Below are 144,179 nucleotides of genomic sequence, written 5' to 3'. Positions count from 1 at the left end.
TGTTAAATCCAGTTATTGGTGGGGGGGGTTAATATTTAAAATGAAAGTATCTATATCTCAAAAGTTTAAATGCTTACAGGTGTATAAAATTGTTATTTGGAATCTCCTTTAAAAATAAAGAAATACATATTTTTTTGTTTTCGGAAAATCCCAATAGGAGGGGTGAAAAGGGTGAAAAGGGTATTGAATGCTTGTAATGAGGATACTTAGATCTCGGAAACTGAAGAAACTTAAGATATTACACACTTGAAAATTTGTATTTGGAATCTCCTTTAAAAATAAAGCGGGACGTATTTTTGTTTTTGGAACATTCAATTAATGGGGGGGGGAAAAGGGGGGGGGGTGATCTTTTAAGATGAGTGTAGCTATATCTCAAAACTTTAAAAGTTTACAAATGTAAAAATTGGTTTTTAGATTCTCCTCTAAAAATATAAAACGCGTATTTTGTTTTCGGAAATTTCCAATAGGTGGGGTGAAAAAGGGTGAAGGAAAGTTTGAATGCCTTTAAAGAGGATACTTATATGTCAGGAACTGAAGATATTACAGACCTGAAAAATTTGTATTTGGGGTCTCCTTAAAAAAAAATGTATTTTTTTGTTTTTGGTAAACACAATTAATGGGGGTGAAAAGGGGGGAACATTTTTAAATGAAAGTATTTATATCGCAAAAGTTTAAATGTTAACAGATGTAAAAAATTAGTAATTAGAATCTCCTTTAAAAATAAAGAAATACGTATTTTTTTGTTTTCGGAAAATCTCAATAGGTGGGGTGAAAAAGGGTGAAAAAGCTGTTGAATGCCTGTAATGAGGATACTTAGATCTCGGAAACTGAAGATATTACACACCTGAAAATTGGTATTTTGGATTTCAATCAAAAATAAAGAAACACGTATTCTTGTTTTTGGAAAATCCAATTAATGGGGGTTAAACAAGAGTGACAAATTGGGGTGAAATTTTATAATGATTATAACTACTGTATATCTCAGAAACGTAAAATATTACAGACGTAAAAATTGGTATTTGGAATCTCCTGTAAAAGTAAAGAAACATAAGTGATTTGATTTTGGAATCTCCACTTAAGGGGAACTAAAAAGGGGGTGAAATTTTAAAATGAGAATTTCTACAGTATATCTAAAAAATGTAACATATTACAGAAGTGAAAAATGGCATGTTTTATCTCTATTACAGATAAAGAAAGATGTAATTTTTGTTTTCGGAAAAATTACTTGGGGGGTATAAAAGTGACTGAAAATTATTTTAATTAGGATACTGACATCTCTAAAACTGAAGATGTTACAGACGTAAAATTTGGTATTTGAAATCTCCTTTAAAAATAAAGGAATACGTATTTTTTTAAAGTGGGGGTGGAATGTTGGAAACGTAGTTTGAATATTTGTATGGAGGTACTATTATATCAAAAACGAAAGATTTTGCAGGCGTGAAAATTGGTGTTTGAAATGTGCTTTAAAAGTAAAGAAAGACGTATTCTCGGTAAATCCAATGAAGGGGGGAGGGGTCGGAGGTGAAAGAATTGAAAAAATAATTGAATTAATTGTATGTGGATACTTACGTGTAATAAATACTAAAGTTGTTACAGGCGTTAAAATTGGTACTTGATTCTCCTTTAAAAACAAAGAAAACCTTTTTTTTTTGGAAAATCACCTTGGGGGCGGGGGTGAAAAGGAGTTGAATTCCTTTTAAGAGGACACATATCTCAAAAACTGAAGATGTTAGAGTCGTGATAATTGGTAATTAGAAGATCCTTTACTATTAAAGAAACAAGTATTTTTTGCCGGAAAATTCACTTGGGGGGGGGGGGGGAGGAGTGTGAAAGGAAGTGAAAAGCAGTGAATTAATTTTATGGCGATACTCATATCTCTAAACTGAAGGTAACAGGCGTGAACATTGGTATTTGGAATCTCCTTTTAATATATGGAAATACGCCCTCTTTATTATTGTGGGTGGGGGGAGGGGTGGAGTAATTCAACTTAACGGCGGTGGGGTGAAAAACGAGTTCAGACCAATTGATTTTACTGTTCATGATGTACTTTTTCTGATCATAATGCGATCACTTTCAATCTTTCCTGGGTTCGTTTTCAAGAGCCATCTTTTCCTTTGAAGAACTTAAAGTTATATTACAGTAGATTCTCCTGGCATAAAAGTAAAAATTTAAGCACATTTCGTATCGCCAGAAATTCCGCACACTTGCCTACGCGCGACAATGTTGCTGGTCACATTTTTAGGCAATGACAATGGCAGCAGCTGTAATTTACCGCCAAGTAGCGGTCTTGCATCTTGCCGTGGAGTCCAGAAAAAAAATATGTAATAATAATAATAATAATAATAATAATAATAATAATAATAATAATGTTCTGGACTGTCGTCAAAGTGTGTGGACCGCGCTGGAAATGGGCCCTGGCCAGGTAATGACTACGAATGCAGTCCAGCCGCGGGTTCAGTACCGCCAAGGCACCAGGACGGCACCACGCCGGATCTCCTTATAGGAAAAGATGGCAAAGATTTGGGGACCGAACTGACGGGTGGAATACCTGGACCTAGCCCGGGAAGTACGAAATCTTTTGCTGGAAGGAAAGATTGAAAAATGGAGGAAATTTGCCGTGATCTCCCAGAAAACGAGTCAGATCGCGAATTTCGGCGGATTATATACAAAACATTAAGCATTCAATTATAAATTTCAGTACAATACCGTAGGGAAGCACGGGTATCTTGCTAGTTCGAATATATATATACTGTAATTTCCTACTGCTCGTTCATTCCGTCTATCGACAGTTAGCTGATCATTCATTCATTCATTCATTCATTCATTCATTCATTCATTCATTCATTCATTCATTCATTCATTCATTCATTCCTGTGCTCGCATACTTCCTTTCACTCTACCAATCATTCACCCACACACTCTCAGACGCATGAAGCAGTTCCATTAAATTGCATTTTCTTTATATACATTTAAAATTTTGGAAGAGGCAAGTTCTTGACATCCCATTACACCGAGTTCCACAGCTTTGAGGAACGCCAAGAGATATCTCTCTGAAAGGCAGAGGTACGGCGAAAGGCGGGCAAAGGGTAACTTCTTCTCTCTGAGCTGAGCGTTAAATAGGCGATAGGCGTTGGAAGGATCCATTTCTATAGAGGCAGACAGGGATTTCCGGAGAAAGATCAGGTTACTTTGTTTAGCTATTGTCTCAATGGAAGGAAACCTTATTGGATGGGAGAGGGCGCGGCGTTGTACTCTCTGCAGCTTACTCATGTTCCCCGCTGTTGTGGGATGCCAGGCAGATAGACCATACCTCAGTGTGCGCCGAACCATGCAAAAGTAAGCCAACCTTATTGCTCGTGCACTGGACCCTTTTAAATTCCTACATAGGAACCCCAGGATTTTCGTTGCCTTGCACTCTGCCTCTTAACACGGTATTTTCCACTTTAAATTGTCACAGATAGTTATGCAAACTAGTTTGAAACTAGTGCACTGCGGAATGATACGTTTCCCTAGTTTGTAACTATTCGTGACGGGATTTCTGGACCTATTCATTCTCATATACAGTATTTACACTTATTTACATTTATATTCAGGCTATTTACACCGCACCACATCGATAGATTCTCCGTATCAGATTGTAGAGCAAGGGCGTCTTTACTTTTTTCTTATGCACCTCTACAGCACAGTATCATCGGCATATTGAAGATGAGACACACCATGGGAGATCGAGAACAAAGACAGTGAAGAGGACAGGTACGATCGCAGAACTTTGTATTACTGCATATGTTACTGGAACAGCCGGTGATAATACATGGAAGTGGGGTAGGGAGATTGTTACTAGATTTCAACGCTAGCTCAGGTAAACATATAAATAAGTTTGCGCGACTGCTAATTTTGTGATCATTGCCATGAGACTTGTAATTTTATGTGGAAAATGAACCACATGGGCGAGACATATGTGTTTGAAATATCCCAAATGCATTGGCTGCAAGTCGAACCATTGTGTCTTGTTGAGAATCCATTGTTGATGTCACTTAACCATCCCGACCACAAAAGCACACATGTTCTGTTAGAAAGCTGGGTGAAGAAGCTATAAAGTGCTGAATAAAACCCTAGCAGGGCGAGCAGCATGATGCCACTGCCACACTTTATTAGTGGTGATTGTCTTTAGCACATTGCTGTAATCAGCTTACTAATTCATAACATGAAACTGTACATTGAATAAATATATAGATTATTATTATTATTATTATTATTATTATTATTATTATTATTATTATTATTATTATTATTATTATTATTATTATTATTATTATTATTATTAAATACATTTCAATTAGGAGATACCCCGTCGACAATGATTAATTACGATAGTATGATAAAGAATTAAAATTAAAACAAATTACATGACAACAACAATTGTATAACAAGCAACTCCATGAAAACCAAATATTTACATTATTTACCGGAAGAAGATATATCACGATAAAAATGAGAATAAAAGGAAACTACGTTCAAAGAAGAAAGAAAGAGAGATTCGATAAATGAAAATAATGTTGTTTGCTTTACGTCCAACTAACTACTTTTACGGTTTTCGGAGACGCCGAGGTGCCGGAATTTAACCCCGCAGGAGGTTTTACGTGCCTGTAGATCTACTAGCACGAGGCTAATGTATTTGAGGAACTTAAAATACCACCGGACTGATCCAGAATCGAACCTGTCAAGTCTGTCAGAAGCCGAGCGCCTCAAACGTCTGAGCCACTCAAGCCGGCTAATTAAAAATCTTGCGAGTAGTGCAACAGAGCAATCCAAAGAAATCGCAAAGAAACTAATACAATACTGTACTTGCGGAAAATAACATATAGCGGAACCTAATTACAACGTAGACACTTACAAATTCACTCCATTACAAGTATTTTACCACAATAATAGTTGTAAGTTCGCACACAACTTAAATATTTCCAATGGTTTATCATTACGACTTACAATAGATTGAGCGCTACGATGAATTACTACTAGTTTAACATTGTAAATGAAATACCATCACATACAAATTCACACATACCTAACAAATATTTTCAACGTCTTAACACTGTGATTAACAGTAGATTGTGCTTAATATTTAAGTAAGACACCATTAAATAGAAATTTACACAAAATTGACAGGATACTTTAATCCATTCTTGAAGAAACTTTTACTTTCGGGAATAGGCTCTAAGACTGCTGGGGGTAATGTATTCCAATCATCAATTCACAGACTTACAAACGGATATTTAACAGTTTTGTACGGGCTACCACTTACTTTACATGGAAGATTGGTCCTTATTTATTTCATATTGCTTTTCTAGTTGGCTGTTAAACTCTTCCTTATTCTTATATACATTGTACATGTTACATAACAGTCATCTTTTCCTCCTAGCATCCATCGCCTGCTTCTGAAGTTTTTTCTATTGTACTTGTTTCACTACTTCCAGGATTGGAATCATTTTAAGCGTGAACCTTGCTGCACCTCTAATTCATTGATTAGCACCTTTTGGTATGGTTCCATACTGCTGCTCCATATTCCAGGACTGGCCGCACGAACAGTAAATAGCTGAGCGCCAGCGCCTGCCAATTAGCATCCCTCATCACGAAGTGTAAAGACTTCTACGCTCACTTCCCATGCGTATGTCCCATTTGAGATTTCTTCTTTCGTGGATTCTTAAGTATTTGCATGACTCACTCTCCGAAGAGCGTCCTGTCCAAGACAGTATTGAAAGTTTTCTTGCCTATGTTTCTTTCCCATTCTTACGAGACCGTATTTTCGGAAATTTATTTTCATTTTGCTATCGAGTGCCCACTAATGGAGTACGTCCCGATCGGTTTGTATTAACCTATTATCGGCGGCATTACGTATTTTCCTATATGTTATACAAGTCCGGCCCCGCGGTGTAGGGGGGGGGGTAACGCGTCCGCCTGTCACCCGGCGGCCTCGGGTTCGATTCCTGACCGGGTCAGGGGTTTTTAATTGTAAATGGGAACTGGGTGTTTTCGTCGTCCTTAACGATCCTTTCCTCACATTCAACACTCTACACTTCCGCAATTCCAATTACACGCAGCTTCATATCATATGGTGCAAGTAGTGACAAAAGATCCCTAGGAGACGACGCCACGAAAATATATCATAATAATAAAAAATATATGTTATACAATCGTCCGCAAATAATCTGCAGTCTCTTCGAATTTCGTTCTTCAGATCGTTGATAAACGCAGTAAATAGAAGTGGCCCAATAACACTACCCTGTAACTATGTACTTCCGACGCTTCAGACATGTCTTCTGAGTATTTAGTCCACAATTTTAGTCTTTGCGTGCGGCCTGTCAAACATTTTCTAAGCCACAGAATCACTCCTTTATCAATGTTTGTTTCCACCAATTTTCAGATCAGAAAGTAATGTGCTTCAACAACATGCTTTAGCAAAATAAGTTATAATCGGATCAACTTGCACACCTTCGATTAGTGACCAGTTTATATAGTGAAAGAGTGACATCTGGCTCTCACAGGAGAATAATTTTCTAAAACCATGTTGCCGTTGATTATCCTACAAAGTTTTCTCCCTTCGTTCCGTATGATATTCTGAAATAATGTGTTCCAATTTTTTACTTACAATAGACGAAAGGATAGATGTCAATTAGCAGTCTGCTCTCCCATTTAAAAATCGGGAATACATTTACTTCTGCAGTGATGTCGAATTTGCGTCTTGTTAATAGATGCATTAAATATTATTTTCAAGTTAGTGGGGCGTAAAGCGAATAACATTATTAATATCTATTGCCAACTGAAAACTAGCTGCGCATTGCAACTGAAAGTTTCCTAAATCGACATCATAATGTGTCAAAAAAGAAGCATATAGGTGTATCAGTAGGTTTGGACAGCCCTGGTAGGCAGGGCTCTTTTAGTATAATATCTCTCTCTCTCTCTCCATCTCTCTCTAGTAAGGCATTATAAAGAATTGTTCATGAGCAGATATGTGAATAACTGTCTAAATATCACATCCTAAATCCCTACCAATCTGGCTTCAAGAAGGACCATAGTACTACTACGGCTCTGCTGTGAGTTACGGACGATATACGCGCGGCCATCGATAAGAGGCAGCTTACTATCTTATGTCCCTTTGATTTCTCTAAGACATTTGACTCCGTTAATCATGAGTTGTTTCTTGCAAAGTTGAAGTCAATTGGTTTCTCGCAGAGTGCTCTGTCTTGGTTTGAATCATATATATCAAGTAGATCACAAAGAGTTACGTTTGTTGACGGACGATCCTCTATCTGGGAATCAGTAAACTGTGGCCTACCACAAGGATCAGTCCTCGGCCCTTTATGTTTTCTATTTATATTAATGACATTTCTGAAGTCTTTAAAAGTAGTACTTTTCACATGTATGCTGATGACTTACAAGCTTACTTCCACTTCAGTCCCACTAACGCACCTTCTTGTATAATGCATTTCAACCATGATATCTCTCGATTGATCGAATGGAGCGCAAATCATAACCACCAATTAAATGTGGCTAAGACCCAGGTTATTTGCATAGGTTACTCAAAACTCCTGAAAACTGTTGACCTCAAATCCCTCCAGCAATAAAAATTCTAGATTCAGATATCCATTATATTGACACCGCTAACAATCTAGGACTCATTTTCGACAGAACCCTATCCTGGTCTGATCATACGTCGAATGTGATCAGAAAAGTTGTGTCATCCATGCATATTTTGAAACGTAACGTGTCATGTACACCGCCTTTTATGCGGAAAGTACTTGTTCGAAGTCTTATATTCCCCATAATTGACTATGGATCAGTCGTATACAACGACTTATATGAAACTTTGAACATCCAACTACAGAGGGTACAAAACGCATGTGTTCGTTACGTGACAAATGACATAACACCCTTTTACATTCAGCTGCAATGGTTGAAACTCCATGAAAGACGGGAAATCTCAGTAGCCGTTGCTACGCACAAAATTCTCAAATTGGAGACCCCACCCTACCTATATAATGCATTTAAATCTATGGAGTCAGTACATAACAGAGATAATAGGTTTACAAAAACTACCCTTCAAATTCCCCTTCATCGTACCACTAAATTTAACAAAATCTTTTGTTTGCACTGCATCCCGTCAATGTCTTTAATCTTCACCATTTCGCAGATGACAGGAACTGCACCCAACTAAAGCAGTCCTTAAAATCCATCTTCCTTGAGGGGTACGCAAGGGGCTGAGATCAGGTATTCTTGTGTCTAATAATAAGAAATATGTATATTTCTAAGAAAATTGTTTCTGTTTTTTATATTCCTGAGATTCTTGTAGCCTAAAATATTACAAAATCGAATGAATTACTTTATTACTTCTTATATGATTTATGTTTTAATTTTATTGGAATTGGTATATGTATTTTAATTTTTAAGTTTAATGTTCAATTTAATATTTTAATATTATAAAATGTAGTTAGTATATTCATAAACTTGTATTGCGTTATAAGTAGACGCTACATAAAGGGGCTTTTCAGCCTCAGTGGCATGTATATCATCATTATCAATAAATTCAATTCAATTCAATTCAATTCTCTCTCTCTCTCTCTCTCTCTCTCTCTCTCCTAATTTTAGTTTCTTTCTCCAGAACGGTCGGTTATGGTATGGTATGTTCCTTTGAAAAAGAAACCTTGAATCCCTTAAATGCGTTTAAGTTTGCGTTGTATTACTTCCATGGAAAAGGCATTGCTGCTTCGAGCGATATAAACGTAAGAAGGGAAATGAGTCGGGACGTGATAGAACCCTTTGAAAATAACCCCATTGGTGTCAAGATTGTCTCTGATGCATGTTCAGGCATAAAGGAAGAAGTCGGTAATACCGAAAATTATTCGTCAATGGAAAGTGAAACCAACCCTCATAGTTGTTATGGGCCTGGGTTTGACTATCGAGTCGGAAACTCGAGAATCTAGCTACACACAAACGCAGTCACCATTCAAATCCACAAGTTTCAGCTATGTAGGTTTACGTAGTCCACACAAGAAATAAAAGTATCAATGAAGTTTAAGGAAGGTGGCAAGAAGCAGCTTTCTTCCCCTCATGTCCGAAGTAAGTTCCGTGTGGCTACCTCATTGCGGCTACTATACATTTGGGAAAAGAGCTTATCAGAATAATAATAATAATAATAATAATAATAATAATAATAATAATAATAATAATAATAATAAAATATTGACTATACGTCCCAATAACCACTTTTACGGTTTATGGAGAGGCAGAGATGCCGGTGTGTTGTCCCGCAGAAGTTCTTTTAAGTGCTGGTAAATCTACAGACACTGGGCTTAGGTATTTCAGCTGTAAAATATGTCATGAAATTGTGTTAAACATAAATAAATGCTGTATGAAAAAATGTATGATCTTTTCATCGAATCAAGAATAGCGGGCAGCAATGATAGTGACGAAGGCTTGGGAATCTGGGGCTTGGACACTTGGAAGCAAGTTTCAATAATCGGAAGTAATTTCAGTGCGCCTAAAGCTTGGTTGTGGTACTTCAAGAGGAAACATAAAAATCAGAAAATTGACAAAATTAATTCCCCAATAATTCGTCTGAGAAGAAGAGGGAAGAGAGACAGTAGCAGAACATTTCTTTTTCAGGCAACCAGCGTGGGGTTATTGGACCACTCCCCTTGTGTCATGTACAACACCGACAGAAGGAGCTTCGCGCGCGAAATGGGAGCCGAACTGAATTTATCATTTATAGGCGAAAAACACCCACAGGCGGTAGCATAATCTGTTAGTGCACTAATTGATTCTTACACAATAATACCCAACATTAGCATGAACGATTTCCTTCCTCCTAAATTATTCATAGTTCTACAGGAACAGACTGGTACCATTTGACCGAAAGTTACTAAAACATGTTTAAGGCCGAGAATATAATTTTAATTGCAACAAGATCAGGAAAATCGGAAAAAGAGGACTAAATAAATGCCTGGTTGGCAGAAGCCTTCTTCCGATTCTTTTGAAAATAACTGTGGGATAATTTTTAATTTATGGACAAGTTACAAAGGAACAGTTTGCCTCGAAGATATTCCTCCAGACAAGACGACTGAGTTATACGAGTTTTCTCCCAGAACCCCGGAGGATATTCAACCCCTATTCAAGTTTCCCTTTCGACAGGTAAAAGATCTCTACCACTGACTACCCGTGTGTGGACGTTCATTCACTTCCCGATTTCCTTCTCCGCGATTTCGGGATATGATTAAATATTCCTCGTATGCAAGCGGGAATACATTGGAATGACTTCAGGAGTTCATAGTTCCTGTCAAATTCTGTCTGCAGACAATTAAAAAGTGGAACGTGAAGAACAATTTAAATATAACATTCTTGTTCATTGTTCACAATTTAGAAAATAATTTTGCGTTTACCATTCTGGCAACACGAGTCATTTCTGTTTCATATTTTTTCCCCGAAGAAGCAACGGAGAGCGAATAGCAGACCGCAGCTGACTGTTAACATTCCCCTCAGCCAAGCGCCGCACATTCACCTGTCACCAATTTGATAAGGATTTTGAGGGACGATGAGGATTGAGCTCCCACATATGACGCCGAACTCAGTCGGGATAGCTTTCGTCATCGTTAAAACAGAAGGACGACTAACTGACTGTACGACTGAAGTTGGCAATATTATCACATGTGATGAAGTGATTGTGTATGCTTAATGTTAAGTGCAGTGTAATGATAAAATTACTATAATAAATTCTTGTAAGGCAGACCCTCCAACGAGGGTGGGTAGCTTCTGTCGTGTATGGTATACTGCGGAATGTTGTTGTTGTTGTTGTTGTTGTTGTTGTTGTTGTTGTTGTTGTTGTTGTTGTTGTTGTTGTTGTTGTTGTTGTTGTTGTTGTTGTTGTTGTTGTTGTTGTTGTTGTTGTTGTTGTTGTTGTTGTTGTTGTTGTTGTTGTTGTTGTTGTTGTTGTTGTTGTTGTTGTTGTTGTTGTTGTTGTTGTTGTTGTTGTTGTTGTTGTTGTTGTTGTTGTTGTTGTTGTTGTTGTTGTTGTTGTTGTTGTTGTTGTTGTTGTTGTTGTTGTTGTTGTTGTTGTTGTTGTTGTTGTTGTTGTTGTTGTTGTTGTTGTTGTTGTTGTTGTTGTTGTTGTTGTTGTTGTTGTTGTTGTTGTTGTTGTTGTTGTTGTTGTTGTTGTTGTTGTTGTTGTTGTTGTTGTTGTTGTTGTTGTTGTTGTTGTTGTTGTTGTTGTTGTTGTTGTTGTTGTTGTTGTTGTTGTACGAGTTGCAGGGATGCTGGGGACAGTACATCATCCAGTCCCCGAGTCAAGGAAATTAACCGTATAAAGATTAAAATCCCTCGACCTGTCTGGGAATCGAACCAAGTACTGTACCTCGAGGATGGAAAGCCAAGACGTTCACCATTCAGTCATGGAGCCAGAAATACAAAGGAAGCACTGTATCTTTGATTCAGCAGGTCATGAGTTTGAATATTATAGACATTGAAGAGGAAATGATACAGAAAGATCAAACAACTGAAATATTACAATGATAACTTATTTGATTACATACTTCTTGCCAGCCCCGTGGTGTAGAGATAGCGTGCCTGCCTCTTACCCGCAGGCCCCGGGTTCGATTCCCAATCAGGTCACGGACTTTTACCTGGACCTGAGGGCTGGTTCGAGGCCCACTCAGTCTACGCGATTAGAATTGAGGAGCTATCTGACCTTGAGGTAGCGGCCCTGGTCTAGAAAGCGAAGAATAACTACCGAGAGGATTCGTCGTGCTAACCACACGACACCTCGTAATCTGCAGGCCTTAGGGCTGAGCAGTGGTCACTTGGTAGGCCACGGCCCTTCAAGGGCTGTAGTGCCAAGTGGTTTGGGTTTTAGTTTTTTTACATACTTCTTAAATAGTACCTGCAATGAAAGCATATGTCAAAGTTAAACATCCAAATGCAAGTTCAGAACGTGGCATATAAGTATCGTGTGAATTAAGCTTTCGCTTTGGCATTCTTCCATTTCCTTCTGACTCCGGGACGCATTTCATTACGTGAGCTGATTTTAGATTCCCAGTGCAAACTAAACTAAAAACGATACTTTATTTTCAGTACTGTAGTAACGACGTCTCTTTGGATATACGGTAAAAGCCGGAGCAGGGTCATGGCGCTGTTTGTTGTTTCAGTGCTGCAATGACACGGTTCCTTCCCTACGTTATCCGAGATGGAGAGGCATTTGCTATGTTTCCCACCCATTATGAAATACGCCGAGAACTTTACGGCTCCATTAGCCCCTGTAACTCTGCGGTGGGTCTCATTGCGAGAGAATTGCATCCCTTAACCCCCCACAAAATCCTCTCCCACTTCACCCACTCTATCACCCCCATTCCTCATCACTTCCCTGTAACTACCTCAGTTACTCCAGTTGCTGTACTTCGCAAGCGTGAAACTGGAGCGATTTCTTTAAGAATTTCACGTCTTCTAACCGGTCAAACAGAGAAGCTGTTACATTCGCGTTTTCTTCTACGTACCGTATTTGGTGAAGGATTCAGAAAGTGGGTTAACATTCTCTTAAATAATCCATTCTAACTTTAAATATCACTAATTTACGATTGCACTTTTAATCCTTGAGTGTACAGGTCACTTGTCATTCAAATATATGACTTTTGCTTTGGCAGTTATATCGCGAGGTTAGGAGTCATCTGATTACCGATTAAAAAGCTTCAAATCTGTATGTTGACGGGAGAGTTTCTGTAATTGCACCAGTGATGCTATCTAGCGGAGATGAGTGTCAACATAAAAACAACACACACTTCAAGTAAACACAACACACTGTTGGTGTAATGTTATTGTCAACACATATTAGGTGCCTAGGACATTGTAGGCATTATACTTTGTATTCCTCCGGCTCGGCGGTATGGGGACATTCCAGATCTAGGCTGTCAATCAACCACACGGGCACCGTTATCAAAGGGGCAGTGGTGCATGTTCTCAGCATCCTATTTGGAGGCTAATTGTACATTTACACATATAAATCATGTACTTTGCAATTTGCAAACCCGTCATGTAGGTGTAGCATGCCTACCTCTTACCGGGAGGCCCCGGGCTCGATACCCGGCCATGTCGGGTTATTTTATTGCCTGGATCTGAGGGCAGATTTGACTACAGCCTACGTGATTATAATTGAGGAACTATCTGACGGTGAGATATCGGCCCCGGTCTAGAAAACCAAGAATAATGGCCGAGAGGATTCGTCGTGCCAATCAAACGACACCACGTAATCTGCAGGACTTCGGGATGAGCAATGGTCGCTTGGTAGTCAATGGCACTTCGGGGCTGTTGCACCATGGGGTGAGGTTTGGTTCGGAAACCAATAGAACTGGTACTATGTTGTTGTTCGGCTAGAAGGAAGATAAACCCTAAAATTATAAGCCTTACATAAGTTTACCTGACTAACTACCGCTTCCGTGGATTAACGGTTAGCATTATTAGCTACCGAACTCGGAGGCCTGGATTCGATTCACGGTACTGCCAGAGATTTAAGAATGCTAGGGGTGCTCGTACGTGGGGGTATGCCTAAAAAGAGCTGCACCCTCTCGGGACGAAGATACGAATTTATTGACTAATCTTTTAACATATTGCATCACAGAAGCACCCGAGCTTAGAATTGCTACAGCGATCTATTCTTAGATGCTATTACCCTTGCTACCACCAGCGACGGCTAATCGAAGAATACTTATAATCACCGCAGCCAGAGATCAAAGTACTAAACCACCACTTCAAATTTTACTCATGGATCGTAAGTTCAGCTGTTGAGATCAACTTAATGAACCCTCAATGGTACTAGACAAATAGAAAACTCATTCAGTAGTACCTTACTTTTAATAAACATTGTTTGCACTCTCAGATGATAAATGTTTGAAAGTAATATCGTAAATATGTTTCTTCGAAACCTTCCTCGCCGACTTGGGGTTTGTAAGAAGTTAAATTGTAAATGAAAACCCATTTAAAACATTATTTCAGTGAATCAGGCTCATCTGAATGATAACAGTACCTGATACATGCGCAAGAAATAGGAGAGCACATATTTCAAAACTGACGGTACATCATCCTTTAGCTCTAAATCTTTCGAACATGCTTCGTGCTGTTTAAGATGCATGGAAATTTTAGCTATCTCCACAAGCTAGATGATTCCACTGTTGTAAATTGAAATGGAATAACTGAATTGGTATTTTCTCTTCGCAAACTCAAATCTGGAACTGGATTATCTGAATCATATAGTTCCATGCAGTCAGTCACCTCCCAGCTAGTGGCTCCCACATGTTGTATCTATTGAAGATCGTGTTCAGTATATTCATCATCATCATCATCATCATCATCATCATCATCACTGTACTTGAAGACAACTAGCGCCAGCGTTAATATGAAACACACAGTACAAGGAATACAACGACAGGAAAGTAATTCCATAAGACTGGGGGTCAAAGGAACTCCGCTACCGCACAAATATAACCGTGTCCTGTTCTACGCTGATGGGTGTCTTATTCTTCAGTTCTAGGGACCACGGGTTCGCTTCCTGGCAGGTTGAAGGGAATTTTATCATAAACAGTTAATGTCCATGGGTCGGGGTCTGGGTCTTTGTGTTGTTCCCAGCATTCCTATAACAGACACACTATGCACAACACTATCCTCCAGCACAGTATCTGACATTTTCCTCATACACGGCAGATGCCGCCCACCGTCGACGGGCGGCTGCACCGGGCTTGTAGTCAACTACATTATTATTATTATTATTATTATTATTATTATTATTATTATTATTATTACATTAAGACTTCAACAGTATGAATGCTAAAGGTAAAAGAGAAGAAATTCCTTTTTTATGCATTCAGTATAATTTAAAGGATTTTGATACGATTTACCTTTAGCAGTGGACTGCGTACGTCTGGTTACATAGCTCTAGCGGACCGAACCAAACACTATGACGCTACAACCCTGACGGGTCTTGGCCTACCAAGCCACTTCTGCTCAGCCCGACGCCTGAAGGTTACGAGGTGGCGTGTAACAAGCGCGACGGGTCTTTTCGGCCATTATTCCAGACTTTATAGACCGGAGCTGATCTCGCGCTTTCAGATAACTCCTCAACTGTTCTTAGGTAAGCTAAGAGGACCTCGAATCAGCCCTCAGATCCAATTAAATGTCCTCGACATGGTCGAGAATCGAACCTGCGGCCTGTGAGTAAGAGGACGTTTTTCTGTTCCTAGACCATGGGATTGGCTTACGTAAGTGTACTTGTATCTATCCTTTTGGAAAACTATAGGTATACTAGCTATCCACTCTAAAGGTTAAACATTATTAAGCTAAACTCAATCTGAACTAAAAATACTTTACATGGTTACATAAAATACCAATATAAATGGTCCGTTATTGGACATTATAAATTTTCCAGCTAGCTCATTCTTGGTTGCCAGCGTTTCGCCCTCATGTGCTAGGGTGGGCTCATCAGTTGGTACCTAGCACACTTACCAATACGCTGACTAGTGCATACCGTGGAGGCCACTGCGTAGGCTAACTGGAGCCACCGGCAGTGCCAATGCACTAAGAGACTTTGTCTCATCACTAAAAATTGATGCCTGCTTGGCCATCAGATGATACAGATGTTGATTCCCATAGGGAATCTGAAATATCTGTCCTGAATGAGCAAATTTATAATACCAATATAAATGGTCCGTTATTGGACATTATAAATTTTCCACCTAGCTCATTCTTGGTTGCCAGCGTTTCGCCCTCATGTGCTAGGGTGGGCTCATCAGTTGGTACCTAGCACACTTACCAATACGCTGACTAGTGCATACCGTGGAGGCCACTGCGTAGGCTAACTGGAGCCACCGGCAGTGCCAATGCACTAAGAGACTTTGTCTCATCACTAAAAATTGATGCCTGCTTGGCCATCAGATGATATAGATGTTGATTCCCATAGGGAATCTGAAATATCTGTCCTGAATGAGCAAATTTATAATACCAATATAAATGGTCCGTTATTGGACATTATAAATTTTCCAGCTAGCTCATGCACTAGTCAGCGTATTGGTAAGTGTGCTAGGTACCAACTGATGAGCCCACCCTAGCACATGAGGGCGAAACGCTGGCAACCAAGAATGAGCTAGCTGGAAAATTTATAATGTCCAATAACGGACCATTTATATTGGTATTATAAATTTGCTCATTCAGGACAGATATTTCAGATTCCCTATGGGAATCAACATCTATATCATGGTTACATAACCAAACCAAAAGCCAAACCCCATGGCGCAACAGCCTCGAAACACCATGGCCTACCAAGCGACCGCTGCGCAGCCCGAGGGCCTGCAAACTACAAGGTGTCGTGTGATCAGCACGACGGATCCTCTCGGCCGTTATTCTTGGCTTTCTAGACCGGGACATGGTTACATAGATACTGGAAATTAAGAAATTGGGGGTATGCTTGCTCTATTCACTTTTATTGCGTGTTTAGCACGTCTCAGAGCAACCACTTCAATGACGTCCTAGTTACGTTGGGAAAGATTTGGAGTGAACGAGAGATTTTCTTCGTTCTATCTATCCCCCCCCCCCATGGCACTACAGGCCTACAGCCCTTGAAGGGCCTTGGCCTGCCAAGCGACCGCTGCTCAGCCCGAAGGCCTGCAGATTACGAGGTGTCGTGTGGTCAGCACGATGAATCCTCTCGACCGTTATTCTTGGCTTTCCAGACCGGCGCCGCTATCTCACCGTCAGACAGCTCCCCAATTCTAATCACGTAGGCTGAGTGGACCTCGAAACAGCCCTCAGGTCCAGGTAAAAATCCCTGACCTGGCCGGGAATCGAACCCGGGGCCTTCGGGTAAGAGGCAGGCATGCTACCCCTACACCACGGGGCCGGCCGTTCTGTCTATTACTACAGTCAATTTTGGCTGAGAGAGTCCTGCGCTAGAAATGGTGGCGCATGCAGTGGCGGAAAGAATCAACACTTGGTGGAGAATATATAGTACGTGGATATATAATGTTCTAAATATATTTGAAAGCACAAGGTTAACATTTCTATGTACCCCTCCTGAAAATTTTCTTTGCAAGTCCAGACATTGTAGCCTATCACGAGCAAAACAATAGACTGTGAATTTAGAAATGAAATGACAACAGCAGAAGGTATCTCAATGCCACTCATTATTGCCACGTGACGTAAAATGTCAACAGATAAAAAAAAACACTTAGGAAATGAAAATACAGCTAAGTGGGGTTTCTGCTGGCAGCCTACACTCAAGGCGCCAGACCACGAATTTAATGACTACTACGTATTTCGAGCCACCCCACAGATTTTCACCTCTCCTAATGGATCCTATAACATTTGAGTTGTACCGAGCTCGATAGCTGCAGTCGCTTAAGTGCGGCCAGTATACAGTATTCGGCAGATAGTGGGTTCGAACCATACTGTCGGCAGCCCTGAAGATGCTCTCCGTGTTTTCCCATTTTGATACCAGACAAATGTTGGGGCTGTACCTTAATAACAACCACGGCCACTTCTTTCCTACCGGGAGAGTTGGCCCTGCGTGTAGAGGCCGCAGCTGTGAGCTTGCATCCGGGAGATAGTAGGTTCGAATCCCACTATCGGCAGCCCTGAAGATGGTTTTCCGTGATTTCCCATTTTCACACCAGGCAAATGTTGGGGCTGTACCTTAATTAAGGCCACGGCCGCTTCCTTTCTACTCCTAGGCCTTTCCTATCCCATCGTCGCCATAAGACCTATCGGTGTCGGTGCGACGTAAAGCCCCTAGCAAAAAAAACTTCTTTCCTACTCTTAGCATTTCCTGTCCCATCGTCGCCATAAGATCTGTCTGTGTCGGTGCGACATAAAGCAACTTGTAAAAAAAAAAACAAACGAATGTGTGATAATTTCATTCATATACCTTTCCCTTGCTACATTGTGGTTAAGATGGGCATAAACGATGCTTGATAACGTGGTAAGGTAAACTCGTGTCCTCGTCCCGAGGTTGTGCAGCTCTTTTCAGACATACTCCCACTGGATGTGAGCTCCATGTACCATTCTAACCACATACCAGCCCTTCTGCCATTCTTAAAAAAAACAGTGGCAGTACCAGGAATGGAATTGCGACCTCCGAGGACGGCAACTAATAGTGATAACCGTTACTCTTCGGAGGTTGATACCGTGGTCATGATACATAACACTGGATTTCTAACATTTTTAGTTGTAGCCCCGTTCTGATAGAAATAACGCCTCTCTTCCTCTTCGATAAGTTCCAGCAAAGGAAGGCGTGAGACCAGTTTGTGTGAATCTTAAGAAAGTAACTATCTGATGAGAGAAAATGATTCCAATAATCCTCGAAACACAGGTCGAACACCGAACACCAACTTTGATGTTATCCAATAGCAATCACGAAAGAGCTTACTTTCTCTGAACTCCACTGTCTCCTGTGAATGTAGGCACGCCCTAAAACCAAAGTCCCCTGGCCTTTGGTGCAAGGGGTCTCGGGTTGCATTTCTGACCGAGTCGGGATTTTAAACACTGGTTAAATTTTCTGGCTCGGAGACTGGATGTGTGTGCCGCTTTCATCATTTGAATATTTCATAGGTAGGGTCTCATTCTTACAGGTGTATAGGTAGCCTATAAGCGTCAATTCTATTGACCTCCACTAGGCCTCTACAGAGACATAAGCCACTACCTCATCAACACTACATCTTAGAAAAACTACAAAATAGAACCCTAACCCTTGTTTCCTGGCAATTAAACTGGCGTTCTCTTACGGTTTGAATTTTAGTAAATATGATTAGAAAGCCGACGTCTTACCTGCTTGCTGGTCTTACCTTGGGTGATTTTTGTAGCTCAAAAGGCAATATCGTCTATTGTCTCTTTGAGAAAATGCCACCAAGCGATCGTTTCATTTGATTCAACATTTTCGCAGGCTTTTTTCATTTTTAAAATTAAATACTGAATAGTTAATTTTTCAGATATTATCGCAGCGATAATAACCGAGACGAAATTTACTTTCACAAGTTTTGTAGGAAATTTTCTTCATACACTTTTTACAGAGGAATTTGTTTTGTAAACTGTATGAATCTTCTCCGTGATGGCGTGAATGGGACAGGCTTTCCACCACCAGTTACCTCCATGCCTGGTCGCGCCTTTTCTGCAAGGAAATAACTTGATACTCATTTCAGGTGAAGCACGAGTGAACCCCAGGGTCACGAGGCTCTTCAAAAGTGGAAGTGCCAGGCTGAGTGGCTCAGACGGTTAATGCGATGGTTTTCTGAGCTCAAGTTCGCAGGTTCGACCTTGGCTCAGTCCGGTGGTATTTGAAGGTGCTCAAACATGTCAGGCTCATGTCGATAGATTTTCCGGCACGTAAAAGAATTTCCGTTGGACAATATTCCGGCCCTTCTGCGCCTTCGAAAACCGTAAAAGTAGTTAGTGGTACTTAAAACCAATAACATTACTATTATTATGTCCGGCTCCATGGCTGAATAGTTAGCGTGCTTGCCTTTGGTCACAGGGGTCCCGGGTTCGATTCCCAGTAGAGTCGGGAATTTTAACCATAATTGGTTAATTTCGCTGGCACGGGGGCTGGGTGTATGTGTTGTCTTCATCATCATTTCATCCTCATCACCACGCGCAGGTCGCCTACGGGAGTCAAATCAAAAGACCTGCATTTGGCGAGCCGAACTTGTCCTCGGACACTCCCAGCACTAAAAGCCATACGCTATTTCATTTATTTCGTATTATTATTATTATTATTATTATTATTATTATTATTATTATTATTATTATTATTATTATTTTGTTGTTGTAAGTAGCACAGAAAGAAGGAGAGTTATTGCATCTGTGGAACAATATCGTATTAGTAGATCTGATTTGAACGACAGCAGTACGTTATATCAAGCTCTATATCTCTGGGATTAGTTAAGTCTATTTTAGTTACGTACATAGCTGTGAGTATTTTTTGCATTTTGTAAAATCGTGATGTATTTTTACTTTCGTACTATGGAAGGAAAATTGTACAGGCATATTCAAAATTAAGAAAACAGGTTTTGATAGTATATTATTCCGAAATTTTACTCATTGGTGTGATTTAATATGAACTGAAGCGTAGAGGTCTCATTAAATTCACCTCAGTGGGATGCTTTTTTTTATGATGGCAGGTGCTTTGTGATTCATGGAAAATACTAGTAATTTACTCTGCGGAATACAGCTATATATCACAATATATATTTTGATCAATAGGTAAAGAAGAGGAATCATCATCAACAGCAATGGGCTGGGCTGAGTGGCTCAGATGGCTGAGGCTCTGGCCTTCTGACCCCAACTTGGTAGGTTTGATCCCGGCTCATTCCGGTGGCTTTTGAAGGTGCTCAAATACGTCAGCATCAAATCTGTAAATTTACTGACACGTAAAAGAACTCCTGAGTGACTAAATTCTGGCACCTTGGTCTCTCTCGAAACCTCAAAAGTAGTGAGTGGGACTTAAATATCAATTATTATTTATTCAACAGCAATTACTACATAAAGCCATGCGCATTTCATAAGAATTTCCTAACTTCAGTGTTAATAATAACGATTTTAATATTTTTAAGTCCCACTAAGTACTTTACCGTTTTCGGAGACGCCGAGATGTAGGAATGATTGTCCTGCAGGAGTTATTTCACGTTTCGGTAAATTACCAACCCGAGGCTTGCATATTGAAACACCTCCGTCATATGTAACTTGATGGAGTCTGCATCGAACCCACAGATTTGAGCTTAGAAAGAGATATTCCAACTCAAGCACATAGCCCAGGAGATTTAATAATCTTCTAACAATGTGGTACAGGGCTACAGTGAATCATAATTTTTTAAATTCTAGAAGGTTATAAAGAATGTATTTTTATGTATTTTCAATAAGTTGTGCATATATTTCAAATGGAAATTCAATTAGGAATAACTGAGGTTGCAAATTATCTTTTTTAATATTACTAATGGCGTTCGGTCTCGGAAGACCATGCGGCCAGAGCTTGCACTTGTTCCCGGAGTAACATTTCATTGTAATTGATAAAGTAGGTGACTGTACATAAAGCTGTAAATAAGCAACAGAGAGAGGACTCTGTGCTAATGATCAACCTGACACTCACTCGAGGGACACGGGGTAAGATCGAGCTTGTCGGCAGCAACGCTGGTACACCAACGGAAGTTAATTGATTGGCTTCCCGCTCGCCCCTCTGCTACAAATGAACAGAGACTGAGAGCTACAGTTAAATTTATCAATATTGCTGATGGAATTACCTGAGTTCAATTTTATTTCCGCCTATCTGCCGTAACCAGCGTTGCCCAGTGACGACTTCCACGCCATTAAATAATATAATGAAGGTATTTCCAGTATATTTTTTTTTTTTTTTTTTTTTTTTGCTAGGGGCTTTACGTCGCACCGACACAGATAGGTCTTATGGCGACGATGGGATAGGAAAGGCCTGGGAGTTGGAAGGAAGCGGCCGTGGCCTTAATTAAGGTACAGCCCCAGCATTTGCCTGGTGTGAAAATGGGAAACCACGGAAAACCATTTTCAGGGCTGCCGATAGTGGGATTCGAACCTACTATCTCCCGGATGCAAGCTCACATTTCCAGTATATACGCTGCATTAAATCCTCATTCCAAGTTTCTGACAAACTGTCAGACGGTTTCTCCAGTCGAATAAATTTGAAACTCTTGAAACACTGAAAGGTTACTGTGTCTTTGTGAGTTAACCGAAGGTTCATTTTATCATCTGGATAATGCATCTTTACCTACTTCGCATCGGGTTTATAAAATGTAAAGGCAGTTTCCTTATAAGACGTACTGAAATTGGGTGAAATGCTTTTTAATTGGAAAAATATACCTGCATAATCGCCGACATACACGAGGCTGATGTAAGGTTGAACGTCGAAAATGTTTACATCATGAATAAGAAAAAAAACCTTGTCAAATACATTCCTGAAAATTGATATATTCTTTATAATACACTTTGCTAAGGTTGGTTGATCGGCACAATAAGGAATTCTACAAATAAATGATAACATGTAATGTACCAACGTCTGCCAGTTGCTTTCTACGAACAGCCCTATCTATATATCGCACAATGTTACACTTCCTTCAACTGCTTTTATTTTTCTTCCAGTCTCTTCTCCCGATTGCTTTGGGTTGGTACTGACAGTACGGTTGTCCCAGTTTTACAGATAGATGCCCTTCCTGACACCAAACCTGTTTACTCACTACTGCGTGCTTCTGTGTAAGTTGATAGTGTGGTGTGTTGTACGTAGAAAAAAAAACAAAAATGTATTAAGACGAACATAAACAATAATTTCCTGAGCCAGAGGAATTAATCATAAGAAGTTCAAATCTCCGGCCCTATCGATGATGATGCTTGTTGTTTAAAGGAGCCTAACATATAGGTCATCGGCCCCTAATGGTACGAAATTAGACGAAATGCAATGACAATTTTAAAGTACAAAATCCACCCACTTGTGACGTACCCACTCGGCCCACAGATGTTTGACAAAATTATAACGTGGCGGGTCACTTTAATGTTAAAATAAATGATATCTCATTGTTTCTCCATAAACAATATCCCATGGGCGCCAGCCTTCAAGATTATGGCTTGAAAACGAAAGTTGATAATTAATAATAATAATAATAATAATAATACGTAATGAGACTCAAAAAACTCCCAGGGGTAGGGTGACGGGACACGAATCATTAAGAACACTAACTTGGAATTTAAGGATCATTAATATTAATTTCAGAACATACAAATTAAAACAGCTTTTTATTAGGATGTAAAACGTGACGTAACGGCGTATTAACGAAATCTGAACTTACGGAAGCAAAAGAAAAATTGAATGAAATTGACTCTAACAAAATGAACTGTTGCGTGAAGACTTGCAGTAACTTATGCCTTTAGCTTACCATATGTAGACTCTGTTATCTTGAAGCTGATGATGGGTGGATCTTTCGTACCGGGTGCGTCATCTGTTGTTAGATTCCAGTCCTACTTCTACATTTTCTGCCTTTAACACTTCCTACTTTACTCCTTACATAAACTCGTATTGAGTCCTAATTTTAAATGCAAAACCACCATGGGTTATGTTCATGGAGAGAATACACTTGTATTCTTCCGTATTAATGTAGCTGAAGTCATAATAAAAGCTCTCCTTCCGTATACTAGTCAAAACCGGTCTCCCGTTGACTACCTCTCGTCATTAAGATAACAAGTCCCAATGAGAGTAACTTTTGAGTAGTATATACTCAGATGCGAAGTGAACTAAGTTAAAATCTTCTCCGATGTGCAGACGTAGAATCGTAGTAAGAGTGTCTTCCAAGAGTGAGAATAAGACTGTCCGAATACGAGTGACAATCTGCTTACGAGTAAGAATAAGACTGCCCTCTCCAGCTCTTGTCTTCGAAGTATATCGGTTCAAAAGTCTCCTTCCATCAGCCATATCACATGGTCCAGTAAGAATCGAGGTCTCATCCCTTCTCCTATGTATTGCTGTGAATCCATCACGTTGCTTCATTACGTTCATTCACATAGGCTGAACTTTCCCGCTGAAATAAAGCGTCAGGTAGCGAAGTTCGAAAAGTGGGCGTTTATAATGTATCAACTGTCTCCTCATGAGGTAGAGAGGGTAAGGTCTCTAGTAACCTGAATGACGTACTTTTCCTGGAAATGGGCTGAAATTAGCCTGCTGACTCTGGTCACCTCACAACGGCTATTGGAAAATTTACTGCAAGTTATTAATATGAATGATGTTGAAATATTTCACCCAATTATTTGTTCGTTCAGAATACGTTATAGCCGCGATATAAAGAAATGAAATGATGATTTAAATGGATGATAAACTCTATATATATATAAATTTAAAATTTACCTATTAGTGATTAAATGTATACATATTATCAATTAATTATATAGTTCAATAATTGAAAACATGCAGTGATGTCCCAAACATCACACACTGACCAGAATTCAAAACGTGATTATGAAGAATGAATGGATGAATATGAATTTAAAACAATCAGTGGATCACGACCCGCAATGCCTCACCTTACCAGAAACTATATTACTGACCAAAGGACTGCTTCCGAAGCACAATCCTGAATCGATGAATCTTGTTGTCTAAAGTGATTCTATATCCAGTTCAACGGTCCCTCATAATAGTACTTATCGCTAATTAAGTACAACCATGGTCTTTCTCAAGTTGCGATACTTATCAAAGGTAGCGTAAACTCACGGTTTCCAAACATTATGATACTAATCACAAGTATTTTACGTCGTACACGTAACGCAGACCTATGGTGTTTCTCACATAATGGCGCCACCCGTATGCAATGCAAACCCATGGTGTACCTGACATAGGTGTACTAATCACAGGTAGCGCAGACCAAGAGTGTCGCTCATATAGTGGTACAAATAACAGGCAACGCTCAGACCCGTAGTGTTTCTCACATAATGGTACAAATCACAGGTAACGTGAGCCCGTGACGTTCCGCATATAGTGGTACTAATCAAAGGTACTGGAAACCCACAGTGAACCACTCTCTGCGCCTACTAATCACAAACCTATTGTCTACCTAACATAGTGGTACTACTCACAAGTAAAGGAGACCCATGGCTTTTCCCGCGTGATGGTACTAATCACAATAGTTTCATGGTTCTAATTCAATCATCCCTCGGTCGCACCTTTTAGTCGCCTCTTACGACAGGTAGGGGATACCGTGGGTGTACTTTTCGTCCGCGTCCCTCACGCACAGAGGTTCCGGCCCGATCGGGACTCGCACCCGGGGCAGTCCGAACCGAAGGCCAGTACGCTGACCATTCAGCCAAGCAGCTGGTCTTTAGAATACCTTTACCATGTCATGAAGTAATTACCAGTTGATCATTCCTCGGAAAAGAACACTGCTGCCAACGAATATCTACGCCATTCTTGACTACAGTATTTCATCAAGGCTAATGAACATGCTCCTGACAGACGTGAAAAGCTCGTCATCGTCTAGATCATTTAAAACAGCCAGTTATATTCCGTAGTAACCTCTGGTGGCTCGGGCGTCAGCGCGCCGGCCTCTCATCGCTGGGTTCCGTGGTTCAAATCCCGGTCACTGCATGTGATATTTGTAGTGGACAAAGCGTAGGCGGGAAAGGTTTTTCACCGGGTACTCCGGTTTTCCCTGTCATCTTTCATTCCAGAATCACTGTCCAGTAACATTTCACTTCATCTGTCAGTCATTAATCATTGCCCCAAAGGAGTGAGACAGGCTTCAGCAACCGGAATAATTCCTATCCTCGCCGCTAGATGGAGGCTTCATTCATGCCATTCCTGACCCGGTAGAATGACTGGAAACAGGCTGTGGATTTTCAGTTATATTCCATAGTACATACAGAACAGTTGACTGGAAATAATATTGAGTGAATAATGTGCGAATGAAATCATATAATATGTATTTAATGTTCTGTAACCTTTTCCTTGATTTTTCTGTGTCTGACTAATTTTATTTAAAATGACATGACATTCGATTCATTCATTCATTCTTTCATTCGACAGAGCTCACCTCCGAGCACTCACAGTCCGAGCAATCTCCGACACTCTGCCCTATCCTTGCCTCTGCTAACGGGTGATAGCACACTCCAGCCGTCTCCAGCCAGCCACTGCCGCCTTCAACAGGAATTACCAGCCCGGGATTCCAACTGGTAGCTGGAAAGGTTGCCTACCCCCAACTGTTCTGCGGGCTACATACCTCACCACAGCAATCCTCCGTTGAGACCCGACTTCAGAGACTCGCCGTCGCATACCCCACCTGTGCTGCGGGTTGCATAACCGCCGCACGCTTTGAACCCTTAGGGCTCACCCAGCAATCGTCAGTTCGACTCTAGCCTTCGCTAAACCGACTAGCCAATTGTCTACGAGCAACAAATTGCTCATTGAATACTTCCATCTACGTCCACAGTCACATCTGACCACAGCTACAAGCCAGAAGTAAATTTTCGAAGGAGCGATCTCCAAAATAGCAAAAATTTGTCGACTCCTTGGCGCTCTTAGCTGGTCTGGGTGGCATTGTTGTTTTGTGGACGTCCGCCTCCCCGTAGCATGACAGGTAGGCTGCGGAGCAAATATAGCGTCCTGCCGCGGGCATAGGTCTCCCACAATTTTTTTCTTTGCCGCTTATCGGCCGTCATATCTCCGTTACCTATTACCTGTGTCTTTGAGCTCTGTGGCAACAAACACGTATACAAAACTGTCCCTGTCACACTACTCCACTAACTGGTGTTTGACCTCCCCACCCCCTTCCACACCACTACCCTGCTCATATTTATACTCTTTGGAGCTGCATTGGTGATCCCATCCACACACTTCTGACTGTCTCCTCAGGGCTAGTGACTTGCCCCATTCCTCGGCAGGGGACAACATTTGCGGTCCCTTAAATTTATGAGATACCCCACCATAACTAAAGTAGGGAAGTACTCCTCCACGAAAATGAATTCCGTCACTACTAGTGGCCATATTAGGCTGCCGAAAGCCAATCCTGTGAAGGGGAATAAACAGCCCTGGTATACGGACTACTGTATATACCCCGGACACTATCTCTCCCAACTATTTAAGACCACGAATACGCCTGTCAATAGATAACCTCCCCCCTGTTTCTACTTTGGCAGATTCGGTAGGTACAACTGATCAGAGTAACTCCCCACCCAGGACAAGGTCTCCTTCGCTATGTACTCCGACCAGCTCAGGAACGACCACTGCCCCTCAACTGCCACTGATGATCGATCACCTCAGCTGTCCAACCCAAACGAGGTTAACACCGTAACCAACCTTGATGAAGAATGCAACCCTCCTGATAAGGAAACAAATCAAGATGGCCTCCCATACTCCTTACCGAAAGGTAGGTCCCTAAACTAGAGATTGAAATATCTTACAGTCGAACCACGATCAATAATGACTTCGAACAAGTATGATGTCCTAAGCAGCGTCAATCCCTCCCCCACCTCCACGACTATTACCAAACCCTCTACCCCTCAGGCTCCTAGTGACAATTCTTCTTCAGCTCCATTCAACCCCCTACTCAGGCACCTCCTCATCCCAACACATCCAACCCCTTTCGCAACGAACATTCTCAACAAGACCCTAACCAAACACCCACTCAGAAGAGAATTAAGATTCCACCAGTTTACGCGTCAAGAATGTAAAGGACATCCACGCACTCACAAAGATCCCAAGGGATAACTAAATCGACTACACGCTTAGTATTCTCAACGAGGGAGTTAGGGTCCAAAACACTCTTGAAAACATTGGGACCCTTAAACTGGCTATACCGTATCACAAAGGAGAAATCCACATCCGTCCTCTTTATGACAGATGCTACAGAAAAGCTGTCATCCGTGGCCTCCACGCGACTCAAGATACAGAAGCAATACAAGAAGCACTCAGTCAGCTTCAATTTTACATCTCATCTGTGGCCGAACGCACGGCGCAGAGAACAAAAAGACAACCCCCTCTCTTTCTTATCACTTACACTGGCGATACCTCCGTCGAAAATAACATTTACAGGGTACCAAATCTACTCCGTACAGGCCGCAAAGTAGAACGATACATCAGCCCCGCTCTACCAGTGCAATGCTACTGTTGCCAGGGTTTTGGACATCCGTCAGGTGGATGCCATTGCCACTCCTAATTTGTTATCTGCGGCCAATACTATGCTACAAAAGACTTTCCGGGAAAAGGGGACAAACAAGCTAAACCCTGCTGTGCCAACTGTGGCAAGGAACACACAGCCAACTACCGAGACTGGAGGTACTCATTGAGCCTCATTGAGGTAAAACAAATCCAGATTACCTTCCACCAGAGAGAAACCAGCTGGAACTGCCCTGGGTCGTCTCAGGCCGAACGTAACATTCGCAAATGCCACCAATGCAACTGGAGCACACCCCCAGTATACCCCAACCTTACTACTCTTATCTCCTTCCGATTTTCCTCCTTTTCTTCGTATTTCCATAGACCCCAAACCACAAAGGGAAGTACTGTCTCTCCCCAATACCTCTTATGCTTCTCAGTTTTTAGAACTCGGAGAAATAATCTGACACAGCTCTCAAGGAGATCATAACCTTAATCAAGAGCACACTCCAACGGATAGTGGCTGCCCCCACCATTAATGACAAAAGATGATAATACTTGAGGCTATATTTCTTTGTTTCAATAATGCTTAATTGTTCCAACAAAATTTTCCCCAGAGAATTGAAAGTCCTTTACTGGAACGCTGAAAGTCTCAAACGTCAGCACACAGAACTCTGCGTAATTCTAAACCAAACATAATGTTGACATAGCTCTCATCGCAGAAACCTGGCTTAAGCCTCATATCCCCTTCCATATCCCAAACTTCAAAAACTACCGCAATGGTCGTCTCACCATAGAAAAAGAGGCGCTGCTGTCCTCATCCGTCAAACCCTCTACCACCAAAGGATACCCACCCCTCCCGATCTCACCTCCCGTGAAGCAACCACAATTAAAGTCGACACTCAGGAAAGACCTCTCAAACTCTCCGCTTGTTACATCTCCCCTTCAGCCACGTTCGATTCAGCTGACTTGGATAAAGTAATTCAGGTTGGCACCCAATGTATTCTGGCAGAAGACTTCAAGGGCCAAAAAATCTCGGTGGAATAGTGGAACCACCAATCGTAGAGGTAATCTCTTTTCCAGATACTGTGATAGAAACCTTCTACTCACTCATGGTCCGCACAAACCTACGTATTACTCCCACAACCCTATTGCAAGACCCGACACACTGGATATTGCCATTTCAAACATAATCAGACACCACATCCAACTCAACACCATAGACGCCCTCGATTCAGACCACCTTCCAGTACTCAATACCCTTTCCTTTTTCCCCACTCCCCTACACATCCCAATCTTCAATCGTAAAATTAATTGGCGAAACTTCAGAAAGTATATATACAGTCATATAAATGGCAATCCCAATCTGAAAGACCCTGAAGAAATAGATGACCTAGTAACCGAAATAACCGACATCATTATTTCGGCCGCTGAATCATCCACCGTGAGGCCGGCAGTGGCACAGTCCAGAATGGACACACTGTCCAAATAAATTCTGGACCAAATTAAAATAAAAAGCAAAACGAGGAAACTCTGAGAATTTTTTTGTGACCCTTAAATCAAAGCCAGATGGAACAGACAACGGAGAAACCTCCCAGGATAAATGCCTGGAAATCCAGACTAGCTGAGTTGAACGTGGCTGACAACTCCATTCACAGGAAGGCTAGGAAATTCACTAGAAAACGGACTGGCATACACTCTCTACATGGACTTCAAGGACTGGCCTATACAGACCTCGGCAAAGCAAATACACTTGCAGATACACAAGAAAACACTTGCATCCCTAATGATGGCCCTTCCTACGATTACTTCATCGACCAGTTGAGGATGAGGTAGAAGAACTAGGCGACACCAATCTTCCTCCTAATTTCAAATTCATCTCACCTCGAGAACTGATTTTGCCATTCTTAAACTCAAAAATAAGAAAACCCCAGGTCTGGATAACACTTCTGAATCCTTTCTGAAAAACCTCCCAGAAAATACACTCACATGCATCACTAAACTCTTCGAAACCATACTGCGATATGGCCATTTTCCCACCTTATGGAAAATAGCCAAGGTCATAATGTTCCCAAAACCCCTCTCAGATGCCTCATCACCAAAAAATTAGAAGCCAATCCCTCTTCTATCCATTCTATCTAAATTATTTCAATCACTTCTACTCATCAGGTTAAACAACATCATTGAACATAACAACTTAATTAACGAAGAACAGTTTGGCTTCCGTAAGTAAGCACTCAACGGTCCTCAAACTCATGAGACTAACTGAGGAAATCACCAAAAATTTCAATGATAGAAGACACACGGGAGTCTATTTCCTAGACATATCGCGTATGTTCGAAAGGTATGGCATAGAGGTCTTATATTTAAACTTAACACGTTAGGTATTCCTTCTTACGTGATTCAGATATTCAAAAGTTACATTTCAGGTAGCAGCCCTATTTTGGTGGGTGTAACCCAGGGTGGATTTCACTCCCCAATTCTTTTAAACTAGTACTGTACATGGCCGACATACCTAGGCCGAAGGGCGCGAAGGTCTACATGTATGCTGATGACATGGCAATTTCCTCTGTCGCTTGGCAACCACCTAGAGTACTAAACTACATCCAAAATACCCTCCCCACTCTCGAACCATGGCTTCTAAAGTTCAAAAACAGAATGGACGTAAACAAAAGCCATGCAACCCTATTTTTAAAACGTACCAGCACTAACACTCTCACACTCGTCTTTTTGGCGAAGTGATCCGGTGGAGAAATGCAACCAAATACTTAGGTGTTACATTGACAGAGGACTCGCTTTCAAGCATCACATAAATTCGATTTCGGCCCAAGCGAATAGACGCTTATCTGAAATTATCCCGCTTATGAAAGCCGACCAAGGCTTTAATATAGAAAACAGGCTCAAGATGTACAAGAAATCCCTTCGAACAATTCAAAAGTATGCCAGTCCGGTCTGGGGAATGGCAGTAAGAACCCACCTGGATAGGTGCAGCACATCCAAAACCGTGCACTGCGTCTCATATCAGGTGAACATTGGTTTGAACGGAATCGGAACCTCCATCAGTTCCTAAGGATTGCTGAGATTAGAACCAGAATAAAGAAGACGTCCCGGAAATTATATTCTGGACTAATCCGCAAGCCTAATCCCTTCATCACTACGTTGGGAAATTATGACACCCTTGGCCTCCGCTAAAAGCGACCTAAGGTCATTCTAAATTAGTCGTCCCTAAAAAGGGCGCAGATCACATTCTGACCAGTTCCGATTCCATTCCAACAGGTTCCTCGCCTCATATCAATGCAGTTCCAGAAAAACGTGTCATGAAATTGATCGGAGGGCTAAAATCCTCAACAGAAACGGCACGCCTGGATTCTGTCTGAGACCTGAGGCATGGACATAAGGCCGCATACTGAATAGATAGCATTCGAATGATTTCTTTATCACTCACATTTATTAATTAGCCAATTAACTTTTCTTAGCTAGTTACTACCGTAGATACGGTAATAGTAATTGTTAATTATTACTTTGTCACTTTATGAAGGCATAAAAAAACACTGAAAATAAATATATAAATAAATGCATACATCTTAATTACAGACCTCAGTACATAAAGGAAATACAATCCATGCGTAAAGATGGATCAATTCGAGAGTCGTAAGCTGCAGAATTTACCCCTATATTCAAATCTGTTGGTAATTTGTGAAACACTGTCGAAGATGAATCACATTCGCCTGGAAACCGCTAAATTTTCTACTTCATCCTTAATTCTAGATTCGTCATCTATCTTACTCCATTCGTTTCACATGACCACATCATTGCACCCGGCTTACACGAACTAATAATATGGAGTTCATTCATAACTTAACCTTCATCTTCTCCTTCCGATGCCCCTCGTCTGGCTGAGTGGCTCAGACGGTTGAGGCGCTGGCCTTCTGACCCCAACTTGGCAGGTTCGATCCAGGCTCATACGGTGGTATTTGAGGATGCTCAAATACGACAACCTCGGGTCGGTAGATTTACTGGCACGTAAAAGAACACCTGCGGGACTAACTTCCGGCACCTCTACGTCTCCAAAAACCGTGAATGTAGTTAGTGAGACGTAAAGCCAATAACATTAGGCCGATTATTATTATTATTATTATTATTATTATTATTATTATTATTATTATTATTATTATTATTATTATCAACATCAGCAGCCCAAGTCCACCCAACAATCACTCCCGTACAACAAAGCAGATCTGGGAACAGACCGGTATAAAGGTAGTTTCGTTCGGGAGCTGACATCTTTTCTTAGAGAATACCGTTGATTGCAGTTGAGAGTTCAAATCATTAGCTTTGCTGCACCTTGATTCAATTTCACTTACTATGCTACCATTCTGCGAGAATACACATTAAATAATTCAAATGATCTACCTATTTAAATTTTGTATTCTCGACGTGACATTCAACCCTCAATATTTCTTCCCTACCTACATTAGTTTAATCTCAGATGTGGTAATTTTCATATCATGCTCACTGCAACTATTTTCAAATCGCAATACATTAGATAACAGACCATCATCGCAGTCGGCAATTATGTAATCGGTATACACCAGTTTAGTTACTCCATTTCCACCCAAGTGAGCCCCTCCTTGTAATTTTATACATTTTAGCAGAGGAACCATGTAAACTATGAACAACTATGAACTATGAACAACACCTATAACTACCTTGGAATAAGAACTGATTCTATGAAAATTTCTCAAGCTGATCTTATTATTCTATGAAGCCATTTAATCACTACATTCTCACTGTACTTCTCCATTTAAAGTCTAACTTCAGTTATTCCTACTGCTTTATGAAAATATAGTTTATTTACCATTTTGCCAGTTCATCCAGCATAGTATTAGTGCTATTATTGTTCTTCATCCCGTGAACTTCGTTGTTCACGACTTCAACATGAAAATTTCATTTTACGTGAGCAGATTTTTAAAATATTCCTTCCATCTGTCAGTGATGTTTTTGGATCTACTACGAGTTTACCGGATTTACCGAAAACTCTGTCTGGCTATATGGCTAAATAGTTAGCGTGCTGGCCCTTGGTCACACGGGTCCAGGGTTCGATTCCCGGCAGGTTCGGGAATTTTAACCATAACTGGTTAATTTCTCTGGCACGGGAGCCGTGTGTATGTGCCGTCTACGTCATCATTCCATCCTCATCAAGACGCGCAGGGCGCCTACGGGAGTCAAATAAAAAGACCTACATCTGGCGAGCCTAACTTGTCCTCGGACACTCCCGGCACTAAAAGCCATACGCCATTTCATTTTTTTTACCGAAAACTTTTATTTTCATTTCCCCCATTACTTCCTAAGAATTGTTTATTTCCGTCCCAAAAGCTCTCCCCTCCGATAGACCAAGCCTTTCCTGATTTTAACAGAAATACTCGCATGATTTCTTCATTGAGTCTACAATGATATGTTTCACTATGTTTCTTTCATCGATGTAAAATTCCCTATTTGCATCGGTTCTTATTTAGAGCTATTTGTTTTTGTTCTTTGTATTTAAAGTGGACTTTATCGTTCCTCCAAGATGTTCGACTTTTTCCGTCTTTACACAAAGTTGTTCCTTGGAATCTCCTTCATGTTTCTACTGTAACATCCCTGTATGCCTCCCATTATCTTTCTATAACCTGAACATGCCGACCGTAAATTCTTTGGAACTTTTCACTAATCATAACCATTTACTTATTTCTAAGTTCATAGTCCGGAGGTTCTCTACTTTTATTACCCATTGTGCAAACTTCAGCTTCGCCATCCTTGGCCTAGAGCTACTTAGTTCGGTGTAGATCAGATAATTGTCTTATCATCCAAGAATTCCTACAGTATTCTCATATTCTTAAAATAAATCCTGAATTCAAAATCGATTATGATTTGAAACAAGCCTCAGATCTATGGGAGTGAGCAAGTCCAACTTCCATTTGACAAGCCAGACTCCTTGGAAACAATTCGGTTAATGAAATGGAATTCGATTGGTTCCTATTGCGTACTATGCTGTTCCTGATTAAAAGTCCTACTACACATTCTGCCTTTCCCCTTTTCACGTCTCTGAAGAACACTTTATAATCTATCTCATCCTTGGTATATTCCCTTACCCGAATGTCATTAACTCCTAACACATCCAGACAAATTCTCTTTAATGGCACAGCGAGTTTTACCTTCTTTCTACTGTAAGCCCCATTAATATTTGTAGCTCTTAACTGAATTCCATTTAATTCACTAAATTGTTTCCAAGAGGTCTGACCTGTCAAACGAAAATTGGACTTTCCCACTCCCATAGGTCTGAGGCTTGCTTCAAAGGTTCTGAGCGTGATCGGTAACTATTCTGTGAAGAAAGATGAGAATCTCTCCTCCAACGTGATAGGGATCACGGTGGACTGTATATCTCTAGTCAGCTGAGCACAAGGAGAGCCCCGATTCGGAATAAGTCCGAGATATCCGCACCTATTCCGTAGCAATTGGTATACCCACTCTCAGGACGATTCACTTAGGCAACTCAACCCTTGTCCATTGTTCACGAACTCCCTTTTCAGAAGACAAGAGTTACCAGGTTTTATGTTGGGGACCGGGCGAGTTGGCCGTGCGGCTAGGGGTGTACAGCTGTGATCCGGGAGATAGTGGGATAGAGTCCCAATGTCGGCAGCCGTGAAAAAGGTTATGTCTGGTTTTACACTTTCACACAAGGCAAACGCTGGGTCTGTACCTTAATTAAGGCCATGGCCGCTTCCTTCCTACTCCAAGGACATTCCTATCAAATCGTCGCCATAACACCTATCTATGTCGGTGCGACGTAAAGCAAATTGTAACAAAAAATGTTCTGTTGGGGCGTTAAAAATGTTAGCCGAGTAGTTATATTAATTTGCAATATTGTACAGTAACTCAGCAATAAATCATTTTCTTGAGTCAATAATAATAATTTCGCGTTGCTTAAATGAAATGGCGTATGGCTTTTAGTGCCGAGAATGTTCGAGGATATGTTCGGCTCGCCAGGTGCAGGTCTTGTGATTTGACTCCCGTAGGCCACTTGCGCTTCGTGATGAGGATGAAATTATGATGAAGACGACACTTACACCCAATCCCGGTGCCAGCGAAATTAACAAATTATGGTTAAAATTTCCGAACCTGCCGGGAATCGAACCGGAACCCCTGTTACCAAAGGCCAGCAAACTAACCACTTAGCCATGAAGCCGGACATTTCAATGCTAGCCTAGTGCAACACCTGTAAGGCAGACCCTCCGATGAGTGTAAGCAGCATCTGTCATACACTTAATAAAATGGAAACTGCAACACCATGAAGGCATTGGTCGTTTGTGTTGATTTTCAAGATGTGGAGCGATGCCATGCAGGTATGTAAACGATCAAAGTTTCAGACCCATTAGATTATTGCTACAGGTCTCCCAACGTGATTGGTCGCGGAGCAATCAACTCCAGTATACGGACTCTGGTGTACTGTAGTTGACTTGCAGTCTGTGCAGTGAAGTGTTCCCCGTCAAACATGCCTCGACGACAGAGAAGAGCACGCTATCAACAACTGTCACCGTTTGAGAGGGCTCGGATAATTGGGCTGTGTGAGACTGGATTATCGCTAAAGACTGTCGCTGCACGTATTGGCCGACAGGCATCTACGGTACAACGTGTATGGCAGCAGTGGTCAAATGAAGGTACCCACACTCGTAGACCTAGCACAGACCCAGCGCGACAGACAACTATAAGGCTGATGACACACGGAGCGGTTTTTGCCGAGTCGGCAGCCGCGTCGGCCGCCGCCTGTGATTGATACACAGAGCGGTTTTTGCCGACTGTGACGAAACCACTGCCTGCTCGAACTGCATCTAAAATGACTGCTTATAAGCAGTCATCGGGTGCGTATCGAGCAGGCAGTGGACAAAACACATTAGTGAGCGTGACGTTAGGTGAGGAAGCTAGCTAAAATTACCGAAAAATAAAGGATTGTTCTTATTCTTATTCCAAAAGACTACTTACTCTATATGTCCTTTTACGTGTATATTATTGAATTTCAAAGATACTTCATGATATCTAATACAAGAATACCTACCAATGATGCAATCGCCGCGTAAATTCAGCCACGCCCGACTAGAGCGAAGCATCAAGTCAGCCGTGATTCAGCTGAATGTAATAAATCTATGGCGCTAGAGCGCGCACAAAGTCTTCAAACCGTTCGCTGCACCGCCAGCTACACGACAGGCCAAGTCGGCAAATCTGCCGCCTGTCGGCGAGCACCGCTGTGTCTGTTTCATCCCATCTGATACGATAGAAACATGCGCCGACGCGGCGGCCGACTCGGCTGCCGACTCGGCGAAAACCGCTCCGTGTGTCATCAGCCTAAGAGAGGATCACCGCATCATTCGGATGGCCCGGATGGAACCCCATGCAACAGCAGCGCACATTCGAGCAGCTGTGGCACCCCACGTTACACAACAAACAGTTGGTAATCGCCTGCGTGCAGCAGGCTTACGAGCCCGTATCCCTGCAGAAGGTATTCCATTGACCCCATAACAGCGACGTGTAAGGCTGGCCTGGTGTCGAGAAAGATCGACGTGGGTCGACGAATGGCATAGGGTCGTCTTTAGTGATGAATCGCACTTCTGTCTTGCCCACAGTGATCGCCGGAATCGTGTGCGCCGACGTACTGGGGAGAGGGGCCGCCCAGATCTTATTGTCGAGATGCACACAGGGCCAACACCAAGCATTATCGTCTGGGGACCTATTGGCTTTAATGTGAAGTCCCAATTAGTGCTTGTTGAGAGCATTATGACTGCTGGACAGTACGTTGATAGGATACTCAATCCAGTGGTTGTCCCTATGATGGCGAACATTGCTAATGGGACGTTTCAGCAGGACAATGCCCGGGTTCACACTGCACGCATCTCCAGAAAAGCTCTCCACGACATCACAACCTTAGAATGGCCCGCCAAATCCCCGGACCTTAGTCCTATTGAGCATGTGTGGGACATGATGGGTCGACAACTGGCCAACCACAACTCTGAAACAACTGACCCGTGCAGTGCAGCAAGCATGGGCCACAATTCCTCAGGAAGCGATCCAGGGCCTTATTGACCCCATGCCTCGACGAATTCATCATCGTATTGCAGCTCGTGGTGGGCACATCCTGTATTGATTGTTGTCCAAACTTGCGGTCAGGGAGACCTAAAAGTGTAATCAACACCCGAACACTTGTCCTGCATGTTTCATTGCAGCAATGTAGCACCACTCCTTCTTGGTGTTGCAATTTCCATTTTCTTCAGCGTATGTAGGAAGTTTCAAATTAATTATTATGGTGTACGAGTTGCAAGAATGGTAGGGACAGCATAATTATTCAGTCCCCAAGCCAAGGGAATTAACCGTTTTAGATTAAGCCAAGACGCTGACCACTCAGCCATGGAGCCGGATACATTATATATGCCTGAAGAGAAATGCTGTAAGAATTATTCTTCTTCGAATACATTCTGTTCAATGACGATCATTTTGTTCCACATCACACAATCGGAACTTGTTTTGTATAACCCAACAGTTGTCATCTTAAACCATTGTCCGATCTTCTTCTTCTTCTTGTTCCCCCCTTCTGCTTCTTCTTCTGCTTCCCCCTTCGATCTTCCTTTCCAGAATGAGTTGAGTACCTGGAATTTCTTTTGCCACAAAATATGGCCGAAGTACCTCATTCTCAACTCTTACATATTTAAAAGTTCTTTACACCTGTTAATTCTCTGTAGAATGGCCACAAGTATTATAATTTTCATATCACTATTGGAAATTTCATTCCTCTTCTCGTGTACACTTACTCAGCGAGCATGATGATTTCTGAACTATTCATTAAATTTGAGTGATTTACTTCATGGGATACTTCTTGGAAGCGAACTTGAGCCCAGAAGCAAAGTCCATTGAAAGGCGATGTCAGAAAAATAGCAAAGAGTCGATAACAATTTTAGTTGTGTAACTCCGAATATTTTACTTCCTTCTAACGGCTCATTGTAAGTTCACAAGGTGTCCTCAGCTTTTCGGTTATACAAATTGAGGAAAATCTTGTACAAAAAGGAGTTTCCAAGTAACTCTACGGGCTTCAAATACAGTACATAACAGTTGCCTTGGAAGTCCTGAGCAGGCGTATTTTTCGAATAATATCTCCTGAAACAAGGACATTCAAACTTTCTTTCTCCAGCTCCAGTATCTCATTGAGAAAACACTAGAATTAGTCTAAAATTCAGACGCAATGCTGGTACAAAACCTGTACTGTTCCATGTACAATTCCTTTCAAACTGACGGTACTAAGCAGGTCCTTTTGAAACACATATTCAGGTATCAGGGTAGCTAGCTAGGATAAATAGAAAAACTGAAATATAGATTAATATTCTAAATAATATTTCCGTACCATAAACGGTCGGAATCATGCTCTTGTGATAGCACAGACTCAATAAGGTGAAGAAAACTACGTTGTATACAGTACACTTATTAATGAATAATTATTCCCTGCAGGCTACTTTTATATTAAAGTAAGAAACTACCGTTACGTTCAATTTTAAGTTATTCCACTCCCTCGAGCTAGAGGAATGAACTAAACGTGATTAAAATCGCCGGCCCAAGAAGGGAATCGTACTAGGTGACCTCTGAACTGAAGGATACTATGCTGACCATTCAGACAAGGACCGTTTAACTGTGAATGATTAAAAGATTGTGTTATGTGTCAGAATTATACCCTGAGAGTGGTTATTAAGAATTTCTGTAAATCATACACGTATAAGCGGTTAAGCACCCTTCACAGCCGACAAACTGATCGGGAATTCAATCCTGTAACCTTGTGCACAAGATGCGAATGCCTAACCAGTTCAAGTTCACTGCTGCCTCCTGTGTAGAAGCAAATCCTTTTATAGTGAAGTAATACAATATCCTGGTCACACATGGCATTACCATCCTGAAAGTACAAGTTGGATGAGTTACAAGTCTCCTGCACCACGCTACTGTATCAAGGAACACAGTGGCATAGGATATCAGAGAGGTATCCCTAACCCAGTATTACAAGACGTTTGATCGAGCATGTCCCTCAACCCTATACTGAATCAAGTAACGTCATGAATTTCAACTCATTGTGAACCAGTTAGTTCAGTTTTATTTGGAATTTGTGGCAGTTGCTGCTTCATATAGTGGCAATGGTTACCGTGATCATAGCCTATGTGGGGATGGTATTTGTGCGAATAACATCTGAGTTACTAATCCATTATATGTGGCTATTGGTAGCCTTGTGTAGCCCTCGTCAAGTCTGACTGGGAAGTGTCTGCCAGGTATAGGAAACCGAGTGTTTTTCTGGTGGAGGATAGTGCTGTGTGGTGTTGTGTAGTGAGGCGTGATAGTTGCAGGAATGTTGGGGACAACACAAACATCCAGCCTTCAGTGAAGGGAATCAGCAATTTACGTTTGACATTCCTTGACCCGGCCAGGAACCACACCCGGGGTCCCAGGGACCGAACACCAGGACATTAGAGGCGTGCAATGAGCAAGTCTGAGCCCATTCCCCTCCATTTATTCTGTTCAACTAGTTTGGTCAGAGAACGAGCCTGCTACTAGAATGAAGTGTGTGTGTGAGAGAGAGAGAGAGAGAGAGAGAGAGAGAGAGATGAACAAGCCTGGAGGGACTCAAACCAGTCTCACTGCTGCTCAGTAGAGTCGAGTAAAGTGTTCTTAGACTCGACTCCAGACCAGAGCCCAAGCATAGTGTGGACATGTCTTAGAACTGTAATGTACAGTACTGGAGTACACGGCATTCAGGTTCACCAACAGAATATTTTTGTGGTGCGGATTGTAGTATGTTTTCTGATGATGATTGGTTTTGTTGAATCATCGGCCGTCAATAATTTGATTGTTACAATAATTATGATCATCATAGGCACTGAAATTTATGACTTACTAACAAACTGTCAACTTGAATGATAGACAAGTAGGACCTAAGATGAGCGTGGGATGGGGACAGTTTCCACACTGTACCTCCACCTTTTATAATGCCGATAACGGCAGCGTTCTATGCTTCTTCTTCTTCTTCTTCTCCTCCTCCTTCTTCTCCTTTTTCTTCTTCTTCTTATTGTTGTTATTTATTTTATGATTTTCCAGCCTGGAAATAGCCACCAGGGAATTGTTGATAGCTATGACATACTATTCCCGCGACATCCTTGTAGTAAAACGTGTAATAATATTGCGCGAAATAATGACAATATTACTGCCAGAGAAATTTATTGCAAAGATACATGTGTAGGGCGTTCAGAAACATATACTGTATATGTGCTGTAGCATCACTTATTGGTATTGTATTCACGCAGTCTGCATAAATAGTATGCAAATCTCATCCAATACCTATCTGATTAAATCACATTAACATTCACTGGCCAGTGGCTAAGTGGGGGTGCTCCCTTTAATACCTGTAATTGTATATTTCGTCAGACAATTACCACTGAAACGATTGGGTTCATATCAACCTTTAAATGACATTATTAGCGTTGTAGGTGTCGAGCATTGTTGCTCTACGTCATGTTTCCTGTGTGAGAGAGAATTGCTGTATTTGCAGAACCCTGTTACAACTGTGGACGCTTCGATCACCCTTGACCAGCAACGGAATTACAGTATATGTTTTTGTTCCTGTAGGAAGAAAAATATCGGTATTCATCGACCTAGACAAAAGCAGAGAACAAAATATTTATTTTAACCCGCGACCACTCGCGCATCGGCAAGTCTCGCGATCACTCGCGTTGTTAGGTGGAACCTAACATCTGTATTTCTCTTATAAAATCATTAATTTCGTACGTTTCTTTTCGTTTTCATTTGATTTCAATGTTTAATACAATTTGGAATATGAATTAAGTCTATAGTACATCTGTTTACGGTCTAAAAGATAGATTACTTTATCGTATGGTATTAATGTTATTTATAGCATTTTCACACAAGCAACACACAATTACTCACAGGAAAATTCATGTGATCAACGTAATTTTCATCTAACAACCACCTAATAATTTTTTGTCTTTGACTTACTCATATTGCCGATTATAACAATAAATACCAATCAAATTGTAGAAAATCAGACACACGTGATCACTCGTGCTGTTATGTCTCCAATAACGCTACTCACTGGTTAAACACACAAGACCGCTCGTGCTGTGAGATAGCAACTAACACAACGCATGGCGCGCTCTTTTCCCCACTCTTTCCTCCCCTCCAAAAATCACAGCTACTACACAAATACATCACGGCGTGCTCAAAGGACCGAATGAGCCATTTTCAAATGGACATCGATTCAAAGCTAAGGACAAAGGAATTGTAGCAAAATTTGTAAAAATGTTAAATTGAACCTCCTAGCGCGAGTAAGCGCAAGTTAATTAGGCTAATAGATTGTTTTATGTAAGTAATACGTTACAAAATTGATTTTCGCTTATTAAACTTCGTTTACATAACTATGTACAACTACAGCTTTATTGGAAACAGTTTCAAAGACATCAAAGAAGTCCCAAGCAGCTGATCTCTTCCAACTTGACATTGTTGATGTTTACAGTGCTGCTGAAATCCCGCAGCTATTCTTCGACCTTCGCTCATTTTCTAAAGATTGCAATACACTCAGTTTTGTTCATTTGCACAGTCATGTGCTGCAATGATACACATCAAAACGGAGCGTGTATTTTGTTCATTGCATTCCATCAGCTGTTTAGCTAGAACAGAATGACGTTCTGTCTCATGATATGCTGCGTGTACATACATCACATTCTGGACGCCTAATCTTAATATCACCGAGCTCGATAGCTGCAGTCGCTTAAGTGCGGCCAGCATCCAGTATTCGGGAGACAGAAGGTTCGAACCCCACTTTCGGCAGCCCTGAATATGGTTTTCTGTGGTTTCCCATTTTCACACCGGGCAAATGCTGGGGCTCTACCTTTATTAAGGCCACGGCAGCTCCCTTCCCACTCCTAGCCCTTCCTTGTTCCAGCGTCGCCATAAGACCTAACTGTGTCGGTGCGACGTAAAGCAACTAGCAAAAATAATCTTAATATCCTACATTATACCTGCCGAAGTCTGACTCGTTGGCTGAACGGTCGGCGTACTGGACTTCGGTTCAGAGGGTCCCGGGTTCGATTCTCGGCCGGGTCGGGGATTTTAACCTTCAACATTAGAAATCATCCTAGGTAGGGCCCTCATCTTCACAGGCATGCAGGTCGCCTAATAGGCCGTCTACTAGAAAAAGACCTGCACCAGGCCTCTCCGGAGGTCATACGCCATTCATTATTATCTGCCGAAAGTATGATGTAGAAATAAACTATTGAACTCTTCCCCCGGTCGAGTGTAGGCTTTGCCGCGGTTAATAATAGGCTACCGATCATGTTAGCATATCTATGGCATAATGGCTAACTGAGATCTAACTTTCCAGTAGCGAAGCAGTAAAATGTGTGCAGAAAGACCGTGTACAAAAATAACACGTGTTTAAAATACACGATATATAACATACGTACCGTGACAGTGATTGTAAAGAATAATAATAATAATAATAATAATAATAATAGTCATGAGTTTTACGTCCAACTACGTACATTTCTACGGTTTTAGGAGATGCCGAGGTGCCGAAATTTACCGTAGTCCCCCAGTTCTTTTACGTGCCAGTAATTCTACCGACACGAGGCTGACGTATCTGAGCACCTTCAAATACCACCGGACTAAACCAGTATCGAACTTGCCAAGTTGGGCTCAGAAGGCCAGATAAGCTATATTATCATTATTAGAATAGAGGGCATGTTCAGTGGAGTGGGTGAGAAACGCCGTGAGCGGAAATTTTCATATTTTATTATGCGTATTTAGCTGTAGTGTTATCGTTCTCAAGCCATCATCAAATTTAGGTTATTCATTTTGCTCATTCATTATGATATTTTTAATATCGTACCGCACTATCGCAATGCTATAAAACCTCAGGGATCACTTGTACGCATGCTTCATCCATCCAAGATCGGGCGAGAGAGCGAACGTGTGACGTCATGCTGTCTCGAGCCTTCGCAAGCGGAACGAGTCCGAGCCTGGACTCGAAATTGTCGAGTACCGCGACTCGAGGCATCACTCGCGCACATCACTACTTTCTGTGCAGTGGCAGAACAAAGTAGGAGGCTGTACGATAGAGATGTGCCGAGAACCAATACACTGAGAGTGGCACTTGAACTTCTCAATATCCGAGCTGCTCGATCCTGCCCAGAATCTTACTGCTCATTGTGATCTGACAGCCTGGCCAGTATGGTAGACACATTTATTCAGTAAAGTTGAGTGTCGTTTCGTGTCTAGTTCTTTCACACACTTACCAGAAAGTACGAGCAGGAAGCTGTGAACAATTCTTAGACTTCAAAATGCTAGGTGGGATCCATATCGTACAAATGAATTTGAACGCGTCTATAGGTCGACTTGCACATCTCTGCATGACAGGACCATTCAGCCAAGGAGCCGAACGTCTGAGGTGCTGAGTTGTCAACATTACTTATTAGACTATTGATACTGTATTGTTAAACACTCGACGGGAGCTGAGAGAAAATAATATCCTAAGTACATTCTTAAAAAGCAGAAGGTAATCTAATGAAGATTTGACTTTGGTGAGCCACAATATTATTGTCGCTCAGAATCGAATCATTCAATGTTGCTATTGTATGTCTTTTGTTGTAGGTACCTGTAGATACCGAGGTAAAATTTTAAATATTTAACTCCAAAGTAAGTTCGGATTCTTCCCGGCCCCGCGGTGTAGGGGGCAACACGTCCGCCTGTCACCCGGCGGCCCCAGGTTCGATTCTCGGCAGGGTCAGGGGTTTTTAATTGTAAATAATTAACATCCCTGCCGTGGAAACTGGGTGTTTGTGTCGTCCTTAATGTTCCTTTTCTCACATTCATCACTCTACACTTCCTCCATTCCAATTAGACGCAGGTTCTTATCACATGGTGCAAGTAGGTGCTAAAGATCTCTATAGGTCGACGCCCGAACAAATAGCATTTTTTTTTTTTTGAGTTCGGATACTGAAATCAGACAGAAAGGTGTAAGTTATAGTGATATAACTATCTACCTCTTTTTAGGAGCACTAAAATTATGTACGCTATCCAATGTGATTCTTTAGTCAATATTGTCACATCTATTTCATTCCTCGAGTTTCCTTAACCGTTAAACATACAGCGGTGCGCAAGTGCTCTAATCATTCATTTTCCGGGAAATATAACGTGAAATGATTTATTACATTCAAGTCAGGAACAGTGCTTGCTTAGTCTCCGTTTGTAGAAGAAGAGGTTATCCGCGCAGTATGTTTCTATAGTAGTAACGTCCCACTAACTAATTTCGCGGGGTTCGGGGAGGACGAGGTGCCGGAATTCGGTTCCGGAGGAGTTATTTTACGTGCTAGTAAATCTACCGACACGAGACTGATGTATCTGAGCACTTTCAAATACCACCGGACTGAGCCAGGATCGAACCTGCCAAGTTGTTCTCAGAAGACCAGCTCCTCAACTGTCTGAGCCACTCAGCCCGGCAGTATATTTCTAATTTTCGACTATATTTCACCATCGCAATGCTCATTCTAGTACTGGGATTCCCAGTAACTCTACATCTTTAGATGGAATTCGAAAAACAACCACATGGTTTGTTAACCAGCAATAATATACAGTATTTGAAGCGTAGAAACCTACAGCAGGCTATGCAACATTATTTTCTCGATATGAGATTATGAAATGATTTGGTCCCATTATGCCTTGTAGGGTAAAATTTGTAGTATTATGAAGGATTTTAAAGTTTTTACATTCTTTTTATGCAGTTTTAATATTCGAAAATATGAAAAATCACATTCCTCGCTGTGGAAAAATGGGCTATGCCGAACGTCATTTCCGACAGGCCAATAGCGGTCCTTTTCTTGTCATGTGGTTGTGTTTGAAGACATTATGGATATGGAAGGTAATATATTTCAGAGTATATGAGAAAAGTCACGAAAATAAAATATAAATATGGAGGAAATAGAATTTTCGGTTAGTAGTTTTATCAAAGCACTAACACATGGAAGGTTTTCGGCGCAAGGTCGGGAAATTGGTAGGATTGGGAAGATAGTAACCGTGGCCTTATGGTACAGCCCCAGCATTTTTGTGGTGTGAAAATGGGAAAGAACGGAAACCCATTTGAAGGGCTGTCGACGGTGTGATTCGAATCCATCGTCTCCCGAATGCGAGCTCACTATGCGACCCTAACCACGTAGCCACCCACTTGGTAGAACTGGAAAAAGGGAAGGACCAAAGTTTGCGTGAAGCTAGGACTGGAACATGTCAGTAGCAAAGAAAAGAAGGTATTGCCTGCAAAATAATTGCAATTATGTGCGAGGTCCGATAATTTTAACCTGAACAGGTTTGTGTGTCATAAGCCGACGTCTGATGGAAAAGGAAGACCTATTCAATAAGATTTTTAGGATTGGCGATTACACGTTCAAAATTCTTTTTTATTTAGCCTTAACTATCGAATAAAGTATTCAATGTATGACTAACAAAAGAAGAGGACTTCGTATCACTCAAAAGAATTTAGACTTTTTGATTTTTCACGTAATCAATAAGCTAAGGATATTAAACCAGTATTATCATTTAGGCTAAGCATAAAGTGCAAGTACGAATAAATAATTTATACTTGAATATGTCAGATAATTTTCCATAAATATTTCAGTAATTTTGCTCTTTCTGTGGCAATGGTCACCGTCACTTTCTAGGCCCTAATATTTCAGGAAGCGTAAGATTACAGATAGCTGTGCTATATCAAGTTGGCAACGAAAGCCTTAAGAAAAGAAAAGGAAATGAATTAAGCGTACTGATAACCACGTTGTTGGCTCTAATAGCTAACAAGATATTCGTTCTCATTTTACGTCCAGTCCTCAAAAACATTTCTCCCACAACACACGTCACTACGATTTAATTGCCTGAAATGTCCATTTTCCTACATTTCACGTTACATTAATTTCTCCATTTACCGAGCTCGATAGCTGCAGCCGCTGAAGTGCAGCCAGTATCCAGTATTCGGGAGATAGTGGGTTCGAACCACACTGTCGGCAACCCTGAAGAAGGTTTTCCGTGGTTTCCCATTTTCACACCAGGCAAATGCTGGGGCTGTACCTTAATTAAGGCCACGGCTGCTTCCTTCCCAGTCCTATCCCTTTCCTGTCCCATCGTCGCCGTAAGACCTGTGTCGGTGCGACGTAAAACCAATAGTAATTTAAAAATAATGTCCATTTTACATGAACACATCGATACGAAGTACAAGTCATCCACGCATCACCTTCTGTTAAGATATATCCACTCTTACTGAATAAGTGTTTCATTCTGTGCACAGTTTATAGACATGTTCAATATTCGTATTGGGCCATAAAGTGTGGGAATTCTTCCCTAAACGAGCTGTCAAGCCACAACTTGGCTGTTCGCCCGACGGTCAATTATAAAACGAGAATCCCATCTTAGATTACGAGCTAAAGTCTGGCCACCCATTATAGTGCCCTAACTTTGTGGATGTACAGAGAAAACTTTCTGAAGTAGAACCATATCCTCATTTAAGAAGGTTAGTAAAATTTGTTGAAAGTGAATTGTAATGGTGATTTAGCTCAAGAAGCGGTTTACAACAGGGCCATTTGTTTGGAAAATGTTCGGGTACTTACATAAATTAATGTAGCCCTAAACGTTATTGCCGTGTGTATACTTTTCTTGTTATTGTTTCGTTTCTATGCTTGTTGTTTCTTGTTTAAAGGGTCCTAACATCGAGGTCATCGGCCCAATGTTTCATTTCTAGGGCTTCCGGACAGGTGTCAACTGTACTATGAACATTATTGGTTTCGTGTCTGTATCATTACATAATGCGTCTATTCTAGTGATTGTGTTCGTAATTGAGCTTAATATTGGAACGGAAGCGGCCATGGCCGAAGTATTATGTAAGCCTACATTTCCTTCGACACAAACTGAGCGGACTACTGTACGTAACAGACTGTTTATACCCCGTCCACTACTATGGTCGTTGGTAAGATAATATAGGATGTTCCCAAACGTGTGGGAACATATGGCGTGGACAGGACACCCTAAAACATCACAAAAGCCCCTATGAACGTATGCCTTATGGTCATCGTTTACGAGTTACAGGCGTTCCAACTTTGTACGGAAAGTGCCTATCTGGCACACCCCATGTAATTTAGTTGTTGCCATGCCAATAGGAATACTGCATTCTAATACAAGAAGTGCGTAATATATCCACCATACGCCTGAGTGTAAGCCTGAACACGCCCTCTCATTGATTATCGGACAGTTTCGTACACTCCAGGAATTTCACATATTCGATAGCAACCTTGTTCCGCACTCTGGCAAATGACTGCAGTGTCCGCAATGCCATGCATGACTCCAAGCTTGATCCTGAATACGAACTCTCCCCCAATTCTAGGTAATAACTAAACCAGGCTTAGTTCGTATACCAGACATGTTAAAGTCACGATCTGATTGACAAATCTGCGCGCACGAGAAATAACTGTTACGAGCGCTGGCACAGGACGTTATCAGATAGCGCAAGCCTGGAGGGGTGTATATTACACGTTCATAATTACGCTAGTTGCTTTACGTCGCACAGGCACAGATAGGTCTTATGGCGACGATGAGATAGGAAAGGGCTAGGAGTGGGAAAGAAGCGGCCGTAGCCTTAATTAAGGTACAGCCCCAGCATTTGCCTGGTGTGAAAATGGGAAAGCACGGAAAACCATCTTCAGGGCAGCCGACAGTGGCGTTCGAACCCACTATCTCCCGGATGCAAGCTCACAGCTGCGCGCCCCTAACCGCACGGCCGACTCGCCCAGTCATAACTACGGTACTCCGTACAAAAGATATACCATGTATATTAATTCATATAAGGACGTACATAATTAAGTCTTCAACACGACTTTCGTACAAAATGTGCCAAACAACATGTTTTTAATCACCGAGTACCAGGAAATTAAATAATTACTTTAAATGTTGCCATAAGCAACGGAGTATAAAATAACAGGTATTTATTTTTATGGGCTTAAGGTGAGAGGTACACCATTCGCTACTGTAAATTTAATGAAATTCAATATTTTTTTAATTTCTGCAGCCCTATGATTAAAAAAAATAAAAATTGGTAGGTTTAATGTTTACTACTAATATATCGTTAAGACATTCTTAAAATGTTAAAAATATCATCCAGTGGTCATCAATATACTGTAAAACATTCTGGTGTAATTTGTGCAGTCAGGCAGCGTTTACACATTAATTACCCTAATTATTTAATTATTTATATTTTTCTTGTTTTGTGTTGCTTGTAAGACCCATGTCTACGACATACTGTACACTAGAATTTCAGACACTGCACTGGAAACAATATTAATTTTTTATATTTAAATAAAAGAGGAAATATATGACTTTTTTCGAAAAAATAAAAAAATAATGACATGTTAATCCAAAGATCCTAGTGTATGTTGTTCATATGATTAAAGTTCTTTTTTTCTTTGCTATTGGCTTTATGTCGCACCGACACAGGTAGGTCTTACGGCGACGATGGAACAGGAAAGGACTAGGACTTGGAAGTAAGCAGCCATGGCCTTAAGATACAGCCCCAGCATTTGCCTGGTGTGGAAATGGGAATCCATGGAAAACCATCTTCAGGGCTGCCGAGAGTGGGGTTCGAACCTAATATCTCCCGAATACTGGATACTGGCCTCACTTAAGCGACTGCAGCTATCGAGCTCGGTAGATGATTACAGTTCACAGTCATGCAAAGTTGTGTTGAATTATCTTAAAAATTGAGAGAGTTATGATGAAAAAGCTGTGTAAAAAAATGAAGCTTGAGAAAATGAGTGATAAACATACCAAAGTGTTGGATGTTCACTAAAACTCCCCTGATGCATACACACGGCCCTCTTTATGGTTCATTTTGGCCTCCTCTTCTAACCTCAGTATCATTTTGCATTTCCTTGCTCCTTTTGTAGTCTCTAGAACACTTTTATTTGCAGAAAGTATGAGTTTCTCATCTTCATCTTGAAGAAAATGGGAGCAATATATTTTAACCACAAGCCCTAACTGCTGGCTGGAAACATTTTAATTCTAGCCTTCATTCCATCATTAAAAGTCATAGTAGCATAATAAACACTAATCTGAACAGTTTTTCTTCCAGCAAACTTTATTTTGGGACATATCTTCCAGATTTTAGAATTGAATGATTCATTATTACTTTGTGTGTAAAAACCAACACATCTTATTAACAGTTCTGTTTTCACAAGATTCTTGAAAACTGGTTTAATTGTCTCCATAATGGTAGGTGCAAAATTATTTTCGTGCTTATACTTGTCTGCAGTGGCTTGTACCACAGTCTGCTGGTAAAGACACAAAGAGTGAAGACCTTTTGGACAAAAGTAATGCTGTGGCTGATCATCTGTGGAAGCCTAGTGGTACCAAATGGCCCAGATGGCTGTTCTCATATCATCTACAGATAAACTATTAGCTCTAATGGCATTCTCATAACAGACAGTAAGGGTATTTATGAGAGCATCAGTCAGCCGGTTCTTGCCACCGAGTGGCTTCCCATCGCCCAGCATTTTCCTCCCATACTTTGCTCCACTTTTCTCAACTGAGAGCCCATTCTTTTCTGGACATGCCCAACCCATTCCTTTCTCACTATATGAATATCTGGCCCATATGGCTGGTCATCAGAGCCAGCCTAGTAGCTCTTGGTATCTCCATCCTCAATATAATTGACATACCGAAAATTGTGATTGGCTACACTTCGACTGAAAATCCTTTTCATTCCCTCCACCTCCATGCTTCCTGCACTTCCTTTGTTGTTGATGTCACAGACCTCGACATGTGCCTCCCACCACTGTTGATAAGCTAGGGTACCAGTCTTGCCTTTCCACTGATTACATCCTTTGCAAGGCAATGGCAGAACCTGAATATCTATTACTTTTCCAGTTTTTGCTCCTATAACAGTGCACACACCACGTAATGAACTGTAACCCCTCGTTAACCATGTGCCATCACAGCTTACACATATATATACCTACTGCCTGTAAGACTTGCTTCCTCTTCAGCTGCCTTACTTTAGCTACTTGGTTGGTGGCAGCAAGAATTCTCTGGTACACCAGTGTGTAAGTAGACTTCTTTACAGGTGGTGGTAAATTAACTAGACCACAAAACATACCTAATCCTGCTAAACATTGCCCTAAACACCTCATAGCATATATTATACGCCTGTTTATGGAATAAACCTGGTTGCTTTTTCCTAATTTATGGCAACTGTCAAAGGAACCAATTATACCACATTTCTTGTACACTATGGTCACATTACAACCCAAACGTATTTTTTTATGTACACTGAGTTTCACATTTTCCCCACATACACACCGAAGAAACTTTTCCAACTGTTCGGACATAGTATTTACATTAAAAGGAATATTTACATCATCTAAACCACTACTGCTATTGTCAGTCTTTCATAAGCTTCTTAGCTGAGGCACAACTTAGGTTAGGTGAATCACGAATGTTATTTCCACGGAAATTCGCTTTCTTAGGCATATATACTGCTTTGCATTTACCCATTTCAAAGTTATGAGAACAACCACTTGTAAAAACTGTACTAAAACACAGGCGAATTATTATAACTTTTCTCTCAAGTTAATATGTGCTCCGTTACTGCGGGAATAAAAAAATATATTTGTAAACAAAAGCATCACGTGACTTTCTGTTCCTCCTATACAAAGAGAAATGTAATACGGAGCATGCTTGAGAGAGATTTAGTAGGGTCAATTTTCAAAAGGAGCGAAATAATTCAAACACATGCGGCGCTGACACGTGGGCGTGGCAGTGCTTCAGATCAGCTGACACCTATATATTTATTTTGTTGCATCTCGGAAACTATTACAGATACATTAAAACTTCTTTCAACGCTTTAAAGAGCGAAGTCTATTGACTAGTTTGGGACCTAAAAAAGTGCAATTTTTTTACCTTCAAATGTGTATCTCCTCTTTAAAGTCCTCAACTCTCCTACGAACAATATTATGAAGCAAAATAATACCGAATACTATGCCGCTACTATATCGCTTCTGTAGCAAAACGTGATACTGTTACAAACATAAACGAAAGAAAATATGCTATGATGAATATAGCATCGCTTCAAGCAACCATGTTGATACAGAAGTACCCTAACGCACACCAACAATTTACTGTGTGAATCTTTATGCCACAGCCTATGTAGCTGCATGTTTCAACCATTACCTGAAGACCAAAACAGGTAACTGGAGCGATCACCGGTAAGAGTGAACAGCCCTGAGTCAGCAACATGGGGAAGTACAAGCTGACTTGCGCCCTCGTGCACAAGTTTTACTAGCACGGGCAAGCTTTGACATCCATGTCGTAAGCGATGGACCGTAGCGCATATATCCATAGGGACTTACTGTTGTTTCTGAGTGTGCTGTCCATCCCTCAATTACTTCCAAAATGTCTGGGAACACACTGAATATTTTGCCTAACTGTTTAAATATACACTTTTCCAACACACACTATGCCGCATGAACTTGTGTAGTTCAATTTTACTTAAGAAAATAGCAATCACCGTATTGGCAATTTGTAGACTATTTTCTTATTTAAATTCGTGCTAAAAGAATAGAAATGCACGATTTTGTTGGCAATGTGTAGGTAAGTCTCCATTTATTACGTCCTAAATAGTTAATAAACATGTGATAAGCACTCTTATCTTTCGGTTGTACCTGCACAAGGGGCTTAGCATTTCGGGATCGAACCCGCTTCTTTACGATATGAGAGCAAAATGCGATTGTGCAAAATGTTTTTGAGAGTTTTGTGACGCTGCGCAGTTTGGCCTGAAGTAACTTTCTTTAATGACTCCCCACAACAAATGCGAAACATTCACAACAGTGAAGAAACTTCTGCTGCGCTGAGTTGACGCCGACTGGGCGCACATTGCGGTGTATGGGAGTGGCCACTGGAGCGAACGGCCGCTCGGCCGTCAGAGGATTTGCAGCGTTCGAATTTAGGTTCGCTGCGTGCACTATCTTATCGTTCCATCTGCTAAATGTCTTTGTCTGAATGGTGTTCAATGATAAATGAATTGGCATATGAAGAAAATATTCGGTTTTATATGATTTATGCATGTCAAAAAGAAAGGGTTTGATAAAGTCCAAGGGGATGTGACAGGGTTTAAAGCCCAAAAAACCCAAATATTTATTCCTCCAAAACCATTCGCCGTATGAAGTTGAAATTTCACGTAACGGTTGTTCTTATATGTTAAGTAATGTACGGTGAAAAGAGATTTGAAAAATACTATTACTCTCGGGGTTAAATAGCGATTAAGATCCGAAGATAAAAAAAGGTTAATTCCTCCCAAACAGTTTGACGTACGAATTTCCAGTTTCAAATGGTAGTTTCTAATTTCTGCTCTATAATAAAGGCATGTTTTCAAATATTCCTCACCTCCTACATGAAAGGAAAAATAATATTTCCTTCGAAAATGTTCGACATTCATGGTTGAAATTTCACTTGATGTTTTCTCCTTTAGTGTTAGATACGAAATAAGACATGGCCTTAAAACATTTCACCACTAAAGGGTTTGAATGGAGAACAAAACTTGTAACATTAACATTTACCTGAAACCATTTGCCGTACATAGTTGAAAATTTATATGATCACGTTTTCATTTTGTAGATGTCATTTACGTTGTAGGGTTCCTTCAGGAATGTTTGTAAATATTCTGCCCCTAAGAGGGTTAAATGGAGGTTGGCTAAGAAAACAAACATATTCATTCCTCCCATACCATCTGAAGTACCAATTCCGAACTTCATAAAATTATCGTTGTTTTATGTCCTAGATGTGAAATATTTAAAATCATTTCTCCACTAGAGTTCAAATGGGGTCTAGCTAAGGAAACAAATACCGGTATCCATCATTCCGAAGTCGTTTGAGGTTCGAAGTTGAAATTTCACGTGAAGTTTGCTCTTTGTATTGTAGATGACAGTAGAGAGTAGTTTTAAGTATTCTGCTATAAGGGGGCTTTAATTTAGAGTTGGCTCAGTAAAGAAAAAATCTTCCGAAACCACTTTGAGACATTAAGTCAAAATTTGAAATGAATGTTACTTCTGTGCCGTACATGTTAAATAAGACGAGGTTTGAAATAATCTCACACTTCATGGTGATAAATGGAAGTTAAGTCCCGGAAATAAAAATATTCATTCTTTCAAATCTGTTCGACGTACGAAGTAAAATTCTCACATAAATGTTGCTCCTTTATATCGTAAATGTTAAATAGGAAATAGTCAAAAGCGTACCCCCCTGAGTGGTTTTAATGCTGGATGGCTCTCAAAACAAAGAAATTCGTTCCTCGAAAACTGTTCGACCCACGAAATCCAAATTTTACGTGGTGATTGCTTCTATGTGCTAGATAGTAAGTAGGAATGGGTTTTAAATATTACATTTATACGAGGTTCGAATACGGTTAGATCCAGAAACATACATATTCATTTGTTCAAAACCGGTGGACGTACAGACTGAGGGTGTGTTCTACAGGTTCACCGACAGGGTGATCTCCAAAACTTAAAACTTTGAAAGAGAACTTCCAATTTAAAGCCGTAGCATAACTTTGATATCTTGTTAATAATAATAGTAATAATAATAATAATCATAATTTATACGGGGTTTACGTGGCTCACACAGGATTACGAAGCGCCTGGGATGAATGGCTGGACAAGGGATTACTTACAGAAACATTCAATACAACAAATTTGGAAATTTTATTCCTTTCCTTTTCTTTTTCCTAGTTTAAAATTGATAGGTAGGAAATCTGAATGAATAACCGACAAATATAACAGGCATTTAATGATATCTTCATCTCTAAAAATATCATGGACTTAGAAGTCCGAAAATCGGGTACAAAACTTGAGAATAAAAAGTTGTTAATTTATTAATTGTTGATTTACATAGAAAAGAGCATTATTGCTCTTGACAGGTACCAAGAATTGTATAAGAGCAGGATTTCCTCCCTTAAGTTACACGACTCAGGAGTTTGAGCTTCGCCATACCATAATCTAGCCCTCGGAATTGTCAGTTTCTTGTGGCGCAGTAAAAAATTCACCTCACATTAAGGTGTTCATGCACCGTTGCCCCAATTTGGCCTTACCATTTACACACTAGTCACTGTTCCCAAAGGGAATTAACACAAGGAAAATGTTATACCTTGAAATGAATATACAGGGACATAATAGCCCATATTACGTGGCTTTAATGGTAAAAGAAAATGTTGCATGTGACCTGCCATAAACAAAAGGCAAGGAGGCAAAACTCCTGCACTCCTTCAAGAAATTGTTAATACCCTATGTGAGCTTATGGCCCATTAATACAGGGGCCAATCCTATACTACACCGGGGTGACTAAATGATAAACATTAGTGCCAAAAAGGTTTACGAAATTTAGAGGTTTTGAACATTTTTGGGCACCCCATGCAACGTTGAAAGGGAAGCAACAGAGTGGCATCACTCTTTGTTCCCTTACATTCCCAGTAGGGAATAAAACCAGAGTCCTCAGACTTGCCGAAATTCTACATTTATACCACCAGTTTTACGAAGTTACATTAAAAGAAAAGAGATTGAAATCTTCCCCTCAAATTATCCGAAGGGGCTATCACTTATCTAAGTAAATTCTGCCATTACCGTGTGCCGCTGGATCTTCCTCACCCCGGGCTCTCCCCTGCCTCCCTTCAGATACGACGCACTTCAAAGTACTGGGGCAATTCCCATAAGTCGACCCTAAAGTGCCATTGGGAAAGATTCCAGAACTCTTTCCTGATAGGCTGGATTCCTATACACACCCCCAGTTTTAAGTAGCTAGAGAATATATTTACAAGTTCTGTGAAGGGTTGATTACATTCGAGGAAGATCCAGCTGAAGTGTTCACAACTTCGCAACATTATCCAAACAATCTTCAGAACCACGTTTATAAAGTACTGAAATAAATATTACTCTATCTAGTACTAAATCTTTAGTCCAGAAGAGGGAGCCACTAAATCGATGGTAGTTACATCTAAAATTGTAGAAGACGAAAGTTTCTGTTAGTTCACTAGTTCAAGTTTCTTGACAGATGAACTTATAGAAGGCACACAGTTTAACTAGCCGGGGAAGGTGGATCCCTTCTTAGTGTTCGGAGACAAGAAATGAAAGATTCCCTTCTTCATCCGATGAGAAGTACCTGCTGGTGTTAACAGAGTCTGTGAAGTAGAGATGACGCTTTGGTGTGAACAAACGCGTCACTTCAGTTGCCGCAGCAGAGCAATATAGATACCGGTGGAAAGGAAAGGATTATAGAGTTTCACTCCGAAGATAGATTGGTTTTATTATTATTATTATTCGTTTCGGCCAACTAAGGATCACGTCATTTCAAATGTTTCCTTTGAGCTTTAATATTGGTCCAGTATTCCTTCATTCGTCGACGGTGTTGCTCCTTTCGCTCCCTCGTCCATGCCTTTCCAGTTTCCAGCTTTGGCCTTGGTTGGAAACTCTGATGCTCTTGGAGTTTTCTCTGAAGTGGGTCACGCTCCTGGATATCTTAAAATGAGATACCAGTCTCCTGCAGATCTTTCTGTACCTCACAGAACCATCCCTCCTTTTCCTTTTTCTCTTGGAGGAAAGTGAAAATGCGCTTGGTTAACTGTGTTGACCTCATTCGGGCCATGCGTCCATAAAAAGTTATCCTCCTTTTCCGAATCACGTCTGTTATTTTCTTCATATGCGAGTACAACTCCTAGCTGAGCCGTCTTCTAAACTCGCCATTGTCCTTGACTAGACCTAAGATTTGCCTCAAAAATCTTCCTTTCCTTAGCCTCTAATTTCTCAATCATGCCATTTTTGTTCATGGCGAGACATTCCGCTGAATATAGAGCCTCTGATCGGATTCAGAGGTACAGATCTTTTGTTATAGACATTTTTAGTTGGATGGTAAGCCATTCCAATTTTATTCATGCGTCTTCCTTTTCGGACATGTTACGTTCTATCCATTGACCGAAATAGTTAAATTTTTCAACTCGCTTGACTTTTCCGTGAATCCCTTCCAGCTCACTTGGCGCCAGTTTGATGATTGTAATGAATTTATTTTTCTCATTTGTTATTATTATTATTATTATTATTATTTTATTATTATTATTGACATCTCTTCATGTTTATATATGTTAACAGACGTCGCGGTGTGGGAATTTTGCCCCGTAGGATTTCTTTCAAGTGAGAGTGGGTTGTGTTCAAACGCCCTCAAAAGCCACTGATCTCATTTGGATTCGAATCCGCTATCTTGAGAACAGAAGGACGAAGACTAACCGACTACACTGTTGGGTTCCGCTATTGCGAATATCATTGTTACGTAGTCTAATATGTTTTATTCAGGCTTAATATTATTAGCGTCCGCCTCAGCTTTGATATATTCGGATCGTACTCCATTGTAATTTATTCATTTTCTTTGGATTTTCGAACGTATTTATCTGATTCTCGTAATGAATTCAACACAAAGTACTTGCTGATGGTTATGTTTTTCTATTTAGTCTGTGTGACTTAGACGATGGTGCAAAAAATGAATAGCTTAATTGTTTCTAGAACTCATCACTAGTAAAATACGAATGCTCTTGTACCAGAAGTACGAGAGCAGAGTTATCTAATCCCTGCCACTCAACACCGAGTAATTCGCAGCCAACAGCTAACTTCGAAGGCAAGAGCCACTAAAGCACGCCTGGAATCTGTACGCAGTGGAGACCAGACAGAGAAATGCGATAGCGCTGCTTCCCTGACTCGTTGACAATCATGGTTTATGATCCTAATGTGTATGAAACGTCGCATCCTGGTCACTCCTGGTGATACGGTCGTGTATACAGTGTATTCACCTCCATTTTCTGACAAACATTGATCGGTGGGCTGAGTCGTTTAGACGGGGAAATCACTGGCCTTCTGAGTCCAAATTAACGGGTTCGATCCCGATTTAGTCCGGTTGTATTCGAAGGTGCTAAAAAGAAAGAAGATTTTATCAGTATGTAAACTAAATAATGTGTAACAAAATCCAGGCTGCTCGGAGTCCTCGAAAACCGTAGAAGTAGTTGAGAAAGAAATTCATCAGCTTTTCCTAGTTGTTTCAGAGGTCGGAGTCACCCAGGATCATTGTAATTCTGATCGGAGGTCTAAGGCCGGATGACATTTTTGACACTACGTAGGTTTTTAGATAAAAATATCAATCGAAGATCAACCAGGATTCGAACTGCAGTCTTTCGGACGGGAAACTAGTAGCCAATGCACTGCACTAATCACACCCCTTGTAAAAGCAATAAGTGAAATATAAAATAAACATTATTATTATTATTATTATTATTATTATTATTATTATTATTATTTGCAAGTTGCTTTACGTCGCACCGACACAGATAGGTCTTATGGCGACGATGGGATAGGAAGGGGCTAGGAGTGGGAAGGGAGCGGCCGTGTCCTTAAGGTACAGCCCCAGCATTTGCCTGGTGTGAAAATGGGAAACCACGGAAAACCATCTTCAGGGCTGCCGACAGTGGGGTTCGAACCTACTATCTCCCGAATACTGGATACTGACCGCACTTAAGCGACTGCAGCTATCAGGCTTATTATTATTATTATTATTATTATTATTATTATTATTATTATTATTATTGCCCGCTTGGTGGCCATGACCGTTAAGGCGTTGAAGTATAAACTGTCCGACACCGTGGTTAGCCGGTTCGAGTTCCGTTTGTCGAAAAAATGTTGGCCGGCAGGGATGGGGAGGAGAGGGGAGGGGAGGGGAGGGGGTGGTATACAATTTCTAGTCACTATATTGCGTGCCAAAAGCCTGGATTAAATTCCAAACCTTTCCGCAGTGCTCATACGGAGTGGGGAATTATGAAGCTGTTTATATTTATTCGTCAGTCAGATGAACACATTAAACCTTGAGCATACCCCTTGAATAACATGAAATGGCGTCATGTTCGGTTCCCCAGGTGCAGGTCTTTTGATTTGACGCCGTAGGCGACCTGCCCGTCGAAATAAGGATGAAATGATGACGAATATGACACATACACCCAGCCCTCGTGCCAGTGAAATTAACCAATGATGGTTAAAATTCCCAACCCTGCCGGGAATCGAACCCGGGGCCCCTGTGTTTCCAAGGCCAGCACGCTAACCATTTAGCCATGGAGGCGGACAGCAGACCCCTTGGTGCTATTGGACAGGAGTGTGCCTTTTGCCGGCACAGCGTTTCACTCTCTCCCTTCCTGCTATCATGTATACCGAGCTCGATAGCTGCAGTCGCTTAAGTATTTGGGAGATGTTGGGTTCGAACCCGACTGTCGGCAGCCCTGAAGATGGTTTTCCGTGGTTTTCCAATTTCACACCAGGCAAATGCTGGGGCTGTACCTTAAATAAGGCCACGGCTGCTTTCTTCCCATTCCTAGTCTTTTCCTATCCCATCGCCGCCTTAAGACCTATCTGTGTCGGTGCGACGTAAAGCAACTTAAAAACTTGCTGTCATGTATCACGTCATTCGTTTCATCTTACTAACTCCTCTGATAAAGAAGGGCATCCGGTCATGAAAACCCGCCACGACAGATTCATCTCACCTCATACCCGGCCCTGTAGAGAAACGGAAAAAGGGTTGAACAAAAAACGAACATTTATTATTATTATCATTATTATTAAGTTATCTGTAGAAAATTCCAAGTCTTCGAGTACAAGCATGACCAGAAGAAATGCGCACATCATCATAGAGGTTTCTTGGGTATTAATTGCGCAGAGGATTATCTACATTTCGGCAATGGAACGATGCACTTCCATGTTTCCGGAATGAGTTTAAATGATAACATTTGCTATAAATTACCCTACCCACTGCTTGTTACTTTCCTAACATAAAATAAGTACCGTAGTTAAGTTTATAAGCAAAGTGTGTATTGGAAAAATGGATATTAAAGTGTAAGACAGGAAAGAGTTTAATACAAAGCACTGAAGAGTGTTTGACGTTAATTCTTTCCTACAAGAGTCTATTGAGTTTTTGTAACAGAAGTATGCGTGCCAGTGCCAAGAGTAGTAACGCTGGATGTACATAAAATGTTAAGTCTCCTTCGCCGGTCGTGTTATTGTGGTTATTGTAATATTCCCTCCAACTTTTGTTTTAGGCACTGGGATAGCGTGCACAAAACCAGGATAATACAATTGAATACATGTACTGTAGGTTGAAATTCCAGTCAGTGTCATCTTCGGAATGGTTCTCCGTAGATTTTTGACTTCGACGTCAGGATAATTTCCCAATAAAATAGTTACGGCCATTTAATTCCAAATTCAAGTTCCAGTTAATGACAAACACATCAGTATGGATAGTCAGACCTCACCTCCTGTAAGATAAGGGGGCTATTGACCTCTACATTTAAATCACCTTATACGATGCAACAATAGTTATTGGCAATGGGCCTTTAATAGTTACTTACTATCATGAACAATTCCAGACAAATGCAGGTATTCTATGAATTAATTACGAATATAATGCTGCTTTTTTGTGTTAGTTGATTTACGTCGCACCGACAGAGATAGGTCTTATGGCGACGATGGGATAGGAAAGGGCTAGGAGTGGGAAGGAGGCGGCCGTGGCCGTAATTAAGGTACAGCCCCAGCATTTTCCTGGTGTGAAAATGGGAAACCACGGAAAACCATCTTCAGGGCTGCTGATAGTGGGATTCAAACCCACTATATCCCGGATGCAAGATTAGCTGGGCGCCGCTAACCGCACGGCCAACTCGCCCGGAATATAATGCTGATAATAAGCCTGTTTGGGGCCTACGTAGATGAGGCGATAAAATTGCTCGTTTCATACGGATGGATTTAGGTTCGACTTCCTCTCAGGGAGACGAGAAATTTAGTAAAAAGTGGCCGTGCGGCTTGGGTCACGTAGCTATCAGTTTGCATTCGGGAGTTAGAGGGTTTGAACCCCACTGTTGGCAGCCTGAAGACTGTTTTCCACTGTTTCCCGATTTCACACTACGCAAATGCTCGGGCTGTACCTTGAGGCCACGATCGCTTCCTTCCCACTCCTTGCCCTTTCCTATCCCACCATCGCCATAAGAACTATATCGGTGCGACGTAAAACAAATTTTTAAAAACTAACAGTCCCTTTCTACAATGGGGCTCGCTCAGCATACGTAAAAAATGAGTAATTTCTAGGGGCAATGGCGGCAGGGTATAAAGCTAACTGCAGTATTCCACTTAGTGCCAAGGGAAACTTTACCTTCCACCTGTACAGCGTACTTTGAATTTGTTAATACTTCGGTTTGTTCGGCATTAGTCTTTGTTGACTGAAACCACGTTAGTTTGATCTTCGATTTTACGACCTTCTGGACCACGCAATGAGCTGCTGTGGTCGCAGCCTGCGGGCACCTCTTCCTTATTTTGTGAGTGTGTTTTACCTGTTTAACATCACCATGGTACTGACACTACAAAAGTACAAAATCCGGACTGGGAAGGTAGAGAGGTCATGACCCTCATTATAGAACTTCTCCGACATTTGATGTGAAAATAAGAAAGATGGAACTCCACCTTTAGGGCTGCCGCCTGTGAGATTTGTGCCTGCCATCTTTCGAATGCAAACTTTACGACCCTTACGCGTACCTAACACACTCGGGAGTCACCTCTCACTCCTGGAACTCTGCAATTGTACGCACATCTCAGCTGGAATCTTCTCATAATGATAAGATACAATTCCTACGTGTTGAGGCGTTAGTAGTAGTCAAATAAAGCATACATTTCAGCTCTTATCAAGCCTTATTTTAAAATGTCGGTAGTTAACACACCGCACAGATTTCGCTTACTGTATGATTAATTGTTGCACATACGGCTTACGCGTTCCTACAGCTGACCCAATACTTCTCCGTGGAGCTTCCTCCACATTATTTTAAAATGTTTGTTACTAACATATGTGGCTGCTATGCAACTTGCACCGATTCCCTTTTCAGAATCGAAGCACTGCCCAATACATTAAAAAAAAAACGAATCCACCTAATTCATTTCACATTACTTGAACTTAAGCTTCCTTTGAAGATTAACCGTGAAAATGTATTCTAGCTATCGTGATTAAGCCTGCAACTACTGATAAAATATAAATGCTTGCAATTATAACATTCCTTGTATGTAAACCTTTCATTCAGCGTTGCAATTTGCTTTGCATTCCTTTTCAGTACGCATCAGAAAATTAATTTTAAAGTGGAACAAATTCCATCTCTAGGCGGAGCAGGAGGGAGACACTGTAGCTCAGGGCCTCTCAAACGCCCAAAATCTCACGCGTGTAAACTGAGGCGCAGAGTTCCTGTGCACAATGCATTGGTCCCACTCGGCTAGGCCCAACGCTTCGTCTCTGGGCTACTCGGCTAAGCTCGGCTCAACTCGGCTCGGATTTGGAGCCCTACCGAGCAAGTGAGGAAGACGGAGACAGGGGGAGCGAGAGAGACAGGCGTGGGGAAAGATAGTGACAGCGCTATTGCTCCAGATCGAGGAGTGGGGGTCTGCACTCCAGTTAACCAAGCGAAGTATTCTTTTGCACCGTGCACAGCGCAATGCACTGGTGCATGCACCCTGACAGGCCCCGCAGCTAGAGGGCATTGCCCTCTCCTCTCGAGCTGTTGGCTTTCGAAAAATTAAGACTCTGGATCCCACATCAATTGCCTAAAGAACTTCTATAATTATTTATCGAATTGTTGACTTTTTGTTGTTAAAATATGCTACGCGATACACCTCTTTCCATCTAATTATAAAAATTCAAATGTGTTACCTTTAACGCTTTCACGTCCCTAACTTGTAGACGTGATATAGGCTTTTGGGCTTCAACCGTGCCAAGAAAACAAGGTGAAATTATTTACGTTTGACGGCCTGAGAGGCTCAGACGGTTGAGGTGCTGATCTTCTGACTCCAACTTGGCAGGTTCGATCCTAGCTCATTCCAGTGGTATTTGAAAGTGCTCACATCAGCGTCATGTCGGTAGACTTAGTGGCACGTAAACAAACTCCTCTGTGACTAAATTCCGGCACCTCGGCGTCTCTGAAAACCGTAAAAGTAGTTAGTGGGACATAAAGCAAATAACTGTATTATTTACGTTTCGCAGAGAACTTTACTCCGTGTCTTCAGAAGAAAATCTCGACTTTTGCTCCACGTCTTAAGAAGAACTCTCGTCTTCACCAATAATAATGAATAGTCGAGATTTTCTTCTGAAGAAGCGGAATGAAGTTCTTTGGGAAATGTAAAGAATTTCACCTTGTTTTCTTGATACGGCATCAGCCCATATCAGCCTATAGCATGTCTAAAATTCATATGTGGCCGCGCTGAATGTTGCACATCGATAGTCTTCAAACATCAGTGACACCACACCAGGCCAATGCAGCGGTTTACCTTCCATGGCTTTAGTCCTCTTGAAACAACTCAAATCGGATTAGCTACGTGTGAAGTAACACAGCCTCCGGGAGAGAGAGGCATAAACATCGCTAATTTAATGGAAAAACCTACCGAGCTATTCCGATTATACACTGCAAGCACTTGATTGAAATAATGTTATAATAAGCGGTGTTTTTGACACTTTATATAAATAACTTTTCATTTGATACACCGGGTCACCGAATATAATACGTGATAAAACAAATTAAAATATCGACAAAACGAAGAAAACTTGCATGTAATATGGTAACTGATTGTGACACAAATGTCATGGAGTCGAAGGTAAATGAAACTGGTGTCCCACGCGACCGGGTTCAATGTCATTCTCTCTCAGTATAATTCTCTTGAAATAACTCATTAGATTAGCTACGTGTGATAAAACGTGAAAGGTGAAGGGGCTGCTAAATGCTGTACCGAGCTCGATAGCTGCAGTCGCTTAAGTGCGGCCAGTATCCAGTATTCGGGTGATAGTAAGTTCGAACCCCACTGTCGGCAGCCCTGAAAATTGTTTTCCGTGGTTTCCCATTTTCACACCAAGCAAATGCTGGGGCTGTACCTTAATTAAGTCCACGGCCGCTTCATTCTCACTCCTAGCCCTTTCCTGTCCCATCGTCGCCATATGACCTATCTGTGTCGGTGCGACGTAAAGCAACTAGCAAAAAAAAAAGCTACATGCTGTTCACTTCTGAGCGAGTAAGCAATGCTGCACACCAACAATGTACGCAGGCAAATGCACGGCAGTTCTTTCCTGGTGGAGATAGTAGCCAGGGTAGGATTCGCACGTTCTTCTGTTTACAGGTCGAGAGCTGACGTTTTCGTTATTTAAAAGAAACTGCGAAGTATTTTTTATACAAAGAGACAACAATTCCAACTCTTTGTTAAGCGGTCGTATACGGGCTGTAAAGTAGAAATTTAAAATAATATTAATATTATTGGTTTTCGAAGAAGCCGAGGTGCTAGAGTTTCTTCCCGCAGGAGTTTTCTAAACGTATTAAAGTTAAAAACTTTTTATTTTATAACCACCTATTCAATACAAAGATAATGCACTCAATTATTTATAAAATATTCATGAGGTACATTGGTTAATAGGACATGTTTCGTTCGTCTTTGCGAACATCATCAGCTATAAATAACAAAGCCTAAGGTCAAAAATGTCGTTATATTAAAAGAATGGTAAAATTGTGATAAAAGTAGTTGTATAGTATTAAAATTAGACTGTAACATAGTATAACGATTAGCATCAAGAATTAATCATAAAGTACAATGAATATTGATAATCAATTATCAATTATCAATTATCAATATTCATTGTACTTTATGAAAAATTCTTGATGCTAATCGTTATACTATGTTACAGTCTAATTTTAATACTATACAACTACTTTTATCACAGTTTTACCATTCTTTTAATATAACGACATTTTTAACCATTTAAATAAACTCAGGGCCCTGACCTTAGGCTTTGTTATTTATAGCTGATGGTGTTCGCAAAGACGAACGAAACATGTCCTATTAACCAATGTACCTCATGAATATTTTATAAATAATTGAGTGCATTATCTTTGTATTGAATAGGTGGTTATACACTGACTGACAGAGCAAATGCAACACCAAGAAGGAGTGGTTCGAAAGGGATGAAAGTTGGGGAAAAAACAGAGACGGCACGGACGAATTATTGATGTTTATTTCAAACCGATATGCAGGTTTCACAATGCGCACGGCATCGACTCAGTAGGATGTAGGACCACCGCGAGCGGCGATGCACGCAGAAACACGTCGAGGTACAGAGTCAATAAGAGTGCGGATGGTGTCCTGAGGGATGGTTCTCCATTCTCTGTCAACCATTTGCCACAGTTGGTCGTCCGTACGAGGCTGGGGCAGAGTTTGCAAACGGCGTCCAATGAGATCCCACACGTGTTCGATTGGTGAGAGATCCGGAGAGTACGCTGGCCACAGAAGCATCTGTACACCTCGTAGAGCCTGATGGGAGATGCGAGCAGTGTGTGGGCGGGCATTATCCTGCTGAAACAGAGCATTGGGCAGCCCCTGAAGGTACGGGAGTGCCACCGGCCGCAGCACATGCTGCACGTAGCGGTGGGCATTTAACGTGCCTTGAATACGCACTAGAGGTGACGTGGAATCATACGCAATAGCGCCCCAAACCATGATGCCGCGTTGTCTAGCGGTAGGACGCTCCACAGTTACTGCCGGATTTGACCTTTCTCCACGCCGACGCCACACTCGTCTGCGGTGACTATCACTGACAGAACAGAAGCGTGACTCATCGGAGAACACGACGTTCCGCCATTCCCTCATCCAAGTCGCTCTAGCTCGGCACCATGCCAGGCGTGCACGTCTATGTTGTGGAGTCAATGGTAGTCTTCTGAGCGGACGCCGGGAGTGCAGGCCTCCTTCAACCAATCGACGGGAAATTGTTCTGGTCGATATTGGAACAGCCAGGGTGTCTTGCACATGCTGAAGAATGGCGGTTGACGTGGCGTGCGGGGCTGCCACCGCTTGGCGGCGGATGCGCCGATCCTCGCGTGCTGACGTCACTCGGGCTGCGCCTGGACCCCTCGCACGTGCCACATGTCCCTGCGCCAACCATATTCGCCACAGGCGCTGCACCATAGACACATCCCTATGGGTATCGGCTGCGATTTGACGAAGCGACCAACCTGCCCTTCTCAGCCCGATCACCATACCCCTCGTAAAGTCGTCTGTCTGCTGGAAATGCCTCCGTTGACGGCGGCCTGGCATTCTTAGCTATACACGTGTCCTGTGGCACACGACAACACGTTCTACAATGACTGTCGGCTGAGAAATCACGGTACGAAGTGGGCCATTCGCCAACGCCTTGTCCCATTTATCGTTCGCTACGTGCGCAGCACAGCGGCGCATTTCACATCATGAGCATACCTCAGTGACGTCAGTCTACCCTGCAATTGGCATAAAGTTCTGACCACTCCTTCTTGGTGTTGCATTTGCTCTGTCAGTCAGTGTAAAATAAAAAGTTTTTAACTTTAATACATTATCTTCAATACGGTATAATTATGAGATTTATCACATGTAGTTTTCTAACGTGCCAGTAAACGTACCGACATGAGGCTGAATAGATCACCGTACTGATCCAGGATCGAACCTGTCAGTTTGAGTTCCGAAGGCCTGCAATCTACCGTCTAAGCTGCTCAGCCCGACAGCGACATTTTATTCCACCTATAATTAAGAGATTGTTTTCAATTTTGAAAATAACTAATCAAGGTTGTGAATGAGAATGAAGATTACAGATTATCATCTCCGGAGTTAGGTGCGTTTCCAGAAATTTTGATGATGATGCTTGTTGCTTAAGGGGGCCTAACATCTACGTCATCAGCCCCTAATGGTAGGAAATGAGATGAAATGTAATGACAATTTACAGTCCAAACACATCCACTGAACAAAATTCAAAACGTGATGAAGAATGAATGAATATGAATTTAAAACAATCAGTGGTTCCGATCCGCAAAGCCCCGCATTCCCACAAACTAACGTAAAACAATTTTAGTACTGACCAAGGGAGTGCTTCTAAAGCACAATCCTGAATCGATGATGCTTGTTGTCTAAAGGTGTCCAAAATCCAGGTATTCGACCCCCCTATAATGGTACTTATCGCTAGTAAAGTGGGAATCATGATATTTGTTGTGTTGCGCTACTAATCAAAAGTAGCGTAGACTTGCGGTATTCCACAAATTATGGTACTACTCACAGGTAAAGTAATATGCACGTGTAACTCAGACCAATCGTCTTCCTCACATTATGGCGCCAATTACAGGCAACAAAACCCTATAGTGTTCTTCACATAGGTGTACAGGGACTCTTAGTATCCCGCGATGTTTCACACATAGTGGGTACTAATCATAGGCAACACAGACCGACGGTGTCGCTCATAGAGTGGTACTAACCACAGGCAACGCCCAGACCCCTGGGGGATTCTCACATAATGGTACTAATTACAGGCAACGTAAGTCCTTGGTGTTCTTCACGTAGTGGTACTAATCACAGGTACTGTAAACCCACAGTGAACCAATATCTGCTGCTACTAATCACAAACCTATTGTGCACCTAACATAGTTGTACAAGTCGCAAGTAAAGGCGACCCATGGCGTTCCCCTCGTGATGGTACAAATTACAACTAGTCCCATGGTTCTCATTCGATCATCCATTCATCGCCCCATTTAGTCGCCTCTTACGACAGGCAGGGGATACCGTGCGTCCCCAACCCACAAGGGATGTGTGTTTGGTCCGCGAGAGCTATTTTATTTCGCTCAAGTCCGCCGGCAAGCCGGTTAGGATCCCCCTATCCGCCACCTGGTACGCGCGAAGTGGGAGTATCATCTCTCCCCCTGCTCTGCCAATGTAGTAGGTTCGTGGTCCAGAAATGTTGCCCCAGATACCATTTTCGTTATTTTGAGTGTAATAGTAAAATAAGTTAGTATCAGTGGTAAACAAGCCACACGTTTAATGACAGAAGCTCGAGAGGAAAAATGTACAAGATAGAGAAAGATAACATTCTAACGAAAGATGCAGAGAGGGAACACACCGGAAAAGCGGGGCGGATGGCTGCACCTCTCCGCCACAGCGATGTACGAGGGACAGAAGACTGTGGTGGGAAAGTATTCTAGGCCAAAGGCATTCAAACGTTTTGGTTGGTGTACCCCTATAATTAAATTGTTTTACCTTCGTACCCCCGAAGTACGAGTATATTGCAGTTATACCAGAAATATCAAATTAATGTTCCTGGATGCGAAATAATATTGACAATCATCATCAACATTGCCATCATCATCATCATCTAGTGCAAATTATCCCGCTTTCTCAGAGACCCCACACACACTGAGGCATAAATGAGTTGTGGCCGGGTATTGCACTTCCTCAGGAATCAAACCACGACAGGCAAGCAGCTAAGCTGCTACACCACCCTGTTTCCGAACAATAACAGTGGATTGTATATACATCGCCGCGAACGTGGTTTTCTCGTGGGTGTAATTACGAGGTTTTCATTGTCTAACAACGATATAAACAACATCATATTTCTTACAGCAACAATTACTATTGCACTATACACAATGCTACTGGAAAAAAAATGAAGTGAAGAAAGCCACATATGAAGTGCTCGATCAAATGAATAGTGGCATGGATTCTCACTTTCCATGAACAGTACTACGCTCGTGATCTAACAGTGCCAACTCTCAGTGCTGTAATGCCCTAGCCACATGCTCACAGCGAGGAAGACTACACTACTGAGTTCCGCTCAGTATTTAAACTCGTCATTCCCATCAGCCCCTTCGTAGTAGGGACTGAAGAATTCAAATACCAGTAGCTATTCGAGGTAACCCCTCTAGATCGCACATTATGCAGACGTGCACTTACTGCCCTTTTAGTTCCTCCTATCTTCGTTAAAAAAGATTATTTGGCAAGATCAGCAATAACAAACGTAGGGTGCAGAAATTAAATATAGAAATGTAAAAAATTATGTTATTATTCGTCATGTCAATTCGTAATCTCCATCAAATTGGAAATACCATCTTCTACAGAAATGACTAAGTAGCAAGCATCCATCCATCCATCCATCCATCCATCCATCCATCCATCCATCCATCCATCCATCCATCCATCCATCCATCCATCCATCCATCCATCCATCCATCCATCCATCCATCCATCCATCCATCCATCCATCCATCCATCCATCCATCCATCCATCCATCCATCCATCCATCCATCCATCCATCCATCCATCCATCCATCCATCCATCCATCCATCCATCCATCCATCCATCCATCCATCCATCCATCCATCCATCCATCCATCCATCCATCCATCCATCCATCCATCCATCCATCCATCCATCCATCCATCCATCCATCCATCCATCCATCCATCCATCCATCCATCCATCCATCCATCCATCCATCCATCCATCCATCCATCCATCCATCCATCCATCCATCCATCCATCCATCCATCCATCCATCCATCCATCCATCCATCCATCCATCCATCCATCCATCCATCCATCCATCCATCCATCCATCCATCCATCCATCCATCCATCCATCCATCCATCCATCCATCCATCCATCCATCCATCCATCCATCCATCCATCCATCCATCCATCCATCCATCCATCCATCCATCCATCCATCCATCCATCCATCCATCCATCCATCCATCCATCCATCCATCCATCCATCCATCCATCCATCCATCCATCCATCCATCCATCCATCCATCCATCCATCCATCCATCCATCCATCCATCCATCCATCCATCCATCCATCCATCCATCCATCCATCCATCCATCCATCCATCCATCCATCCATCCATCCATCCATCCATCCATCCATCCATCCATCCATCCATCCATCCATCCATCCATCCATCCATCCATCCATCCATCCATCCATCCATCCATCCATCCATCCATCCATCCATCCATCCATCCATCCATCCATCCATCCATCCATCCATCCATCCATCCATCCATCCATCCATCCATCCATCCATCCATCCATCCATCCATCCATCCATCCATCCATCCATCCATCCATCCATCCATCCATCCATCCATCCATCCATCCATCCATCCATCCATCCATCCATCCATCCATCCATCCATCCATCCATCCATCCATCCATCCATCCATCCATCCATCCATCCATCCATCCATCCATCCATCCATCCATCCATCCATCCATCCATCCATCCATCCATCCATCCATCCATCCATCCATCCATCCATCCATCCATCCATCCATCCATCCATCCATCCATCCATCCATCCATCCATCCATCCATCCATCCATCCATCCATCCATCCATCCATCCATCCATCCATCCATCCATCCATCCATCCATCCATCCATCCATCCATCCATCCATCCATCCATCCATCCATCCATCCATCCATCCATCCATCCATCCATCCATCCATCCATCCATCCATCCATCCATCCATCCATCCATCCATCCATCCATCCATCCATCCATCCATCCATCCATCCATCCATCCATCCATCCATCCATCCATCCATCCATCCATCCATCCATCCATCCATCCATCCATCCATCCATCCATCCATCCATCCATCCATCCATCCATCCATCCATCCATCCATCCATCCATCCATCCATCCATCCATCCATCCATCCATCCATCCATCCATCCATCCATCCATCCATCCATCCATCCATCCATCCATCCATCCATCCATCCATCCATCCATCCATCCATGAAAAATTTTAAAATGATATATTCGTCTTATTCTGGACATGGCACACACAAATTCCAATCTTTAAAATTTCTGACCTAAGTACACTCGTAACTTGCATGCTACTTTTCCTCTAAATTTAATGGTACCGCGCGAGTTGGCCGTGCGCGTAGAGGCGCGCGGTTGGTAGAGTATGAACATCCTCAGCGGTGTTGCTTTGATTTCATGATCGGATTCGCTGCCTCTCATATCAACAACACCTTACTTAGTCTCGTGAGACTGAGAGAACCCTGTTTCGATCCTCTGTCCAGAATTAAAATCCCTAGACTGACGGAGCATCGGACCCGAACTTTCAAGTAAAGAGGGAGGCACGCTACCCTCAGGACTGGCAGAAAGACGTATTCGAAGACCGCACTTCTAATACCATCCCGGCATTCGCTTCGGACGGGAGTAGGTAACCAGTGACCACCATTTCTACAGAGGGCAAGAGATCAGCATTTCTCTTACCAGTTGTCTTCACGAGGCTAAGAGTTACTCGTTCCAAGTTTCAACCCAAGTTTATTAGTCTCATTACCAGAACTGGGATTAGGGTGCACGGCCTCCGGCGTGGAGAACTAATTTGCTAACCTCAAGACCACGTATCTGTACTACTAAGTTGACAAACAGCATTCTGAAACAAGAGAACAAGCAATTTCCTTTAAATTATTTGTTTTTGTTTTCGGCTTCTTGTAAATCAGCCTTGAATTTTCCCTTGATTTATTCAACGAGATTTTAGTTTCGAAAACTTCACCACTGATAACATCCACGTCGTCTCTAAAAATGATCAGAAAACACATCATGCTCAATCGTGCCAAACATCTGGTTAGTTCCTAATAGAGTAAACATGAAACTGACAACGCGATATTCGCGAAATCCTTAGTAACATTCACAATCACCGTCTTTTGATTTAATACAAAGTGGTTGTAAGTCGATCTACACGGCTAAATTGATTACTACCGGACGAGTTCGCCGTGCGGTTAGGGGTGCGCAGCTATGAGTTTTCATCCGAGAGTTAGTGGGTTCGAACCCATTTGTCGGCAGTCCTGAAGATGGTTTTCCTTGGTTTCCCATTTTTTTTTGCTATTTGCTTTACGTCGCACCGACACAGATATGTCTTATGGCGACGATGGGACAGGAAAGGGATAGGAGTTGGAAGGAAGCGGCCGTGGCCTTAATTAAGGTACAGCCCCAGCATTTGCCTTGCGTGAAAATGGGAAACCACGGAAAACCATCTTCAGGGCTGCCGACAGTGGGGTTCGAACCCACTATCTCCCGATTACTGGATACTGGCCGCACTTAAGCAACTGCAGCTATCGAGCTCGGTGGTTTCCCATTTTCACACCAGGCAAATGTTGGGGCTGTACCTTAATAAAGGCCACGGCCGCTTCCTTCCCGCTCCCAGCCCTCTCCTGTCCATCGTCGCCAGAAGACCTATCTGTGTCGGCACGGCGTAAAACAGATTAATAAGAAAACTTTATTACTAAAGCTCATATCGAATGAGCGAAACTTAGAACATATCTCTGGTGGACGATCCCATTCCGATATGAGAGGTTTCGTGTGGATTGCACGTCTATAGCTTATTTCCGAAAACCAATCGCTTGAATATTGTCCTTTCTTTTACAAGTGGCTTTGTGTCGCACCGACACAGATAGGTCTTATGGCGGTGATGGAACAGGAAAGGGCTAGGAGTGGGAATGAACCGGCCGTGGCCTTAAGGTACAGCCCCAGCATTTGTCTGATGTGAAAATGGGAAACCACGGAAAACCATCTTCAGGACTGCCGGCAGTGTGGTTTTAACCCAATATCTCCTGAATACTGGACACTAATTTTGTCCTCCTAGAATGCAATGTAATGAAACACTGTGCTCCGTGGAGCCGGAATTCCGTTCCGCACGAGTTCTCTTACGTCTCGAAATTCTATTGACATGAGGCTGCCGCATACGAGTACCTTCAAATACCAACAAACTGAGCCAGAATCGAGCCCACCATCTTGGGTTCAGAAAGTCATCGCTTGTATTGTCTGAGCAATTCAGCCCTGCCAAAGACGGAGAAATTAATTGGATATTTATTATTCTTATTATTTCTTATATATTAAAATATTATTATTATTCTATTTCATCTACGTCGCACCGACACAGACAGGTCTTACGGCAACGATGGGATATGAAAAGGCTAGAAGTGGCAAGGGAGCGACCGGGGCCTTAATTAAGTTACAGCTGCAGCTTTTTCCCGGTGCGAAAACTGGAAACCTCGGAAAAATCACTTTCAGGGCAGCCGATAGCTGGGTTCGAATCCATTATTTCCCGAATGTAAGCTGATAGCTACGTGACCCAAACCGCACAACCGCTTGCTCGGTGGTAGTAGTAGTAGTAGTAGTAGTAGTAGTAGTAGTAGTAAATATGAACTGTCCGCAATAAACGAAGCGATAACGAAAACAGCATTATTGCCTACTGATTCGAATCAGTCTTCGTCAGACTTATTTGTGTGTTAGTAAGCTGTGTGTGTCTTCAAACACAAGCCTCTTATCACCATCTATCCCATTAGAGTGTCAGTATCACTACTAACAACAAATGCAGAAAATTTGTCGAGTTCAATCCCAGCTTAGACCGGTGACATTTTAAGGAGCGGAAATAAGTCAGCCTCGGGTCAGTGGATTTACCAGCGCGTAAAAATACTCCAGCGGAATGAAATTTCAGAACCTCCTCGTTTCAAAATGTCGTTAAATTTCTTAGTGAGATGTAAAACCAATAAAATTAGTACTAAGATGCACTGTTGGAAAATCCGAAGTTGGAATTTCAGTATGGTGACTTATTTTAAGAGTGGAATTTCCATTGTTTTTTATACGCTAAACTGTTACTAGAATTAACTCCTATCCAGCCCTGAGTGACCTATCCCATTCATGATTACGAAGAAATCAGGTACACACACCATTTTAGACCGTACAATAACAAAATTAACGTCTGGCTGAATACCTAAAAGTGGCAGGGCCTCTCAGGTTGCATGCGCCTGGTGCATGCACTGTGCACGGTGCAAAAGACGACTTCGCTTGGTTGACCAGAGTGCAGACCCCCACTCCTCGATTTGGAGCAATAGCGTTGTCTCTCTCTTTCCCCACGCTTGTCTCGCTCGCTCCCCCTATCTCCCTCTTCCTTACTTGCTCCGTAGCGCTCCAAATCCGAGCTGAGTTGAGCCGAGTTGAGCCGAGCTTAGCCGAGTAGCCCGGAGACGGAGCGTTGGTCCGAGCCGAGCCGAGCGGGACCGATACACTGTGCACAGGAACTCTGCGCCGCTGTTTGCACGCGCGAGATTTAGGGCGCTGAGAGGCCTTGCCTCAAACGGTAGGACGCTGGCCTTCTGAACCGAAGCTGGCGGGTTAAGTCCCTGTTCAGTCCGATTATATTGAAGGTGATCAAAGAAGACAGCCTCGTGTTGACTGATTTACCAGCGCAAAGAACTCCAGAAGGAAAAGAATCCGGCATTTCGGCGTCTCCGAAGACGATAAAAGAAGTTATTTGGACGTAAAACCAATAACATAATACTACTAATAATAATGAGTCGCAGGTCGCCTACGGGAGTCAAATCGAAAGACCTGCACCCTGGCGAGCCGAACGTGTTCTCGGACACTCCCGGCAGTAAAAGCCATACGCCATTTCATTTACTAATAATAATAACAACAACAATCTGGTTCATGCAGCAGCGTGATAGCCTAGTGATATTCCAGCAAATATACCACGTAAGAGTTCCGAAATAAAAACCCATACCGTAGCCTTGCGGTTTGGAATGTGTTTGAAACTGTAGCTCCCATGCTGTGATCGTGATATCAACAGTCACTTAAAACTACAGACTTTCTCCTTTAACGCAAGTTATCTGGTTGTTCCCTCGTCATTTCACAAGTACGATAACTAAAAAAGTCTCTGGTGAACCAAATAATAACAAAAGCAACATGATTTCGACGTTTCCTCTCTCATAAATGCAATCTTAACCATAAAAAGAAGAGTTTCATTTGCTATTCTCCTCCAGAAAGTTCGATCAGCTGCAGGCCCGGGACAATAAGGGAAATAAAACCGGGGCTGTAGGCCATACTAAAACATTGATTGGTTACAGATAGCTTGTGGCAAACGTGGACGACAGAAACTCAATTCCTGACAGCATGCTCCATGTTACTGCTGAACTGAATGTTGTGGTTCCGGTGCGGGTAACTTCATGAACCTTCATTCATTACACATCCATAAATCCATGTCCTAAGACTCCTCGTATTTCAGCATAATGCACTGTGAGGTGCTGATATCATGAATAGGACAACAAGAGTTGCCATCATCTTACCTTCAGTATAGCTTTATCGCTAAGCGTGCTGATTGTTCTTTGTCGTGTTAACAATAATGCTTCTCTCACACTCATTAGCCTATCACTGCTGCGGCCTGGGCTAAAATGTCTGTCGCCCAATGTGAAACTTCTGCTGAACAATGGAGAGACGTGACAATGTTTTTATGAAATTTCCAGTTTCCACTGTCAATTTGATTCCAGGAACAATGCATAATACTTTAAGTTTTATCATCCCGCAAGCGCGTGATAGAGCTCGCGAGGAATGTATGGGAAGTCGTTTTGAAGAATTATTTTAGTTTACTTTCGAACTTCTTAGCTCAATGACGATATACTTAGCGGAGTTAGTCCTACTCGTACTTCTTAGAAGACGATCTTTTCCAGATCCGGGAACATGTTGCATTTTCCCAGTAGCGATGGAGGAGATATAGTTACAAAATGATAGTGGAACATAATGAAGGTGCTTGTGCTTGTGTGGTGCGCCAATGCACGAGTGTCATAAGGACACTGGTACAAGTATTTTTTTTCTAGGGGCTTTACGTCGCGCCGACACAGATAGGTCTTATGGCGACGATGGGATAGGAAAGGCCTAGGAGTTGGAAGGAAGCGGCTGTGGCCTTAAGGTACAGCCCCAGCATTTTCCTGGTGTGAAAATGGGAAACCACGGAAAACCATTTTCAGAGCTGCCGATAGTGGGATTCGAACCTACTATCTTCCGAATGCAATCTCACAGCCGCGCGCCTCTACGCGCACGGCCAACTCGCCCGGTGGTACAAGTAAATTAATAATAATAATATTTGCTTTACGCCCCACTAACTACTTTTACGGCTTTCGGAGACGCCGAGGTGCCGGAATTTAGTCCCACAGGAGTTCTTTTAAGTGCCAGCAAACCTACCAACACGAGGCTGACGTATTTGAGCACCTTCAAATACCATCGGACTGAGCCTGGTTCGAACCTGCCAAGTTGGGGTCAGAAGGCCAGCGCCTCAACCGTCTGAGCCACTCAGCCCGACACACGTAGTAAATTATGTTGATATTCAGATTGCAGTACCGGTACGGTACTAAACCTTACATTAAAATACAAAACAAGAACAATACATCCAAAGAAAACATTTTTAAGGCAGATGATATGGTTAGATTAGAGTCTAAAATGTGTTCAGATTACAATCCAAAATCCTACTTTCGAGGCTTCTTAAAAATAGATTCAAGAAGTCTCTTGGTTTTACAATTTCGTCTATGAATATTCAAAGGAGCCAACCCTTTGAGTCGTTTTTCACTTATTTATTGCCAGTTCATTTTTGTTTTATTTTCTAAAAATTCGATGGGGGTTTTAACTCCCAGTAACACCCCTTGCCTACGCCCCTAATTTGTCCCTACAGTGCAAGATAGAGCAAACCATTATGAATAAAGAACGGTTCGGAGGACAACGTACACACTTAAAACACTGGTGTGCAGGGCCAATGACCTTCGATGTTAGGCCCCATGAAAGAACAAACATCATCATGACACTGGTGTCCTCCTGATGCCAACACAGTGTTCGTCTTGAACACCGCAGTCATCAGAGAAAAGTAATCCCTCTATAGGCTATGAAGGCCCTTGTAGGCGTGAAAGGTAAAGATTTCCACTAAACGTTAGCTCCCATGCCTGGCCGCATTTCCTCCCAGAGAATTTAACCTGGTACACTTTTATGGCGCAGGCTTAGAGGCTTTCTGACGAGGAATCAAACCGATGTTCTTCCGAATTAACTATGCACGTCTTTACAGCCTTGGCTATAGTGTATGTATAATTAGTTTTAATTGATATCTGTATTTATTTATTTTATTGTTTTGAATATTCCATGAGATTTTGCTCGTATCAAGGACAGCACATTACAAAATTGGCACAGTTATAATTGTGATATTCAAATTAATTTTTTGTTCATACAGAGCATAGGCCGACGACGAATACAGTTTTAATCTGAAACATATTTTTCTAGGATACAATTAGCCGCCCCCGTGGTGTAGGGGTAGCGTGCCTGCCTCTTACTCGGAGGCCCCGGGTTCGAATCCCGGCCAGGTCAGGGATTTTTACCTGGACCTGAGGGCTGGTTCGAGGTCGACTCAGCCCACGTGATTAGAATTGAGGAACTATCTGACGGTGAGATAGCGGCCCCGGTCTAGAAAGCCAAGAATAACGGCCGAGAGGATTCGTCGTGCTGACCACACGACACCTCGTAATCTGCAGGCCTTCGGGCTGAGCAGCGGTCGCTTGGTAGGCCAAGGCCCTTCAAGGGCTGTAGTGCTATGGGGTTTGGTTTTTAGGATACAATTAATTGTTAACAACGTGTGTAGACAAAATCATACAATTAGAAATAGCACCTGATATTTATCTAAATAGACAAACTAAGAGCATTAATTGTTATCCATAAATTCTTAACATTTTTTTAATTTCGTGAAATTCTCGAGGAATGGATATTTTTACTTTATTTACTTTAGGAGTTGCTTTACGTCGCACCGACACAGGTAGGCCTTACCGCAGCGATGGGATAAGAAAGGGCTAGGAGTGGGAAGGAATCGGCCGTGGTCTTAATTAAGGTGCCTGGTGTGAAAGTGGGAAACCACAGAAAACCATCTTCATGGCTGCCGACAGTGGGGTTCGAACCCACTATCTCCCCAAAACTGGATCTGGCCGCACTTAAGCGACTGCAGCTATCGAGCTGGACGGGGAATGGAATTAAAAGCTGTTATAACCCTATATAGGCCCAATGCATCATTAATTCCGTACTTCAATGTGTTCTTTTCTGGAACATGGTGCACGTTTTCAGATTGCCGGTTTGCATGTTCCATGGACGAAATGGCCAGCGTACTGGCCTTCGGTTCATAGGAACCCGGGTTCAAATTTCGGCCGGCTGCGAAATTTTAACTGCATATGGCGAATTACGCTGGTTCAGGGACTAGGTGCTTATGTTCGTCTCATTACACTCCTTTAAATACACACACAACACTCCACACTACCAAAGACCACAGAAACTCGAAATAGTGAATACATCCCTCCGTATGGGTTAGAGTTAGGAAGGGGATCTCGGCCGTAAAATTGGGCCAGATCCTCATCGAGTGCCAACCCTAATACATTGGAAAAAAGTCCAAGAAGAAGAAGATATCATACAAAGTACTAGCGAACTGCCACGACTTCGCACGAGAGCTATCAATTTTGACTTTATCGTGATAGGCCATACACCGATGAGCCGTTTCATTATGACATCCCCGATACGGAAGCATTTAGCGCGTCTGAAGCGGGAAGATTATAACATGACATGCTGGTTACAAGGCATATGTATGGCAAGTTTACAAGCTTGCTGTTAGTATTGCATCCGGCGCCAGAATGGGAAAAGCGGCCGATCTCTCCACATTTGACAGAGGGCAAAGCTATGCTGGCACGGCGCCTTGGTATCAGCACGGCTTGTAGGCTGCTCACGTGCCGCTGTTATACGCACGTAACGAAAGTAGGGGTGGTGCAACGCTGGGCTAACAAAACGCGCCGTCCAACCGATTGTTGATAGCGGCTGATTTATGCCAGAGGCCTGCGGAGGATGTAGTGCGTTGTTCGGAGCAACCGCGGGGCCACAATTCGAGGAATCGTGAACAGGTACAACGGTAATGACTAGGCCAGTGTTTCCCAGCTCACGGTTCATGGAACACTGCTACACATAGGACTGCGGAATCGATGACACAGTCATATCACAATGCTGACTGCACTCCACCGAAAGCAGCGCATGAAGTTGGCAGAAATTGCTCGCTCTGGACTGTGGTTGATTGAGAAAAGGACGCCTGTTCCAATAAATCCGGATTTCTGGTTTACGTTGACGACCGAGCGAGTGTACGCTGATTTCCATCGGAGGCTATGGCTCGTGGTTGCACGGCCGTGCGGAGACAGGCTGGTGGAGGTGTGATGATATGGGCGATATTTCATGGCACACACTGGGGCCCACTATTCCGATGCACCAAACTCGAACAGCGCTTCGGTATCTGGACATTACTGGGAACTAAGTCCATCCGTTCATATCAACAGTAGTTCGTGAAAGTGACTGTCACTTCCAGCTGAAAAACGTGGCATGGCACATTACCAGGAATGTGAAGGCCTGGTTTGAATGGTAGTGAATTTTAATTAATGCCGTGGACCCGAAAGAGCCCTGTTTTAAACTGCATTCAAATTTGTAGTTCAAGTTGGAGAAGCGGGTTCGTGCTACATCACCACCGCCCAGCAGTGTACACCAACTGGAGGACCTGATGTTGCACTTGTATTAGATACCTCCCGCCACCTCGCCGAATCGATCCGTCACCGAGTGGTCGTGGTTCTGTGGGCAAACGATAGTCCTACATCGTAGGCTATTAGGTAGGTGGTCTTGATGTAATGGCTCATCCTTCTAGACATCATCATCTGTGTTCCTCCTGATGTAGGCTTATGAACGTAGCTCATTGCGGCGCGTTAGCTCGCTTCCTCCTCCCCATACGATATTTAAACCATTCCTGTGCTTTTAATAGAGCGATGGTAACTCCTAAGGGGTATTTTTACATTAATAAAATTATTGATGTGAATAAGCAATTACTTTTGATAATTTTGTGGTTACTATTAAAATATATTTCCTAATTTTGAGGATTTGATTAGCTCAGTGGCTTAGGTGCAAGTTTCCCATCCAGCAGGCTGAGATTCGCATCAGCGTTGATCCTGGATTGAGATTTTCTTCTCAAGTATAACTTGGCTTCATGAAAGGCATCCGGTCAAAACCATATTGTGGCTGGGTGTCTCCAACGACCTCAAAAATAGCTTTGATAAGCTGAAGAAAAATAAGATATGTTCCAAATTTTGAAGTATTTTTCACAGCAAACTATTATATAAAACGCTTATTGACGGCTACTTGTGGTCTATCGTTGATGTTTTGGGCAACGTAGGCCAAGAAAGTGCTCGGATGATCACATTCTCTTTAGATTTCGTTCACTAAAATCGCCACATCTCATCTTTTTGTCAAGGAGAAATGTTTCATACACCTAAAACTTCCCCGATAAATGCTCTATACAAATGCAAAATCCGCATCAAAATTCGTTGGGTGGTTGTCGAAAATAGCCTCAAACATAGAAAGACACCTACTGTGGACATTATTTAATAATATATTGACAACCGAGTGAATTAGCCGGGCGGATTGGGTCGCACAGCTTGAAAACTGCATTCGGGATATTGTGGGTTCGAATTCCACCGCCGGCAGGCCAGAAGGTAGTTTTCCGTGGTTTCTTACTTTCGCACCATGCACATGCTGGGGCTCTACCGTAATTAGGCCACGCTCACCTCCTTACCACTCCTAGCCCTAGTCCAACGAAAGACTAAGATATAATTAAACTATATTTAATTACCTATACAATGGGCATAATAGTCTGTACGAAATAATTACTGACCTAAGTTCAAATATTTTCTTAACTTCTCCAAAAATCCCAACACAAAATATGACACGTAATAAACAAATATACGTTACACGTTTATAAACAGTCTGTCACGCCTTCATCCTGGCGGCTGTTTGGATCCTCTAATAGCACCAACAAAACGTTAAGCGGTTCAGGTGAAACAGCGAAAATCGATGGCAACGCTACAATGAGGCGTAAGAGGCATAAAGAGGAGTGAGAAAGTCTGTCATTGATTTTCTCACTGGGCCAGAAATTGCTATTGCAGCACGACTTACTCTATGTGTGCAACTTGTGTAACAGCTCGATGCACTAGTCTTGCTTTCAAAGGCATTACTCAGCACCAGCTAAACATCAGCAGCTTCCATACTGTCACAAATTTCCTCCCGTATTTCAGCAGCTTGGAATACCAGCAAACTACAGCGAAGCGTGCAGAGTTAAGTGACTATTGGTATGGTGATCATAGCCTTGGGAACTCCAGTTTTACGTGGAATCCAAACCACAGGAACATGGATTATCTATTAAAAATCCCGCATCTATCTCGAACCGCGGCTACCTGGCTGGGAAGCCAGTTACTGAGTCACTCGGGTATCACACCCCCTTATCAACTGGATGAGGATCGGGAAAATTACCGTGGGCTCAGAAAGCCAGCATGCTACCATCAGAGCCACTTCTCGCAATGACAGTAGGGCCTATTAGGTTTGCGAGTTACAGAAAGTATCATTTTCAAGTTGCAATTGGTTCTTCGCACTTTTTTGCAGGTACCTTCCTTCTCTTGAAAATCTGGTCCTCTCTCCCTTTTTTATTCAGTTATAATCTGATTGTATCTATCTTTCAAACAATAACCGCCACCAACAGCAACAGAATGAGTTCATACTAATGTTATTGCCTTGTATTCCACTGATTATTGTAGTTTCCGAAGACAAGAATTTGCCGGAATTAGGTCCAGCAGAAATTATTTTACGTGACAGTAAATATACAGACAAGAGGCGTATGTAAGCACATTTACATACCATCGGACTGAGCCGGAAGCGAGCTCATCAGAGGATAAGGTGGCATGGAGGGCTGCATCTAACTAGTATACAAACTGATTAACCAAGCAACAATTGTATTTATTATTAATAATGAAACGGAGAATACTGTGCCCAGGTGAACAATTATTTACACCCATACACATTTTTTCTTCTTTGTTTCTTAATCTGCTTACCCTTTCCCTCGGACTCAGCAAGGGATCCCATCTCTACCTCCTCAAGGGTCGTGTCCTGGAGCGTCGGATTAAACTGGAAGAGGATCAGTACCCCGCCATGTGGCCACACCTGCTATGCAGAAAAGGGGCTTTATAGGGGATGGGAATATTGGAAGAGATAGACAAGGAAGAGAGAAGGAAACGGCCGCGGCTTCAAGGTGGGTACCATCCCGGCATTTGCCTGCAGAAGAAGTGGGAGACAACCTGCCACAAACCCCTCACCCCCCACCCTACTCGGTTGACCTACCGCGGCTCAGTGGATTCCGTTCCATTCTTCGTATCGCTTTGAAAATTTCGTGGCACAGCCGGGATTCGACCTCAGGCCTCCGAAGTGGCAGCTAATCACACTACACTAATCACTACACCACAAAGGCGTATTATTTTTACAATTGGATTTACGTCGCATCGACATGGTTAGGTCTTATGGCGACGGTGGGATAAGAATAGGGAAGTATAGCCCTAGCATTTGCCTGGTGTGAACGTTGAAAAACCATCTTGAGGGCTGCCGATAGTGGAGTTCGAACCTACTATCTTCCGAATTCAAGTTCAGAGCTCCACGCCCCTAACCGCTCGGCCAACTCACTCGGTAATTTATATATACCATACCTAATACACGAGAAAATAATAGTACTACCAATAACTCTCTCTTACATGGTCATCACGTCAGCAGCGAAAATACTACTTGCCTGTAGATAGTTCACAGCACGTTGTCGTAATGTTGTGCAGCAAATAGAGGTTGTTTATGAGCAGAGGCAGAGGAGAGGAAGTTAGAGAGCTCAGACGTAGTATGTTGGTCTAAGTGACGTTCAAATTTCTGTGGACCGTTTGCATGAAATACGTGCTACTTCGAACTTTGCATACAAGATGCTGCTTCCCTTCTTTATTATTGTGGAGTAGCATGGTACCCGCGCTTCGTTATGGTTTTAAACTGATAATTTTCAAAGTTTTACAATTTAGAGAGTCCACTGTCAGCTGAGCCTGTAAAATACACTCTCAGTTCGTACGTCAAACGGTCTTCGGGGAATTACTTTTTACTTTCTGATCTAAGACTCATTTGAACCCCGTACGGAAAAATTTGATTGTTTTAAATCCTGACATCTAGGGCGTAAGAGCGAAAAACCTGTGAAATTTTGATTTTATACGTCAAACAGTAATGGAGGAATGAATACTTTTTTTAAGGGGTGAATGTTTTTAAATATTTATTAACATCTAGCATATAGAAAACCACCCTTCATTAAAAAAAAAATATGTTCGTGCCTGAAATGGGTTTGCAAGAATGTATGTGGTGGTTTTGAGAGTCAACCACCATCTAACCCCTTAGGGGAGCAATATTTTGAAGTATACGATATTTTACACCTAGGACATAAAAAAGAAACTTTTCCTAAAATTACAATTGTGTTCATCAAACAGATTTGGAGGGTTGAATAATTTCATTTACGGACCTCATCTCATTTAACACTTTAGGGGTGGAACGACAAAAATGATCTATTTCACACATATGATTTAAAATAATTTATATATCACTCTTCGGAATTTTGTCTTCGTACATTAAACAGTTTCGGAGGAAGGAACAAATACATTTGTTTTCGGATCTAAACCCCCATTTAACTCTCTGAGCGGTTAAATTTGTTTCAAACCTTCTCTTATTTAACACCTAGGATATCATTTGAATTTTTAACTTCATGATTCAAACGGTTTTATATAAATCCATATTTCTGTCATAATTCCTAACCACCCAGTCAAAACTCCTTCAGTTGATTCCACATCCACCTACCCAGCCACAAAGTACGTGTTTCTTTATTTTTAAAGGAGACTCCAAATGCCAATTATCACGTCTATGATATCTTCAGTTTTGGAAATACCAGTAACCGAATAAAAAACTGCAATCCAATGTTTCATTTACTTTTGCTCCTCCCCTAAAGTGTTTTTCCGAAAACAAAAATCGTGTTACTTTATTTTTGAAAAGAGATTAAAAATACCAATTGTCATGTCTCTAATATGTTAAGTTTTCGATATATACTGTATATATAGGTACTCATTTCTGCCTGCTTTCATTTCTTGATGGATACAGTACTTTTGTATCCATCTCTCGGCACAGGCCAGAGTAAAGTGTAGCTTCCACCGAAGTCCCAGTCAACATCCATGGCTGTGACAATATGGAAGTTGCTGGGGTATGGGCAGTGCTGAGAAATGACATTCAGAGCATGACTAGTGCATCTGAGTGTTATGAAAGGTGCTGCTCATAGGGTCAGTCGTGCTGCAATAGTACTTTCTGACCCAGTGAGGAAAGCAATGGCAAACTACCTCACTCCTCATATTGCCTAGTTCGCCTCATTTTGGTGCGGCCATTGGTTTTTGGGGTTTACTTATAACCACATAATCTTTGGTGGTGCTCTTTGAGGATCCAACCAGCCTCTGGGCTGATGACCTAACAAACAGATATACTCATTTAAAAAATTCACCCCACCCCCATACCACTTCCCCTTACGTGGATTTACAGAAAACAAATTATGCGTGTTCCTTTACTTTCACAGGAGATTCCAAATACCAATTTTCACGTCTGTAAAAAATTACGCTTTTGAGATATATTGTAGGGATTCTAATTTTAAAAATGCACCCCCCCCCCCGTTTCACTCCTGTTTACCCCTTCCTAACTAGATTTTCCAAAAACAAAACAATACTCGTGTCTTAATTTTTAAAGGAAATTTCAAATACACAATTTTCACGTCATTAAAATGTTAAGTTTTTGAGATATATATGCACTAATTTTAAAAATCCATCCCCCTTTTTACCTCCTTAGCGACGGAATATCCAGAAATCCTCTCTTAGTGAGCACTTACATTGTAATATAAAGGTATTCTCAAAATTTATTTGCTTTATGTCCAGTAGTTTTGGCTCGGCGATGATGGTTCAGTCAGTCAGTCAGGACAAGTTATTTTATATGTACACTAGCTGATCTACCCGTGCTTCGCTACGGGATTCTCAGAAAGACTGACTTGATGGTTTTCCTAACTGAATTCAACATAGGTCATTACAAAAACGTCAGTAGGAATGTAGGGATTGAAAGCAATATTATCATATAAAATACTCGATCAAATGAAAAACCGCACACTTTCTCACTTTCAACGAACAGTACTACGGTGCCGATCTAACAGTCCAAAGTTCCAGAGCTGGAATAACCAGGTCGCAGACTGCCGTGAACACTCCTCTGTCATTATTCCGTTAAATATGCACACTACTCATTCCAGTCAGTGCCTCTGAGTAGGGATTGAATAGCTCGCATACTATGATGAACCAGTCTGTTACGTACCAGTAATATTAAAAAATGTATGAAACAGAGGAATGGCATGCTAAAGAAGAAAGTTATCTATCTCCCCAGCTACTTCCCGCCAATATACAGGCTGGCTGTTACAGTCGGTATGACCAGGCGAGTTGGCCATGTGGTTAGGGGCGCGCAGCTGTGAGCTTGCATCCGGGAGATAGTGGATTCGAACCCCACTGCCGGTATCCCTGAAGATAGCAGTCCGTGGTTTCCTATTTTCACACCAGTCACACCAGGCTGTACCTTAATTAAAGCCGAGGCCGCTTCCTTCACACCTCTATTCATTTCCTATTTTATATATAGATTGCATTTCAGGCCTGCCCCTAAACTACCATTTCACTCAGTGTGAATAACATTATTGATGGCCTAGATTATAGCGACTTATTCCCCGACTTCGCAAACCAATTTTCGTGAAGATACGAACGCTAATATAATAAATATTTGACAATTAAATTTTAGGCATTCCCCTAAACTGCCATTTCACTCAACGTGAATACAATTATTTATGGCCTAGATTATATCGACTTATTACTCCAACTTTGCATACCGATTTACATTAAGGCACGACCACTAATAACAAATATTTGAGAATAAATTTTCAGGCCTTCCCCTAAACTACCATTTCACTCAGCGTGATTAAAATAATTAATAGCCTAGATTGTAGTGGTTCATCACCCGACTTTACATTCCGATTTTCATTAAATTCTCTTCTGCCGTTTTATCGTGATGCGTGTACAGACAAACAGACAGACAGACAGACAGACAGAAATTACGGAAAAGTAAAAAAATGCATTTTCTTGTTACTGTGGACATGACCAATACAGAAGTACCATTTTTTTCAAATTATGAGCAATCTACAGACAAAACTCTTATTTTATATATATAGATATACTTGCAAGGTACCCGTGCTTCGCTACGGCTTTAAACTGAAAGTTATTACGTACTTTAAGTTTTACAATTTTGAGAGTCAACTGTAAAATACGCCCTTAGTTCGTACGTTAATTGGAGTTTCCGAAAATAAAATAAAATAAAACGTTTTTCTTTATTTTGAAGGAAGATTCCAAATGGAAATGTGCATGTCTGTAAAATCTTCAGTTTTTGAAATATTAATGTCCTCATAAAAGAGAAAATGCCGTTTTCAGTCCTTGTTACAACGCCCTTAAGTGAATTTTCCGAAAAAAAAAAATACGTTTCCTTTATTTTTAAGGGAGCTTCCAAATCTCAATTGTCACGCCTGTAATATCTTCAGTTTTGGAGATACCGGTATCCTAATAAAAATAATTCAGCTCTTTTACATTCCTTTTACCCCCACCCAAAGTGTTTTTCCTAAAACAAAAAATACATAATTTATTTTTAAAAGAGATTAAAAATACCAATTTTCACGTCTGTAATAAGTTAAGTTTTTCAGATATACAGCAAATACGCTGATTTAAAATTTCACCCACTTTAACATTTCCCCTTAAGTGGATTTTCAGAAAACAAATTATGTGTGTTCCTTTACTGTTACAGGAGATTCCAAATACCAATTATAACGTCTGTAAGATGTTACGTCATTGAGATATAATGTAGATCCCATTTTTCACTCCTGTTTACTACCTCTTAAGTAAATTTTACAAAAAAACAAAAATTCGAAATTCTTTATTTTTAAAGGAGATCCCAAATACCACTTTTCATGACTGTAAAATATTAAGCATTTTTTTGCTATTTGCTTGACGTCACACAGACACAGATATGTTTTACGGCGACGATGGGACAGGAAAGGCCTAGGAATGCAAGGAAAACGGCCGTGTCCTGAATTAAGGTACATCCTCAGCTTTTGCCTGGTGTGAAAATGGAAAACCACGAAAAACCATTTTCAGGGCTGCCGACAGTGGGGTTCGAACCCACTATCTCCCGGATGCGAGCTCACAGCAGCGCGCTCTTAACCGCACGGCCAACTTGCCCGGTATTCAATTCTTGAGATAATAGTATCCTGATAAAGTGTATTCAACCAATTTTTCACCTTTTTTCACCCGTCTTAAGAGGATTTCTTGAAAGGAAAAAGCGACGTGTTCACTTATTTTTAAAGGAGATTCCTAATATCAATTCTTTACGTCTCTAACATTTTCATTTTTGAGATATAGATCCACTCATCTTAGAAATTCATCCTCTTTTCACCCCCTTAGCGAAGTAATATCCAAAAATCCTCCCTTAGCGAGCACCTACATCTATATATATAAAGTAGCTTGTCCTGACTGACTGACTGACTGACTGACTGACTGACTGATTCATCATCGCCGAGCCAAAACTACTGGACATAAAGAAATGAAATTTTGAGCATAGATTCATATTAAGATGTAGGTGCTAGCTAAGAGAGGATTTTTGGATATTCCTTTGCTAAGGGGGTGAAAAGGGGGTTGAAATTTTAAAATGAGTGTATCTATATCTCAAAACTTTGAAAGTTTACAGATGTAAAAATTGGTATTTAGAATCTCCGTTAAAAATAAGGAAACACGTATTTTTTGGTTTTCAGAAAATCCCAATAAGAGGGGTGAAAATCGGTGAAAAATGGGTTGAATGCCTTTAATCAGAATACCGGTACTTATATCTCAGAAACTGAAGATATTACAGACCTGAAAATAAAGAAACAAGTAATTTTTGTTTTTGGAAAATCCAATTAATGGCGGTTAAACTGGAGTGACAAATGGGGGTGAAATTTCTGAAAGACTATATCTACAGAATATCTGAGAAAGGTAAAATGTTACAGACGTAAAAATTGGGTATTTGTAATTTCCTGTAAATGAAAGGAAATATAGGTGATTTGTTTTTGGAAACTCCCCTTAAGGGCAAATAAAAAGCGGTGAAATTTTAAAATGAGAATTTCTACAGTAAATATAAAAAACTTAACATGTTACAGAAGTGAAAATGGTAATTTTATCTCTATTAAAAGCAAAGAAACGTGTATTTTTAGTTTTCGGAAATACCACTTGGGCGGAAGTGAGGGGGGGGGGGGTGAAGTGTGTAAATGTGACTGAGAATGGTGTCGATTTCTTTTAATTAGGCTACTGATATCTCAAAAATGAAGATGTTACAGACAAGAACATTTAAACATAAAGGAACACGCCTTCTTTCAATTTTTCTTTTGGGGGGGGGGTAAATAAATTTAACCCTCTACTGCATACTGTTGCCTTTGGGCAACAAATAACTTTTCACCTGTATAAATGGATAAATATTGTAGACAGAGGTAGTTACCGACCTACGGTTATGCAAGTTGTACTTGCGCCTTGCAGTACGTACCCATGGCCAGTAGGTAGTAATGTTCGGTCTTTGAATGTTAAACGCTTAGCGTAAAATCGTGAAAAATCGTATATATATTCAACAATGGCAATCCACATCACATATGAGTGTTAAGCTATTAGCCCCAGTTAAGAATAGCTGATACATCTAATACATTGAGCGTATGTTGAACATTAAAGCTTGAAATTTTCTTCACCAAACGAAAACGAAAAATAATTCATGCAGTAGAGGGTTAACGGCGGTGGGGTGTAAAAGGAGGTGAGACCAATTGATTTTACTGTTCATAATGTTCTTTTAAGGAGCCTCCGTTGCTCAGGCGGCAGCGCGCCGGCCACTCACAGCTGGGTTCCGTGGTTCAAATCCCGGTCACTCCATGTGACATTCGTGCTGGACAAATCGGAGGCGGGACAGGTTTTTCTCCGGATACTCCAGTTTACCCTGTGATCATTCATTCCAGCAATACTGTCCAATATTTAATTTCATTTGTCATTCATCGCTCATTGTCCCAGAGGAGTGCTTCGGCAGCCAGCACAATTCCTACTGTCGCCGCAGGATGGGGCTTTATTCATTCAATACCTGACCCTGTCGAATGACTGGAAACAGGCTGTAGATTTTCGATGTACTTATTTTGATCATAAACCGATCATTATTAATCTTTCCTGGGTTCGATTTCAACAGTCATCTTTTCCTTCGGAGAACGTTCCTAGGTTACAGTAGAATCTCCTGGCATATAAATAAAAATGTAAGCACATTTAAAATAAACGATAGGAAAGAGATTGTCCGTCAAATATTTCACCTCTATAATAAGGTCAATAATTCACGGAAGTATGTCATTCGTACAGCCAGAAATCACGCACACTTGCCTACGCGCGACAGTGGTGCTGGTCACATTGTCAACAATGGCAGCAGATGCAATTTACCGCCAAGTAGCGGTGGGGTCCAGAACAGCCTAATAATAATAATAATAATAATAATAATAATAATAATAATAATAATAATAATAATAATGTTCTGGACCGTCGTCAAATTGTGCGGACCGCGCTGGAAATGGGTCCTGGCCTGGTAATGACTACGAATACAGTCCAGCCGCGGGTTCAGTACCGCCAAGGCACCCAAGACGACACCACGCCGGATCTCCTTCAGGATTTGATCCATACTAAAAACGCTTATAGGAAAAGATGGCAAAGGTTTAGGGACCCAACTGACCGCGTGGAATACCTAGACCTTCCCCGGGAAGTACGAAATCGATTGCTGCAAAGAAAGATTGAAAAATGTGAGGAACTTTGCTGTAATCTCTCAGAAAACGAGTCAAATCGCGAATTTCTGAGGATTATATATAAAACGTTAAGCATTCAATTATAAATTTCAGTATAATACCGTAGCGAAGCACGGGTATCATGCTAGACTATATATACAAAGTAACTTGTCCTGACTGATTCATCATCGCCGAGCCAAAACTACTGGACATACAGAAAAGAAATTTTGGGGATACATTCATATTATCATGTAGGTGCTCGCTAAGAGAGGATTTTTGGATATTCCGTCGCTAAGGGGGTGAAAGGGGGGGGGGTTTGAAATTTTAAAATGAGTGTATCTATATCTCAAAATTTTGAAAGTTTACAGATGTAAAGATTGGTATTTAGTATCTTCATTAAAAATAAAGAAACACGTATATTTGTGTTCTGTAAGTCCCAATATGAGGGGTAATGAAATGTCGTATGGCTTTTAGTGCCGGGATATCCCAGGACGGGTTCGGCTCGCCAGGTGCAGGTCTTTCTATTTGACACCCGTAGGCGACCTGCATGTCGTGATGAGGATGAAATGATGAAGACAACACATACACCCAGCCCCCGTGCCGTAGGAATTAACCAATTAAGGTTAAAATCCCCGGCCCGGCCGGGAATCGAACCCGGGACTCTCTGCACCGAAGGCCAGTACGCTGACCGTTCAGCCAACGAGTCGGACAATATGAGGGGTGTAAAAGGGTGAATAATGGGTTGAATGCCTTTAATGAGGATACATATATCTCAGAAACTGAAGATATTACAGAACTGAAAATTTTTATATGGGATCTTCTTTAAAAATAAAGAAACACGTGTATTTTTGTTTTTGGAAAATCCAATTAATGGCGGTTAAACAGGAGTGACAAATTGGGGGAATTTTTGCAAGATTATATCTACAGAAAACGTAAAATGTTACAGACGTAAAAAGTGGTGTTTGGAATCTCCTGTAAATGTAAAGAAACATAGGTGATTTGTTTTTGGAAACTCCACTTAAGGGGAACTAAAAAGTGGGTGAAATTTTAAAATGAGAATTTGTACAGTATATCTCAAAAAACTTAACATGTTACAGAAGTGAAAAATGGTATTTTTTATCTCTATAAAAATCAACAAACGTGTATTTTTAGTTTTCGGAAATACCACTTGGGTGGAATGGGGGGGGGGGGTAAAAGTGTCTGAAAATGGTGTTGAATTATTTTAATTAGGCTACTTATATCTCAAGAATGAAGATTTTACAGACGTGAAATTTAGTATTTGGAATCTGCTTTAAAAGTAAAGAAACACGTATTCTCGGAAAATCCAATGAAGTGGGGGGGAGGGGGGTTGTGAATGAATTGGAAGATTGACTTAATTGTATGAGAATACTTTCATCTAATAAAAACTAAAGTTGTTACAGACGTGAATATTGGTATTTGTATCTCCTTTAAAAACAAAGAAAAACGCGTTTTGGGGGGGAAATCATCTTGGGGGTCGGGAGTAAAATGGAGTTGAATTCCTTTCATGAGGACACAGAAATCAAAAACTGAAGAAGTTGGAGTCGTGATAATTGGTATTTATAAGATCCTTTACTATTAAAGAAACAAGTTTTTTGTCGAAAAATTCACTTGGGGGGGGGGGGGGAGGAGTGTGAAAAGGAGTGAAATAAAGTGAATTATTTTTATGGGGATACTTATATCCCAAAGCTGAAGGTAATAGACGTGAACATTGGTGTTTGGAATCTCCTTTAAACATAAAGAAACACGCCTTCTTTTAATTTTTTGTGGGGGAGGGGGGGGGTAAATAAACTTGACGGCGGTGGGGTGTAAAAGGAGGTGAGTCCAGTTGATTTTACTGTTCATAATGTACTTATAAGGAGCCTCCGTTGCTCAGGTGGCAGCGCCCCGGCCTCTCACAGCTCGGTTCCGTGGTTCAAATCCCGGTCACTCCACGTGACATTCGTGCTGGACAAAACGGAGGCGAGACAGATTTTCTCCGGATACTCCGGTTTGTCCTGTCATCATTCATTCCAGCACACTGTCCAATATCATTTCATTTCACTTGTCATTCATTATCCATTGCCCCAGAGGAGTGCGACAGGCTTCGGCAGCCGGCACAATTCCAACTGTCGCCGCTAGATGGGGGCTTTATTCATTCCATTCTTGACCCTGTCGAATGACTCGAAACAGGCTGTAGATTTTCGATGTACTTATTCTGATCATAAACCGATCATTTTTAATCTTTCCTGGGTTCGTTTTCAAGAGCCATCATTTTCTCGGAGAACGTTCTTAGATTACAGTAGATTCTCCTGGCATATAAATAGAAATTTAAACACTTTTGAAATAAACGATAGGAATGAGATTGACCGTCCAATTGTTCACGTCTATAATAAGGTCAATAATACACGGAAGTATGTCATTCGTATCCCCATAAATCCCGCACACTTGCCTACGCGCGACAATGGTGCTGGTCACAATATCAACAATGACAATGGCAGCAGATGTAATTTACCGCCAAGTAGCGGTCTAGCATCTTGCTATGGGGTCCAGAAGATCTATAATAATAATAATAATAATAATAATAATAATAATAATAATAATAATAATAATAATAATAATAATAATAATAATGTTCTGGACCGTCGCCAAATGTGCGGACCGCGATGGAAACGGGTCCTGGACGGGTAATGACTAAGAATGCAGTCCGGCCGCGGGTTCAGTACCGCCAAGGCACCCAAGACGAAACCACGCCGGATCTCCTCAAGGATTTGATCCATATTAAAAATGCTTATAGGAAAAGATAGCAAAGATTTAGGGACCCAAATGACCGGGTGGAATACCTGGACCTAGCCCGGGAAGTACGAAATCGATTCCTGGAAAGAAAGATTGAAAAATGGGAGGAAACTTGCCGTGATCTATTAGAAAACGAGTCAGATCGCGAAATTTGGCGGATTCTCTCAGAAAACCAGTCAGATCGCGAATTCCGGCTGATTATATATAAAACAATAAGCATTCAATTATAAATTTCAGTATAATACCGTAGCGAAGCACGGGTATCTTGCTAGTATATATGTAAAGTAACATGTTCTGACGGACTGACTGATTCATCATCGCCGAGCCAAAACTACTGGAAAGAAAGAAATGAAATTTTGAGCATACATTTATATTACTACTAGCAAGATACCCGTGCTTCGCTACGGTATTATACTGAAATTTATAATTGAATGCTTAACGTTTTATATATAATCCTCAGAAATTCGCGATTTGACTCGTTTTCTGAGAGATTACAGCAAAGTTCCTCACATTTTTCAATCTTTCTTTGCAGCAATCGATTTCGTACTTCCCGGGGAAGGTCTAGGTATTCCACGCGGTCAGTTGGGTCCCTAAACCTTTGCCATCTTTTCCTATAAGCGTTTTTAGTATGGATCAAATCCTGAAGGAGATCCGGCGTGGTGTCGTCTTGGGTGCCTTGGCGGTACTGAACCCGCGGCTGGACTGTATTCGTAGTCATTACCAGGCCAGGACCCGTTTCCAGCGCGGTCCGCACAATATGACGACGGTCCAGAACATTATTATTATTATTATTATTATTATTATTATTATTATTATTATTATTATTATTATTATTATTATTATCTGTTCTGGACCCCACCGCTACTTGGCGGTAAATTGCATCTGCTGCCATTGTTGACAATGTGACCAGCACCATTGTCGCGCGTAGGCAAGTGTGCGTGATTTCTGGCTGTACGAATGACATACTTCCGTGAATTATTGACCTTATTATAGAGGTGAACTATTTGACGGACAATCTCATTCCTATCGTTTATTTTAAATGTGCTTACATTTTTATTTATATGCCAGGAGATTCTACTGTAACCTAGGAACGTTCTCCGAAGGAAAAGATGGCTGTTGAAATCGAACCCAGGAAAGATTAATAATGATCGGTTTATGATCAAAATAAGTACATCGAAAATCTACAGCCTGTTTCCAGTCATTCGACAGGGTCAGGTATTGAATGAATAAAGCCCCATCCTGCGGCGACAGTAGGAATTGTGCTGGCTGCCGAAGCACTCCTCTGGGACAATGAGCGATGAATGACAAATGAAATTAAATATTGGACAGTATTGCTGGAATGAATGATCACAGGGTAAACTGGAGTATCCGGAGAAAAACCTGTCCCGCCTCCGATTTGTCCAGCACGAATGTCACATGGAGTGACCGGGATTCGAACCACGGAACCCAGTTGTGAGTGGCCGGCGCGCTGCCGCCTGAGCAACGGAGGCTCCTTAAAAGAACATTATGAACAGTAAAATCAATTGGTCTCACCTCCTTTTACACCCCACCGCCGTTAACCCTCTACTGCATGAATTATTTTTCGTTTTCGTTTGGTGAAGAAAATTTCAAGCTTTAATGTTCAACATACGCTCAATGTATTAGATGTATCAGCTATTCTTAACTGAGGCTAATAGCTTAACACTCATATGTGATGTGGATTGCCATTGTTGAATATATATACGATTTTTCACGATTTTACGCTAAGCGTTTAACATTCAAAGACCGAACATTACTACCTACTGGCCATGGGTACGTACTGCAAGGCGCAAGTACAACTTGCATAACCGTAGGTCGGTAACGACCTCTGTCTACAATATTTATCCATTTATACAGGTGAAAAGTTATTTGTTGTCCAAAGGCAACAGTATGCAGTAGAGGGTTAAGTTTATTTAACCCCCCCCCCCCCAAAAAGAAAAATTGAAAGAAGGCGTGTTTCTTTATGTTTAAATGTTCTTGTCTGTAACATCTTCATTTTTGAGATATCAGTAGCCTAATTAAAAGAAATCGACACCATTTTCAGTCACATTTACACACTTCACCCCCCCCTCACTTCCGCCCAAGTGGTATTTCCGAAAACTAAAAATACACGTTTCTTTGCTTTTAATAGAGATAAAATTACCATTTTCACTTCTGTAACATGTTAAGGTTTTTATATTTACTGTAGAAATTCTCATTTTAAAATTTCACCCCTTTTTATTTGCCCTTAAGGGGAGTTTCCAAAAACAAATCACCTATATTTCCTTTCATTTACAGGAAATTACAAATACCCAATTTTTACGTCTGTAACATTTTACCTTTCTCAGATATTCTGTAGATATAGTCTTTCAAAAATTTCACCCCAATTTGTCACTCCAGTTTAACCGCCGTTAATTGGATTTTCCAAAAACAAAAATTACTTGTTTCTTTATTTTCAGGTCTGTAATATCTTCAGGTTCTGAAATATAAGTAGCCTCATAAAAGGCATTCAACCACTTTTTCCCCCTTTTCCACCCTTCCCATTGGGATTTTCCGAAAACAAAAAAGTACGTGCTTCTTTATTTTTAAAGGAGATTCTAAATACCAATTTTTTCATCTATAAACTTTAAAAGTTTTGAGATATAGATCCACACATTTTAAAAATTCATCCCTTTTTCACCCCCCCCCTTTATTGGATATTCCGAAAACAAAAAATAAGTGTTTCTTTATTTTGTAAGGAGATTCTGAATACCAATTTTTACATCTATAAATTTTAAAAGTTTAGAGATATAGATATACTCATTTTAAAAATTCACCCTCTTTTCACCCCCCATTAATTGGATTTTCCAAAAACAAAAAAAAATATTTGCTTCTTTATTTTTAAAGGAGATTCAAAACACCAATATTCAGGTCTGTAATATCTTCAGTTTCTGAGATATAAGTATCCTCATTAAAGGCATTCAACCCATTTTCACCCCTCTTCACCCCTCCTATTGGGATTTTCTGAAAACAAAAAATGCATGTTTCTTTATATTTAATGAAGATTCTAAATACCAATTTTTACATCTCTAAACTTTAAAAGTTATGAGATATACATGCACTCATTTTCAAAATTCACCCCCCCTTTTCACCCCCCATTAATTGGATTATCCAAAAACAAAAAAATACGTATTACTTTATTTTTAAAAGAGATCAAAAGTACCAGTTTTCAGGTCTGTAATATCTTCAGTTTCTGAGATATAAGTACCGGTATTCTGATTAAAGGCATTCAACCACTTTTTCACCGATTTTCACCCCTCCTATTGTGATATTCTGAAAACAAAAAAATACGTGTTTCCTTATTTTTAACGGAGATTCTAAATACCAATTTTTACATCTGTAAACTTTCAAAGTTTTGAGATATAGATGCACTGTTTTTAAAAATTCACCCCCCTTTTCACCCTCCTATTAATTGGATTTTCCAGAAACAAAAAAATATATGTTACTTTATTTTTAAAAGAGATCAAAAGTACCAATTTTCAGGTCTGTAATATCTTCAGTTTCTGAGATATAAGTACCGGTATTCTGATTAAAGGCATTCAACCCCTTTTTCACCGATTTTCACCCCTCCTATTGTGATTTTCTGAAAACAAAAAAAATACGCGTTTCCTTATTTTTAACGGAGATTCTAAATACCAATTTTTACATCTGTAAACTTTCAAAGTTTTGAGATATAGATACACTCATTTTAAAATTTCAACCCCCTTTTCACCCCCTAAGCAAAGGAATATCCAAAAATCCTCTCTTAGCTAGCACCTACATCTTAATATGAATCTATGCTCAAAATTTCATTTCTTTATGTCCAGTAGTTTTGGCTCGGCGATGATGAATCAGTCAGTCAGTCAGTCAGTCAGTCAGGACAAGCTACTTTATATATATAGACTAGCAAGATACCCGTGCTTCGCTACGGTAATATACTGAAATTTATAATCGAATGCTTATCGTTTTATATACAACCCGCCGATATTCGTGATCTGACTCGTTTACTGAGAGATTACGGCAACGTTCCTCCCATTTTTCAATCTTTCTTTCCAGCAATCGATTTCGTATTTCCCGGGCTAGGTCCAGGTATTCCACCCGGTCAGCTGGGTTCCTAAATCTTAGCCATGCTTTCCTATAAGCATTTTTAATGTGGATCAAATCCTTGAGGAGATTCGGCGTGGTGTCCTCTTAGGTGCCTTGGCGGTACTAAACCGGCGGCCGGACTGCAATCGTAGTCTTTACCCGTCCAGGACCCGTTTCCAACACGGTCCGCACATGTTGACGACGGTCCAGGATATTATTATTATTATTATTATTATTATTATTATTATTATTATTATTATTATTATTATTATTATTATATATGTTCTGGACCCCACAGCAATATGCAAGACTGCTACTTGGCGGTAAAATACATCTGCTGCCATTGTCATTGCTAACAATGTGACCAGCACCATTGTTGCGCGTAGGCAAGTGAGCGGAATTTCTGGCGATACGAATGACATACCTCCGTGTATTATTGACCTTATTATAGAGGTGAACAATTTGACGGCCAATCTCATTCCTATCGTTTATTTGAAATGTGTTTAAATTTTTATTTATATGCCAGGAGAATCTACTCTAATCTAAGAACGTTCTCCGAAGGAAAATATGGCTGTTGAAAAAGAACCCAGGAAAGATTAAAAATGATCGGTTTATGATCAGAATAAGTACATCGCAAGTCTGCAGCCTGTTTCCTATCATTCGACAGGATCAGGGATGGAATGAATAAAGCCCCATCTAGCGGCGACAATAGGAATTGTGCCGGCTGCCGAAGCTCACCTCTGGGGCAATGATCGATGGGTGACAAATGAAATGAAATATTGGACAGTGTTGCTGGAATGAATGATGACAGGGAAAGCCGGAGTATCCGGAGAAAAACCTGTCCCGCCTCCATTTTGTCCAGCACGAATGTCAGATGGAGTGACCGGGATTTGAAACACGGAACCCAGCTGTGAGAGGCCGGCGCGCTGCCGACTGAGCAACGGAGGCTCCTTATAAGTACATTACGAACAGTAAAATCAATTGGTCTCACCTCCTTTTACACCCCACCGCCGTTAAGTTTATTTACCCCCACCCTCCAAAAAAATTAAAAGAAGGCGTGTTTCTTTATGTTTAAAGGAGATTCCAAATACCATTGTTCACGTTTATTACCTTCAGTTTTGAGATATAAGTATCCCCTTAAAAATAATTCACGTTTTTAACTTCCTTCCACGCCCCCCCCCCTCCCTCACAAAGTGATATTAAAGCAAAAAATACTTGTTCCTTTAATAGTAAAGGATCTTCTAAATACCAATTATCTCCACTCTAACCTCTTCAGTTTTTGATTTATGTGTCCTCATGAAAGGAATTCAACTCCTTTTCACTCCCGCCCACCCCCCAAGATTGTTTCCCCCCGAAAACGCGCTTTTCTTTGTTTTTAAAGGAGATCAAAATACCAATTTTCACGTCTGTAACAACTTTAGTTTTTATTAGATGTATGTATTCTCATACAATTAAGTCAATTAATTTTTTCTATCCTTTAACACTCCAAATCCCCTTCATTGGATTTTCCGAGAGTACAGGTACGTGTTTGTTTACTTTTAAAGCAGATTCCAAAAATAAAAATTTCACGTGTGTAACATCTTCATTTTTGAGATATCAGTAGCCTAATTAAAAGAATTCAACACCATTTTCAGTCACTTTTACCCCCCCCCCACTACCCAAGTTGTATTTCCGAAAGCTAAAAATACACTTTTCTTTATTTTTAATAGGATTAAAAAATGACCATTTTTCACTTCTGTACATGTTAAGTTTTTTGAGATATACTGTAGAAATTCTCATTTTAAAATTTCACCCCATTTTACTTCCCCTTAAGTGGAGTTTCCAAAGACAAATCACCTATGTTTCTTTACACTTACAGGAGATTCCAAATACCCACTATTTATGTCTGTAACATTTTACGCTTCTCAGATATTCTGTAGATATAGTCTTTCAAAAAATTCACCCCAATTTGCCACTCCTGTTTAACCGCCATTAATTGAATTTTCCAAAAGCAAAAATATACGTGTTTCTATATTTTTAAAGGAGATCCCAATTACAAATTTTCAGTTCTGTAATATCTTCAGTTTCTGGGATATATGTATCCTCATTAAAGGCATTCAACCCATTATTCACCCTTTTGCACCCCTCCTATTGCGATTTAGAGAAAACAAAGAAATACGTGTTCCTTTATTTTTAAGGGAGATTCTAAACACCAATTTTTACATCTGTAAACGTTTATAGTTTTAAGATGTAGACACACACATTTTAAATATTCACCCCCCTTTTCACCCCCCATTATTTGGATTTTCCAAAAACGAAAAAATACCGGTTTCTTTATTTTTAAAGTAGATACCAAATACCAATTTTCAGGTCTGTAATATCTTCAGGTTCTGAAATATAAGTAGCCTCATTAAAGGCATCCGAACCCATTTTTCACCCCTTTACACCCCTCCTATTGGGATTTTCCGAAAACAAAAAAATACGTGTTCCTTTATTTTTAATGAAGATTCTAAATACCAATTTTTACATCTCTAACTTTAAAACTTTTCAGATATAGATGCACTCATTTTAAAAATTAACCCCCCTTTTCACCCTCGCATTAATTGGATTTTCCAAAAACAAAAAAATATGTGTTTCTTTATTTTTGAAAGCGATCAAAAGTACCAATTTTGAGGTCTGTAATATCTTCAGTTTCTGAGATATATGTATTCTCTTTAAAGGCATTCAACACATTCTTCACCCCTTTTCACCCCTCCTATTGGGATTTTCCGAAAACAAAAAAATACGTGTTTCTTTATTTTTAATGAAGATTCTAAATACTAATTTTTACATCTCTAAACTTTAAAACTTTTGAGATATAGATGCACTGTTTTTAAAAATTCACCCCCTTTTCATCCTCCTGTTAATTGGATTTTCCAGAAACAAAAAAATATCTGTTACTTTATTTTTAAAAGAGATCAAAAGTACCAATTTTCAGGTCTGTAATATCTTCAGTTTCTGAGATATAAGTACCGGTATTCTGATTAAAGGCATTCAACCACTTTTTCACCGATTTTCACCCCTCCTATTGGGATTTTCTGAAAACAAAAAAATACGCGTTTCCTTATTTTTAACGGAGATTCTAAATACCAATTTTTACATCTGTAAACTTTCAAAGTTTTGAGATATAGATACACTCATTTTAAAATTTCAACCCCCTTTTCACCCCCTTAGCAAAGGAATATCCAAAAATCCTCTCTTAGCGAGCACCTACATCTTAATATGAATCTATGCTCAAAATTTCATTTCTTTATGTCCAGTAGTTTTGGCTCGGCGATGATGAATCAGTCAGTCAGTCAGTCCGTCAGTCAGTCAGGACAAGCTACTTTATATATATATAGACTAGCAAGATACCCGTGCTTCGCTACGGTATTATACTGAAATTTATAATTGAATGCTTAATTTTTTAGATATATAATCCGCCGAAATTCGCGAACTGACTCGTTTTCTGCGAGAATCCACCAAAATTCCCGATCTGACTGGTTTTCTATTATTTCACGGCACGTTTCCTCCCATTTTTCAATCTTCCTTTCCAGCAATCGATTTCGTACTTCCCGGGCTAGGCTCAGGTATTCCTCCCGGTCAGTTGGGTCCGTAAATCTTTGCCATCTTTTCCTATAATCATTTTTAATATGGATAAAATCCTCGAGGAGATCCGGCGTGGTGTCATATTGGGTGCCTTGGCAGCACTGAACCCGCGGCCGGTCTGCATTCTTAGTCATTTGTCCAGGAGCCGTTACCAGCGCGGTCCGCACATTTGACGACGGTCCGGAATATTATTATTATTATTTTTATTATTACTATTATGTGTTGCTGGAATGGCTGATGACAGGGAAAACTGGAGTATCCGGAGAAAAACCTGTCCCGCCTCCGTTTTGTCCAGCACGAATGTCACATGGAGTGACCGGGATTTGAACCACTGCACCCAGCTGTGAGAGGCCGGCGCGCTGCCGCCTGAGCAACGGAGGATACTTATAAGTACATTAATAACAGTAAAATCAATTGGATACACCTCCTTCTACACCCCACCGCCGTTAAATTTATTTACCGCCACCCCCGCCCCCCCAAAAAATATTAAAATAATGCTTGTTTCTTTATGTTTAAGGGAGATTCCAAACACCAATGTTCACGTCTATTACCTTCAGTTTTGAGATATAAGTATCCCCATAAAAATAATTTACTTTTTTCACTTCATTTCACAATACTCCCCGCCCCCTCCCCCGAAGTGAATTTTCCCCTCAAAAAATACTTGTTTCTTTAATAGTAAAGGATCTTCTAAATACCAATTATCACGACTTAACTTCATCAGAGTTTTTGATTTATGTGTCCTCATGAAAGGAATTCAACTCCTTTACACTCCCGCCCTCCAAGATGGTTTCTCCACCAAATGCGTTTTTCTTTGTTTTGAAAGGAGATCCAAATACGAATTTTCACGTCTGTAACAACTTTATATTTATTAGATGTATGTATTCTCATAGAATTAAGTCAATTAATTATTCAATTCTTTCACTCCCCCCCCCCCCTTCAAGGGATTTTCCGAGAATATGTGTTTCTTTACTTTTAAAGCAGATTGTAAATATCAAATTTCACGTCTGTAACATCTTCATTTTTGAGATATCAGTAGCCTAATTAAAAGAATTCAACACCATTTTCAGTCACTTTTACCCACCCCCCCACCACCCAAGTGGTATTTCCGAAAAATAAAAATAAACGATTCGTTATGTTTAATAGAGATAAAAAATACCATTTTTCACTTCTGTAACATGTTAAGTTTTTTTTAGATATAACTTACTGTAAAAATTCTCATTTTAAAATTTCACCCCTTTTGAGTTCCCCTTAAGTGGAGTTTCCAAAAACAAATCACCTATATTTCTTTACATTTACAGGAGATTCCAAACACCCACTTTTTACGTCTGTAACATTTTACGTTTCCAAGATATTCTGTAGATATAGTCTTTCAAAAAATTCACCCCAATTTGTCACTCCTGTTTAACCGCCATTAATTGGATTTTCCAAAAACTAAAAAATACGTGTTTCTTTATTTTTAAAGGAGGTCCCATATACCAATTTTCAGGTCTGTAATATCTTCAGGTTCTGAAATATAAGTAGCCTCATTAAAGGCATTCAACCCATTATTCACCCTTTTACACCCTTCCTATTGGGATTTTCCGAAAACAAAAGAATACGTGTTTCTTTATTTTTAAAGGAGATTCTAAATACCAATTTTTACATCCGTACACTTTAAAAGTTTTGAGATATAGATACACTCATTTTAAAAAATCACCCCCTTTTCACCCCCCATTAATTGGATTTTCCAAAAACAAAAAACACGTGTTTCTTTATTTTTAAAAGAGATCCCAAACACCAATTTCCAGGTCTGTAATATCTTCAGGTTCTGAGATATAAGTAGCCTCATTAAAGGCATTCAACCCCTTTTTCACCCCTTTTCACGATTCCTATTGCGATTTTCCGAAAACAAAAAAATACGTTTTTCTTTATTTTTAATGAAGATTCTAAATACCAATTTTTTACATCTGCAAACTTTAAAAGTTTGGAGATATAGATACACTCATTTTAAAAATTCACCCCCTTTTCACCCTCCCATTAATTGGATTTTCCAAAAACAAAAAAATACGTGTTTCTTTATTTTTAAAAGAGATCAAAAGTACCAATTTTCAGGTTTGTAATATCTTCAGTTTCTGAGATATAAGTACCGGTGTCCTGATTAAAGGCATTCAACCCATTTTTCCCCATTTTCACCCTCTTTCACCCCTCCTATTGGGATTTTCTCAAAACAAAAAAATACGTGTTTCCTTATTTTTAAAGAAGATTCTAAATACCAATTTTTACATCTGTAAACTTTTAAAGTTTTGAGATATAGATACACTCATTTTAAAATTTCACCCCCCTTTTTACCCCCTTAGCGAAGGAATATCCAAAAATCCTCTCTTAGCGAGCACCTACATCTTAATATGAATATATCCCCAAAATTTCATTTCTTTATGTCCAGTAGTTTTGGCTCGGCGATGATGAATCAGTCAGTCAGTCAGTCAGTCAGTCAGTCAGGACAAGTTATTTTATATATATAGATTTGTTGTGTTTGAACAACCTGTCTTATACCACGTACCACTGCGTTGTCTAGTTATGTGCTGAAATTTTAAGACTCCAGTATCCTGAAAATTGTGTGCTAATTTGTCTCCACCCCCTTGGCTCAATGGTCATCGTAGTGGTCTTCGGTTCAGAAGGTGCCGTATTCGATTTTGGGCCATTTCATGGAGTTTAACCGGGTCTGGTTACTTCCTCTTGCTTGGGGGCTGGGTGTTTTCGTTTGTCTTTTCTTTTCCTTTCCTGCTAGCAGTTTAACGGCACATTAACACACGGACAGATTTCGGCGACGCAAGAATGGGAACCGGGAAGGTATCAACCCTAGTCTTCATTAATGTCCAGACCTTGCATTTGCATGGTATGAAGGAGGAAAACCACGGAAAACCATCTTCAGGGCTGCCGACATGGTAATTCGAACCCACCATCGCCCGAATGCAAGCTCACAGCTACGCGACCCTAACCTCATGGCCAACTTGCTCGGTGTGTTCCTCTCAATACGTATCTTACCGGTATTTATATGCAGTAAATCACACAAAAACAATCCAAGAAACACGCAGACGTTAATATATCTCTCCACAGAGGGTTAGCGTCAGGATAGTATTCGGCTGTAAAACTTGGCCGAATACATAAAAATCTCCAACCAGAGGTAATTTGGAGAGGCCATGAAGAAGTAGTGTTGTAATTACAGTGTTGATGATGATGATGCTTGTTGTTTTAAGGGGCCTAACATCGAAGGTCATCGGCCCCTAATGGTACGAAATGAAATAACCAAAATTTTAAAGGCATTCACTGACCAAAATAAAAATAAAAAAATGTCATGAAGAATGAATGGATGGATGGACAGGAACCCAACAAAACAAAACAAAAATACTAACAAAACCAGGGGATCAGACTCAAAACAGATCGAAAATAACATTACTACCGACCAAGGAACCACTTATAAAGCAAGATGATGCTTGGTGTCTAAAGGGGTGCAAAATCCACGTCTAAGGCCCCACAGAATGGTACACGTCGCGAGTAAAATAGAACCATGGTATGTGTCATGTTGGGGTATTAATCAGAAGTAGCGAAGACTCACGGTGTTCCACAAAAGATGGTACTACTCACAAGTATTGCAATACGTACAAGTAACGCAGACCTATGGTGTGTCTCACACAATGGCCCAACTCAGAGTCAACGCAAACCGAGAAGGTTCCCCACCTAGGTGTACTAAACACGGGCGCCGGTATTCCCGTGGTGTTCCTCACATAGCGGGTACTAATCACAGGAAACGCAGACCCACGGTGCTGCTCACATGGGTACGTCGCACGGGTACTGGAATCCACCAGGCCAGGCTTTTACTGCTACCAATCACAAACCTATTTCGTACCGAATTTAGTGGTCCTACTCGCAAGTACAGGCAACCTATGGTGTTCCCCGCGTGATGGTACGATTCAAAATTAGTTTCATGGATCTAATTCAGTCAGCCCTTGGCCGCCCCTTTTAGTCGCCTCTTACGACAGGCAGGGGATACCGTGGGTGAATTCTTCGTCTGCCTCCCCCACCCACAGGGGGTAATTACAGTGTTAAGCTAGTAGTAAGCCACTTAGTCACTCTACAGTAAATTGTGTTTAGTTATTGGAAATATTTTAATTATGTCTGAATCTGTATGTGATAGCATTGCAATTATAATGTAACACTAAATGGAATAATTTCAGTTCGATTTTATAAAATTTGAGTAAATATCTGAGTGACTGCATTTTAACTAATAATAATTTCTTGTGGCTACTTCTAACTTGCTCCAGCCCTAGAAATGCAGACCCTCAGACGAGGGTGAGGGGCGTCTGTCGTGTGTAGTTCAGGATGGTTTTGAGTGTGATGTTTGAGTTTTGGGTATGTTGAGGACAGTATATACACCCAGTCCCCGTGTCAAGGGAATTAAGCATTTATGGCTAAAATCTCGGACCCCGCCAGGAGTCGAACCCGGGACTCTAAACGTAAGAGCACTATGCTGATCACTCAGCCAATTATCCGGACACTGGAACTAATTATATTACAGTACATATGAGCGAATATTGCTAGTCGCAGTCCGTAGATTTTATATTACTTTTTATGAATCGCTTTCAATTTTAATATGTTACACATTTTATGTTTCGTTTTACGTTTACAAGTTGCTTTACGTCGCACCGACACAGATGGCGACGATTGGACAGGAAAGGGCCAGCAGTGGGAAGGAAGCGGCCGTGGCCTTAACTAAGGTAGAGCCTCAGCATTTGCCCGGTGTGAAAATGGGAAACCACGGAAATATCATCAGGGCTGTCGACAATGGGGTTCGAACCCACTATATCCCGAATACTGTATAACGGCCGCACTTAAGTGACTCCAGCTATCGAGCTCGGTATTTTCTGTTTCTTTTTTAGGTCAATTTCTTTTATAGTATTTCCGAACAAGTGGCTGCGTGGTTCGCGTCGCGTAACTATGAGTTTGCATTCGGGAGATCGTTTGTTCGAACACCGCTGTTGGCAGCCATGAAGATGGTTTTTCCATGATTTTTGATTTCCACACTAGGCAAATTCTGGGCTGCACCTTGATTAAGTGCATGGACACTTCCTTCCCACTCAATAGCTTGAATAAATAGTCAGCGCAGTGACATTTGATTCAGGGGATCCTGGATTCGGCTTCCGGCCAGTCCAGGTTGTTGATTTTATATAGATTTTGTTAATTCTTCGAGCTCGCGAATGTGGGATATGAAATAATAATAATAATAATAATAATAATAATAATAATAATAATAATAATAATAATAATAATAATAATAATAAAACCAAAAACAAACCCCATGGCACTACAGCCCTTAAAGGGCCTTGGCCTTCCAAGCAACCGCTGCTCAGCCCGAAGGCCTGCGGATTACGAGGTGTCGTGTGGTCAGCATGACGAAGCCTCCCGGCCGTTATTCTTGGCTTTCGAGACCGGGGCTGCTACCTCACCGTCAGATAGCTCCTCAATTCTAATCACGTAAGCTGAGTGGACCTCGAACCAGCCCTCAGGTCCAGGTAAAGATTCCTGACCTGGCCGGGAATCGAACCCGGGGCCTCCGGGTAAGAAGCAGGCACGCTATCCCTACACCACGGAGCCGGCATAATAATAATAATAATAATAATAATAATAATAATAATAATAATAATATTTTTTAAGTTTCACCAAGTACTGTTACAGTATTTGGAGATACTTCCTTTTAATACACACTTTTCTTAATTTACACAAAGTACACCACAGGGCCATCCGCCTTCACAGCGTGATGGTTAGCATCCTTAGCTGCTGTCCTCAGAGGTCCGAGTTTGATTCCAGACATTGCCAGAGATTTAGGAATGACGTGAGCGCTGCTGTGTAGTTAAAATGGTACTTTAATCTCACCTCCATCAGGGGTGGATTTACTACCTCGGGACGAGGACACGAGTTTATATTTCTTTTAGCTCACTGCCAACTGCCTCAAATAGACATATCAGTAGAGTTTACATGTGTGATTCATACTGACCCGGAGAAAATATTATAATAATCATATTACTGAATTTACGCCATAACTATTTTCATGGTCTTTCTGGAGATCCCGAAGTGTATGTATTTTGTCCCATAACGTGCCGGTAAACTATCGAAGCAAGACTGGTGTATTTGAGCAAGAAATACAAAGATGGTTTTATATATAGTGATAATATTCACGTACGTGCAATCTGTACAACAGACACACGACTCTCCACTTAGGAACCTTTGCTTGTATTAGCTGTGATAAAAATTCAGAAACCGAGCAAGTGGCCGCGCTGATCGGATCACGCAACTAACAGGTTGAATTCGGGTCAAAGGTAGGTTCGAACCCCACTGTCGGCAGCCCTGAAGATGGTTTTCCGTAGTTTCACACGTTCACACCAGGCTCTTATCCCACTGTTGCCATAATACTTATCTGTGTCCATGCGACGTGAAGCACAATGAAAAAATAACTTAAAAGCTGTAAATTAATGCATTTTCAAATATACATTTGTGAGTTCAAAACTGCAATTTATAATTCATCATCATCATCATCATCATCTGTTTACCCTCCAGGTTCAGCTTTTCCCTCGGACTCAACAAGGGATCCCACCTCTACCGCCTCGAGGGCAGTGTCCTGGAGCTTCAGACTCTTGGTCGGGGGATACAACTGGGGAGAATGACCAGTACCTCACCCAGGCTGCCTCACCTGCTATGCTGAACAGGGGCCTTGTGGAGGGATGGGAAGATTGGAAGGGATAGGCAAGGAAGAGGGAAGGAAGCGGCCGTGGCCTTAAGTTAGGTACCATCCCGGCATTCGCCTGGAGGAGAAGTGGGAAACCACGGAAAACCACTTCGAGGATGGCTGAGGTGGGAATCGAACCCACCTCTACTCAGTTGACCTCCAGAGGCTGAGTGGACCCCGTTCCAGCCCTCGTACCACTTTTCAAATTTCGTGGCAGAGCCGGGAATCGAACCCGGGCCTCCGGAGGTGGCAGCTAATCACGCTAACCACTACACCACAGAGGCGGACGCAATTTATAATTACGTATTTTAAATAGAAAGTTACGGGCTGCCTGGCGGTAAAGGGGTGCTCGGTTCCCCCCGGAAGGACGTGAGTTCGAATTCCCGTCAGGAATTCGTAAAATTTAAGAAATGAGATTTCCACTTCCGGAGGTGCATATGGCCCTGAGGTTCACTCAGCCTACACCAAAAATGAGAACCTGGTTAATTCCTGGGGGCAAAGGCGGTCGGGCGTAGAGCTAACCACTCTACCCCATCACGTGCCGCGGTTAACAATGGTGGAAGCCTTTACCTTCCACTCCTCCAAGGGCCTTCATGTCTTGTATGGAGGCGACTGTCTTTGTAAATGGAAAGTTAACAGCTAAGATTGACCAAGATTTATCGGGTAGCCGAAAGGCGGAAATACACGTGCTTCAAGTCTACGGCCGTACGTGCTTGGACAGAATTTAGAATGCAAGTACGAGTGGGAAGACTATGATTAACATATACGTTTCAAGATCTTTATGGACTCAGTGTGCTCAGCGGATTTATCAGTTTTAATTTCACACAAATGTTATGAATATATATACACACACAATTTGATTTAAGTCGCACAGACATAGAAATGTCTTATTGCGACGATGGGACAGCAAAGGGCTAGCAGTAGGAAGGATGCGGCCGTAGCCTTAATTAAAGTACAACATCAGCACTTGCCTGGAGTGAAAATGGAAAAAAATGCGGAAATCCATCTTCAGGGCTGCCGCTATCTCCCGAATGCAAGCTCCCAACTGCGCGTCCCTAACTGCATGGCCAACTCAATCTTCACAAATGTTTAGATTCTAGTGCTAAATGAATGCGAGTTCTGAGACATCGTCCATATCTATGGCACTGATTGCTTACACTTACTCGCGCCAGTGGAACATCGGATATCATGTGATGTTTCCATTTAATGAAGATGTAGCAACGACGGCGACGGAACATCATTATTCAAGACATATTTCTGTACGACAAGATTGAAATTTGACTAATTGAACTACGTTGTGCACTTAATACTGTATATGCATTACATGTTATTGTAGACTAACTTCAGGAGTTTTCTACACCTTCTACCGTCCATTCCGTACACGACCGTGTGTGTGTGTGTGTGTGTGTGTGTGTGTGTAAGGCCCATATGACATTCACTCAGGTTGAAGATATTTACCCGACATAAGTGACTGGAAGCTTTGTAGACCGGACGATTTGGCCGTGGGGTTAAGGGCGTGCAGCTGCATTCGGGACTTAGAGGGTTCGAACCCCACAGTCGGCATCCCTGAAGATGGTGTTCCGTGGTTTCCCTTTTTTACACCAGGCAAATGTCAGGCTCTACCTTAATTAAGGCCACGGCCGCTTCCTTTCCACTCCTAGGCCTTTCGTATACCATCTTCGCCATAATATGTATCTGTGTCGGTGCGACGTAAAGCAAATTGAGAATAAGATTAGTAATGTAAATGCTTATTCCATATGCAGACTTGTATCTCGGCACATGTGGTTGGCATATAGGAGTACTGATATTAGTGAGACCGTCATGAAATTTACCGACAGATTTAAGTACCTCTTTATTGGCATAAGGAAGTGCAACTGGCCGTAAAAACGTGCCATATAATTTCATCTCACACCCAGTATCATATACAAGACTAAGGGGTTGATATATATTGAGGTTCATCTTCACAAAACAAAAACCTGGTATTCCACGGGTCTCTCAAGCATATTATTATTATTATTATTATTATTATAACGATGAACTAAATCAGAAATCCATCGCCCTTCATCGACTGATTAAACAATTAGTATATAGCAGCATCAGAGGATAACTCATGCCATCTATTGTAGACAGGGTAATGGATCTGTAGGTTCATTCATTAAAATAAGTATGCCTTTATTTGCCTTCTTATTATAATCTGAGTAATTATCTTAGGTAATACAAGTGTACCACTTTTGATAGAGAGGATTGAGCTCAAATGTGACACTATAAACAAAACTATTGCCAAGAATATTAAGTTCACACTATTGCACTGGGGTGAAAGGCCTAAATAGCTTGAATGTTTTTAAAACGATGCCGTCACAAAGACGGTAGATCCTTTTAAACACACATTCTTTGAAACACACGTACTTCTTGCGAATAGTTTGATACTGTTTTCTGTCAATTTCAAGTTAGGATATTTTGAGACTGCACCTCTCCAACTTCCCGCAACTCATGCACAATCCTACCTTTCACCACAATAACAGTAACGGTGACTGACGTGGCGTGGAAATACTTCCTGCAATTTCACAGAACTTCTGTAAACAGTATTTGTATGTAGCGCATGTTAAACAAACAGTAACATACATGAACCTAAACACTCAGGCCATGGAATTACTGTATGGGACTGTCGAGTGGTGTTACAGTCCCTCGACTGCTGGGGCAGTACAGAGCTGTTTCATAAATCGGGTACCGGGCGAGTTGGCCGTGCGGTTAGGAGCGCGCAGCTGTGAGCTCGCATCCGGGAGATAGTGGGTTTGAACCCCACTGTCGGTAGCCCTGAAAATGGTTTTCCGTGGTTTCCCATTTTCACACCAGGCAAATGCTGGGGCTGTACCTTAAATAAGGCCACGGCCGCTTCCTTCCCATTCCTAGGCCTTTCCTGTCCCATCGTCGTCATAAGACTTATCTGTGCGGGTGTGACGTAAAGCGAATCGCATAAATCGGGTGTCTTCATGTGAAGTGGTTGAAAATTTGCCACTCAATTCTCAGTAAATGCACGTAAAGTAACAGGTTGAACAAGGTTCCACAGTAGGTGCCGAACTGATGTAGAAATTCAATGTCTCGGTCTCAGTATCAAATGCACATCGGTAAAACCTGCTGGTAGGCATCGCTACACACTTGGGACAGCGCAGCGTCCCGTTGTAAGTACCTGATGACCATGACAAGAGCGCGAGGTTAGAATCATTTATGGTGAATAGCACGCAACACCAGCTTAAATAGCATCCGCATTCGATACAGAATACATCTTAAACACATCTCATCTACCAGGGCCTTTTATTCTTGCTAATGGTTACGCCTCATTATTATAGCACATACAGGTTTCCGGCGACGGTGGGACGGGAGAGTGCTAAGATCGGGAAGACAGCGGCCTGTTAACTTGACAACCCATGGAAAAACTGTTTGTCTTGTTGGTTATCAGCTGCCTAATCATATTTCACTGACCTTTCTCCCAAAGAGCTGGACTAGATTATATGTGTATCCAGTATTCGGGAGATAATGGGTTCGAACCCCACTGTCGGCAGCCCTGAGGATGGTTTTCCGTGGTTTCCCATTTTCACACCAGACAAATGCTGGGGCTGTACCTTAATTAAGGCCACGGCCGCTTCCTTCCCAGTCCTAGCCCTTTCCTCTCCCAGCGTCGCCATAAGACATATCTGTATCGGTTCGACGTAAAGCCAATAGCAAAAAAAAAAATATAGATTATATGTGAGACTGCGCGTTATTGTGGTGAAAGGTAGGGTTGTGCATGAGTTGCGGGAAGTTGGAGAGGTGCAGTCTCAAAATATCCTAACTTGAAATTGACAGAAAACGGTATCAAACTATTCGCAAGAAGTACGTAGGTGAAATAAGGTAAGGAGTCTCAAAATATCCAAGAAGAGTAAGTACTTATGAAGTTGTCCGTGCGGTTAGAGGCGCGCAGCTCTGAGCTTGCATTCGGAAGACAGCGATTTCAAATCCCACTGTCGATAGACCTGAAGATGGTTTTCCGTAGTTTCCCATTTTCATGCCAGGCAAAAGCCAGGACTGTACCTTAATTAAGGTCACGTCCGCTTCCTTCCCACTCCTAGCGCTTCCCTATCCCATTGTCGCCGTAAAACCTATCTGTGCCCATGTGACGTACAGCAATTTGTAAAGAAGTTTTAGTAGCTACATAGGTGACAGGGACTTAAAGAACAAACATATTTTAAATTTCCTAGCTGGATGCCCGTATTTTGCTACTATGAGGAGGAATTTTTATTTGTATTCGCTTTATTTGAATCTTTTTCAGATTTCTTCGACGACCAGTGGCTAAACAATTCAGCTATGGAATTGTCATGGAAAGCGACTCAAAACAATGCTATTGAAGGACGGAATTTTAATGTCAACTGTCTGATAAAATGTCCTCATCCCCGTTTCAAGGAGATGGTATCTTGTTTAAAAAATTAAGGTGAAACATTTCATTTTCATACAGCCAGGGTAGATATGAATCTGGAAGTTTCGAAGAGAAGAAATACATATTGCATTTTTTAGACGAAATAATCGAAAGGTCTATAGGTAAACATTAGGAACCTGAAGACATCGATACTCTTTGATAACAAAACTCTTACGTGCCCGGCCTGTCACCCGGCGGCCCCAGGTTCGATTCCCGGCCAGGTCAGGTGCTTTTAATTGTAATTATTAATATCCCTGGCCTGGTGACTTGGTGTTTGTGATGTCCCCTATCTTCCGTTCCTCACACACAGCATTCCACACTACCGATATTCCAATTACACGCAGATTCATACAATATGGTGCCAGTAGGGGCAATAGTTCCACATGGGTTGACGCGCCGAACAAATAGCATTTTATTAAAAAAATAAATCTCTTACGTTATCAAACTTACATTCTGACGAATTTTTAAAAAATATTTTCGTAGTAAAATTTGTAAATGATCATGATGACAAAACAATAGCTGCATTTAAAAATGTAACTCGGCCAAACTTTGTAGGATGCAGGATTGTATATGCACGACAAAGCAATAGCTGCATTTATGAAAATGGAACTTGGCCTAACCTTGCGCGGGTTCATGGCGTCATATGTTTGTGCGAGGCTATACGGCAGGAACACCTGAAGATTGAGGTACCATATTTGAAGAGTGTACGCAGTCCCGGTATTATGAACTTGTTTGTACCACATCGTGTTGATTATAACAATATTTTATAATTCCGGGGTGTTTTAAACCGTTGGAAATTCGGATATTTTGAGACTCGTCGCCCAGTTATCAAACTGACTTGTCAAACAGTCCTCTGGAATTCGGATATTTTGAGACGACGTGGTTGGAGACTGTGCAAAAAGCCAGTGACCGAGACATCGAAATTAAACATTTCAGACTGAACTCCCCGACTCGGCCAGAAATCGAACACGGAATCCTCTTCTACATTATAAACGCCAATGGTCTCTTTCATGCGGTACGAACTTCAAATCTTTCGGATGACTTTCTTTTCTCATTGATCCTTGGACATTTTGTTATTATTGTGAAATATACTTAAAAATTTCCTTCCTATCAATGCACATATCCTTGTCCAGTAAGTGAAATGTTCATGAACGATGCACTTATCAAAATTAGATACCATCTTATGCTAATGTCCTGGTTTCCCATCATAATAGAGCACAATCACATTCCCACTGACTTCTATATTTATCAATCATCATCAAGTTCGGCTTCTTCGGTTCATATAGCTCCGGGTTCGATTCAAGGCCCGGCCAGTATTTTAACCATTTTTGGTTTTTCAACTACGGTGCTGGTTGATTTTATGAATACACATCATTTAAGTGCATCATATCACGTTACTAACCACAACAGATGCACGCAATAGTGAATACATCCTTCCACACAGGGTTGACATCAGACAGGGCATCCGGCCGTAAATCTGGCCTCTAATCTACATTACTGTCAAGCACATAAAATTGAGGAAAAGGTCGGGAAAGAAGATTGTCATGAATTCTAACATTTTTGAGCTATTTTAGAAAATTCACTGTTACTATAAAAATCATAAATTAAACTTTCTGTCGGCAATCCAATCAGGATCCTTCCTTTATTAGCTATCCGAATCATCAATTTACTTAATATTTCAAGAGTATTTTAAGAAATAAGAAATACAACATTTCATTAACAACGATCCATCCATTTTTTTGAAAATAATGGATGGAAATTCATGATATTTTAGAATCTTAATACACAAATACATAGCATTGTTATAAATACGAATAGGCATTTTTCTTGCTCATTTGCTAAGCTTCTAGTAAACGTCCAACAGACATCATTACAGATTAGGTTAGGGGAATATTCACGTCACAAGTTAGTAATATTAAATACATTTTAACTTTTACTAACGAACATTAAAGCAGTAAGGAGCAGTTAACAAGCAAGCTCCGGCGATCGAACGAATTCCTATTGTTGAAACGTGTTACGATTAACGCATAAAAGTCGTTTATATTCTTAGAAATTTTTAGACATGCAACGGAAGTAAAAATTATAAGAATTTTCGCCCGTAAGACGGTACAGATTTTGACACATTAGCAAGATAAAATAAATACTAGATATTTGAAGTTAATTGCATCCTTCGAGGACGGTACAAAGCTGGCGGTATTTCTGTATTGCCGAAGAATATTGGAAAGTAATTTTCTGAAAACTGAACTCGGAAGGGAAGGACATATTAATGAAGTATATTTGAAGTTTCGATTGAGTGAACTCTGTTGCGTCGAATGGAAGGTTTGTTAGTATTGTTAAACCCATTGATAAGAATGAAAATAGGTAATAACACGATATGCAAGTCTTTACATTATAACTTACTAGTACTTAAATAACATGAAGAAGAGAGTCAAGTTCATGGATTTCTGCTACCTGTATTAATGTCGTTTTCATGGGAAACTGCGAGATAATCAGAGCATTTGCATAGCTTAGAATATGTGCGTATATGGTTTGAGTAACGTTAAATTGTTGGAGAAATGAGTGGCAGACGAAACGAAAGGGGCCAGAAATTTATCTGTTGCTGTTATAGAACAATACTGTTCGCATAAATAATTGTTATCGCACAACACGTTTCGGTTTCGTAAACAAATGAGGCACAATCTAAAGTGCGAGATAAAATATCTCAAATAAAAATATAATTATGCACAGGAGTACATAATAAAGAAATAACTTAATCACGAAATCTACAACCATACATAAACCACATTATTAAAACATTCTCTGTTCGAAAATGTATTTTATTGTACCACTTCACTAACAGCCGCGTATGACATATTTTCATTTTTTTAAAGAATTCTCAATAAGTATTTCTTGATACCACGGTACACACTGCTGAGTGCAGGATGTGTTTATTTCATAATATGCGTGACAAGCCCCTACAGCTTTTTATTTAGTGTTCCGAGACTACAGATTCTGTGACCTCTTATCAAGATATTTTCCCAGATTAATTTTAAATATTGCCTTGATAAGATGTCTCTTAAATACGTAAAAGAAAACATAGTCTATGTTAACCATCACCCGATGTCTGACAGTTGGCAAAATCAAAAATATTAGAACCCATTGGTAGGTTTAAAATGTATTTCGGAATTTCGTGTTAATTTACCAATTTTACTTGGATAGAATTTTAGAAGAACATCAGTACTGATTACTCATGTGGTTTACACTTGATAAATCTTCTCATAACGTCTTGTTAACGAAGAAATTACAATGTATAAATTATTTCAAAGAAGTAGCGACAAAAATACTCATTTGTTTTCGATTTTAAAACTTGGCCTGGAAAGGCAATCTCCGTAACCGATATCCGAGCATTCATTTCAAGAATTCTCAGAAAGGAAATAAAGTGGCACCAGAAAAATATTTCCCATTCATTGACCGTAACTGGCAAATTTCGTCAGAAATTTTTGCAGGAAATATCAGTAAAATTGGGCGAGAAGTTTTGTTAAGTACTATAATTGGCACTCTATTCCTACCTTTGAGATGCGAGATGATTACCACGGTGAGTAGATATAACACCCCACCACGGTGGTTGACGAGGACGCGACAGCCCATCGTCGTCCGAGGCTCAACGTGTGTAAGAGGCAGCCTCACTGGCTAGTTGACGGCGATTCAAACTACCACTGCAACAAGCCAGCGCACGACTGCTTGCCTACAGCCCGCCGAGTGGTGAGCGAACAATTCGACTGTTTCCGTCACCCCTCGGATATCTGCCGAACTTCACCAAGTGCTTCCACCCCTTCTCGCCCCTACGACCCAACCACTCACTCACTCGCTTCTTCGCACTGGAGTATAAAGAGAGGGAAAAATGAAAGACACAGAGAAACGAAAAAAGAAGAAATACGTCTGCTGTAGTTATTAAAGTGAACTTCGTCTTTGGAGACAGACTATCGAAGATGAAAATAAAGAAAAAAAGGGCGACATTACGAACCACATGCTCATACATAACAAAGAGATCCCCCAAAGTCCTTCACTTCCTCATTATAAAACAAGGGGATGGTAGTCTTCCAACACGACACCACGCCGAGTCTCTTTGATGTCAATCTAGCTCTCTCCTTCACGCGCACACAATCCATACAAATCCGCTGCATCTCCGCATTTTGCAGCTCCGATTTCCAATTTTGTTTTATGTGATGATTTTTATTATAGAACCCATCAGTCGTTACACATGGTAAGTACGCTGTATTCTTCTTAGAATTGTAGCAGCACAAATACTATGGCCGTGTTCAGATACATATCCCACGCCCTTCCCCCAGCAAAAAAGTGTTTTAATGAATTAATTTGTTACTAGAAATTCATTTAGACTTATTCAGAAGAAGGTAAAATGGAAATTAGAACTATTATTTCTTCCACACATATTTCCAATAAGTTGTAACTTTTACATTTACTATTTGAGTGAAAACTCGTGATAGGTCCCTAAATAGGCCTAAATTCATTAATTTCTTCCATAAAAATCAGATTCGAACAGATTTCATACTTCTACTAAGGATCTTTGACGTGACATCGACCGACGGCTAACCATTAGAGCTATTATTTATCGGGAGACAAATAGACCTGAATTTTTTTCAGCGCGACGCCGTTTCCGACGTTTTGTTGAGTTCTATGTAGCATCTGGGCTGAACTTAGGATTTAGCCGGCAAGTTTTGAGGTCGGATGCCCTTCCTGTCACGTGCTTGTTCTATTGAAGATCCCACACAAAGACAGTGGGAGTCGAACCTGTGACTATCGGTTTGGTGCCAGGTGCTAGACTACTACACCAGCAACCCTTCTCCTCCCACCTGATAAATACGTATAAATGATAAAATAGTTTTCAACACCAAGCAATTTCGTATGGTTTCACATTATCATAATTTTTTCATAGACTAGAGTTTCAATAAAATCGTCCGTACGATGCACAACAATGTGAACCCTGAATTTTGAATGAAGTGGAAATTTTTGTGATAAAATATGTTTGACGATGTGACAACGGGGTACTTAATGTAATTTCAGTTAATCACGCGGTTACTTATCCAAACAACCACAATTAACATTTATTAGACTGCAAGTAAGGGAGTGGTAGTATGGCATATAAGTATACTTAGGTGTATACTTTCTTGACTGACTCTTATGCATTGTATTGTTCATTCTGCCAGCATTGCCGAACAATTATTTGCTTCCTTCCCTCCTTCCTTCCTTCCTTCCTTCCTTCCTTCCTTCGATCCTTACTAACTTACTTACTTACTTACTTACATACTTACTTACATACTTACTTACTTACTTACTTACTTACTTACTTAATACTTATTCTTCTTCCTGGCCTTATTCCCATGTTTTTGGGATAGGTATTTTGGCCCAGTTTTACGGTCGGATGCCATTCCTGATGCCAACACTTTGTGAAGGGATATATTCAGTACTGTGTGCTTCTGCGGTGGCTAGTATTGACGTGTGTTGCAATTACGTGAAGATAAGTGTATTAAGACGAACACAAACTTCCAGTCCCCGAGTCAGTAGAAATCTTCAGCCCAGTCTGGAATCGAACTCGGAGCCCTTGGAAACGGAGACTAATACGCTGACCATTCAGCCAAGGAGACAGACATTTATTTTAATGTATTAATTACAAACAACATATAATATGTACATAATTGAACCAAACTTCGCAGCTATTTGATATATTATGAAACTGTATACGCCTATGATTACTGGAGATGAAAGATCATATAAACATTTTCAAATGAAATTGAAATGAATAATTAAGATTAACTTTTATTCTAGTCACACTTCAAGAAATGTGAAATTTACACATTCTCTATCCATTATATTTCATAATGCTCTACGGTTTTTAAAGTAATATCAACCCACAGTTTCACTTCTTATCCTATATATTGGGAAATGTTCATAGTTTCACTATAAAATAGATTAAAACAGATTGTAGCTCTTCTTTTGTGCTTTTGATAACGTGTTTCTATTCCAATTTATTTAACTTAGCTGCTCCGATAATTCTTCGAAATCTATACATTTTTCATTTCATTTTGAGGACAAAAGGAACTAATATATTCAATTGTGATTTATAAACGTAAAGAATATAGGTTTTATTTTATTCATTTGTGTTACAGTAAAAAAACAGTGCAACATTTTAGCACGTTGCATGAAAAGTTTGTGTGATTACCACTTACCACTCACCAACTCACCAACTCGAACCTTTAATTTTGGTGAAACTTGGTGAGCGATATCGCTTGAGGTCCAAGCAGTGATTACATTTTTAATTTGATACTGTTATTCTCATTTAATGGTGATATGAATAATTAAAAATGAAGTTTTTGTGTCCGCCTCTGTGGCGCAGTGGTTAGTGTGATTAGCTACCGCTCCCGGAGGCCTGGGTTCGATTCCCAGCTCTGCCACGAAATTTGAACATTGGTACGAGGGCTGGAACGGGGTTCACTCAACCTCGGGAGGTCAAATGAGTAGAGGGGATTCGATTCCCACCTCAGCCATCCTGGAAGTGGTTTTCCGTGGTTTCTCACTTCTCCTCCAGGCAAATGCCGAGATGGTACCTAACTTAAGCCCACGGCTGCTTCCTTCCCTCTTCATTCTCTATCCCTTCCAATATTCCCATCCCCCCGCAAGGCCCCTGTTCAACATAGCAGGTGAGGCCGCCTGGGCGTGGTACTGGTCATCATCTCCAATTGTACTCCGACCCAGACTGTAAAGCTCCAAGAAACTGCCCTTGAGGCGGTAGAGGTGGGATCACTCGCTCAGTCCGAGGGAACAACCGACCCTGGAGGGTAAACAGGTAGAGAAGAAGAAGAAGAAAAAGAAATGTTTGTATGTTGGTGCGCGGTTTCGGAACTGTCTATGTCTTTATGATATGTGGTATATGGTGCAAAATATCCAAGAAATATTCCGGAATAATTTCAAGTCCCTACTAATAATTTATCTCAGCTTCCTCCCTCTCTCACCAGCCTCAGGACACATCACTGGCAGCTGATAAGAGCACTACATGTCGCACAAAATTATTTATTTTTCCAGGACTGAATTCAAATGATAATATATAGAAATCGTACGTATGCTACATGCGTATGCTTTTATTCCGAGAGTGGAACACTTGCGATCTCCAAGATGCAAATTCCCCAAACACAGCGATGTGTCGCATCTTCCGTGACCAACTTTTAGGCGGATGGTTAGACTCCTGCCGGAGTAAACTGGGTAGAAACACTAGCTAAATAATATTTTCTTTACATTCATTTCTCCACAACATTCCACATGTTTAATCTGTAATTGTCATTTATTAATTGTCTAGATGTTAAAATATACCAGGTTAGGAGTAGCTCAGCTTACTCTTGCTCAGTCGTCATAGTAATCCACGCCCGCACAAGATCTTTCCTCTTTTTGAGGAACCGAAATTTCTTGGATTCGTAAGATACGTATTTTTTCATTCCCTCTTGTTTGTATGATTGACTCATATGTCTGAACCAAAGTCGTGCACTTCAGCGTCTATAATACGAGCTTGTCGGTTCGCCTTGAACTTTTTTTTGCACCGACACAGATAGGTCTCATGGCGACGATGGGACAGGAAAGGGCTAGGAGTGGGAAGGTAGCGGCCGTGGCTTTAATTAAGGTACAGCCCCGGCATTTGCCTGGTGTGAAAATGGGAAACCACGGAAAACCATCTTCAGGGCTGCCGACAGTGGGGTTCGAACCTACTATCTCCCGAATACTGGATACTGGCCGCACATAAGCGACTGGAGCTATCGAGCTCGGTGCCTTGGACTTTAATTATGGACGATACGCGTGGTGTATCGGAAGTGCGACAAGTGTGTCTGGTAAATCAGTGCGGGTTGGACATACGTGAGCGTTCAAATAACAACTTTTTTGAATTATCATCTCTGTGACAGGACGTAGAATTATGTATAGTGATTTGAGAACTTCCTTGTGCAATCACTACAGTATAATTTGAATATATTTCATGTAGAGTATGATAAGCTGTATTGGAAGTAGAATGTTCAATATTAATATGTACAGTATTAGAACAGTGAGTGGACAACGTCTATCTATTAATTTGTGCATTCAATATATGCGTGTGGAAGTCATAATAATGTCTGTGGTAATAATAATAATAATAATAATAATAATAATAATAATAATAATAATAATAATAATAATAATAATAATAATTGTACTGGAGATACACCCGCTCCGTGTAACCAAATTAAGCGCCTTTTAGAAGGCCAACTGTGACTTATACTTCAAACTATGTGGTAGAAGAAGTTTGAACATTTATCGACAGATGTCGCTAGTATCAACTTACGTGCGCCCTCTGGGGTGAGGGTAAAGAATAAATTTTCAAAGTAATTTGTGTGTATTAAGGTTTCCCAAACTGAACTGTTTATAGATTGTTTTTAGTGTTCGAAGGTTATCAGCACTTCTATCTCTTCCCGCCAGCCTAAAATTGAAGCCAATAGGAAATATTGTACATTTATTTACCTAACCAATAAGAGTTATTGATTTTTATTTGATTGTCCAATGAAAATTGGGGGTGTGTCAGGGTTTCTTCCCAGAGAAATCTGGAACCTTTCTCTCCGCAATAAAAGCTGGGACCGTTCGGGCCATGTTGTCTTTCGATCGCTCCAGTCAAGAGGTTTACAGTGTGATCGAAGCGGAGGCAGGGAAAGGGATGCCTCGTCCATCGCCGGGAGGTCCACCAGCTCAAGGTAATGGCAGACTCCGTTTAACCATGTATAGTCTTTGAAAGATAGTTCGAGGGGAACGTTTCAAATTTCTTTCGTAATATAACTTCTATGTCTCAATGCAAATTCTCAAACTAGTGTAAAGAACTTAACCGAACTTAGGGAATAAAGAGTGAGAACCCTCGTGTGTTCCCCTCTCAACTTGATATTGAGGTGACTATGATTTTGTAATCTTTAAAATCTACCTCTTAATTTTGTAAATTAAAACTTTCTCTCCATCTAGTCACCTCCGTAGTACAGGCTTAGCCTCTGTAACTTCAGGCCCACATAGGGTTTTAATGATGTTCTGGTGAATTCCAAAGGTGTGCAAGTGTTCGCCTCATAATATTTTGTTTTCCGGCCAGAAACCAAGGCTAGGTTGAATGGGCACTTATTGCTCCTGTTAAAATTCATTATTTTCGTTCTATTTTCCTATGTAATTTCGACTGGTGAGCAAATAAGGCAGTATCTACTATTGGTTTTTGTTAAATGTAGGTTGTGCCTTTAAAAGGCCTGAATTTGCATAGATTTGGAGAATAGATTCCTAGAGAGTACTGTGTGGAGCAACGACGCTCTTTCTACTGTGGTGAATTTTGGGAGCTCAGTCTCCCTGAGAAGGTATTAAAACGAGCAATGGTGCTCTAGTTAAATTTGTATCTGGGGAGCTTCAAGCTCATGTTTTTGAATCACGTTGTCTAATTGTTTTAGAAGATTCTAACTTTGTATATTAATCACACTTTGTACCTGATTTTGTTTAGAAAAGTTTAAATTTGAAAAGAAGGGAGATAAAAAGGCAGGAAATAAAAAGACTAATTTTTAAGTTTTTAATTAAAATTCGGTCTTTTCTCTATCCACTCATTCATGCCCGCACCTCCTTACACCTCTGTCCTCCACGGTTTCTCCGTAATATTAATAATAATAATTGTATTGATTTTACGTCCCACAAATTACGTTTACGGTTTTCGGAGTCGCCGAGCTGCCGAAATTTTGTCCCGCATGATTTCTTCTACCTGCCAGTAAATCTACCGATACGAGGCTGACGTATTTGAGCACTCTGAAATACCATCGGTCTGATCCAGGGTGCGTGATAAAATAAAACAGTTAATTGTTTTTAATTTCGTGTGGATATTTCTAGCCGAGTGCAGCCCTTGCAAGGCAGACCCTCCGATGAGGGTGGACGGCATCTGCCATGTGTAGGTAACTGAGTGTTATTGTGGTGGAGGATAGTGTTGTGTGTGATGTGTGACTTGCAGGGATGTTGGAGACAGCACGAACACCCAGCCCCCGAGCCATTGGAATTAACCAATGAAGGTTAAAATCCCCGACCCGGCCGGAATCGAACCCGGGACCCTCTGAACCGAAGGCCAGTACGCTGACCATTCAGCCAACGAGTCGGACAAATAAAACAGTTAAGGGGACATAGACTTAATTACATTGTTAACGTGCCTGATTAAATTGGTAAGTTATTTAAATATGAGTAGCTATGAATAAAGTTCGAAATTATAGGATTCCACAACACCAAGAGTCAACGTAGGAGTTACAAGATAGTGGTGCCATAGGGATGGCAGCACGGAATGGTAGCTTCTGTAATGATAAAATGGAACATTGTTGGACCTCAATGAATTGTACCATGATGAATTCGATGGAAATACAGCCCGATCTAACCTGATGGGCTATAATGACTACGGCAAGAACATTTCATTTTTAAAAGATATTACATGGAAGTTATTAGGGTTCACTATTAATATTATTATTATTATTATTATTATTATTATTATTATTATTATTATTATTAATCACAAACAGTCGTATTAGCACACTATTATAATCCGTAACCGGTTTTCGGACTCTACGATACATCATCAGTGTTAAAAAAATTATTTATAACATTTAAGTCCACATGAGTGTGTCGTCAAAATGAATGAACATGAATTAAAATGGAGCCCTGTTGAGATCAACATAGGAAGGGCTGGCTTGTCGTGGTGCTAAGGTGGAGGGGACATAGTTTGTTTTACGTAGTATTGAATGGTATAAAAATAATAATAATTTCGGGTTGCTATTTCTAGCCGAGTACAGCCCTTGTAAGTCAGACCCTCCGATGAGGGTGGGCGGCATCTGCCTTGTGTAGGTAACTGCGTGTTATTCTGGTGGAGGATAGTGTTATGTGTGGTGCGTGAGTTGCAGGGATGTTGAGGACAGCACAGTCACCCAGCCCCAGGTCCACTGGAATTAACCAATGAAGGTTAAAATCCCCGACCCGGCCGTGAATCGAAGCCGGGACCCTCTGAATCGAAGGCCAGTACGCTGACCATTCAGCCAACGAGTCAGACATATTAAATGGTAAAATAGTTTGATTTTTCGTAGTTTCGAAGAAAGATTAATTATTTAAGAGCCTAGCGAGTCAGCTGTGAAGTTTTGGGCGTGCAGCTGTGAACTTGCATTCGGAAGATTGTGGGTTCAAAACCCAGTGTAGGCAGACCTGAAGATGTTTTACTGTGGTATCCCATTTTTACATCAGGCAAATGCTGGGGCTGTACCTTAGTTAAGGCTACAGCCACTTCCTTCCCACTCCTAGCCATTTGCTATCCCATCGTCGCAATAAGACCTAGCTGTGCCGGCGCGACGTAAAGAAAACTGTAAGAAATTATCTAAGGCAATGAGCAATGAACGTATCACTTAGTTAATTTCTCTTGGAGTGTAATATTTGAGATAATGTATATATTACATTGGTCAGAAGAGGATTAAACTTCATTCGTTGGTATTTGTGGTTGACATTATTTCGTTGTCCGACTCGTTGGCTGAACGGTCAGCGTACTGGCCTTCGTTTCAGAGGGTCCCGGGTTCGATATCCGGCCGGGTCGGGGATTTTAACCTTAATTGGATGCCGTTATGCATCAGTAGACTAAGCGCCATTTGACGAAAATTAAGATTTTAGCGCCAACTTGTAGAGGAAGGCTTGAACTATTTATAAAAAATTCCCCACTGCATTACAAGAGGACGTTAGTTGTTATTAAACAGAAAACCTAAGCGACAAAGCGGGAATCAGTTAAAATGTAAATTGCATCAGTAGACTATGCGACGTTGCAGTTTGCATCATTAGACCAAGCGCCAGATTCCTCACTTTGCGCGCGGATGACAGCGAGGGCGCTCGCGTTTTCGATAGTGCTGACATTTTTACGTGGTGATACAATGAGTGGTTTATCAAGTGACGAAGTTCAGCGATGTATCAAGTACTTCCAAAAGTAAGGAGAAAGACAATGCTACTAATGCAGCTTGCTACGAAGGTTGCGTCTGAGAATCATTCTCTAGAATTTGATGGTGAATCTCAGGAAGTAAATCTAAGTCAAGACAGGGACGACCAGGGGGAAAGCAGAGTTCCCTTTCACCAGGCATTAATACCTTTGTAGCCAAAAGGAAAACCCATCTCTGAAGCCAAACTAAGAGACATTAGTTCGCTGATGCACCTAATACCTGCAGATGCCAAACAATTTTACCAGAATCTTCAAGCAGATTCTGACATCGTGGATGACGTAGATGGATTTAATGGAGATCCTGATTTCAATATTGAATGAACTGAGAGCAACAGTCGTATTACCTGTCCAGTGTTTTGTGTGTATTTATGAGAGAAAATATCTTTAATCACATTTTCTGTCTCAAGCAGAACAAAACTTACCCTTAGGCTTAAAAATATCACGTCAATACTGTACTCTCAGAATATAATAGGCCTATCGTGAAGGAAAATCCATTCAAAAATTGTATAGACTACAATGTCTTACCATTTGTATTTGACTCAGATAAGTTGAAATTCCTCAAATCAGTAAGTCGTTATACCAACGACTTTAGAGAATAGCTTCCCTTCTAGAATTTCTCCAGCCGGGCTGAGTGGCTCAGACGGTTGAGGCGCTGGCTTTCTGACCCCAACTTGGCAGGTTCGATCCTGGTTCAGTCCGGTGGTACTTGAAGGTGCTTAAATACGTCAGCCTCTTGCCGGTAGATTTACTGGCATGTAAAAGAACTCCTGCGGGACTAAATTCCGGCACTTCGGCGTTTCCGAAAACCGCAAAAGTAGTTAGTGGGACGTAAAGCAAATAACATTATTAGAATTTCTCCATGTAAAACTTAATGGATCAAGCACTTAGCGGGCCTTTTTAGACAGTAGGAGAATCAGTTTTTAATCATGGCTGCCGCCACGTTATATTTTTTGAAGTTTTACTCAGTAGGTACTCAACAGTTAGGGGTTATTTGTGTAGCATCGTGATACATTATTCGCACTTGAGAAAATACTTAAATTGCATCAGTAGACTAAGCGCCATTTCTTCAAGAAAATCTATGAAGTGCGACTGTAAAAATGTTAAAATTTGGTGAGAAGGTACAATCTATTATCCTACAACACCAGTAATACCATATTTAGCAAAATTATGTTCGCTCGAATTTACACATAGAACCAAATTTAAACGCGATTATCTCGCAACCAACTTTTGGCGCTTGGTCTAGTGATGCATAACGGCATCCAATTGGTTAATTCCACTGGCACGGGGGCTGGGTGTATGTGTTGTCTTCATCATCATTTTATCCTCATCACGACGCGTAGGTCGCCTATAGGCGTCAAATCCTGCACCTGGCGAGCCGAACCCATCCTGGGATATCCCGGCACTAAAAGCCATACGACATTCCATTTCATTATTTCGTTTACGTCTTATATGCTAGCAGGTTGTAAGCTAGGACTTACCATGTGGTTTACTGCGACTTTAAATTCGAATGTTTAATTATGTAGTGTTGATAAGGTCTTCAATTCCTTCTTACGCTGACTGATTTATTGTAGTAGATATTTACGAACTGTTTGATGGCTACAGTCTTCTTTATATTAAAATCGCAGTGCTCGAATTGTGTTGCAGTACAAGCAACAAATATTTGGAGTTACGCGAATATTCGTGATACCGTACTCTCTTGTGGAATGAGCTTATCGTTGCTTATAATATTGAAAGTTGTACTTCTACTACTAAAATGATTTCATTTCTGCCCTGAAAGGAGAGGCAGGCCTCTTAGACGGTAACACCCTCTCTCAGGCCGGGAGATTTTGTGACGTTGAAGGAGATACTCAGAGAAAGTGAGGGGGTTGGCTGGCGTGGCCTAGCCTGGGAACTGTCCCGCCAGTCGCCTGCCTAAGTGCAGGAGAATGGAAAACCACGGAAAACCACGGAAAACCACTCTCGGGACAGCCGACGGTTGGGGCCAGCCGTTAGGTCCATCCCTGTCCCGTCTCCCGAATGCAGAGGAGTAGAGCCCTGGCAGAGACGAGGCCAGACCTCCTCTGCTCGGTTGGCCGGTCAGAGTGCAGCGCTGTTGGACACGGACAAGCCGTGGCCAACTGAGGGCCGAGACCCACTTTGCGTCTACCGACGTGAAAGTCGAATGGGGCAGGACGAAATTAGTAGGTTCGTTAGTGCTTTTAAAATGTGGGAGTTGTATGGAACACGCCAATTGCCCAGAGTGATATATTTGAGTGTCACTGAAGTTATGATTCACCATTAGAGACTAATTTATAACTTCATTTTGCCATTATGTTCACACGTTATGGTTATAATTAACTTCGTAACTTACTCAGAATATTCGAACGCATTCGAGACTGATGTATTTTACCCGCTCATATGATTTGCTATCCAGAAGCTTATATCATATAGTATGGCACATTTCTGCTTCACATTGTGAATACCGTGGCACGAGCAACCTCTATATGGCTGTCCGGCTACATGGCTAAATGGTTAGCGTGGTGGCCTTTGGGCACAGAGGGTCTGAGTTCGATTCCAGGCAGGGTCGGGAATTTTAACCATCGTTGGTTAATTACTCTGGGGCTGGGTGTATATGGCGTCTTTATCATCATTTCATCCTCATCACGACGCGCGGGTCGCCAACTGTCATCAAATCAAAAGATCTGCTCCTGACGAGCCGAGCATGTCCTCGGACACTCCCGGCACTAAAAGTCGTACGCCATTTCATTTTCATTTTTCATCTGGCTTTGATTTCGTGTATTCATTTGGCATACATATTACGATCATTAAATCATAATAAGCCGCATCATGAATAGGGATTATTTATAAAGGATTACAGTAGATTTTTACTTTACTTATTTTATTATTTTCATATCTTCGACGAACCCATATCCTGTTACTTGCACACCCGATACGCCCTGAGTTTAAAAGTCTCAAACGGGTACAATACATAGCTTTTAGATACAGTATGTTATTTATTTTGATGTGATGTACAGAGATAACCATGTTCTTACCATATACTTTAAAAACACCGAGCTCGATAGCTGCAGTCACTTAAGTGCGGCCGGTATCCTGTATTCGGGAGATAGTAGGTTCGAACCCCACTGTCGGCAGCCCTGAAAATGGTTTTCTGTGGTTTCCCATTTTCACACCAGGCAAATGCTGGGGTTGTACCTTAATTAAGGCCACGGCCGCTTCCTTCCCACTTCTAGCCCTTTCCTGTCCCATCGCCGCCGTAAAACCTATCTGTGTCTGTGCGACGTAAAATAACTAGCAAAAAAAACTTTAAAAACCTCAAAATAATTCTTAAATACTACCATTCGAAGCACAGTAATAGTTTTTACACAGCAGGTAAGCATTCTTGTTCTGAGAGCTAGAGTTACCGTAATCTCATAAAGTGACGATTAATAATACTAATGTTTTGGCTTTACGTCACACTAGCTAATTTTACGGTTTTTGAAGATGCCAAGGTGCCAGAATTTAGTCATGCAGGAGTTCTTTTACGTGCTGGTAAATCTACCGACTCGAGGCTGACGTATTTGTGCACCTTCATATACCACCGGACTAAGCTAAGTTCAAGCCTGCCGAGTTGGTGTCAAAAGGCCAACGCCTCAACCCTCTGAGTCACAGTAACATGCATTGAACAACTAAATAGCTCAAGAGTATTCAACAGCAGCACATACTCACAACAGCGAACATTGACACAGGTCCATTTACCTTCACACTCGCGACAGCGGCTTCCCTCGTTGAGACTCAGTCCACAGAAATACGCGAACACACAGTGCAGTCTTCCGTTCTGTTGTCTCCACCCATTCTCTGGTCTCTCCGACACCACAACAGCTCACTCGCAGGGGCCTTGTATTTTTACCTTGATGTTGGGCCAGTAGAACATTCACGGTTCAGCCGGAGATCGAAATTTCCTGTCGTATCTTCTAGAAATCGCATGGAGAAACTAGATGAAGGGAACAGTAGAGGGAGGGCCGTGGCATGTCCTCGGGCGGGCTGGGAAGTTCCCTGAGCTGGCTTAATCATCCCCTTTCAGGTAATACCGAACGGGCTGCGACAAGGCTGACGGTCGCCTGAGCTCGTAACGGTATGTACACTGTAGTAAATGGAAATTGCAACACCCAGAAGGTGTGGTGCTACATTACTGCAATTGAACACGCAGGACGAGTATTCGGTTGTGATTCGATGATTACACTGTTAGGTCCCTCTGATCGCAAGTTTGGACAACAATCAATACAGGATGTGCCCACCACGAGCTGCATTACATTGATGAATTCGTCGAGGCATGGAGTCAATAAGGCCCTGGATCGCTTCCTGAGGAATTGTGACCCAAGCTTGCTGCACTGCACAGGTCAGATTTCCAGAGTTGTGGGTGGCTGAGGACGGTTGGCCAGTTGTCGACCCATCCTGTCCCACACATGCTCAATAGGACTGAGATCTGGGGATCTGGTGGGCCATTCTAAGGTTGTGATGTCGTGGAGAGCTTCTTTGGAGATGCGTGCAGTGTGAACCCGGGCATTGTCCTGCTGAAACATCCCATTAGCAATTTTTGACATCATAGGGACACCCACTGGTTTGAGAACCCTAACAACGTACTGTCGAGCAGTCATAGTTTCCTCAAAAAGCACTAATTACGATTTCACATTAAAGCCAATAGCTCCCCAGAACATAATGCTTGGTGTTGGCCCTGTGTGCCTCTCGACAATAAGATCTGGGCGGCCCCTCTCCCCGGTATGTCGGCGCACACGATTCCGGCGATCACTGCGGGCAAGACAGAAGCGCGATTCATCACTAAAGACGACCCTATGCCATTCGTCGACCCACGTCGATCTTTCTCGACACCAGGCCAGCCTTACACGTCGCTGTTGTGGGGTTAATGGAACACCTTCTGCAGCGACATGGGCTCGTAAGCCTGCTGTACGCAGGCGATTACCACATTTTGTTGTGTAACGTGGGGTGCCACAGCTGCTCGAATTTGCGCTGCTGTTGCATGGGGTTCCATCCGGGCCATCCGAATGATGCGGCGATCCTCTCTCACAGTTGTCTGTCGCGCTGGGCCTGTGCCAGGTCTACGAGTGTGGGTATCTAATTTGACCACTGCTGCCATACACGTTGTACCGTAGATGCCTGTCGGCCAATACGTGCAACGACAGTCCTTAGCGATAATCCAGCCTCACACAGCCCAATTATCCGAGCCCTCTCAAACGGCGACAGTTGTTGATAGCGTGCACTTCTCTGTCGTCGAGGCATGTTTGACGGGGAACACTTCACTGCGCAGACTGCAAGTCAACTACGCTACACCAGAGTCCGTATACTGGAGTTGATTCCTCCGCGACCAATCATGTGGGGAGACCGGTAGCAACAATCCAATGGGTCTGAAACTTTGATCGTTTACATAGCTATATGGCAGCGTTCCATACCTTGAAAATCAACACAAACCGACCAATGCTTTCATGGTGTTGCAATTTCCATTTTCTTAAGTGTATAAGATCGCTCATGCTTTTAGCGTCAGAACCACAGATAATTGACCTCACCTTACAAAATACAATGGTTAAAATCTTGAAAGACGGCGTCTATCACAGTTAGCAACAATATAAGCGGACGAATTTTTAAACTCTAACTTGTAACGAAAGGTACATTTATGAGCTAACTATTAAGTAAAGAAGTTTCAAATATTAGGCATTCGCAGAGAAGATCGCACAAGTTACAACTCAACGAAACGTTTTTGGTCTGGTGATTTAATTTTCCGTCCAGATCTTTCCGTATGCCAGAATCAACAACAAATTCTAAGTTATTAATTCATTCCTCCCGTTCATGAACAGTATATCAATTATTTCTCATACAATTAATGCATAACAACCCTTAAGCACAATCTAGTAATTCAAAGTAGTAGTTTTTGAGGTAATGTGCCTTATTCCTCTGAAAATGAAAGCGCAGAAAATGCCCCTCGAAGAATGTCTGCAAAATTTGAATAACAGTGTTGACATATGTAACGATTGTGCGGACAAATTATATTATTAAAAATTAAAATCTTACTTAGTGTGCATCAGTGGTCTGTGAAGTGTGATATTTTTTTCACCGAAACTAAAATTAGTACCAACTTAATTGTCCTCACTCACTTTATCACGGTGTTTCCACACCCCTCGCGTATTGATTACTGAAACCACCTAGGAAAAGAGTCAAAGGTAGAAAGTAGGATGGCGTTAATTGTCGTATAATATACTAGTTTAGTAATCGAAGCAAAAAACTTTTGAAACGTAGCAGTATGCTCATAGACCTTGTAAATGATGGGGGCCGATGACCTTCGATGTTAGGCCCCTTAAAACAACAAGCATCATCATCATCATCATCATGTAAATGATGAATAAGAAAACGTACTGGTACGGGCGTGGTAATCGAAGAGTTAAACTACGGACTCCGTACCGAATTGGGAACAGCCTGATGGACAGACCAGTTCTTTCTGCAAATATACCACAATCAACAACAAATTCTAAGTTATTAATTCATCCCTCCAGTTCATGAATACATAAATTATTTCTCACACAGTTAGTGCACACAAAAAAAACCTTAAGCATAATCTAGTAATTCAAAGTTACCTGATACATTAGTTTTCTAGGTAATGTACCTTATTCCCTTGAAAATGAATCACGGTCTTTCCACACCTCTCGCGTATTGATTACTGGAACCACTTAGGAAAAGATTCAAAGGTAGAAAGAATGATGGCCTTAATTGTCGTATATTATACTAATTTTACAATCGAAGCAAAACTTCATTCAGTTCATGAACAGTACGTAAATTATTTCTCATTCAATTAATGCACAACAACCCTTAAGCACTGAGGAAACGTTTAGTAACAGCATCTTTGATTTGTTCCAAAAATCGCTATTTCCACTTCATATTCACTCCAAGCTATTGAGAAAGATGTGGTATCTGTACATGAGCAGACCAATCGTTTAGGAAGCAGTAATTTTGGTGACTTTATGCCTTGTCCATATCAATTCTCGGAGGTGGAAGCCCAATAACAAAATTAAAACGAGTTTGGTGGCTTGGGAAACCTAAATTAGGGGATGCTGGTTTGACGACATAGCGAATGTGTTACATTTGGAGAGGGATTGTCACTCATTCTCTATATTGTATACAAATGAGGTCGCTGCCGAGCAGTGTACTCAACCCACGGGATGTGTGGCTCAACCACTAGAACACGTGAGACCTTGTTCGAACACATCCTCCACTACTTGACCTTCTTCTGAGTGGCCAGCAGTGTAACAAACACAAAGACAAGTTTAGGTCTGGATTCAGGAACAGCTTAAAAGTGGCTTTTCATGGTTACCCAATTGAACTCCATGTATGCTAGTATTGAACACATTATTATGAAAGGAATGATCACACTCTTCCTAATTCTATACCCCAATACCGTAATTGGAAATACATTAAACAATCTTCTTCTTTCACCTCTTTTCCAACACCAGTGGGGCTGCGGGTGCGAAATGTCTCACATATGAGCATTTGGCCCTATTTTAAGGCCGGATGACTTCCGGGCACCAACACTATGTGGAGGGATATAGCTATTATTTCGTGTTTCTGAGGTGGTTGGTAGTGCGGTGTGTTGTCCGAATTTCAAGAGGAGAGTGATGGGGAAAACACCCAGTTCCCGAGCCAGGAGAATTAATCAGACGCGATTGGAATCCCCGACCCGGCCGGAAATCGAAACCGGGACCTTGTGAACCGTAGGCCTGAACGTTGACCATTCAGCTAAGTATTCGGACAAATACATTCAACAATGCAGTCACCATATAAGCACAATAAACAGACTTAATACACTTATGTATTGGAAGAATCATATTAACTGTGTCTGTAAAAAGTTAATATCTGGAATATTTTTTATACGTAGGCTATCAAAAATTGTAGGTACAGATGTATTACTACAAGTGTATTATGAAGTGTCGGCATCTGTGGTGTAGTGGTTAGTGAGATTAGCTGCCACCTCCGGCCCGGGTTCGATTCCCGGCTCTGCCACGAAATTTGAAAAGTGGTACGAGGGCTGGAAAGGGATCCACTCAGCCTCGGGAGGTCAACTGAGTACAGATGGGTTCGATTCCCTCCTCAGCCATCCTCAAAGTGGTTTTCCGTGGTTTCCCCACTTCTCCTCCAGGCAAATGCTGGGATGGTACTCAACTTCAGGCCACAGCCGCTTCCTTCCCTCTCCCTTGCCTATCCCTTCCAATCATCCCATTACCCCGCAAGGTCCCTGTTCAGCCGCCCGGGCGAGGTACTGTTCATCCTCCCCAGTTGTATCCAGACGCAGAGTCTGAAGCTCCAGGAGACTGCCCTTGAGGCGGTAGAGGTGGGATCCCTCGCTGAGTCCGAGGGAAAAACCGACCCTGGAGAGTAAACAGATAAAGAATAAGAAGAAGTATGGAGTAATATACCCTCAGTTGAGGTGTGGGATAGTTATCTGTGATTGTGCGGCAAATGACTGTTTTGAACGACTATTCATTGTGCAAAAGAAAGCTCTAAGGATCATCTTTCGCATTCCGAATCGAAATACTTGCAACCGTTCTTTCATAACACATAATGTTATGACACTTTATTCTATATGTACCTATAAATCGATTCTGTTCATTAAGAACAACAAAAAATGACTTTAAGTACCACAATTATAAGACAAGAATTAGGAATGATTACCACATGAGTTTCCACGGCTTTAAAAAGATGGACCTTAGCCCATATCTGACGGGGAATGGGCTATAACAAAATGCCTAAGGATATAAAATAAATTGACTGGTAAAACATTTAAAAAGTCATTAAAATTCCCTAATTAACAGATGCCTGTATTCCATAAATGCCGGCGCCGTGGTGTAGGGGTAGCGTGCCTGTCTCTTACCCGGAGGCCCCTGGTTTAATTCCCTGCCAGGTCAGGGATTTTTACCTGGAACTGAGGGCTGGTTCGAGGTTCACTCAGCCTACGTGATTAGAATTAAGGAGCTATCTTACGGTGAGATAGCGGCCCCGGTCTAGAAAGCCAAGAATAACGGCCGAGAGGATTCGTCGTGCTGACCACACGACACCTGGTAATCTGCAGGCCTTCGGGCTGAGCAGCGGTGGCTTGGTAGGCCAAGGCCCTTCAAGGGCTGTAGTGCCATGGGGTTTTGGAGGGGGTGTTCTGTATTCCAAAAATAAACTATAAATCAGAATGTGTGGTTTTCATTTGTATATAGATTAGAAAATATATATTTTTTGTTCTGTGTAGGGTGTAGCTCGACTTTGGATGACAACTGTAAAGTTCTAGATACAATAAATATAAACTGAAACTAATTGAACTGAGGTATAAGTGTATGTCTCCAGTGATGGCCGAAGCCGTTAGATGAACAGTAACTCTCTACACAAGTATACTTAACTGAAGGTAAACATAAAAAAAGAGGCAGTGATTAAGTGGAACAGGCAATGCCACCACTAATGAGACGTGCAATGGCTTTGTTCCTTTTGAGTTAGCCCAGAACCGTAGAGCTCATCCATTTCTTCGAGGGAGTGAGAGAGCTTGCCACAGTCACTATAAAGGGATAGTTCACACTTCTCGCTATGCTTGGGTGTAGTGTATTTTAAACAATTGCGCTGACTGCAGGATTCCGAGGTTCAATTGGTCCATTGACTACTACTACTACATAACAATAATAATGTAAAAATCTACAGCCTGTTTCCAGTGATTCGAACGGATCAGGAATGGAATGAATGAAGCCCCATCTAGTGGCGAGGATAGGAATTTAGCCAGCTGCCGGAGCATGTCGTACTCCTTTGGGGCAATGATTAATGAATGACAAATGAAATGAAATGATATTGGAGAGTGTTGCTGGAATGGTATATTACAGGGAAAACCGGCGTACCCGGAGAAAATCCTGCCCCGCCTCCGCTTTGTCCAGCACCAACCTCACATGGATTGACCGGGATTTGAACCACGGAGCCCAGCGGTGGGAGGCCGGCGCGCTGAGCCAAGCAGGTTCTTCTTCTTCTTCTTCTTCTTCTTCTTACAATAATAATAATAATAATAATAATAATAATAATAATAATAATAATAATAATAATAATAATAATAATAATAATAATAATAATAATAATAATAATAGTTTGACGTCTCTATGACCAGCTACGGAGTGGTTCTTTGTAAGATATTAGATCCGTTAATGTCTCTCCAGCAACCACTAACGACCTAGAGAGACGCCGTAGTCCAAAATTTCACGATGAACTATGTCCGCACCGGGCGAGTTGGCCTTGAGTTTAGGGGCGCGCGGCTGTGAGCTTGCATCCGGGAGATAGTGGGTTCGAATCCCACTGTCCGCCGCCCTGAAGATGTTTTCCCTCGGTTTTCCATTTTCACACCGGGAAAATGCTGGGGCTGTACCTTAATTAAAGCCACGGCCGCTTCCTTCCAACTCGTAGGTCTTTCCTATCTCATCGTCGCCATAAGACCTATCTGTGCCGGTGCGACGTAAAGTCACTAGCAAGAAAAGAGAAAGACCTATGTCCGCCTCCACAGCGTAACGGTTATTGTTATTAGCTGCCGTCCTCCGGGGCCCGGCTTCGATTCTCGGTATTGCCAGAAATTTAACATTGACAGGATTGCTGGTAGGTGGTTCAAATGGTGTATGCAGTTCACCTCCATTGGAGGTGTACCTGGAAAGAGTTTCACCACCGCGGTTTACTTTATTACCATGAACTATTTAACGTTAAAGTAGGACAGTAGACAGTAGGATATAACCACAGCTAGCCTTTTAATTATTTATTTATTTGTTTATTCATTTATTATTATTGTTATAAAATCAAATATGTAAGCTTATGTTTTATATTTATACTTCAACCAATAATAACGAGAACCGTATTGTTGGAAGCATAATTCTTGACGTAAGTTACAGGTCGGCGAAAACGAAGAGTATCTCGGAGGAACAGATAAAGAATTTGTGCTCTCTAGATGAGATTATAGTGTAGAATATTCAAGCACGATTTATCGGACAGGGAAAAGCATGTCTTGGTAATCAACGAGGCCGGTACGTGTAGCTTAATGCCTAGAAAATTTCCTTTGTATGACGAGTGTCCATTGATTTATGCTTCAATCCCATCGTCGGTCAAGCCTTTCAGTAGTTTTCCACGTTCCCTTCATTCCCCCCGTGTCCTAGCTCAAAATATTGCATAAAAACCTTGAAAATCAGAAGGGGTTGGTTATACCATTGTTTCTTCCCTTTATCTGTTAACATTTTGAAGGATCGCGTGAACAAGTGTCACTCACTGGGTCATGTACGGTCTTTTCATATGTGAAGTTTTCCGTCTAAGTTAAGTTTCACTTATTTTTGGAGCTTCCAAAAAGATAAGGTACTTTCGATATAGTATTACACGTTAGGTACAGAGGAAACATCCTAAATATGAATAAAGTTTCATCTGCGTCCAGGTCGGTGTGATCCAAGAACAACTGCTTGCGAATACTTCCCAATTCCCACTCAGTTTCATTGGATATGAAGTCCTTTTCCACACACACTAATAACCTGCGGATTCCTGGTGAATTCTTGTGTTCAAGTTTTTTTATCATCACCGAACTGAACTTCATATAGCTAAGAATATTTCACTGCTTCTTTGGCTGAATGGTCAGCGCAGTGGCCTTCGACTCAGAGGGCACCGTGTATGATTTCCGACCGTGCGAGGGATTTTAATCGCTTTTGGTTTATTCCTCTAGTTCGAGGGCTGGGCGTTTGCGCTCGTCTTAATACACAACTGCGTTCCGTTTCAAGTCGGACAAAATGCTGCAAAAAGTGAACTTGATTCTTAATTACCAACATTTTGAGAGCAAATATAGAATAGATTCAGAATCAGGATTAAGTAAATAATATTTTCCTAACTGTAATAGCACTCACGTAAAAAGCTGTTAAATCTACCGAATAATATATTTTTGTCACTACCTTGACCCATATTTCTCTTAACCTCGAAGCCAGAAAATTGAACGACACTTTCTTTCCTAGTTCTTGGCTGAATGGTCAGCGTTGAGGCCTTCAGTTCAGAGGGTCCCGGGTTGGATTGCTGGCAGGGTAGGGGAATTTAACCGCGTCTGATTAGTTTTTCTGGCTCGAGGACTGTGTGATTGTGTTTGTCCCAGAACTCACCTGTTCAAATTCAGACAACACACCACACTACCAACCACCACAGAAACACCCGGTTGTAATTATATACCTCCTCTTAGGGTTGGCGTCAGGAAGGGCATTCGGCCTTAAAACAGGGCCAAATCCACATGTACGACACAGTATGCACCCACGACCCCACAGGTGTGGGAGAAGTGGTGAAATAAGAGTTCAATAAATTTGGGTTGTCATATATTTGGGGCCCTGAATGATTTACGAAATATAGTACATTATGCAGCAGGCCTATAACGGCAATAATTAAGACACGAGTATGTTTATAAAACGAGCGAACATACGAGTGTCTTAATTACCATTATACGCGATTAACATGCCACGGCTTATGCTCTACGATTATTATAAAACAATTTTTTAAATATTCTTAAATTTCTGTTGAGATGTCACTTGACAGTTGAGTTTACTGAACAGAGCGCAGAGTGCATGCGCTGGGTTATTGATTTTCCGTGAGTTGATCAGGCACCTTGACAATGCCATATGTTTTCAAAGCTTTGATAGAAGTTTATCATAACCTAGCTTTAATTCAAATACAAATTGTTTATTGTTCAGTTGGTGAAGTGAAATAGCGGGAATGTGCCGTGTGGTTATGGAATATTAGAAGTAGAAGATGCATTGATGTTAATATGTGTGTCCGACATGTTTGATTTTGGAAACAAGTGAGAAGCTTGTGCGTTGAGCGCAGGTGCGATGCTATCCTTACCTAATTGGTCAAACAGGTGTATAATAATGAACATCTGATCTCTGATTGGTGGAGAACCTGTATCATAATGAAACTTGAACTATAACGAGCCTCATTAAGATTCAGTTTTCTGGCATATAATATTCATATTTCGGCCTCGTCGAGCATAAAATATAATAAGGAAATACTGCAGTGAGGTTGAGCTCCCACTAGAAGCACGTAGCTACTCAACAAGCGGGTAGCAATGAAGGGTGTTCAGGTGAAACGCACAGATTTAAATTCGTGAAAAGTTGCATAAGTTCACGCTCAGGTTTCGAAAATTGAACAAATAAATTCACTTTGCTACAATTACAGGAAAAGCCCCAAAGTATTGTGAACGCTGTCCGTCTCCTGCTTAAAGAGGAAACATTAGTGTCTTTCAAAGTCTTCTTTTAATATGGGGAATTCGGAATAATAACAAAAAATATTTTCCGAAAATACTAATCAATAACAATATTCGTAAGGCATTTATTATTGTATTCTATACAGTACTGTCTTTATAACTGTAGAAAAATGAAGGTCCTACTTTTAATAGCTTATTGACAACATTTCTGTAAACGTTTGAGTGTAGGGAAATAGCGCTGTAATCATTCAACATATGATGATGAATGTTGATGGGATGAATATGATATTGCGCAAAAGGATGAATTTCTCGAAACAATTCCCTTTACTCAGATGATACTTCAACATTAAAAATAATTAATTTTCTTTTGCCCTCCAGTTTCATATGGAATGCCTCATAAACCTACTCGTAGTAAATAAACATAGCTGATGACTGCGATGATTTATGGCCCTAAGTGAAATTACAACTTCAGTTACACTAAACTTGAAGTTACCGAGTGTGCGCGGTACGGGTCATAAAACTGTAAACTTGCATTTGGGAAATGATGGATTCTAACCCCACTGTCGGCAGCCCCACATGAGGTGTTCTTTGGTTTTCCATTTTCACACCGGTAAAATGTCGAGCTATACCTCAGTTGTGGTTACAGCCGCTACTTTCCTAATCCTGGCGTTAGTGCAACGTTAAACACGTGGTCAAACATGTAATTAGCGTTTGATGCTTTCCAGATACACAGGAGACATCAGTGATATGATATCAAGTGCGTATTCAACTCGAAGCTGAGAAGTGTGCATGATAAAATCAGTCAATTGACATGACACTGAAACCAAATCTGTGAACTGGACACCAGAGATACGCTCCTTAGATATGAATGAAGCGAAAGCAATCGATCCACGAAAGCGAGAGGAGTGTCGTCTTCGTCGCGGAAAGAAGGAAGATCGGGCTTGGCAGACATAAACAATTTAACGCCCTACATCACGCAAACGAGCCATGAGGAAACACGACACGACCAATAAATAGGCGATCTAAGCTAATAAAAGAACATTAATGTACATAGTGGAGAAAAATAGAAGATATCCCGAGAATGTTGTTACATGCTACTTGAGGTTGACTGGAATACGGTAGGTATGCATCATATCGTGGACATTTACAGGGTACCTAAACAAGGAAGGAACACAATACTACCAGTACTGATTGAGATTCAACTTCAAGGTCTTATTTAACTAATTCCTTAGTAAGAAGAGGAAAGGAAGGATGGTAGTCCTGAAGAAAGACATTTAATTATTTATTTGCTAATTGCTTTACGTCGCATCGACACAGATAGGTCTTATGGCGACGATGGGACAGGGAAGGGCTAGGAGTGGGAAGGAAGTGGCCGTGGCCTTAATAAGGTACAGCCCAAGTATTTCCCTGGTGTGAAAATGGGAAACCACGGAAAACTACCTCCAGGGCTGCCGACAGTGGCCCTGAGGTTCGCTCAGCCTACACAAAAAATGAGTACCGGGTTAATTCCTGGGGGCAAAGGTGGCCGGGCGTAGAGGTAACCACTCTACCCGATCAAGTGCAGAGGTTGCGGATAGTTGAAGCCTTTACCTTCCACCCCTCCATGGGCCTTCATGGCCTGTACGGAGATGACTTTGCTTTGCTTTTTACCTTTTATATTGTTTAACTTACCCTTTACTTTAATCTCTCTGTTACCGAGCTCGATAGCTGCAGTCGCTTAAGTGCGGCCAGTATCCAGTAATCGGGAGATAGTGGGTTCGAACCCCACTGTCGGCAGCCCTGAAGATGGTTTTCCGTGGTTTTCCATTTTCACACCCGGCAAATGCTGGGGCTGTACCTTAATTAAGGCCACGGCCGCTTCCTTATCATTCCTAGGCCTTTCCTATCCCATCGTCGCCAAAGACCTATCTGTGTCGGTGCGACGTAAAGCAAATAGCAAAAAAACCTCTCTTTTCATACGTCTCAGGAGTGGTCGATATCAAAATAACAGAATATTTAAACCATGCTCTACAACATTAGTGGAATACAAATTACCCTATTATTATTATTATTATTATTATTATTATTATTATTATTATTATTATTATTATTATTATTATTATTTTATGTGATCAGATAATCAGCCTCAAGCGAAGTCAGTAAGCCGAGCTGAGTAGCTCAGATAGTAGGGTGCTGGAATTCTGAACCCGAGTTGACAGGTTCGATACCGGCTCAGTCCGGTGGTATTTGATCAAATTCACCAGATTTATGTCAGTAGATTGATCCCCAAGTAGACGAACTCCTGTGGAAAAAATCCGGCAATTTGGCGTCTCCGAAAACCATAAAAAGTGTTTAGTTGGTCATAGAACCAATTAAGTTTAAATTATTATTAGAAGTCAGTAAACCGAGCTCGATAGCTGCAGTCGCTTATGTGCGACCAGTATCCAGTATTCGGGAGATAGTAGGTTCGAACCCCATTGTCGGCAGCCCTGAAAATGGTTTTATGTGGTTTCCCATTTTCACACCAGGCAAATGCTGGGGTTGTACCTTAATTAAGGCCACGGCCGCTTCCTTCCCACTCCTTGCCCTTCCCTGTCCCATTGTCACCATAAGACCTATCTGTGTCGGTGCAACTTAAAGCAAATGGCAAAAAAGAAAAAAAAGGAATCAGGAACACAATAAATTATTTCTATGAAGTGTCTCATTGTAACTTATCCATAAAAGCATGTCCGGCTCCTTGGCGTAGTGTCCTTCGGTTCAGAGGACCCTAGCTTCAATTCCAGGCCGGGTCGGAGATTTTAACCTAATATGGTTAATTTCCTTGGCTAGGGTAATGGGTGTTTGTATTGTGTGCAACATCCCTGCAACTCACACACCACACGCATCACAATCCTCCACTAAAATAACACGCACCCTTCTATACACGGCAGATGTCGCCCATACTCGTCGGAGAGTCTGCCTTACAACGGCTGCACCAGACTAGAAATAGCCACACGAAATTATTATAATAAAAGCAGTATGTGAACAATTTACATCATGTCACACAGCGCTGAAAAATGTCGATCTACACTGATGATAAATCCATGTTAATGAATCATAACAACTTACAAAAAAAACTGTCGAATTGATACAATATCCTTTCTAGTAGTCGCATCCTATTTCCTAAACTTTGGACAACGGCTGAATGCCTAAGATTTGGTATACCAGTTTCTGTGGAGCTGTAGCAGAAAACTCAGACATATTCTGAGCCATGAACCCAAACTCCACACACCCATATGCTCAGATGCCTAAGATTATGCGGTCTAGCCCGTGATGTAGGGGTAGCATGCCTACCTCTTATCCGAAGGTTCCAGGTTCGATCCACCACCAGTCCATGGATTTTAATTCTGAAATGAGTGCTGAAACGTGGTTCATGAGAACAATTGAAGAGCTATACATTATGAGAGGCAACGGAAAGGATAGTAATACGGCATAAGCCCAAATGCCCATATCATATCTTACGTTTGTTTCTGATGAAGCTCTGCTCTCTTAATGTAATCTGACGCAACTGGTTTCGGCAAAGAGACGGAAATATATTTACTTCACGTAGTTAGACCACGTGAAATGGACAAACATTTTGTCAAAGGTTTTATCCAATTACCTTGAAATGTTATTTGTGTGAGACAGGTTTCACGTGCCATATAGCTCTCATTTACGCATACCCATCTATTACCGATTCATCCTCACCGTACCAACAGTCATTCTCCCCAAATTCATGTCTTTTAACTCCAAATTGTCAGTACCTTCGATTCTACGGTAAATTCACCATCAACAAAGGGTAATTCTTGAGCACTTTTTCGAACCAGAATGAAAGTAAAAACTAAAAATGTCGATAAACCATCATATGGTGTTTGAAATGAAGATGTATAAGAACTGTAAAGCAGTTCTATATTTGTAGCAGTAGTTTATTTCCAGGAAGTTTCCTTGAATTTGGAAATACTATTCAGCGCGTACACCAACTGGAATGTGAATATTAAATTCCGTACTGAAGAGTTTGCTAAACACACGGCTTATTGTCATATCATCTATAGTGCTGTAAAGTCATGTAACCGGATGTTTGAGCACTATTCGGGTACACAGAGTATTCAGAAGTAGCTAAATATACTTAAGAATGTTTATACACCCAAAACTCTTGACAAATGCCACTTGTAATAAATATACGAAGTGTATGGCCACGTTTTACAATTCCTTTAACCGTACAACACGGACAGCAAATATAACCACAACTTTAGTTGAGGGACTCTTCCCCAGTACTTCCCAAAGTATTTCTGGGATAACTGGAGCGCCATGGGTCATTTTGATTTCGGCCACGCTATTATGACTGGGTGCCCTTTTTTACGGCCCGTAACTATCCCAGTGAAAATTTCACCAACGGATCTGCCTTGATTCGAAACTCGGCCATCTGTTTGGTGAGTTTGAAGCTAAGCTCGTAAGCTAGAAGCTAAGCCACTACGCTAGTAATGCCCCAACTATAATTTCAACTGACGACTGTCATCAATCTCTCAAATTTGATTCCACGTACATATTAATCCCAGTTTCCGCTCTTACAAGGCAGAACAAATTATTGCTTAGAATTTGTGAAACAGTGTAGTTATTTACAACCTTGGTCCTTCCAGCAGAAGAAGGAATAAATGCACTGTCCCAACGGTCTTTTCTCGAAGAAACAAGTCCTCCCACCTAATCCATAAGTAAACATAAAATATAATAACAGTCTTTGCCTATGGCAGCTGAGTCTAATATTTACCTTGTAAATATGGAAGAAAACATATTATCTTGTCATTTCCAGATGGCCAGAATTGGAGAGCTACTTCCTGCTTTCGGATTCCAGATATTATTTAACCCCGCAGCGACCTAATATTCATGAAAATAAAGGATTTATTCTGGTTTGTTATTTGGTAGTGGTTGTGAAGTGTGAATTACCTTGTTATGCAGTAAATTAATGAGTGGTCACTGCGTCTTGACCAGTTCTTGTCCCTTGGTGGACTCGACGGAAGGAGTAAAGTCATTTCAGTACTTATTTTGGCAGACTATCGAGTCTACCAGAAGATGCATGAAATGTGAGAGATAGATGAATATCCTTTCCTCCAGTGAGATAGAATTTATGTCTATCTATCCTGGGAGCTAATGACCAGTTTACAAGCCGGGGTTCCTTATGTACAGTACACTATCAGACTGAAAATGTATATGCACTTCACAAGGTGGAGGCGTAATAGCCGACTAGAATTGTCACTGGCCTCTCAGCAAGGCAATCACCTTTCGAATCCCAGACAATGCACGTAGTATTCCTGAAATTGAGACTCCTGTACTTGAGGTTTGTATGCCACCTAATAGTGGATGTTCCGTGGCTATGATTACGGGATCAATAAACACGTAAAAGCTAAACTTTTCCGTACTTACTTTCCACTTAAAAAGTCACGCATTAACTTTCAGAAATTCAGAAACATGAAGATGTAGCAGTGACACAGACACCTCAGTGTGGAATGCAGAGGGCAGTAGATACTAATTATTATTAATGAATGGCCAAGTAACAAGCGACAACTTAATTACTGCCAGTGATACGTAGTAGCGGAATGTGCTTAATCATTCCACTTGGATATAACTTCACCTACTTGGCTCTTTAGAAGAACTTTGGAATTTTAAAATTAGGTCTACTGTTTAGCTAATTGTAGGTATTGTTTGTAATATTCAATAAGAGTGCGTATGTACAGATTGTAATTCACGTCACTCTCTCAGTCCTCACATTGGAAGTTATATAAATGGACAGGGTCACTATAACCATTTCCTTCTTTAGTAGCTGTTCACCACTGACCCATCACCAAATTTTGGTATATCATCGATGGGTCTTTAAACGCCTAACCCTGAAACAGGAATTGTATTCCATGAGTTATACTTCTTCTGCTTCGACTTTAATAGAAATGATGGGTATAGCATTGCTTATTCTCACAGAGGTAACTACAACGATCCAGCACATATTCTTGAAGCTCGTATGTCTCGAGCTGCGGGTTCTGGTGGATCATCAGTCCTGGATTCATACTGCGTCTTGCGTCCATAGTTAAATGTCTGCGAACATTGCGTTAAAAGTCCTTCATTCCTTGCTGTTACTTTGAATTATTCCCAGTGTCAATAAGCAAAACAATTTCAGCTCAGATCAAACAACACACATCATCCAAGACTCTACGACGTGTAGCCACTACCCTCTTGTCCCTGACACTGACAGATTCGTACGATAAAGATGTCATTATGATCCGTATTGACAGTAGTTACAATTGGTAAGTGAAATGGGTCCACCTATTCAATACTTTACGTCGCACCGACACCGATAGGTCTTATGGCGACGATGGGATAGGAAAGGTCTAGGGGATAGAAGGAAGCGGACGTGGCCTTAATTAAGGTACAGCCCCAGCATTTGCCTGGTGTGAAGTTGGGAAACCACGAAAAACCATCTTCAGGGCTGCCTACAATGGGATTCGAACCCACTATCTCCCGAATGCAATCTCACAGCCATGCGCCTCTAACCGCATGGCCAACTCGCCCGGTAATTTAACTTTTAAAGCATGCTTCATTGTCATTCTACAACATGATGTCCCACTGTTATATTGCAATTCGAATTCTTCTGTACAGACTTGACGATATGGATCTGTCATTCAGGATGTAATCAAAAAGCATGAAGCCCAATGAACAGTCAACCCGGGGAGAGTGGCACGGGAATGTGTGTTGCTAGGAAACTTAGAAATGAGAACTGTCTTCAGTTTGAACAGTGATTTGAAAGTAGTCGTAAGTGGTCTGAGGTACGGGTCCCATAGTTTTTCCTTTTCTTAATTTCACCATGCACCTGTGCAATTATTCGTCATCTTCCTTGAGGCTCACCCCTGTTCAACAAATGTGTTCACATCTGAGCAATAGTTGTTCTAAACAGAGCATAAATTCGAACGTGGCAGTGTCAGGGTCAAGGACTTAAGTTTTGTCTTGGAATACGCAACCCATGCTAGGTATTGTTGAAATAAAATATCTAGACAGTATGAGTTTGAAATGATTGTATTGGCAATGTACTTCTTCATCCTGAATCAATTTACATACCTCCAATACAGATTCGATATACATTTCATCTGTGATATGAGAAATGACGTACATATGAGGCGAGATAGACTTCAATATTACGGTCGAAAGTTAAATCTATATTTTTACCACAGAGAGACTTGGGGGCTTCGATGGGCGCAATGATGCATCTTCATCATGAGCGGCGTGATCAGTACCGTTTCACATCCATGATTTGCAAACCTTTTTCACCACTGGGGTGTCCGACTCGTTGGCTGAACGGTCAGCGTACTGGCCTTGGGTTCAGAGGGTCCCGGGTTCGATTCCCAGCCGGGTAGAGTATTTTAACCTTAATTGATTAATTCCAATGGCACGGGGGCTGGGTGTCTGTGTTGTCTTCATCATCATTTCGTCCTCATCACGACGCGCAGGTCGCCTACGGTGTCAAATAGAAAGACCTGCACCTGGCGAGCCGAACCCTTCGTGGGATATCCCGGTACTAAAAGCCATACGACATTTCATTTCATTTCATTTCACCACCGGGGTAGTAGATGTGCTCGGCTGTGACTCCAGTAGTGTAGAACTTGACTCTCGACGCTCGGACGCGTTAACTTTGAGACGCAGCACAATGGAGCCATTGAAATGAAAAGGTGGCAAAAGCCTAAAAATCATATCCCGAATACATTGTAAAACATCCCTCTTTCAATAAGTCGAAGACCACGTGCAACATGTCTCGATAACGGAGTAATTCATCAAGTATTGTACTCCTTGCTGCGCAGGTCTCAAGTGGCACGTCACACACACGACTCAACGAGTAGTTGATTTGCGGAGAGGCTGTTCTGGTTTCAACTTGTTAACATCCGCTCTGTGTTCACCTACGAAATAATAACCACAATGGAATCGTCACCTGCAGTTTAATATTACACTATGTTTAGGTTGTTTATTTAACAAAAAGTAGTCGACAGTATTAAATATACAAACTATATATTTCGTTAGGATTAAAATCTAGTTTATAATTACATTCCTGTGATTTCAGTCAGCTTCCGGGCACGTCTGGGCTAGAGATTAACTTTTTATGATACTAAAGTTAGTCATATTGTGAGAACGTTAATAAAAGTTTGATAATATCTGCTTAATACTGCAATATAATACTTTTTTAAGGTCCATCGCGTCCAATTATTTTTGAATTTTTAGGTAAATATTTTTTTTCTTTTTTTTTCTTTAGGATCTGTCTGTTCTGATATTTTCATAACAAGGTGAACCCCGTATGTTAAGTCCGGCTCCATGGCTAAAAGGTTAGCGTGCTGGCCTTTGGTCACAGGGGTCCCGGGTTCGATTCCCGGCAGGGTCGAAAATTTTAGCCATAATTGGTTAATTTCGCTGGCACGGGGGCTGGGTGTATGTGTCGTCTCCATCTTCATTTCATCCTCATTACGACGGACAGGTCGCCTACGGGGGGCAAGTGAAAATATCTGCATCTGGCGAGCCGAACTTGTCCTCGGACACTCCCGGCTCTAAAAGCCATACGCCATTTCTTTTTCCAGTATGATGTAATAACATACGCAGGAAAGAAAAAGAAGATAAATTGTGCATCATGGACATATTTGTAAAAAACGCAATAAAAGACCGGAAAATCTAACTTCGGATTTAAATAAGAGATTTAAAGTTATGCTGCAAGCGATATCCGGTGGACACATCATAGCAAAAGGCAAATTTAGATCATATGCTTTGGATACGGCTAAATTATTTACCGAGGACTATCCTTGGCACCCAATACC

Source organism: Anabrus simplex, chromosome 2 (genome assembly GCF_040414725.1).
Source record: "Anabrus simplex isolate iqAnaSimp1 chromosome 2, ASM4041472v1, whole genome shotgun sequence".
In the NCBI taxonomy this organism is placed as follows: domain Eukaryota; kingdom Metazoa; phylum Arthropoda; class Insecta; order Orthoptera; family Tettigoniidae; genus Anabrus; species Anabrus simplex.
This window is presented reverse-complemented; position numbering follows the sequence as displayed.